Source organism: Leptosomus discolor, chromosome 4, assembly GCF_034619465.1.
Source record: "Leptosomus discolor isolate bLepDis1 chromosome 4, bLepDis1.hap2, whole genome shotgun sequence".
NCBI lineage: Eukaryota > Metazoa > Chordata > Aves > Leptosomiformes > Leptosomidae > Leptosomus > Leptosomus discolor.
Window position 1 is genome coordinate 4,001,969 of NC_141394.1, and position 144,179 is coordinate 4,146,147.

Consider the following 144,179-nt stretch of genomic DNA (forward strand, 5'->3'; position numbering starts at 1 on the left):
TCTTGTACCGTGACAGACGCAGCGGTAAGAACTCTTTCTGTGACAACCTTTTCTATTAAGGGACCAAGTAGGCATTTTCTTACTTGTATTGATCTCAGTTCTTTCTCATTAACAAGTGACTGCTTCCCTTAAAGCAGCAGGTTTGGTCAGCTTTTTATGATGTCCTTTAAGAGGCCTATCTCTTTCCTTTAATTGTCTGTAGCATCATTCGTCCAAAGACCTTATTTTTTTTCCAGGCTTCGCTTTTATATGTGTAACTGGAATAGGAGGCGAGTTTGTTTCTTGTAAGTGCGATAAAATATTGCTCTCTGCTCATTACACATCTTTGTTTGCACAGACAAAGTCAACATTCTTGCTAGGTTTAGTTAGAAAATTATCCAAGTTGAGTGGTTTTGAAAGTAGAGCCAGAAAGATTTTTGCGTGGCCTTTAACAGAGCTGAGTCTAAACTGTAGAGGAGTAGTCAAATTTTTTTTGCACCACTTATTTGGAAAGGGAATGGCACAAAAGGGAGAGCAGACCTGTCGTGTATGATTTAATTATTTAAATTTCGTTGTTTTCCTTGCTGTGAGGAAATCCACCTCTGTTCTGGTCATGTTTTGGTTTCTTTGACTGAAGTGCTTTAAGTGGATCTGGGACTGCCCAGTCATTCCACAACCGTTCTACCAGCACCCTTGTTCTCAGGTGTGTTTCTGGTCTCTCAGTGCTGCTTCCAGCTGCGAGCTGTGCTTTTGCAACCAAGTCCTCTGGGGTCTTTAACCATTTTCAAAGATGCTGCAACCCCCACTTCTGTTAGTCTGTTCCACCGGTAGGAATGACGCCAGTTTTACAGCGGTGGTTCCTGTAATTACTGTTAGAATATAGCACAGCTTTTCCCTGAATTGTCTCCTACCACAAGGAGGTGTGATGAGTGTTGAGTACAGGCAGAACTGAGAGGCAAAGCTTGGGTTGGGCAGCCTCAGGGATGCCATTGCCTCATCGATCTTCCCTCCTTGTGCTGGCTGCGATGCTTTTTCAGCGGGGCAGCGAGGTGTTTCGAGAAACTGAAGCGCTAAAAGTGGATTCTCTTCCAGCAGGGTTCGGTTTTGCTCAGTGCCCTGACTCGGGTCAGAGTGGGATTGTGCCAGCGCAGTGGAAGGGGGCAGGACTGTAAAACGAGGGCAGGAAGGAGGGTGGGACAGAAGCAGCTTTCTCTTGGATGGGCTGATGATGCTGTGATGTTGATGTTTCTACCCCGAGGTAGAAAGCAGTGAGATGAGGCTGAGCCGGGGGAAGAGCACCCCATATTCTTTCCCTTGCTTTACTCTAGAGTTGGCTGCTAAGTCTGCTGCTCCTGTATGTGACTTCAAAAGTACTGAGTGACCTTGTTGTGTCGTGCTTTATGTAGAATATAGCATAAAATAAAATCCTCCTGCTATGTAGAGAGCGATTCTCCCATGGCCTGTGTCATTCAGCTCCTTTGTTGAGCTCTTACCATGTCCAAGTAGCAATCGGACCTGATCATCGCCGCTTCACACCTGATGTGAAACACAGCAACATTGTGGGAATAAATTTGGGTTTATGAGCTAGCTGCCTCCACGTGATGCCAGGCGTCATTGCTGAATTTTCTTTCTGTAGTTAAGGTGGATTTAAAATGTGAGGGAATATCTTCAAGCTCCATTACCTGACCAGTTTGTTGACAATCTCATGGCTTTCCTATTCCTAGCTGGTCTATTAAAATTGAAATTAATCTCTGGGCACGTATGCTCTCAAACAATATTTAGACTCAACAACTACAGTGAGCTGGTGCAGGTCCTTTGCACAGAATAAATTTTCTCCAATTTTGGACGAGATATTTTCTTTTCCATTTCTTATTTTTCAACTGGTAGTTCAGTTGGTTGTTTATTTCTTGCTTGCCAATCAGATGCAGTACTGTATAAGCTGGCTGAAGCAGACGTGACTATTTGTTTCCACCCTCTGTTTCTTCCCCTGTTGTGTGGCAGGACAGTTCATGTGGCTACAACGTGAGCCAGATCAAGGAATTGGTTTTGGCTAAGAAAAATATTTATTTTTTTTCTTTACTAGCCTTCCTGATGAATCACACCACCTCATAAACACCTGGATGGCTACTTCTGTACCCGGGGAGGGCTCCCAAAGAGTTACTCTGGCGAGGGCAGGCGAGCATCCAGGATGCAAGAACGTGCACCAGTTGACCACTTCACCTTCTCCAGTGTTTGCCAGCTTGTGACTACGAACTTAAAACAGTTCCCCCACGGCCTGCCAGCTTTCGTTGTTGGAATAAAATACAGAGGTGGCTTTTAGTGAAGCTGCACTTTCTGCTTGAGAGGAGGAGGCTCTTGGGAAGTTGCATGCAGTCATCCACTCCTTAATGGATCTAAAGTGGATTGTGGATAAATGTATGTGTCAATTGGTGAGAATCCTTCCATGTGGAACGGAAACTGTGTGACTGATTCAATTGGGATTTTTTAGCTTGGATTTCTGCTTGCAACTCTTATTTTAACAAGCCATTTGAATAAGAAAGACTCACTTGCAAAACCTGGAAGCACCCAGTGCATTCGTAAAGCTGTATTAAAGAAGGTATGGATGCACCTGTGGGGTTCATATAGGGAAGAATATGTGTCTACCAAATAAACGTGTTTACACACCACCACTGGGAACGCTCTCAGAGAGTGCTTGACCACAGGGCATAAAGTTACAGTTTACAAACGATCATCTGTCATCGTTGGTTGTTCTGCAGCTTTGCTTGCATCTTGGCAACGAGGTTCCTGACACTAGTATTTCACAGGTTTAACACACGTATATATTTGTTTCTTTACTGCTGCTTTTGACAGACGCAGGGAAGCATTCTCAGATGTATCTGGTAGTATAGTGCCAGTCTAGACAATGGAAGTCGAGTCTTTTCAAAAATACTGTTGGTGTGTCCTGGGTAAACTATGAGTTGTGAGCATGTAATGATCCATCAGCTGTGGGTTTCATGTGACAATTAGGACTAAATAAAAAAAATCCTCCTGGTTTTATGCTTTTCTCCTTCCGTGACACTCAAGCGTCACAAAATGTCAATTCTTACTGACATTTTTCCTTTTGCGATGGAAATTGGTCCCTAGTGTTCTTTCCAAGTTGTTCATTGTTTTGTACAGCAAATTGCTTCATCGAGTCATATCCCACTAAACCTTAATCACAATGGATCATTTTTGTCAAAGAAATTAAAAGCAAGGGGTAAGTGGAGAGTTTCTCAAAAAAAAAAAAAAGTTGTGATATTTCAAAGGTTTCTTAGTCGAGGAGGAGAAAGAAAAATTTGAATAAGGCAACCAATGGCTTCATAGACATATTCCTCCCCTCTGGCCCCTCCCGCCAACACCCTTGCAATACCATTTGCCAAGACTTGATGCCTGTAGCTAAGCAAACTAGTCTTAAGGCTGCTTCACGTGTGCCTTTGCAATTTGAGCATCATGCAAGTTGTTAAATGAGAACGATGTTTCCCATTCCCTGATTTTTTATTAACTGCCTTTACGCTGCTCAGGGAGTTAAGCAGCAAGGCAGTGGTCAAGCTAATGCTTTGGAACTGTCCAGGTCACTAGTGTCCTCGGGGCTAGTGTCTGTTTCTCTAACAGCATACTTATAAACAACATTTATGACCTTCTCAAGTCTTTATCACTGTAAACAAGCCAAGCTTTTCTGCTCTCCTGTCCTGTGACATGTTCTTTGTTCCTCAGGTCAAGCTGCAGCTTTTCTCTGCACGGCTATATAGTGAATTTATCTGTTTCTCACCACGAGTTGTTAGGGCTGCAGCTGGCATGGAGTTAACACTTAGTGATGCTATGGCTTTTTCTTTTACTAGAAATGCCCGTCCTGCTGCTTCAGAAGATCACATTTTACTTTTTCAGTCCTGTTAGACTGGCAGTTTATAGTCCTCATGGGATCAGCTGTTGCATTCAAATCCTTCCTTCGTTGTCATTCTTCAAATTTAGAAACATCTTCTAACAGCATAATTATTTTTGATTAAGCCACAAATGCGTGACCCTTCACTGTGCATTAGTGGATTTCATTTCATCTCTGTTATTGAAATGCTGAGGGTCATCTGATTCATCATCTGTGATACCCAGCCCTCTGTTTTTATGGTGGCTTCTAATTCTGTGTTGTCATTAAAGCTTACTCTTGCATCCCTCATGCTTTTATAACAACAGGGCTATTGATGGTCTTTCCAATTTTCAATATTTACACCATGGATGAAAAACAGGTCTAAGCCTTCTCCATACTTAGGTTTCAAAATCTTCATCTCAAAGAACTGTATTTTTGCTGAACTGAGACATGAGCAGTAGTTCTGTGATTACTTTCTATAAACAGGGGGTTTTTTTATGGTGGTTTTGCTGGTTGCCAGTCCAAATTTCAAGTAGTGTCACCCCTCTCTGGCTCAGCATATGGATGCCAAGGCCTTTGACTGAGTTTCAGTTTCCTTTGATCTGTTGAATCGTTTTCTCACGCTGACACTATATATTTCTCCTTCTAATCATACGAGAACACTTTAGCCTTATTTACATCTGATTCTCTCTCTTGTGGACTTCTTACCCTGCCCCAGTGGAGTATCTGAATCCCAGTTTGGAATCCCCTAATTATCTGACCCTGTTTTATTTATAGCATTTCTTGCATCATCAGCATGTTGTAGAGACTCAACAACACAATTAATTTGGTTAGGATTTCTGCATGAATTACTGAATGGTATTTGTCTTTTGGGATCCAAAGTCTATACCAGCCTTGCCAGACATGTGTTCCTGCAAAATATGCTCAAAGCAAGAGAGAAAGAAATCTCCTCGTGTTACTGTGCTGCAGCTGCCATGAGCAGACATACTCAAACTACATTGTTTTCCTCACAGAAGAGAAGGAAGAGCACTGGTAGTGCGTTTGCCTGAGAGGCCCACAGCTCTGCAATTCCATCTCCAGGGATCTCATTTCCATATTAAACATGTCAAATGACAGTGACTCTCTCTTGCCTTTAGCTAGGTTGTCTCAGCGGTTCATTACCCCCACTTTAAATGCATTTATTCTAGAGTGACTTTACCTAAATTTGGCTTCAAGCCATTTAGCTTTGTGCTTGTTTTTTGGCTAAAATACAAATCGCTGCTGTCATTCTGTTTTAACAAAAATGTCAGGTGGTATTAGGTGCAATCCTTCTCGAAAGTCTGAGGGTATCATGTTTGTAAGAGGACTTGCGACGGAATCAGGGAGTACACCTGCAGTGTTTGGCACCACTTCTGTGACACTGTGTGACTGGTATTTGTGGGGCTAACGCCCTGTAACTCTTTCACATCTTCTGCTTTGTTCTGCACTGATGTCAGATTGATCCATCCATATCTCGGGTCATTCTGTTAGCCCTTTAAAAATATTATTACAATATTCATGTTTTAGTAGTTACCTGAGGCTTCCCCAAGTTTCAGCAGCTTGGATAAGCTATTCAATATTCCCTGGATTTGAAAGAACGGAATGCTGGAGTCACTTAGATAACAATCTCTGTTGTTTTTTTTTACCATCCGTTTTATGGCTTCAGAAAAGCGCCAGTCTTTGTTCTTTACTTTGCTCTGCTTTAGGTCCGGAGCCAAAAGAGATGCTCAGATTCATTTTAATAATAAATGAAAACCATAGTGTCCTCTGGACGGGTATTTCGCAGCGAGACGGAACACACTGCTTGCAATTTGTAAGCAGCAGTTTGTTTTTTTAATCTGGATTGTGATTTGAGTTCACCTAAAAACTGTCCAGTCTTGCCTGAATAGATACAGGTCGATTTTGGTTTATGTTGTCTTACTTCCCAGACTAAGAACAGCATATCAGTAGAACAGTTAGAAACTGCAGGAAACCTCTTTTTTCATACCAACATTGCACTCTACAATAGCGAGTGGTACTCTGTGGAAACTGTTCCTATCACTGTATTTATTTATTTAGTGCCAAGTGTTACTGAATAAGATTACTTTAAAATTTAGTCTGTAGCTTTTCTGGCCTGATACTGAGGTGGTCAAGCTGACGCCTTGCATTTAGTGGAGCTTTGCTGGCTATTAAGTGTTCTACTCAGTATTATTCTCTTACGCAAGAAGACACGAATGGTTTGGAGAATGACTCAGCCATATCCTCCCTCATCCCCTGAAGAACTGCGAAGATGGCTGTGCTTTTGAAGAAAGCTCATTTAGACGACATGGCAGAGTTTGATGAGTTCTTTGTTACTTCAGGTTTCATTTTTTTTCTAAGTTTGCGTAATTTCTGTCGCTTATGACTGCTTTGATATGCAAGGATTTTAGAAATAACATGTTCCTCTCAGGTGAAGGGAAGAAGGAAAGGAAATAAACCACATAACGCATCGTTCTCTCTCAAGACAATTAAGGTGTGGCGCAGGAAGGTGTTGAAAGGATACCTGTCCAGATCTGCTCTGATGTGTTTTATATTCTAAATATTAGAATAAATTATGCCTTAGCTTCACAGGCATATGCACAGGAGATTGCTGTGACCTGCCAGGGAGTGAGCTCATCGGCGGCAGGCTTGTGCAGGGAGTGTATGTCAGCAGCACTGCATGCTGTTGAAGCAAAGGAGGGCAAGCAAAGCAATCCCAGCACCAGGGCTCGTCCTGCAAGCCTGCCTGCCTGTGTGTTAGCAACAGGACAAAACACATGCAATTCTGTAAAGTTCTGGAAACCAAGTCCAACAACTGTCAACTCATGAACAACTTATTTTTAACAATTGAAGTTTGTAATTCTGCAAAACTTTAGTGGGGTATTTCCTGGCCTAGTGCCACTGAAATGCATGTTTTGTTTTCGTATTTATCCTGACTGCCCTGTGAAGGAAAAGCTTCTTTTCCAGTTACTGTCTCAGTGGCACCACACAGGCAGTTTTCTCCCATATTCTTCATTCTGGGTGGTAATGTTAGAAAAAATTGGGCAGGGAAGGACTGATTTACCCGAAACAACATTGAATCAAATCCAGTTTACGTTAGCAATTTTTTTGTTGTGTATTTTTTATTAATTTACTTTATTAAAGGGAAGGTACATGGTCATGGAGGCTTGGATGCCTCTCTGTCTTTCACTGACTAGAATTATGTGTTCCTACAAAGAATATAAAACTGTATCAAATGAAAATTTTCTTTGTTTCACTGCCCACCGACACAAATGCTTTCAGTTAACCTTTCACAAAGAGAACTGACCTTTCCTTTCAGAGACGAGAAACCTTGCTCTTGTTAGAATCATCTGTCTGATGAAAAATTGCGTGGTGAAAAGCGAAGTTTCTGTCAGTAACAATTCATTACCGGGCGCTTGTTTCAGTCCGGCATTTCAACAGTTTGATCATTAATTTTGGACTGGACGTGCTGGATGTTTGCTGTTCACAGTGGTCTGCGGTCTTCGCATCGTGCTGCTTCTGTTAAACAGAGAAAGGTAGTAATTGCGAGAGGTACGCCTTACAGATGAGCGTAAAAAGGCCATGCCACTTACATGCTTTATCTTAAAAGGCACCGTGCCCAAATGTGTGAGAACAAAACCTCTGTATTTCGATGATACTGAAGTTTGGAGCAAATCTCGTTGAAAGGTTTGGCTCTGGCTGTGCTCAGTTAGGAGCGTATGACCTATTCCTTATGGTCATTATCCACACCTTCAGTGTCTGTAAAATTGTTTTGTTTTCCAAGTCCAACAAATTTTGTGTTCTCCTATGACTCAGAAGATAATCTGGGGGAAAAAAAAAACAAAACCAAACCAAACAAGTCTTAGTTTTTGGCTTATGCAAGGGGCATTCCACCTCAGACTTTATCTGTGCTGAATTGAGCCTTCCAAAATGCCTCGAGGGGAAAACTGCAGCATCAATTTATTGCAAATGCATTTCATTCATGTAAAATCTTCAGTCTACCATTTCTTTCTGTTTCCATCTTGAGCATCCCAATATCCAAAGGTGACACTAGCCTCCAGTTCGTATGCAGGTGGAATTTTAGCCGTTCAATTTCAGCTCTGTAAACCTTTTCATCTCGTGTTTCTTTACCTTTTCTCTTGCCAGCTGAGTGACTCGGTCACGCTGGAGATGGAACTCCACAGATACACACGTTGGCTGAAGCACGTGCTCAGTGGGGACTCGCTAGTCTGTTGTTTTTATCCTTGCCCAATGCCAGTGTCATTTCCCCCCCCCCAGATATGCTGCCTAACATCTTGGTTTATTTAGGTGTTCACTGGAGGTTTCTTTGGTCGTCCTTATTGAATATTCAGTTGCCAGCAGTGGGTGTTAACTGACAGTGTTGACAGCTAGTGTTATCTGCAAAGGTGGACTGCTCCCTTGGGCACAATTCCCTTGTAATGATGTTTCCAAAGCATACGGAATGATGCAACTGCATGGGAGTGACCACTGTCTTATGTCATAGTTTAATCCTTTTCCTAATTAGCGTTTGTCCTCACAGAGGTTTTCAGAACTCGGAGCTCTGCACTTACCTGTACGCTGAGCTCACTGTAAGCACATGAAGTTTGCATCGGTTTTGTAGAATGCAAAAAGACCACTCAATAGAAAACAACTGGATTTTGAGCTGCACTTTAATGCCTCCATGCAGGATCATAGTCAGCAATGGTTTTGATAATAAATGGAGCATTCATAACTGAGCAGTCCTCTAAAGTTAAAAAAAAATACATCTTACTGAGTATAGATATTCTTTTCAGACATCGTTGTTAAAAAGGAGTTAATCTGCCTTTGTAGCATATACTGTTTATTTTGCTCTTTGGTCAGAAGAGAGTGAATGGATTTACCCCTGCCTTCATGCTTCGCACTAGCAGTAAAGGTAACTAAATTGTAGGAGGAAACATATGTGCCTGTCGTGTGCAGCATAGTGTTACTGGGTGTATTTATTTGTACTGTGAACATTGGTGATCATCCACTGAGCCATCAGCCTTCTGTCACGTGAAGCACAGAAGTTCTCTGAGTGAATAAATGATCTGAAGTGACCATCGCTGTGTTCCTGGGATCCGAAACAACCGGTGACATCCATGTAACTGCAGAGCCTTGCCCAGCTATATCCTCAGCTTTCTCTAAAGTAAGAGGGGCTTGCCAAAAAAGAGAGTAAGATTTCTGTCAATTTTAGAATAGAACTGATTGCTAGCTAAAGGAATGTGTTTATTTTCCACCATCCTGACTGAAAATAAGTTTGAAGTGCCTGCTTAAACCACGCAACTCCTCTGAAGCAACCATAGGGACAGCGCTTTCCGAGGGCAGAAACTGCAGTGGACTATTTTCGGCTCTCAGCGTGAGCAGCTGTAGTTCCACTGAAATGAGAGAAGTTGTATTGCTTTGTACAAAGGTTCAATTTGATTCTCAGGTTGGGGCGTAAAACCTGCGAAGTTGCATTTCTTCTGTGACGTTTCCAGCTCAATAGTAAACAGCCTTACTCATAGTGAGTAGGAGAAAAAATAAGAATAATGTTTTTTTCACCAGTAAAATTCACATACTGTCAGGTTGGGGTTTTTCCCTGCGTGTTCCAGTTTCAGGAACACTTTGACCTAACGGCTTCACAGCTGTGCCACTTCTCTCACAACAATGTGGTGCCTCGTTTTCAGTAAAGCCTGATGTTGGGCCTGTGTTTCAGGATTAATAAGTTTGTGTTGCGCTTTGTGCTCATGTTTTACACTGGCAGAGGTATCTTTACAATGCGACTGAAGTTTGGAGGTACGTGAAGCAGTATGGAGGCTTAGCTTTGAAACTCCTTTCTTAAACAACAGCCTATGCTCAGCTTTAATTATTGAGCTCTTAGTTCTCCTCCCAGATATTTTCTGTACCATTAAGAGACCAGACTGGTTTTCCTTGAGAACTTTCCATGGCATGTTTATGCCCATGATACTTTATTGCTTGAGGCTGACAATCGCGTTGCCTCAGTGCAGTACAGCCTGTTTTTCCTTTCGGTAGCCCAAGCTTTTTTTTTTTTTTTAAAAAAAACCAACTTTCTCCAGTTCAGATTCCACGTGGCTGCTCAGGAGAATGACGTTGCTCTCTCAAGCATGCTCAGAGGAAATCTGTGAATGTAGATGTCAGAAAGTTTGAGCTGTGAGAGACTGGGAGTTGAACGAGTATCTTGAGACCCGTGTGATTTTTGATGCTTTGCCTTGCACAGGAAAGGGCTGTGATTCTCATTTGTCTGCCTGATGGCAAGTTCTCCAGGGGGAACCTCTGTTTCAGACAGAAAAAAGAACTGAAAACTTCATCCTGTAGCTGACCCTGCCACTGCCATGCTGATCATGAAAAAAATACAAGAAAAAGATTGTTCTTTCACCTACCCTGCCTCTGTGCTAGTGAAAATCCATTTATTTTAGAGAAAGATTTTTTAATTTAAATCCGTATCTTTAAGAAACAAGTCAGACTTGTCAGCCATGTGATTCAGTTTACTCATCTGTAAAACTGACGTGTTTCATCCTTAGCTGAGGAGCGTGGGTGGAGGGGAGTTATTTGTAATACAAGTGAAAGAAAAAATAGTTTGTGCAAAGAGTGATCGTTTCTCAAATAGTAGTTATTAAGTATATTCTGCTTTGAGTAAAATCCTTGGGATGTCACAAGGCTTTGTTTCAATGACTAATGCATTTTTATGGACATTCCAACTTTGAACCCTCCTGTCAAATCGGTGTCCCTGCAGCAATGTCCCTCAGTCTATGTTACAGGAATATGATGTTGCTTGTGTAAGTGGTGTCCAAGCCAGGTGGCTATTCGGTTTTTGCTAATCGTGTTGGACCACAGTGGCAGCGTTTGGTAGTCCAGTGACATGGTTGTCATTTTAGCCAAACTCCCGAAACGCAGAAATTAAACTACGTTTGGGAAGGAGACGTCGCTTTATTCGATAGCGCGCAGAATCAGACACTGGGGGAGAGTTCCTAAACGGAGTGCGAAGCTAAACAGAAAACTTAGCATTGTTATGTACTAGAATTTGCATATCTCAATTACGTGCCACACCCATCATTACTTGTCATGCTCAACTCCACCTTTCTACCCAATGTTTGCATATTGCCAGCGTTGCAAAACTACACTCGGCATGCACGGGGGTCTCGGGTGGTCGTTTGGGTAAGTGCCCCCTACTCATTTGGAGACAAAGCTCACTTCAGGGCGCGGCTGGAGTGGTTGCTCTTGCAGAAGTGCTTTGCCAGCCTTCAGCCATCCTTGCCTGCTCGGTTAGCTCAAGTCCTTGAAGCTGTTACCTCCAGATAAGAAGCCTTCTGTGCGTCTTCCGCTGCAAGTCCTGGTGGCTGTTGTTTTGTTGTTACCCAGAGTTTCCCATATACAGTATACAAAGCTAAAAATACAACGGAATTACTAGAAAATACTTAGAGAAGGCAACGTCCAAACACCTTCAGTATCGATACTACTCGGTGCAGTTTCACCATTTGTGCCAGCGTGAGCTGTTTTCCACTCGTATCTCTTAGTGATGTTACTGTATGTGTAACTCTGCGTGCTGTGGTTGGGTCTTGCCCCTGTAGATACCAAGCGTGAGGTTAGTCACTGGTTTACCACTGATGTCAGCCAGGCTGACATCATGTTATGGAAGCAGTTGGGTCATGGGTGTGTTTTGCTACTGTAGCTGCTGCCTTGGTTGTAAGTGTCTGCCCTATCTGTTGCTGTATGGAACGTAGTACCAGATGGTGCCACGTTCATGAGCAGGACGTGAATCACAGTGAAAGCAGCTTTTTATTGTCTTCTCTGGAAGTTCATTGTATGGTCCTCAGCATGTTGGTCTTCATATTTGGAAGTCCTATCTTCCCGGCTTGACTTCCCCACACTTGACTACACTTACTCGTTTGCAGGCTCCTTTGTAACCCTGAACATCCGTGGGTATCGGCACGTGGTGGATGCAGTAGATGCACATTATGAAATGTGCTTTGTGTCACGGCTGTAGAGCCGGTGCAAGTGCAAGAGCAGTCACTGTTAGTTGTGATTTACAGTGGGGTTGTGCTTCCCCTTTCTTCCCTGGTCATCGAACTTCTCAGTGGCGATCAAATGCCTTACATGCAGATCTGCGTTATCTTCGGAAAATGAAGCAACTTTTCGAGTCTGTAACTGTGCAACAGTAAAGATCCAACAGTGCTCACTGTTTTGCATCCACATATTGAGTATTTTCCCTGCGGTCTATATAGACTTGCCAAAAAGGAGACTTGTTCGTCGTCAAATTGGGAATTTGTAGTGGAGCTGGGGGCTGTATAGCTGCTTCTCGCCGTTGACACTAACAGCTAATGCCCCGTCCCTTACAACAGCTATAAAACCCATTTAGCAAGAACACATCTTTAAAAGTTTTTGGTTGTGTTTTACCTGTGTGTGTTCTTCGTGAACCTGCAAATACCTTCTCACTGTAACAGACTATCCCCTGAGATGATGAAAAGTCTGTCATTTTCAAGAAAAAACAAACCAGGCGTTTATTAGGACAAGTATACCTTTTTCATTTTTGTCTTGATGCACTTAGGGGGACTAGGTAACCTCTAAAATTTCTTTCTAGATACATTTTCTGTGATTCTTCTGATTGTACAGCACTTGTGACCACTAAGTGATAGTTTCTAACAGAGGAAACTTTTGCAAGTCAAAATAAATTCTGTGAGAAAGGGTGCTCTGAGTAGTTGAACTGTTTCTTAGGAAGACCTAGCTTGGTCTGGAGTTGTCATTAAATTCATCACACAGTCTTCACGAACCTCCCTTACCTCAATGCAAAGCGTTCCTCACACCAAAGTGAACATAACACCATCACAACAGAGGCGAAGGAGTTTCAAATCAGCGCAGCTACGTACGGGTGACCACTTCCCTTGTGTCCCCTCACGAGCGACGCTCTGCCTCGTAAGGTGTTACAGACTTCAAACAAGAGGACAGAGTTTTCTGCACAGCAGCACTGCTATTTGGATACCTAGAGCTAATAACCAATTTAAATAAAAAAGCTATTCAGCATATCCCTAGGCTGTTATGTCAGAAATTTTGATTGACTCCCTTTGAAGCTATTTCTGTAAGTTTTTAGTAGTAACTAGCACTTAGCTACCGAGCAAGCAGCCGGATTTGCAAAGCAGCTGAATCCTTTGGGTAGTGATATCTGCTAAGGTCATTCAGGTGGATTTGAAGGGCGTATCAAAGGATGCACTGTGCGATTTGAAAGCTTCCTCTACAAAATATCAATTACACTGCAGTATGCCTGACTGAAATCCTAATAATTTAATTTTTTTCCCCTTTTTTTCAGTTCATACTTCATCATCAGGGCACGTGTCTGCCCCTTTGGCTTTGAAAATCAGTTTGGTGACATTAGCCATGTAAACAAAATGTCACCTGCGCACAAAGATGTGATTTATGCATTTGTCCAGTTGTTTACAAAGGATTTAGATCAGCAGTTTAGCATATTAAGATGAATGATATTTCTCAGTGCCCTTTTTGTGGCAAACAGGTCATTGTGGTGTTTTTTCTGACATGATGCTAAAGGAAAGCAAGACAAAATACCTCTCTAATGGCCTGTTATATCACCAAGATGATGTAGCAAGAAGTTACTTGAAGAATCAGTTTCTGTTGTCTGAGCTCAGTTGGTTTGTTTTGAAAAAGCACTGTCACAGTAATTTAGCAAATTGGACTGTGGTTGTTTATTTCCCTGTGAGCAAAGACACATGCAAATACTGTGTTTCTGTCATTTAAAGCTGTAGGAAAATAATTTAAAAAATTTCCATAGTCTTGGCAAGTTAGTGAATTTAGGTACATTTTACATTTCTACCTGTCAAATTAGAACTATTTCATACTTTCTGTAATACGGAAGAAGAGGAAACTTTCCCATGATAGACCGGATCAAATAAATCCCCCTTGAACATCTGAGGTCTTAATGCGAACTTTTAGATACCTAATTCAAAACCTGTGATTTCTAAACCCACCAGTTCTGCCTACTTTAGGAAGTTTTTCTCCCTCCCGTAGGCCATCCTGGAGCACACAGCGAGAAGGTTTTGCTCTTCAGTAAGTGCAGTTGCTGCTTCCTCCTGAGGAGGGGCCGAGGTGTGGGTGGGAAGTGCAATGGGGAACATCCCACCAGCTGGAACTGCAAGGCAGGAGGTTTGTGCTCCCATCGCAGGAGTGGAAAACAAGGTCTGGTACACAAGTTTGGAGTTCTTAGTTGACCACAATTTCTTTTTATTTTTTTTTTTTTTTTACCTTATGGCCAACTTCAGCTTGTCTTTTTGGTGGTAAAGCCAGTCCAATAGTATTCTCTGTCCTTTTAAAAACACCTGTATGGATGGAAAGGTCTGGAAGGGAAAAAAATTGCGAGGTGGGGCTTGTATTTCAGTGTCACGTGAAGGTTTTTGAGGGACCAAGCTTCCCCAGTAAAGCGTTCCGTGTTTTGCTTCTAATGTGTTTTAATTGTGATGGCCCCTCTTTTAAACCGTGCAAAGAGTTTGAAGCCTGCCATATTCATGAAGAAAATGGTGTTTTTTCCAACTGCCTGCAGAATGGCAATATTAACGGTCGTGGCTCTCATGACTCTGGCTGGACTGATGAGTGACTAACATCTCCGCCTTTTTGAGGGGTCTGCTGGGACTTGACAAACTGTTTCGGGCGTGAATCCTAAGAAATGACAGAATCCATCTGTTCACATACACCTCTCTGTTCCTATCCAAGGCCAGTGCTGCAGCAAAAAACATGCATGAGAGAGAAATGGGGATCTGCAGCACTCTCACATCTGTTTTGTGATGTTTTGTGAAGCTTTTAGTTGTGTCCAACAGATAACAGAGTGGGTTTTTTCTCTGCTGACTCATCTTCCACCAGCGATGTCTCCTTCTTAAATATATGAAGACTTGGGTATTTTCTGGAGAACTTTGCAAGTGAAATACTCTTTTATTAAGTTTTTAAATGTTGTGTTTGCTATAGAAAGTCCTGGTTTCTTTGTTTTTGTGCTGGAAAGTGCTTCAGCACTATTGAAAATCCAATTAATCTCTTCCAAAAGGAAGAGCACACTTCCATTTGTAGGGAGCACGAAGAAGGCAAGACAGAGTTAATTGAGAAAATAAAGGATAATATTTACTTGTGGCCATGGCAGTGATCACTGGGAAGCTCTTGTTTTAGCAGCTCTGTGACAAACACCATCTCTGGTAATAAATCGGTTTTATTCTGCAAGTAGCTCTTTTCTCTCTGAAGCTGCACCGAGTCAGCCCCCGGAGGTAGCGTTAGGACTTTACAATGCCAGAGAAGCTGTTTTTCGACAAAATTTGAAATCTAAGTCCTCATAACGTATTTCGGTATTTTGATGCAAATACCGTTAGTGTGACATTGTGGCTGTCTTTAGTTCCTTGAGAGTTTCAGCTGCCTGACTTAAACTTCTTTTCATGTTCACCTGATTTTGCTAGACTAGCTGATTTTCCTCTTTTGCAGTGTAATGGTGGAGTACTTTTCTTAATGGTGAGCACAGCTGGTAAATACTGGAGTGTAAACTGGCCAATTTAGTAGCCTGAGCTACTAGGCTGGCAAAGTAGGTTAAGGGCAGTATTTTCCCCTGTACTGGCTGTTGTTAAGCACATGGAGTTGGTTTTCAGATTGTACATTTTTACATATGCACAAATATATGTGTATACATGTATATATGTTGGGTTTTTTTAATAGGAAGGACCTTTCCTCACCCCTAAATCCCAAATCTTGCCTGTGAAATTAATGATAGGGTTGAAATATTTGATTAGACTGTATTTATCAAGATCCAGGTATGCAAAGGCTGGAAGAAATGCAGACTTTGTGAAGCTTTTTAAGTGCATTGAGGAAGATGGGTATAGACAGGTTGAGTCACATTGTGTTTCGATCCATTCGTATAGGTTATGCAGATGTTCTACAGTCATCGCACACTGGTGGAGGACGGAGGGATTCCCACTGCACTGCTAAGACACAAAAGAACTCCTGGAGTAAGCCCACAGGCTGCTGCTCTGCTGCTGCACTTCGGGATCTCCTTGGAGAACCAACAATGCCCAAAGCCCTCAGCTTCCCCCAGCGGTTCAAGACACGAGGAAACTACTGTGAACTTGTTTGTATGTTGCCATAAATCATTCGTGAGAGATTAATTACTTGAAATTTGGCAGTTTGTGCTCATCCAAATGCACAAATGTAATTGCAGGTGCGAAAAGGAGTGGAGCTCCCCCGAGGCAAAGCAGCACCAGGTTAGGGGTGGAGCGGGGTCACAGCGCTCAGGCAATTCCCCTGGTGGAGCCTGGCGGTGGAGGAGAGGCTGCAGCTGACTGGGACAGAGAAGCAGGAGGGAAACCATACCTGACTAAGCGAGCGGGACAGGGTGAGCCACCAAAAATGCCCATTTCTTACCCGTGGTCTTTTGGACAAACACCCATTGTATCAATCCACAACATCAGAAAAAGCTTCTTTTCAGAACAGTGATGTAAAAATAAGGTCTTGGGTGGTCATTTCTGGTTCAAGTAGCGATTTATATATTTATTATAATTATACACAACCTTGACAATCTATATTGCCATTCAAAAATAAATTGAAGTATTGTCAATTTGCACATGACCTGTCACTAATAAGAATCCCATGTACATACATAGTAAACATTTTGCATACTTTAAAACACTGCTTTAAATTCTAACACTCCCATCTCTTCCCTCCCCCCATCCTGTGGAGATATGTTTAAACTATGTAAACAAACTTTTCCAACTATGCAACATTCAAGGATTACCACCTTTTTTATTAACTGGAGCAAACCATTGCAGCACTTTGCAGAGGTGGCCAGGGGCTATAGCTCTTAATTGCATTTTTGTTTGAAATGATTCTTCATGGATCACATTGCAGTGATTCCTGCTTTTTGTTGCTTAATGTATTTCCTTTTGAGCAGGAAAGATGGAAAACAGGGTTTAATAACTGTGTCAGGTAAGTCACAGGAGCACAGTCCCGGTTTAGTATTCTGCAGTGCTAATAGTCACATTTAGTTGTTTTCACTGTTATTTATGTGTGTAATGAGGGGTTGAAGTCTTCAAATTTTAACTGTGAAGAACTAGGAGTTCAGCTGAAGTAGCCACCGCACACTTTCTCTCGCATATTAGGAGTTTGTGTTTCTACTCCAAATGTTATCTTGGGAGTTGAAATTAAAATTTACATGGCATTCACCGCCTTTTGTTAAGCACATAGCTTCTGGTGCCTGAAAGGCTAGGAAACTTAGCATAACAAAACACGTGTAAGAGGCAACATAATATTCTTCCACCCCGTTAGGAAAACTCCCAGCTAGTAGCTAATGAAAGCATCCTTAGAGCGTGCGGACACTGTACTGACCCACCAGTGAAGTTTGGGTACTGGGACTTCAGTCTAGAAGGGCTCACAGAAGTCAGCATATTGGAGTGTGACAGTGTGGCAACACAAAAATGAAGGCTGTTTTGAGGATTGAGGTCCATGCTGACACTAATCCAGGGGAATTGAACTCAGCTTTACCTACAGCAGCCGGCAAGGTGCTTTGGACCAGCAAATGCAGGGTACGTGTAAAGCAGATTCCTGTACTGGAAAGCTAGTGTGGGTTAACCAAAAGGCATGGATGACCAGAGCACTGAGAATTGTAAAGACTCCAAGGTTTGTTAAGGCTGTAAAGTTCTCACACTATGTCAAACAATACTGAGGAGAAGGCTCCTGCCAGCTCCTTGCCCACTTCCTGACATTATACTTAAACGTAACCCCTTCCAGGGGAAAACCCCACTTAAAAGGAGCATTTGGGAACAGTAACAGGAAGAATCTATAGCAGAGCTTGGAGTTGAGCACACTGAGATGTTTAACAAAAAATATTAACTCCAAATGCTGAACACTTGAAGGAATCTTATCATCAGAGGGACTGGGTGCTTTAGAGGAACAGCTTTCACTTCCAAGTGGAACCCCACAACTCGGGGCAGCGGTACCCTCCGGCTGCCCGCCGGGCACAGAGCGCTGCAGCAGCACCAGCACCCCAGCTCCTGCCGTCCCCCCACCCAGGGACACGGCGACCCTTTCCCCTCGTGCTGCCGCAAGCCGAGTGGCAGCACGGGTTAGGGGCTCACCCGAAGGACCTGGAGGGTTCAGGATCCCCCTGCCCGTTCTGCAAGCATGCCCCCAAGGCAGGATTTAACCACTGAAAGGGCACTGCCAGCAGCAAAGAAGGGAGAGGATTCTTCTTTCAAATTCAGACCCACATTCAAATTCACACCGAACAAGGCAGGCAGCTCCCCTGGGTATTTTAGCACGTAGCACCCTTGTCAGTTTAAATTAAAAAAAAAAAAGTGTATTAAAGTTTAAGTTAAAGGGATTGTTAAAACCTGTTTGTGTTACATCTGAATAAAGTCAGAAAATCCTGAAGTTTAAACTACTGTAATAAAAGAGGTGGAAGGGAAGCCATGAATTGGTTGTGAACCAGCTAGTGCAATTTAGTTTAGTAAAGCAAATTAATTTTGAAGCCATTTCTTGAACAAGGCCATTCATGCTCAAGACAGGAAAGAATCAGTCCTCTTTAAAGAAGAAAGGTATTATCGTAAAATAAAACAATTCATGCTGTTATCTAACAAGACTTTTACATGAAGTTGTAGCCCGTGATAAAACTTTTTTCCAAGAAAAAAAATCCAGCCCCTCTACTGCCTTTACAAAGCCAGTGCTGCTTCCTGTTTTTTCTTTTTGTGGGAGGGAGGGAATATTTTCCAACCCTAGAAATGTATCTCGCCCTCCACAGAAACTCTCAAACAAGACATTCACAACAAACACCTGCTTTTAAAACACACGAGCAGCATACTATTGTTGGTTTCCCTAACACCACTTGTTATTTTATGTTGCAAGATGCTCATTCTGGTGCTGTCAGGGTAACTGGTTGCTGAGTCCAACGCACAGAACCTCATCTTCAGGTTGTGCATAGCTTATGTAGGTACTCAAGAACCTTAAAATCTGCATCCTGGCAAAATTTCCTCTGTGCAACAAGAAACAGAGGACACATGACCCAGTCATACGTTCACATGTTAACATGAAGTTCACTGCAGAAAGAACAATTTTGCCCTTCCAATGGGATTCTTAACACGTACATCAGCAACCAGCTGCTGTCAGCAGCCTGTGGGTAGCATTCCTCTTCACCAGGGATCTAGAGACAGAGCAGGTGCACAGCAAAAAAAAAACCAAACAAACCCAAACCAATGCCTATTCTAGTAAGAAAACCCTACTACAGCTGCTTATCTTAACCATATCTGCTTTTAAGCTGGCTGTAGAATTATTCCAGCCTTTATGCTTAAGAATTGCCTCAAACATTTGTAATGTAGTACTAAGCATCTGATGACCATGAGCAGAAGGCTTTCTGTTCTTACACCCCCTTTTAGCTGTTGGAGAGAGTTTACGCTGGAGATTTCCACTGTTTGAGCTCTTCTGCCAGGTATCAGGAAGTCCACTAGACAAATTCATGTGTCGATGGGTTTTAAGAAGCCAATACTTAAGAACGTCTTCATTACACTGCTGTGGTAAAGCCGTTAAGCTACTGATGATGTTAAAGCCTACAGGACCAAAGCTAGCCCAGTCCTGTGCCAGCTTTAACTCAGGACAAGTGACACTGAAGCACAGTCACCCCTTCAGTGCCAAAGATGCGTGACTACAGAAGAAGCCAGCTTCAAGACTGAGGCTGCAGAGTAGCTGCAGCTCTCTTCAAGGTCACTCAGTTTTGTTCAAGGGCTTTAAATACGTAAACTCAAGGTGCCAGACCGTCCACGACTGATTGTGTGGAGGAGGAACAGTAGAGCAAAGTACGTCACAAAGATACAATTCTAGCACTTGAGCTATTTAGCAGGTTTCTGTGTGGCTGTCAGTGATGCTTCCTTTTTCTGCAAAGATACGCGAGAGGGTAGTTCACCTCTACCGACTCTAGCTTGGGTCACAGACTGCTCGCGTTGTAGCATCAGTGGTGGAACACGGAGCGCGTGGTTGGAGGTAAAATGGCTGCGAAAGCCAGCAACGAGAGCGTGACCCTTCGCTTGTTTACAACAGCAACAAGCCTGTGCAGGAGAACTGCTGCAGGAACACCCGATTAGCACCTGAGCACCTCAACAGAGTTCTGCAGCCGAGGCCACGTCACTGAAGTGTTACACTGCAACTAATCTCAGTCTCTTCCTACGAAACCAATTTCCATAGTTAGAGCAGCCCATTCCTGTTCTGGTAATAGTTGTTTGAAATCAAAAGAAAAGTGACTTGCTCCAGCAAGTGCTACAGTATCTCCGTGGCTGACAGCAGCATTCAGAACACATGAACGTACACTGGACCTTGACGATGTCCAAGATGTATCAAAGAAAACAGTGACTCGACTGTGCAATACATTATAGACGCTTTCACCAGATCAAGTACGTGACCAAAAGGTAACTGGTAAGCTAGGCAAGTTCAAGTAGATTCCATCTTTGGGGTAAATAATACCCAGTTTGTAAGCTCTTTTGTTTAGATCCTTGACCAAAAGGTTTACATGCCAAGTACCAAGGCTTAAAATGAGCTCTCAGTATGTCTTTCAAGTTGGCAACAAAGAGCATTTAAGTGACCTCAAAACCAAGGTGCTACCATCCAGCTCACACAGCACAACTGCTCTTCTTTCCCCTTCCCCAGCACAGGATCTAATCAAGATGTAGATGTCATTCAAAACAAAAAGAAGTGGAAATAGTAACATGTGCAATAAGACATTTTCAAGGGAAAGCTATGCAACGGTCCTTGTATATTCCACCCCTTCATCCTATTGTCGTTAGCATCATCCTATCACAAGCACAGTACGTTACGTACAGCGATGTGCACAAAGACCATTCACTTCGGCACGTGGCCGAGCCATTTTGTAACTAACCTTGTTAGTGGTATGGGCATCTAAAAAATGTTTAAGCTTGTATTATTCAGTTTATATGAAAAAGACCGTACAATTCTCATGGTACATCGACAAGATGGACTAGTTTGCCAACTAACCTCTATTTTAATATTTAAATTATAACAATACAATAACTAGAAAAGGTCAGTGCTTCAAGTGACAACTTTTGCCACTTCAATTCCAATATTTTTTTCCAAAATAAAGATGCAATTAGATCTACACTTGAGCATCAGTAGTGCAATACAGTATCCTTTCCTGAATAAAGGAGCTGAGGTTTATCCACAATAAAAGCTTTAAATAAGGTAGATTGTTGCCATTTATATATCAATTCTGTATGTTTGATATAAAATATATTGGGAAAGCTTCAACTGACTTATACAATCTACATTTGGCTAAAGCTCCACATAAGCAGCATCAGTGGAAATGAACATCAGAGGTGTACTTAATATAAAACACTTTCAAAACTACTCAGCAACAAATAACAGAAGGTTGGCTAAGAATAACTGAACATCTGAGGTGTGTACCAGACAAAAAGAATGGACCCTGTGGTTACTTGCACTATTTTAATTAAGGAAAAGAAATGCAAGATTTAGTCCACTTCCATTTCTCCCGGTGGTTTGGTCTGCTGAGAATTGTCCTTCGCTGGTTCGGGTTTTGTTTCAGTACCGCTCTGTCCGTTCACTGGTCCGTTGTGTTCACCATTAGCTTTTGACTGCCCGTCATTGGGAGGTTCTATCTTCGGTTTGGGCTTGTATATAATGGGGTTACAGAAGCTATCCAACTCCTAGTTGTAACAGAAGTGAGAGAGCAAGTTCATTTGGTGGCACAGTAATTGCATTAGCCTAGAACGTCTCACATTTGTTTTGGCTTCATCATGATCTGGGATTTTAATTCTCAAGGACTAGACTTGTCAATTCTATCAAGTCTAGAAACTTAAAATAAAACCTTTCACTAGCTAAAGAGCTTCTGTTCTGTTAGAAGCTCATACAGTAGTCGGGTGCTGTGACTCAGGGTATTTTAAACACGGGCTATTCAGAAGTACTGCTGTAAATCAAGAGCCTGAATTGAACATCAATAAAACTGCTGCTCCCTCTGTATGGATCTTTTAATAGCTTTAAAAAAATCTCTGCAGCTGTAATATTCTAGCTCAAAACAGAAGCCAAAAACTTGTTGAAGAAAAACTTATTAGAATGCAACATGTACAATGATTTTTTTTTTTTTACCTTCGATTTTGTGAGTATTTCCGCCACTTTGACAACTGGATCCTGAGTTAGACTTAGTTTGTTCTGGGCATTCATTTTGCTGTTCAACCAATTCATAGCCTCACTGATGTATTTTTCAACTTTTTCCATCTCAGCAGGATCTAGGTGATCATATTTTTCATCCTAAGGAGATATTTATATCATCCATTAATATGTGCTTCTTGGCCCTTTTGAAATGAATGGACACATAACAAAGTAGGATAACATTGCTACACTCGATAGATACAGGGAAGAAGTTCTTCACCCTGCGGTTGGTGAGACACTGGAACAGGTTGGCTAAGGAAGTTCCACCCCTGGAAGTGTTCAAGACCAGGTTGGGTGGAGCCTTGACCAACCTTGAGATGCCCCTGCCATGGCAGGGGGGCTGGAACTAGATGGTCTTTGAAGTTCCTTCCAACCCAAACCATTCTGGGATTCCATGATTTACTGTAGTTTAACCAACCCGAATAGGTAAGTGTCGTAAGCTATGCAGCAATCGTACCAGCCTCAACCTAAGCTTTACCTTTCAAGTGGCACAAGTCACCATAAAAGTGAGACTTGTGTTTAATGCGCGTTCTCGTGAGGAAACCCTTTTTGCTAGCCATCTAGAACAGTTTTGGAAGTTCTCAGGAGCAGAAGCACACCAGCCATTTTAAAGCAGCTTAACAGATAATCCTGTAGGATTTCTTTTTAAAAAGCAAGAAACTCCGTAGCCAAACCCCGATAAAAGTTCATTCCCTAAATAATTTGCTTCTACCTTATTTTTGTATGCTTCTACTGCTTTCATAAGGAGCTGAATCTTCTTTCCTAGTTCATTTAAAACTTTTGGTCTCTCTTCATGTTCCATGTATCTCTCCTGAATAGGCTGTCCAAATTTCTGTAAACAGAAGCAAAGATCTTGACTAAATACGAGTTTACTTTAGTCTGGTCCAAGACCAAAACATGGCATTGGAAGGAAGGCTCATTTCTCACCCATTCAAGAGCTTAATCTTTGCATTTTACTTTAGTGCAACAAAAAAAAAGCCCAGAAGTTTAAACACAGGAGTAGTGCCTGTCCTTAGTAGGCTTAGTATTTGCAGTTATTTTCAGCAAAAAGAGCATTTGGAATAATGCATTTTTAATAGAAACAAGGCAAGATTTACATGGATGGTTTAATTTTAATGTAGTTCATCTGAAAACTTTTAGTTTTATCTCTTGTCTGGTTTTCCCTTCTCTTGAATACTGGTATCCAGGCAAGAAGGCAGTTGCCAGGATCCACACTGCTGTTTCCATCGGTTATCCCTCCCCCGAAGGAAATCTGACTTGAGAGAAAACATTTGGAGGGCGAGAGCTAAAAACATAAACTTACTACAAACAGAGTAGTTAGTCATTCATCGGGATTCGTATTTTCCCATGAGATTATTAAAATCTGAAGTAGTTTAGGTTTTTTTGTCATTACTAATCGAAGGATACAGTGGCAGGTACTGTTAAAGCACTCTTCAGCCTTTAGCATTAAGATATTAGACCAAAAATTCAGTTTTCTGATACTGCTACAGAAGACCACTGAACACAGGAAAACTGGAGCATCTGTTCAGGAGTGTAACTCTGAATACTTGGGAGAGCAGTCGAACTACTCAAGCCTCTTTCAGACTCTTAACGAGACTGACAGAAAACTCCCATAGCAATTAATTGTGTTGTCACTAGTGACAGTCTGCTTTATTTTGACAGTTTTCAAATGAGGAGCACAACTGACATTAAAACTTGTATTTCTAGTTCTAAAGATTACGCTCATTTCAGAACTAAACTACATCCAGATACAACCTGAACTTCCATACTTAAAAAGTTCATGGGTTTACAAGACTCACATACAGGTATGCACACCCCCCCCCCCCTCGGTCCAGGAGTTCTGCTTACTCAGCCATAAGTACTTCTATAAATGCCCCCACCCCCAAACACACACACAGTAGGAAAGTAACTCAAAACCTTACTCTTAACTCCTGAAGCTTATCCATGTATACTTGTTTTGGCTGGTCCTCTCCATCCTCATAAAGCCAGTTTTCTGTGTCCTCCAACATCAAGGTCAGCTTGTTTGAATCCTATGAAACAAGTTAGAGATACTCTAGTTCAGAAGGGAACACGACAAATTAGACTTCTCCCCCCGGCACACAAAGAAACCCCCTACTCAAAGGCGACTGTTTCATCAGTTTAAAATAGTCAAAGGGAGAGTGAAGGAAAATGGTTATTTAACAGACTTCAAAGCCAAGATTTTCCAGAATGTTAAGAGAGGCAGGACAGCCCCACTGATCTGATTTACAGGTGAAGTTTATAGGAGCTACACAGCTTCAGGTTTCATTTTGTAAGAAAGCACATATATCTCATAACGTTCTGGCACATTAACTTTACATGGGACCTTCTGCTTCTCAGGTTCCCTGATAGCAGGATGGAAGAACAGAAATTCGGGCAATATAGTTGCGATTGTTTTGAAACTGGTAGGGGAAAGGCAGCCTCACACCCTTGAGTTTACACTGGAAGGGCTTCTGTCCTGCGTTGCTGGGTTGATGACGAGGTAATCCAGAGAGCAGGTCTTAAAACTGCTGCTGGGCATTTGTGGTTTCAACAAGTGGTGGCTTGTGTACCAGCCACTTCTATTTAGACAGCTGTTAGAGAAAGGACTATAGGGCACGTGTTCTTTCACCACCGCTTTTGCAAAAGCCCAGCGTACAGCTTCCTTCATCACCTTTTACTGTGACTTCAACAGCCTGCTGAGGTCAAAATACTTGCAAGTGCGGAAAGAATCATGTTCCGAAGTTAATGAAAATAGACAATAAAACACAGAGCTACAGACACTATTTCTGCTCATTTTCATTTTATTCCTACCCATTCATACCAGTTAAGAGCTCATGGTGATCTAGCCTGCTTTCCTACATGCCCGCCCTCCAATTTTTCTTTTCTGCCTGCATCCAGAGTCGCTCCTTGCCACTGAGAAGCTTCTCAGACAATACAGTGTCCAACAATACGATACGTGACACGTGCCAGGTGTAAGTGTAGCCTGAACTTGACTTCCATGAAGTTAATCCACTTCATATTCCAAAACAAGTCCAAGAGACTTGGACTCGACATAACACACACAAAACTTAAAATACAAAAGATTTTTTCCAAGACTTGAAACACATAGGCAAGTCTTACTTCTTCAGTGATGAATTTCTCAAAGACTCCACACAGTTTATCTCTGAAGTCATACACATATTCTTCAACAGCATTCTTAGCATCATTTCTTTCTTTCTCAAGCTTGTCTTGCATCATCATCTTCCCCTGAAGTGGAGAAAAGATTATTTAAACCCAAAAGCATATCAAGTGTCACGCTTAACGATTGCTCTCTTGAAACTGCACCACAGAACTCTGCAGACGCCTGCTAAGTCACAATTACTGATTAAAACTTTCACCTTTGTGTAAGTCATCCTCACTGCAGGCAGAGCTGGAACAGGGGAAAAATGAGTTCCTGTTGGGAAGCTGTTTGGCAAGTGCTCCAATGTAAATGAATCAGATAGCAGTTACGATCTGACCACCACACACAAGACCAGAAGTCAAGTCAAGTCTTGACTCTGGTTTGGAAGTCACTAGGAATCATTCTGCCCTACAAAAACGATCCCACATTCTATTCAGACTGACCATTTTTTGGAGAACAGCTTGCACTGGTGGGATCTTCACAGATATAATACCTGGAAAGTTCAGGAAGGATCCTCTAAAGGGCAAGTTTTCTACATGTTGTAGGATTTTCCTGCCGATATAAGATTTGAAGGGCAAAAACATGATATAACTGAGGACACAGCTTCTGCCAAGCACCAAAACAAGTGCAAATGCCACTCCTGACCAGGATCAGGTCAGTCAGTAACAACGAGCATTCCTGTAACACACTGTGCAGCCTGTACTGGCAGTCCTGGGCATTTCCTGCCCAAGGCCAGAACTGATACTTCAGGGAACGACAGGCTAATAGGTCAAACTCGGACATCTGGGTAGTTCAGTCTAGTCAAACTGATTAATTTCACCAAAAAACCCAACCAAAACAGAACCCCTTACAATTAAGACCAAACCCCCAACAAATTCCAAGTTAGGTGGTGAGTTTATGGTTGCAAATACTGTCTGGATAATTCTTTACAGCGACATTGAGAGGTCATCTGTTTACACTGCTTACCTCGTTTTCTATATAGCAGTTGATAAGATCTTGTCCCAGTTGTCTATAGAGGCTTGCCTGTATAGGTAGGTCAATACTCTTAACTTTTGCCTTAGCCTTTGGCTGGGCAGGATGATCTTGCTTGTCTCCAGAAGCAGCCTGTAAAAGGATTGACACTATTAAGAAACTTTCAAGAATAGAAATCGTAGTACATTTATGCTCAAAAGGAGAAAGACAAATTAAACTAGTAAGACAGCTACAAACTAATCATATGTAAATGAAGCACCTAATTATTCCTCTGCTATTCAGCACCAGTGCTTCGTTTTCAACCAAACTGGTGGAGTTTAATTCCTTATCATAATGTTAATAAAGTAACGTTTGAAATGTTTAATTTCAAACATAAGGTGAAGAGCTGTTGAGAAAACTTGTTCAAAAGCTAAAGGCACCGCATATTCTTCTTCATAATGTTTCTCAAGTTTCCTACATTCCATCTTCACTATAAAACTATGTCAACAGAAACTTATTTCAAAGTCTTAATCATATATGATGTTGAAAATTAAAGTGCTAGGGTAGGATTCCTAATTTAACCATTTCAATATAGCTGTACTCCTCTAAATACAAGTCCCATGTTTGCAACTAGTAAGATCAATGACTTGGAGAATACTGGGCAAAAAAAGTCTGAGGGAAGCAACATTACATTTCCTTATCAATACTGAATACAAACTTTTGTTTCAGTTCCTGCATTTTCAGTTTCCTCATCTGCTTGGTTCTGTTGTTCAGCTTGACTTTTCTGAATACCTTCATCTTGATCAACCTGCATTTTATCCTAGAAAAAGAGTTACATCACTGAATGCAGAGGTTCGCTGGACAATTTAAGACTGATGTCAAATACAGTAGATCACAGACAATATATGGACTTCAGAATCAATCGTAACTTCTGATTCACCACGCTTGAACAGGCGTTTTGATATGGTACTTGCACTCGTATCTTTCAAATTAAATGAAAATTCTTTTCTGCCTGTCCCCCTTGAAATCATTATGTTGCCGTCTGTCCCCATTATAGAATTACACTAAGCCTTGTGAATACTCCTTCATTTCAAATTAGAAATAAATACATATAAAAGATATGCAAAGAACATTCTAGAAACACACCACCACCACAGACAGTAACAATGGGTTCTCTATGGAACAGCCAGAACTTCGACCTCATACCATTTTTCACCTCAAGTTTGTAATCCAAAGCAGAAGTAATTTAGTCACTGTAATTGTTGCCTGAATCTGTCTCACAGGACCATAAAAATTAGTTTCTGTAGTAGCCTCTTGGAGCGCATGACCAACTGGCTTCCCTCCCTGACACCCAAAATTAAGGAAGTTTCACTTCAATTTATCTGTTCTTCACCAATGCCTTATCCCAAATTTAAGGATCTTAAAGACGTCACTAGTTACTAGTGCTGATCATTGATCTAGTTTAAGTAACACGATTCCTTGTCATCCTTGCAAAAAACTTTTAGTAACTCAGTGACGGGTAAGTCTAAAGTTTTCAGGATGACTCCAATACTTGGACATCCAGAGCATCAATACTAATGAGCTGTAGGCGAGGTCTGAAAGGTGGAAGATTACTTCCATTACAAGGAATTAAGATTCCTGGATTCACGAACTACATGTGCGCGGAGAACAATTTACTGTTAGTTCTGTGAAGTACAAGAAAAAGCTACTTAAGGATTTCGAACTCCAGCACAGATGTGTATCGTTTTTAACAATAAAAGTTGAGAACAAGGAGGCTACTTTTACCAAATTTAGGTTTTGTCACTTCAGAGTAGGAAAAAAAAACATCCTCATTAACTGTTCTTACTGTTCACACAGAAAAGGCAACAATTGGAAGGAACTGTTTTGCCTACATGGAAAAGCTGGGGGTGGGGAATAATACATATATATATACACCACAAACCTCCTCCTCAGAGTCGAGGGTATCATCCTCAATAATGAAAGGTAATTGCTGACAAGCACCATTGTAAAACAGAAGATGTGTTAGATGAATCAAGCACTACAAAAGGCAAGCCTGAGGGTGGAAGTGATTACTCTTGTACCGAACACGGAGCACCCGTCTTGGTGACCTCCACAGGAGGATGCCTATTACACCCAACGCCAGCTACGTCACTTCCAACCCTTTCTCATTTGTCCACAAACATCAGCTGCAGAGCACTTGTCCACAAACAACTGCATCGTGTTTGGCATCTCAACTATGCTCAAATTCCTGGAAAGCAGTGGAATATTTAAGGAGTTGCTTATACCAATTGTGTAACGCCAACTGCGTAACCACTCGCTCCACTTGCTGTAGGATATTCAACTACAGCGGGAAAAGCTTATAAGAACCGATTTTAAGATCATGACAGGAAATGCATTCATCCCTTCCTCCAAAGCTGCCCAGTGTCAGTTTTCTGGCCAGCCCTACTCCCGAAGGAAACCCTCCCTCAGCATGTCTTGACAGCCTGTGAGACCCGTCACTGCTGAGCACTCTGCGAGCTCAGAACGACAGCCAGAGGGAGAAGCAGCAGCTTGCCCGCTGCTTTATCCTCTTTTTCTCTATCCTCTCTCTCCCCTGTGAGATGTGACATAACCCCGAGCTATAGAAGGGCACAAGTGACACAGAAAGGCTGCCGAGGGCACTGCTGGTGTGCCCTTCCCAGCTGCAAAGCGCTCGCCGGCACCTGGTCCTCAGCTCTACGGTGTCAAATGGAATGACAGAGACACCTCACTACTCTCAGGGATCTACTTCTGGTATGCAGTGCACATCAAGAAAGCTGATCCTCCTTACACTAGAATGACACAACATAATCTTGTTAATTTCTCAGTGTTAAGGACAAAGCTGTTGCACATTTATTTCCAGTAATTTTCCCCTATGGGTTTACAAGCCAGTTTGTACGAACTACCAGTACCAAAGTACACAAAGTGCCCTTAGTGAAAGAACATTTACGAAGAACAAGTTTTCCATATAAAGAAATACTGTATATATTTTACTCCATGAAAATGTAGCACTTGAGAAAAAGCAAAGTTTCAGAATTCCCTTGTCAACAGATTTCATTAAATACGCTGCCATTTGACAGCAACACTAGATAATGCCAAGACTAGTAGAGAAATGGTAAAGAACAATGAAAAACATTTTTTTCTTTAGAATCTTGTATTATATTCTTTTTTGCTTTCTTAGTGCCACATGTCATCAGTACTTTAATAATAAACATGAAGAAATGGGTTACATAACTGAAGAAGTAATTTAAGGGTGGAGTAGTAACTGTCAAGAGCTTTACACTATGATTTAATCTCTAATTATTGGTGCTCTCCTCAGAATTACAAGGAGTGTAGATATTTACAAGTTTACATACCAGCTCATCATCTCTGCCTGGGTTCTTGCTTGATGATTCAGTGTCCATCGGTGTATCATTGTGATCCCCCTCTATGTTCTGCTTCTCTATTATAGAAGCACTAGCCACGCTGAAGAGGCCATGAATATTGACCCGCACTTTAACCTTCACTTTGGAATTGTCACCATCGTGTTGGGGAGCGACATTTTGAATCGTGAAACGCCCTTGAAAAGAAAAGGGGTTTTAAACTGTTGTTCCAAAAGAGTCAAAGAGAGAAAAAAGAAATAAAATACATTCTTTGAAGGGTGCTAAACTGGAACTTCATGTAACTTAAACCATTTGGGAGCTTCCAACTTAGCTGTCAATTCTACAATGTAAGCCGCAGCTAGATAAACGAAAACCTGGATCCCCAGTTTTTATCAGTTTACTGATAAGATGGTTTTGCTTTATCTGTACTTCATAAAAAAGTCAAGGTGACACTGTATTAGGTGTTCTACTTCGCTGTTGCCTTCCCTAACCACCACACGAGGGAAGTTACTGATCCTCTCGAATGGTTTCTTTCATCCATGTAACTCGCTTTGCACTGAAAATTAAGTGTTAACGGAGATAAAAGATCCTATTTGAATTTGGTAACGAGGATGCACTACACATTTTGGAGAACAAACAGCGCTCATCAAGGCTTCTGGAAGGCAGTGAGGTTGATAAGCTCAGATTTCCAGCAAGTTGCAAAAGCGAGTAAATGATGCAGACCGTGCACACGTGAAGGACAATGTTCTTCCCCAGAGACAACAGACTTCTTGCACAGACAACTAAACGGTAGCACCAAGTCTGTATCAGATTCATAATTTGGTAAATAAAATTGTGAATTGAAGACCCTGAGGAGTCTACTAATAACTGCAAGTAAGGTCGCATTAGCTACCAGGAGACTTAGTCATACCATCTAATACTTCAGACTCTAGCTTGAGTTCAGGAGATGCCCATCTTGCATGTTCTCAGATGAACAGAAAGAGACAGGACAGATACCCGTCTAGTGCTAACAGCTCCTTTGATCCCATTTCTTTGAAAAATCCAGGCTGGCAGGCACAGACGATCCTTATCCATTTCACAGAGGTTGAAAGAACCAGACAACAGCCTACTCTCTTGCTACCTACTTCTTTTAAAGCATTCAGAAACCGTGAAGACAAAATGACTGAAGTACATTTTTTAGGAACGGGCAAAAGAAGGTGTCAATACTGTTTGACCACCGCTTCCAAACCAGCTGTGCTGAGCCTTTCTAAAGACCCTAGGCTTTTCTATACCCTAGGAAATAGGGAAGTGCCATCTCAAAGAAAAAGGAGAACCGTTCCCATTAGCAACAGGAGTTGGGCATGGGGGTTTTATCCACACGTCCTTACCTATTCTGGAATCAGGATAAGGCACTTCGTGCGGATGGGTATAGTAAGCCTCCAGGTCAAAAGGCTCTTTCTTGTGAAAAGTAATTACTTTTGAGAATGGAGCAGCATGGTTCTTACTGAAGACTTCACACTCCCTAAAGCAGTAAAATATTAAGTAAGGTTAAACCACAGAGCATCACCTAATGGATGATCAAAATCAAGGTATGGTAATGATCAGCCGCTGTGCTAACCAAGCAGCTAAATAATTTAGTTTAAGTCAGTTTATGACAAGAGTTGCAGGTCGAAGGCCGGTAGGTCTCAAAGCTGGACTATGCCTTCTATGTCACACTTGTTAAAAGTTAAGGAACTTCACAGCAGTGTTTTTTAATTAAATGTATCTCCAATTATTAAGCAGTAATTGGAAATCAAGAGGTATAATGCGAAAGAAATTAAAACTGTTTGAGTGGACAACAGCTTCAAAGTCTGAGGCCTGGCCTTTCCCATAGCTCAACTTTTTTTTTATATACACAAACACACACATTTTAATAGGCACTGTACAACTTACCCTGTTCCTTCTTCGTAAGATGATTTCCATCTTAATGTTACAGAATAAGGAACAACATCTGTGATGGAAAATTCACGAACTTTAAAAGCTGGGGAAAGAATTGCACACTAGAAAACAAAGACCAAAATTTTATTATACCCATGTAGTCAAATAAATAGCAAGTACAGTAATTAATACCCAAGAGCAAAAAGGCTACAATTCATACGGGTCACATGGAGGTCCTGCTTATCACAGAATTTTTAACAGAAACTTCAACACTTAGTAGGAAGTTAACTGAACTGAAAGACTTTTAACTATATTAAAGCAATAGTAACAGATGCTACTTCCCCAGTGACTGTCAGTAAAAGATACCCAGCGGAGCTTCCAAATGACTACACAGAGGTGGAACAGTGCAATTCGGGTCATCAAATCTAACAGGTCCCTAACAAGACCATCCTGCTAACATGCCATGGCAGCAAACGAACAAATGTAATACAATCATTCCTGACAGAGTCACCGCCAACAGCTGTGGAAAGAACAAGTGAGACTCTGCATCGTTTCATCTTTTGCTTTTGGCGAGTTGTATTTCATTAGTACCCGATGTTAAAAGCAGCAATACTGAAGTTGAATTTCAATAACTATACCTGCAAGGCACAGCCTCTGGCAACAGCTTCATCAGCATTTAGCGTGGTGCTTATCTCTTTACAGAAAAAGCTAGAGATCTGTTCCTTCACTGCTGGAATTCTAGTAGCCCCACCTACTATTTCTATACTGTAGATATCTTCACGCTGGAGTTCTAGAAAAGAGAGTGCACGGCTTTAAGTTATCATCAAGATACCAAAAAGCTGTCTTTGGACAACCAAAAAAAGTTAAGATTTCTCTTATTATCTAGACACCGTGACAAGCACTGAACACATTCAATGGCCAACAAGATCTTTAAAACCAGATTTGTCCCCACGTGGCCTATTCAAACTCTTTGTCCCTCCTGCAGGCTACGACGTTTTCTCATCGCATGATCCAGGAAAATGCGGAAGCCAAGCATCAACGAGGACAGCTGTTCTTTGAAACGCGCTGTCCATGTGCATCCTCTTTCTGGTGGTGGGTGTCAGCTCAAGAGGGTGAAACTGGTTTCTCTTTGGCAGCCCTTCACTACCAGACAATACCTCCCCCCTCCCACACAACAACATGATGAAACCCAGGTATACATCATTTTATGTCTGGTTTAATTCTGGTTGCCAGTAAAGCAAAGCAAACCCCTTAGCTAAAAATATAAAACTGTGTTTGCAGGTTAACTTTTTAATTCTGAATTCAAGATACATGTATGAAGTGATCTCAAACAACTGTCAGTCCTTGAACAGCAGTTACTCAGGTTCTTACTTCCTCTATTAGCTCTTCTTCCCTTTCTTTTAGTTGAAGATGCTGCAATTAGAGGTAAAACCTCGTCCTGTTAAAGTCTAATTCTATCCTTTACACTACATGAAGCAAAAAAAAAAAGTTATTTGCACATGCTTCAGGTAATTTATTTCAAGAATATACTGCCAAATTTTCAGGTCAGTGAGGACATGTATGTATCACATATGGAACAGGCTGGCCAGAGAGTTGCAGTAAAGACTAATAGTTTTCCCCATCGTGGTTTTGGTTTGGTCGTTTTGCGTTTTTAAATAAAGTCATCTTTCAGAGTGCCAACCTTTTCCATTTCACAGGGTGAACGAGGGTCAATAAACCAAGGTTGCAGAGTGGTATGTGCACTAAATGAGGCAGGAATGGGATCATGCACGCATGACAAGCATATGAATGGAACTTACATTTAACTTTTCAGTACTTAGCTTTGCAATTCTAATAAATACAAAAATACATTAAAAAGATAATCATTAAAGAGATCTAGGGTAACCGGATTACTAGTTACTTTCTTAACCAAAAGTAGTACCTAAGTTATCTCCCACTTACTAGCTTGATCCATGGCTGCTCTTAGAGGAGGTTCCACTCTGGAGAGAAGGGCAGCACACAACTGCTCAAACTGAGCTCTGCAGGAACAGGGAAAGCGTTTCACATTACAGGACAGCTCACAGACCACACGTCGCTGCCCTTCAGTGAAAACAACACACAGTACCTGTTCATCTTACTGGAGACGTCAAGGTCATTCATGAAGCACTCAATATTGAGTGGAAGGTCAGAAGCATTTGCACTCATAAGCTTCTTCAGTTTTTCACATTCCTGATACAATCGTAGTAGCGCTCGGGGATTCTCTTTTACATTCAGTTTGTATTTTGTCCTAAATTCTTCAGAGAAGTAGTCTACCAAAGCCTCATCAAAATTCCTACCGCCTACGAAAGGGTCAAAGGTGGTAGCCAAGACCTGCACAGAAGTGAAGGAACAAAGACTGAAAAGCTACTGGATGATGTTTGTTGAGATATAGCGATAGCTTCATACAGATGCTAGTTTTAAAAGTGAACACCTTTAAAAACAGGTTTGAGAGGGGAAAATTCTTTGCCGTTTTCTCACCGTCTTCTAGGCAGTTGCCAGATAGAACAACTTAAAAAGATCACTCCCCAATTATTTAGTTTCTGCTGTCCTCAAATAAAATACTATCGCATCTCCCACGCTATTTCCCACCATGCTGCAGCCCCTACTCCCTTTCCTAGCTCACTACAGAGAAGGCAGACTAGGATAGCTCTTTTGTCATGCTATTACCAGTTCTGCATCACTCAAAACAGAAAAAACTCGCCACGATCTTCCACATGACTTCAAATGACTCCATTTCGCTACCAAAGGCAAGTTTACAAAAACATTCAGCCACCAGTAGCTCAAGCAAAAATCTCCAAACCAGGAAGGGAAGACTGTTCAGTTTTACTTCGCATCCTATTGAACTTAGGTTTTGAACCGTCATGGATGGCAGAAAAAAAAAGAGCATCATAGAGCAATTGAGGGAGTTGAAGAATCTCCTATAAGTAGTTGCACAACTAGAATGCTTATGAGACTACCAGAATATGCAAATATTTCATAGATACAACACTGTACAAGAACTGTGCAGTACGCTTAACTGTCAAGCACTTTTCAAAACACACTTTGGAATACGTCATGTCTGCATTTTTTTTTTTAATAGCTGATTTGCTGAAATAAAAGAAACAAAGTTTTTGTATTCAGCATTCCAAAAATACTTGCTATAGACATTTATTTATTTCAAAACCACCAGTCTTTCCACAGAACAGTATTTTGGGTATTCTTCAATTAAATACTTCAGGAACATGGGATTTTACTGTATGACGTAAAAGATTACCTTCAGTTTTCCCTTGTTAAAAGCACAGATCGAAACCTGATACGCAGAGTGCCCCATATCTACAAAGACCACGTTTCTTGGCTTCTCTTCCAAGGCTGGCAGATCTTGCTTGTATATTCCATAGGCTAGTGCCACTGAAAACCAGTAACCCACAGAAGTTAAGGGAGAGCCGTACACAACTGTAAAGCACGCACTAAAAGCACTACCAAAAGACAGACACTACTCATGTTTGGTCTTTCTACACACCCCCATTATTCTGCTCAAACCGAACATAAAGGTCAAAAGGGTGACAAGTTTTAGACCATTATGAGCTGGCCCCATTCTTTGTTTTCATTTCTGTTTAATTTATAGTTTTACAAATCAATTGCTTCATGTTCATTCATGTAATTGACATTTAAGTATTCTGTGTAAGACAACATCTCTTTCCAACAGCAACTGTATACTGTGCACCTTTTCAAAGCACTGACTTAAAGGCAGTAGCGTATGTAGATTTATCAGATTGGTTATTTTTGCTTCTGCTTAAGAATTACTGTTCATACATGAAGCAGCTCCTCATAAATAAAGTCGACATGTTGAAAACACAGTTTCCACTGACAAGGGAGGAAACCGGTGTCAAGTGGAGGTTCAACACTACTAAAGCATCACCTTGTATTTCAGTTCTGCTTGTAGCCAAACCAACATTGTAATTCATGAACCTGCACAGAGGAAATCTCATGCCTATACTTCTTCGAAATGCCTTAGTTTTTTAGCTCAGCTTTGCAAAATTCAGGCATGCTCAAGAGAAAAAAAAAAGTGGTTTTATACAAATCTAAGATTTCAATACCAGCACTCTTCTGGAAAGTTGGTTGAGACTTTCTAAAAGCAGAATATTTACATCAAGATAAAAAATAAATACCCATTTAAACAGCTCCAACTGTAGTTCCCATGACATGTAACACAACTCTATACTCTGCCCTACAGTATTCAGCCTGCCGGGGCCTAAAGGGGGCCTACAAGAAAGCAGGACAGGAACTTTTTACAAGGGCATGTAGTGACAGGACAAGGGCTAATGGCTTTAAACTGAAAGAGCTGAAAGAGGGGAGGTTTAGGTTAGATATTAGGAAGAAATTCTTCCCTGTGAGGGTGGTGAGGCACTGGCACAGGGTGCCCAGAGCAGCTGTGGCTGCCCCCTCCCTGGCAGTGCTCAAGGCCAGGCTGGATGGGGCTGGGAGCAACCTGGTCTGGTGGGAGGTGTCCCTGCCCATGGCAGGGGGTTGGACTAAATGATCTTTAAGGTCCCTTCGGACCCAAACCATTCTGTGATTCTAAAACCAGAGGAGGGCAGTCAACAAATTACTTTATAGAAACAACAGTTGTGCCAACGCTACAGCTGACAGGACTGCTGCAAGTTTAAACTGCCATTATCCCACACCCTTATGCTTGCCTTGGTTTGGGTATTTTGGGAAGTCATACAGTTCAAGTTGTTTCTAAGTAAGATCAGCAAGTCTGCTTTCAGAAAAACCTCCAGAAAAATACAGTTTGTGTAGAAGCAGCTTTTAAAGCATACATATTAAGTAGTTAAAGATGAAAAAATCTTTGAATTACGCACTTTAAAGTTTCCCTTCAATGTATTTCTCTTGAAATAAGTATTAGCTTATGATTAAGAAGTATTTCTCTAATACTTCTATGGGATTTATTTTTACTCCAGCACACCCATCTTCCAGTAAGCTGGAGAGAAAATTAAAGACCCCACTACACACCTATATTAAATAATGTATTTACTGTAATCTTTCAGACAGATGCAGGTTACATCTGATAATACTGTACTATACTATTACTTAACACAACAATTGAGAATTTAGGTCAGGTGCACACCCCAGCTGGATCACTAAGAGATTCTGAAGCTCGCTCAGGCCTTCCTGACGCAGCTGCTGCAGCTCCATGGTACAGCAGAGAGGGAAGTGCAGGTACCAGCTTTGTTTCAGAAGCAGAGCAGCATTCAAGTCAGCAAACCCAAACCCTCTCATCATGCCTTTTAAGTGCTGAACACAACCCCACTGAAATAGTTGCTGCGTTTCCAGTTCCCAAGCTGAACCGGGCTTTTTCCCCAAGCTCCTACTTGTGCCCCAGGAGTATGTCATCACCTCACAGATTCAATAGCCTGAATGGGTTAAAAAAGAAAAGAATTTATGCCCTTTACCTGCTGTAGTTTCATTCATCAGCTTCAGACAATTTAATCCTGCAATCTGTGCAGCTGCCATTACAGACCTTCTCTCAGCATCAGTGAAGAAACTGGGTACCTGTTTTCAAAAAGTAATTACACAGGATATTATGAAATACAGACATTTTAATTTAAAGAAGTCAGACTTGCCCATTAAGGAACCCTATAAATTTCCATACCACAAGAAACTGTCAGAAGCTAACCTCAGATTAATAAAGCAGTCTGAATAGGACAGCTAGGTAATTCATTTTAGCACATATTTTAATTAAAATCTCAAAATACAACAAAACCGAAGTGATATCCAGAGTTGTTTAAAACAAAGTAGATTTAAGCACCAAAAACCCTTGAAAATATTCTCTCCGATTCTTCTGATGAGTCTTTGAACTTGAAATCATTACCAGTTTCCGATAACGTTTGTGCAGCACCGAGTCACCACAATAACTATCCATGCACAGCCCTACGGTAAGTTACTGCAGAAGCACTACAGCGGTGCTGGAGCTCAACTCAGCGCTGAACTGCACTTTGTGTTACAAGGGAACCTCCATCCACTCTTCGGTTATCACCTCTACCCCAGTGCCAGCTCACAGGGCGCTACAATATTCAGTTCTACCAAAATTAGGCAAAGCACAGTCAGGACCCATTTAGAAACTGGCTACAAGCAGCTGGCAGATATTCAACTTCAGTCAAGCCAAAGCCACCGAACTACATTCACAGCGTATTCCGTGAGCTCCCATTGTGGGGTGCTGCCAAGGACCCTTGTTTGGGGGGCAGGTATTCTCTCTGAGTGTCTCTGTACACCATAGGGAAGCACGGAAAAAGATCAAAGCACATTTCTGACAGCTGAAGCGTCCAGCCCTCCAGTTCTGTGACAGAGCGGGGATAACTGCCACGCTTCATGCCCAGACTTCTCACCAAAGCAAAAGCAGAAGCGAAGCAGTAAACAAAGACCATGTGAAAAGCAGACATTTACAACTTCATATCAGGAGCAAAACCTCATCTTCAAGCTCCCCCCCTCTATTCCCCACTAGCTACAAAAAAACCCCCACCGCAACCCAAGTAAACCAGCCAAATAAAAAGGATTTTCAAGTAAATGCAGGTAGTTGGCACTTCTCAAATTGCCAGTACGACCCTCAGAGCCATAAAGTCCATGCAATGCTCAGCTACAGTCCAACTCAACAGCGTTCAACTATGTAACAACAAAGAAATTTAACAGGAATTTGGGAAGGTTCTCTGGAACTGAGGAAGGTTTGCTTACACATAAGACAGTTCCCACTTCAAACAGGAACTACAGCAATCAGGATAACTATACGAAGCATTTGGAGTTAACCAGTCTGGATCTGCTTAAGTAGTGTGCTCTTTCTGAAAACACTCTCTTGATTTAAAAAAATTTGCCATCCTCTCACACATGATTACAAAAGTATTTCCATCTGGAAAAACCTATAATAAAGGTTCACTTTGGGGGGGGATTAGATTTCTATCCGCTACTTGTATCTCTTGCACCATGGCATCACTGGTTCTAGCTTACATGAAGGTACCTATAGAAAGAACTGCGATAAATACATGACAACTTACTGAAATCACACAGTCTGCCACCGGTTTCTTCAAAGCACTTTCTGAAGTCTCTTTAAGTTTGGCCAATAACATTGCTGTGATCTGTTCAACCGCAAACAACCTCTCTTCATCTAGGTATCTCACCTGAAACAGAGAATTGCAATTCTGTAATAAATCATCTCAACTTTTCTCCAAGATGTGCAACTCAGACGTTTTTTCTAATTTTGAGCACCGAGACCCACGTTTATCACCAAGTTCTGGACATCAATAACTCTCTCTATCAATTGATGCTTTGGGTTTGTGCTACCTACAACAAATCGTAACAGTTCCGTTTAGCTGAAAATTGTTTTGTGGGAAACTTAACACCTGATTTACCTTAAAGGGCTATTCATGATGCTACACTATTAGTTTTAAGAAATCCAAACAAAGTGCACAATACACATAAAACCACATTTGTCCTAACATGAGCTAAAAGTAGGAATTTTGGAGCAAACCCAAGGAACACTGGCTTTCTGCAAGGGTCACTCCAGCACACGAGGCGGGGAAGGGGAAATGAGGCAATTTAACAGTCCTGCCCTGCTCAGGAAACGCCTCTGAAACTTCAATCTTCACGTAAGGTTCTATGTCCCAAATTCCTGACAGGCTGCCATCTCTCCAGCAATCCCAAACACTCCTGTGCAGGGAAACCCAGAGAGATGAGCAGCAGCCCTATCTACACTGGCAATTAGTATGGTATCAGCAGGTATAGAGGACCAAAGAAACTCACTTTGGGTGGGACTAAGCCCTGTCAGAAAGCAACTCCAAGTGTACTAAGTGAGGACGACTGGGGGATGTGCTTAACTGTAATGATATGTATTTGAAGGTCCATCTAAGGTAACCTAAGGTAAGGTGAAAAGCTATTAATGTGACTACAGAAAGCCAGTACGATTGATAAGAAACCCCAGAAGTCTCTGAGAAAGCACAGTACTTGTTCAGATGTTATTGCAGGGAATGAAATGTTCTTCATCTCTCGGTAACAGCGGATTTATTACGCAGTCAATTTTATTGAAGGCAAATGAAACAAACTTGACCTTTTTTGGGGGTGACAGCTATTAACATTTTATAGCGTACCTGTAGAGGAGACAACGCAGTAACTTTTCTTACACTGCTTTATTACTGCTTTATTACTAGAAGACATGAGAATGTGATACCGAGCAAATACTCTAGATCCTCCTGAACACTGAAAGTGAATGAGTTACCAGGAAAATGAGAAACACAGCAAAACTATGCTAAGGCAGGCTCTGGGGAAACTAAAAGGTGTTACTGTACTGGTTTTCACCTGGCATTTCTTTTCAAAATGACTAAGGATATATTTAGAGTTTTCTTAAGGAAAATGTAAGTAAGTTCAAGTAGGAAGTAAAGTGACAAAGGTGCAAAGCGCTCGTCTCTACCACTAAAGACGCTGTGCACAAAGCTGTAACTCACCTTCACACCTACGGAGCCATTTGGCATCTTCTGAAGTTCATAGGGAAGCTTGGCCCTTTCAGCTTGTATGTAAGGGTCTTCAAATGCTCTTCCATGCAGCTTCTTGAAACCATGTAAGGTATTTTTTACATTTGTGACAATCTGTGGAAAAGATAGTTCATTTTTAATGACCCGTGACACACAGACTATAGACGAGCATCCAGAAAGGAGCTCTCGTTACGTTGGGCTTAATGCACATACTGAAGACCTATGTCAAGCCCCACACATTTACTACAAAGCATCTATTTTGTAATCGATGATCTCCATTAAAAAAAATTTAAAAAATCAAATTTACTTCTCTCTAATATCCAGTCACTCACTGCCATCATTTTTCATTGTACTTTTTATTTTAGAGGAGCTTTCTGATACAGCATGCAGTATTTGAGAGCATATTGCATATGGTTGCAATGCCTGTCTGCAGGAATGAATGAAGATATTACCCACATTAACCTTAACTGAAGCTTCAAAAAATTAAAGCATTGCAGTTCCTTTAAAGTTCTCCTCTAATGCAGATCCCATCTGGACTTAAAGCCTCCCCACACCTATTCTCTCATCGCTGTTTCAACCTAATTACTTTAAGGACAGACTTTTAAGTCGAGAAAGGACTGGGACAAACAAATCCCAACAAACACAATATTTAAGCTATCAAAAGAAATTACTCCAGGGTAATCTTCTGCAAGATAAACTAGTCTAGTTCAGTAGTCTATATCGGAAACTGCACAGCTGGGAAGGGTACTGATAGGACACCTTCTCACCAGCAATGTCCAGGGCTTGAGCTCTGCTAAGAAGTGCAAAGTTTCTCAGAATGAAAGCAATACAGCCTCTGCATGCACTGACTGCTCCTGGTACTACCGGGGGCTCTACTACCTTGGTATCTGCCAGGCAAACTGCCCGTTACCTCCACCCTACGCTAAGGGGGAGGAAGTCCTCAGCATGCTAACATGCTCCATGGACGCAAAGAAAGAGGGTAAGGCATGATCTATCCTGAATTTGCAGATTCACACTAGCTATTATGAATTTTTATGCATTTTCCTTCCAAAGGAAGGTTTTCCTAGGTTGCAAGTGATTTTGCAGAGGGTAAGAGAAATTTTATTTCTGTCCCAAATTGAGACAGGAAATTACTCTGATGCATTCATTTCACATCATAAGCAACAGCCAGTCTCCAAACTTCCATTGTTCAACTTCAGTTTCCACTTTTCTGAAACATAAGCACAATATTCCTCCCCACCCCCAAGGGGGATTTAATTCTAAACTCTATTCTGGCTGTCATGAATAAGCAAGAAAAAAATCTTTTATTGGGAAAGAAACAAGGTTTTCTGTTTCTTCCCATTTTTTAGTCTGAACGACAAAACAATACAGAAATACTGTTTCAATTTTAATATAGTGAATATACTGTTGAAGCAATAACTATTTCTGTGAAACGTATGCTTATTCTAGAAATTTTACTTCAAAACAGAAGAAGATCAAATTTATTCACTACTTTTCTTTCCATGGTTCAACTGGTGCAAGTCAGGTAAATAATACAAGAGTTTTTGATCCATTTACCTGGCTCTTTGCTGCGTTCCCAATGGCCCGGGTCTTGGATCCTAATGATATACATGCTCTAAGTAAAAACAGGAAAAAAAAAAAAAAAAAAGAAATTCAGCTTTAAAATAAAACTTCATAAAGTATTTCCATGGTACTTTACAAGACCCACAACAATTGAAGTGGCAGAACATGGATGTGGTATTTAACAGCATTACTGTCTGAAGCACCACAACTTGCAGTGGAATTCTAGTTATTTTGTTCTTTGCAAATGAGTTTAGAAACTGCAAGCAACCACAATGGTTTTCATTATAATTGCATTTAAGGAATTCTTTAAAAGCCTACCTGTTCTACAGATCTTATCACGAAGGTAAGGAATTAATAGTCACTTTTGGGTCACAGCTTATAACCAAAGAAGCCTGTGACATTTAATTTAAAAACCTGAGCTTTTACCAGCCAGGTTTTCTTGACTCAAAGACAACCCTAAGTCCAACAGCACCACGTTCACAATCATCATAGGACAACAATAACACAGTTCCCCCACCTAAGCCCAAGGCAGCTGAACAGCCCAAACCCAGTTCTCCAAACCATTGAGCACGTCCCGTGACCGAGGACCCCCAGCTACACACTGCAGACAGGCAGAGGGGGAGATGGCTGGGGACAGCTCCCGGCCACCCCGGGCCTGGGGAGCTCCAGAGCAGTCCATGGCCCCTTCCAGCTTCTCCCCTCACCGCTGAGCACCCTCTCAGCCTCACCTCTGGCTCCAGCAAAGGCTGCCCCAGGTCCCCAGCCACCATCTGCCCACCTCGCTGCCACCTTTGGAAAGTTTATTTTTGGAAGTTATTATGGCCACACCTCTGCTCTACGATTTGAAACAGAACTCTCCCCGAATGGGAACTGACCTGGCTAAAACCATTCAGGACTAAGTAACAGATAGGACCCAGATTGCACACGGCTGAAACGTCATTGTTTAACGCACGCCAAAAGGTCACTACAGCAGATGGCTTCCTGCCTCCTCTCCATCACCACCACAATGAGGGCACCGTCTGTAAGGGGACAGTATGAGCTCGCAACCTCTTCTGCTGTACCACCACCACGCTGAACCTGCGGAACCTTCTCCAGATTTAACTGCTGCCAACACACAACGCCTTGCCCTACATTCTCAAATACGTAGCTCAGCTTCCACAGACGGCTCGTACGATTTTTAGTGTTGCTGAACGCTGCAGTTCCAATTATACTTTGTAGTAATTAAGAAAAGTCAGGCAGAAGAGCAATTCCGAAAGGGTGCAGATGGTTTACAAGACATTTGATGGACAACAACATGCTAATGCTATTACATCACACCTTTTCAGTGTAGGAATTTGTTGACAGACAGCGTTACTTGCTAATACCCCTGTGCAGAGCACGAAGCATCGAGTCAGAAGCTACTCAGCCCACCATCGTTCCTGCCATGGCTTCAGCTGCTCAGTTCCAGCTGCTCAGTTCCAGCTCAAAGGGACAGATGGATGGTTCCTCCCTCCCTTGGCTGGGAAGCAGAGATGTCAAAGAACATAAAACGTGCTCTTTTTGGCTCCAGACACTGCGGTTGTATCCAAGGCAGCCCTTTAGGAAGCACTTCTACCATAAGGACACAAGTGTGACAACTGGCTCCCCCACCACTACCCTCAGCCTGCTTCGAAGTCAGCTTTGGAACAGTACACAGGTTCCTAAAGGCAGCAACTCTCTTCGCCAGAAGGACATTTCACTCCTCTCCCCGCATTGCTTTAAAGATTTTACCTCATCATTTTAATTACAGTTTGTGATTACACTAATTACAAGTGGTATGAGAAAAACTACTAAAAAAAATTACAAGCTATCAACATCCACTGTTTTTCCACAAAACCACAGTGGTGAGGCACAGCACCTGAAAGGGCCATTTGCCATCCGTTCAACACGCCCAGCGCCCTACAAACATGCACAACAGGCCTGCTGGAGCTCAGAAAGAGCCAAGTGTCAGTTAACATCCAAACAGACGCTACAGCCAAAGGCCTTCAAAAGTACCAGTTGCACTGAAACAGATGGCTTCGTGGCAGAACCTTTTCCCTTTCTCTCTGAAGTACTTGCGCTGAAGTTCTGGAGATGATACACGTTTTATAAACGCTAACAGTCCCACTCCTTAGATTACAGGATGTAGGTTTTAGGAAAACGATATCAGTAATGGGTCACCTGAATGTTTTACCAACAGGGACACTGGATTTATGACTGGAGCGCTGTATTAACTTGTGGTAATACTTCTGCTGCTGTCTGTAGCACCGAAGTACGCTTACACTAACGCTGCACTGCGCACAGATACCTGAACCAGCTCCAAAACTGGAAGCTGGCTGCACTAATTAGCCTTGCCCAGAAAGAGCAATTAGCCCTGCAGAGCACAGCCACGACTGTCCTATCTTTAGGACCTAACCCAGTATCTTCACATGGCTTAATAACAACGCACTGCACATGGAAGCTGTACTAGCTTGTCCAGAGCTAGTTCAGATATTTTTATACAGCCCTACCCAGGCACAACAAACACCAACACTTTGAATTTCTGGGAGTAAGTCTGAAGTATGTGGGACATACCCAATCAATGCTGGACAACTTCAAGTATCTAAATGACCTAAACACCTCTATAGGTGTAAACAAAGGGTTCATTTACTGTGTTGCTGTGTGTAATACGCAGAAAAATGTTGATGACTTAAGAGTCAGGTCGGCCTATATCACTCAAATTCCATTTGAAGTTAGGTTTAGTTACTATGATAAACTTCCATACAGTAATAAACCTGTTCTATTTCTATTTACTTTTCTGGTTTGCCACAAGACAGCAGCATTAGAAAGCAAGTTCCTCATGTTCTCCTGTAATTATATTTTGAAGGAAGAGAAAAAAGCCAGGAAAAGTGTCACTTTAACTATCCATGCACTCCAGATGCTATCTTCCTAACCGTGCTTTAAACCCCTTGCATAACCACTTTGCAAATGTCTTGCAAGTAGTGTTACTCAGACATTAACGTGACAAATATTAAATGCAGGAAGACCTATATGTGAAGCCTACCTGCAAAGAATGCCCTCCAACAACAGCTAAGAACTAGAAGTGCTCTTCATCATAAAGGGGAAGGAAACTGCAGCTGCCTGAGGATTCTGTGGGCAACAATTTCAGGCAGTTCCTTGCACTGAATTTGAAAGGTCCCAGAATTTCAGTTCTGATAAAATGCACATAAAGGTAACGCCTTCTTGAGGGTTAACGAGAGAAGAATTTTTTTCTTAGTAGCAAGAGTCTCCCCACTAATACAGACAGTATGCATTTGAGCAGTCAGCTTCTTTGTACTTTAAAAAAAAAAAAACTTTTCGGAAAGCAAAACAAAGCCAACATTTCTCGGAGATCAAAGAGACAGCAATGCTAAGTTACTACGGCTTCACATCGCAGAAAACAGCTTTCTGCTGTTGGCTACAAATTCCTTTTATAAGAGGAAACACCATCCAAAAGCCATTTTTATGAGTATTATAGGAATTCCTGAACCCTCCTTGGAAATTATGCGCAGATGGAGCTCCAAAAATCCTAGACGTATCCCATAGAAACAGAAGAGAAAAATCTCCACCTACTCTTGCGTATCCCATCATCACGGACGTTGCCCGCTGCCCCCCCCCTCCTTCCCGCAAGACCTCGGTATTCCACGGCCAGCAGCTGCAGCGCGGTGCGAGTACGAACAGGTTTAAGAAGAGGGAACTCATCGCGCCACTTCCCCGTCTCCCTGGTGAATCAACCTCCTCCTCCTCCTCCTCCCTCGCCAGACTCACCGCCACTCCATCATAAAATTGTCAATGAAAAGGCTCCAAGCCCTGGCAACCGGTGTGGAGTTGGGGAAGCACACGCACGAGAGCTTCGCTACGCGAAACGAAAGCGTTCCAAGGACAGTAAAAAAAAAATAAAAATAAAAAAAATAAAGCCGTTGTGCCGCCGGAGCCGTGCGGCACGTTCGGCACAGCGCGGTCCTTCAAGGACACGGAAGAGGCAAAAGCGAGAGGCGGGGGCGAACGGGGACAAGCGTTTCTCGGACAGGCTCCTGCCTTCCTGCGCCTCCTCACCGCGCTCCGGTGGTACCGGGGAAGAGGCACTCGCCCTGCAGCAGCGGCCGCACACGGGTCCCGACCGACTGCCAGGGCCTCGGCGGCTGACAGGGTCCCGGCGCCGGCCGGCGGAGCCCCGCTGGGGGAACTGGAAGCGCCGCCGGCGCCAGGCCGGGGCGTTAGAACCGCGCGGGGAGGACAAGGCCCTGCGGGGACACACGCGCCTCCGCCCGCCCCACGGCCGCCCCGGGGAGCCCGGCACGCCGCGGCGGGGAGAAGACGGGAGGCGGGCTCACCGGTGCGGCAACAGCGGGGAAAAGTGCCCGAGGGTGCGGGGGGGGGGGGGGGGGGGGGGGGGCGAGCGGCCCGGGCACGCCGGTACTCACGGGGTGCAGCGGTCGCTGTACTCATTGGCGATCGTCTCGATACCGCCGCTCCGCGCCACGCCGATGTAGCAGTTGAGGAAACCGAGGTCGATACCAACGACGGACATGGCTGCGCCTGGCGCTTCCCGCTCCCCGCCGGCCTCTTGATTACAGCGGCAGCGGCGACCGTCTGGGGCGGCTGGGACGCGGCTGGGACCCGGCTCCTCGCCCGCCTCTCCCCCCACTGCGGAGCACCGGCCACCAACCGGCAGCTCCTCTCCTCTGCGCAGGCGCGCTGTGCCGGCCGGCGGGGAATCCGCCAGGCGCCGGTTACGGCTTCGGCACTTTCCGGAAGGGCTCGGGCTGCGCTGGCTGCGGGCGGCGCGCGTTCGAGAAGGATCTGGAAAGGGAGGGAGAAGGCGTTCTCTAGAGCGACACCCCGCGCGCCGACGTCAGAGCGGCGGCGGGCCACGCCCACACCCCCTCTTAAAGGAGCCGCGCTCGGGCCGTGGCAGCGCGGTAATTAGCATCGCCTGTCAGTTTAGTTGTAAACGTTGGTTGCAACACGGTGTGGGTTTAGCGCGGCTATAATAATCCAGGGTAATTAATTAGGCCAATTAATACGATCGTGAGTCAGCGGCAGGAGCAGGCCGCGGGCCGGCCCGCCTTCACTCGCCGCTCCGGGCCTGCCCCGGGCCCTGCCCGCCCGCCGCGGGGGTGAGGAGAGGGGCGAAGACCCCCGCGCCCTGAAGGGGACGGATGGCCCTGGGCCCGCATGGGACAGCCAGGGTAGGCCTCGGCGGCGGCGCACGGGCGTTCGCGCCCCACCACGGGTGGGGGTCGCTTCCAGGGCTAGGGACGGGCAGAGACTGGGGCCCCCGGGCCCCGTCTGTCTCCTTCCCGCTGCCAACACCGACCCAAGAGCTGTCCCGGTTTGTGCCTATGTGGTCCCTGAAGCCGTCGTCTTTGTCGTTTTTCTTTCCTAGAAAAAAGACGTCTCGAAAGCCGAGTATCTCTACTGCAGTTATCCCGTTTTTTATGGGTGTCATTTTAAGTACGGAGGATGAAACTCTACATCCCTACAGGCTGGAAGCGCTCCGTAAGTGTTTATTTGCTTCTAAAAACGACACCTCAGTTTCACACGGCAATTCAATGTCTTTGTGACCCAGCATGTGACGCTGCACTGCACAATATTGTTCCACTGGAGAGACTAAAAATAAGGGCTAAACCACTCAACTAGATTCGCATCCCTGTCAATAGCTTTGATTATCTCCCCGTTTGTTATTGTTTCAGTGCTCTGCTTCACAACTAGAATTTTCCTAGTGAAGAAAACAGATGCCCTTTCCCTCTAAAGCCTGCAGAAGCAAGAAAATCCACTGTTAAATAGAGTCATTTGTAACACAACTACTACTTATTAATACAAGCAATTAACCCCCTCGTTTTCCTTGCTAGCATTAGGGTCCAGCCCCATCTGCAGCAGGCAGGGAGACGGATTCCCCGCTCAGGTATGTGCCCTGGTGGTTCAGTCCCTGTTACAAAACCAGTTCTCAGTGATTCAAGGGATTGCAGCAACCTGCTTCTGCAGCACCACCTGAGGCCAACTCCTGACTGAAAAGAAACCCTGGGCCAAGAGATGATGGGCAAATACCCTCGTGTAGCCAGGCCCAGAAGAGATTGTGCAACCTTGCAGCAGGGGGGACAAGCTGTCGCTGCAGAAGCGCTACTGGCAGGTCTCTCCTCTCGGCAGGATCCATCTGCCTGCGTGCAGCTTCGCGCTGCCGCGGCGGCGTTGTTTCTGGCAGCCCAGCCGGCTGGTTCCAGGCCGCCGTCAGGCATGCAGATGTGTGTAGACGTTCCTGAGAGCAACAAGAAAGGGCCAAGGGACTTTTTTGTTTGCTTTGTCAAGAGTAAGGCTGTTAGGAGTTGATGAGATTGTAAGCAGGATAAGCCAAACTCTTGAGGTATTTCATAGAAGTCTTGTTTGCGTGCTTCAGTGTCATATTGATTGCCCAGCCTGTGAGTATGAACAAAATTCAGTCAAGTCAGATTAACCACAAACTTGCCTGAGCATATCCCCCCCGCCCCAGTCACGTACTGTCACCGTAGCAATCTTGGAATTGGTGTTGTCAGAGTCTTTCCAACTCCTGGCCTGTGGATCACATCTGATTTTTTAGCAGCTAAAAAAATATTTGTACTAACTCAAGGAGCGAAGGGGTTTATGTGAAACTTAATGGTTGTGGAAAAATGTTAGGAACGCTGCTAGCCTTAATTTCTTTGAAGCCAAAATTTAAATAAAAGCCTCCTAAATGCTTTCTTTGGTCCCCAAGTTATCCATATTCCACAAGGTTTGGTTTCTTTTTCCTTTCCCTATTGAAAAATGTTACCTCAGAAATAACAGTAAGAGTCTCCTCATTTATTTATCCTCAATACTGAGAAGAATCCTCAGCCATTTTAAATGTCCTCAAGAAATGATGTGTTAAGTGTTCTAAGTCTCTAGGTACTTGGGTCTCTACATTTTTGGGCTATGATTTGTGCTGCCAGCCAGACTACAGCCTTCTCCATGTATGTGGGGTGGGACAGAGAGAAAAGCGAGTTGCTCTGTTTCTTAATGCCAGTCAAAAAACCCCATAAACTCCTTTGCTGTCTTGACTTCTGCTTCAATACCATGAAAACACACCAGCAAGCTAGAAACAGCCCGTTGTGTTTTACTTAGTTTCTTTTTAACATGGCTCACGGAGAAGCTGAAGGAGGCTGATAGGTACACGTACCTCAGTGGGCTCTGCTGACGGGCTGGGGAAACTGCGGTTACCAAAATCTGTGCCGTAGTTTGGAATTCAAGATGTGTAACATTTCGTGGTACCAAAGTGGAAACATTGAGAATTTTAAACAAGAGAAAAATATTTTCTTGGATTAATTTCTTGAATGAAATTAAAACAGTGCTCTTCAGTTCCCAGAGAACAATATTTAATTTAGCACGTGCTTAATCACAAAAACATCCAAATAATTTCTTAAAAGTATTGTTTATGTAACATTTAAACTGAGAATACGCTACACAAACACTGAGAATTCCATCATGAACGCTGCACAGACAGAATAGATGTTCACTCACTGTTTTCGTCAGACCCTGAACTCCGAAACACCGAGAGTAAAAATGTCCTTCATTTTGTCGTAAAGAACTAGCCCTAAGGCTCCTCCTGTCCCACGAAGGATGTTGGGGAGTGCTCTGCAGGAGAAAGCATTAAGCCCCTCTTGCTCATGTATTTTCATAAAGCAGTCAACGGTTCCTGTGTATGGACAGTCTTCCTGCTCTGCACTCAGACAGTAAGGACTAATCCTTGCTGCACTGAGAAAGACACTTAGGTGCCCAGCAAAATTTGTCTGTCTTTACTAAAGACCACGAAGGAACTTTTCCCTCATGTTTCACTTACTGCAAAGGAGTGATCTTTTAACTAATAAATATTTACCTGATGCCATGCTCTGTTAGCTGGTGCCAACAGCTAAATTTAGAAGGGCTGTGATCCTTCTTCTGATGCTTCTTTTAAGCTTTACTGGGCAAGTAGAAGGCTTAGGAATTAAATGAGGTCACACTCCAGTCCTAAGGGTGCTCTGAATTGCTTCAGTGCTATTAAAACTAGTACAGCTTTTTCTTTTTTCTTCTTTGGCACCCCTGAAATGTTTTTATACCAAGTAGATTTCAGTTCATTAGTAACCAGCCGAGTCCTCTAAAAAAATGTGAAGGTCTTGACTAGCACAATGGTGTAAAACCACAGGAAGGCTAGGGAGGAGAGCAGTGCAGGTCTCATCTGGCCCACCTTGTTTCTGAGCGTTAATTCGCTTGACAAAGCAAAAAGGAGGATTTGTTAGTTAGAGACCTCAGCACCACGTTCACTAAAACTCGCTTCAGATGCTTAGAGGTGAAGGAAATGAAGGGTGACAAGCAGTGACTGGTCACAGGCACGCGTGTGACCGTTCCTGTACAAGTCAGAGCTCAGGTACTGAACTCCTCCAGCTTTTTCCAAGTGCAGTGTGACTGAAAATCATGGCAACTCCTTTAGGCTTTGAACCTTTCAACAGCAGAGCACAGACAGCCCAGAAGAACATTGGGGAGCTGCTCTCTGCCCAGCAGAGCGCTTGGGAAATCCTCTTGCCCACTGTGGAACTCGGCATCGTGACGACAGCAAATCTCTGAGATGCTCTGAGTAACACCACAGCTCTGACAAAGCGCGTTTCTGTAGATGTGCTTGGTGAACTGTCAAACCATTCCTGTTTTGGAACTGCAGCCTCTTCAGGATTTGAGGGCTGCGTTAGGAACTGGCACTGGCTTTTGTCTTGACTAGCAAAAAACAAGTACACTTTTTTTTTTGAGAGAGAGATGAATCCAAATCCCTGTCTTCATGTGAAATTCTACTGGAATTCAGACACTAGGTTTTTTACTTATCGTTGAAGATTTAACTTAAATTAGCTACAGTCCACCTGCAACAGCAAGGTAAGGTTCTAGACGCTCTGAAACGGCAGAAAGATAATCCTGCCTACTTTAGGCCTTTGTGAGACTCTGCAGCTAATGAAGTGAAGTTTGAATTTGCTGATGAAGGCAGGGTTACGTTTTGTTACCTCTTCTGTTAAGAATCAAGGTATGACATCACTACAGATTTCCTTAATGTCATAAATGCAGGAAGTACACCTATGATAAATAGTCATGTAGTTCAACATAGATAAGCAGAGTAACAGAGCTGAAAAGCACTGAAATACGTTGGTTTGAATAGACATGCATATATGCAAATGAAAGGGTGTTTGGTAATGGTTACTACTGCTGAGCTGACAGAAATCAGCTTTACTGAAAGCAGTACCTCTGCTGTGCCCATTATTTCAGAAAGTTATCCCATCTGGCAAATACGCTTTTAACTGAAGAAATAAAATGTGCTGTATTTAACTCAGGGCTTCCTCTTGGCTCAGAATAAGTGTCATGATAAGAACTTGATAAAAATCATACTGATCAGCTTTATTTGTACCTGAAGCTTCAGAACTACGTGAATGAAACAAGTTCACCACACAGCATCCATTTATCCATTCACAGCATATATACATCCTCTCATTCTCATCCTCCTTTGTGCTAGTAAAAGCATTACTTTATTTCCTATGATTATAATTTATGTTTTTAATAATCTTGATACTATTCTCTAATACTAGGGGTAAGTTAATTACCAGAAATACAGGCAATTTTTTTGGAAAAGCCTCAGGAAGCATAGTCCTTCTGAATAAAGACTGCACTAGCTGTAGGCCTACTGCTGATTAAGCAGATAAAGCAGAATCTGAAGACAATGAAATCATTTTTAGTCTGAAAGGAAGAAGTCAGTGGTGCTAACGGTGTGTGCCCACTCTAAGTTTCAAGGATTTCTGTTATTTAGGACAGATTACCAGAGGTATACAGGCATTATGTAAGAGTCTTGGTATCTCCTAGGATTTTTTTGAAAGCACCTAAGCAAGTCCTATGCCAACATTTATTCTGATTTTCGTTTGACTTTCTGGAATACCAAGACAAAACAAGATATTCCTGGAACAAACCAGAGACGCTCTCTGGAGCGCACAACTCCTTTCTGTTATTGGATGGCAAAACTTCCTCAGGGATGCAGGGAACCAGGTCCTGATGTTTCAAGAGCATTTTTGTTGGGTTTTTTGTTCTGTGTTTGAGGACGATCTTCATAGAAAGAATTTGTATTACTAAGGGTACTTCACATGCTACTGAACTACCTAGTAAAATTACCTAATAGCTAGCAACGAGATCCAACATTAATTGCTAATAATACACTATCATACCCATCCCATGGTGAGAACTAATTCTCAGCTTGTACTGAGCTTTGAATATTACTGATTCTACCTCACACCTGAAGGGCAGCTGCATGCCACCAAGATTATTTTTCTAACTGCATTAGCTGGGCTAATAAAGGATGTTATTCTACCCACAAACCTTTCTTGCTCCAAATACCTGGCTTCTGAGTAGGAAAAAGAAAACAGATCCTGTCTTTCTACTAAAAGCTCTCAAAGCCCTGAACTGAACGTACTTTTACCCGCCTCCCACAGTTCTACTATTTGATTTTTCTTCTTGTCTTTCTGGAGATGTTTCCACTTTTTTTTCTGAGCAGTCTCACCTGCTGTAAGGCTATACAGTGCTTCAGCCAGCAGATCGAAAATCTAGTAAGTCATTTTCAGAAAAGAATGGCAAGCTAGACCATACCTGCATCATCACGTGTCTCCTGACGGTGTCAAAAGGGTAAGATGGCGTTCCTGAGCAAGGAGTCACAACTTGAGCAATGCAAAAGGAAAGAATGAAGGGAGTTTGGGTTGGATTTGGCAATCATCCCTGCAAAATAAAACAAAATGGAAGCCTGTACAAATTCTGTAAAACATATGTCAAATCCAGCGGATACCAAGCATCATTTTGATGATTTCTGTTGCTAATCCTACTGTACAGTGGCTTGGCTTTGCAGTAATGGAGTCTGTTGAGCAGAAATAACTGTAAAGACAAAAGCTATAACTAACTCCCTCATTAGTTCATAATGAATATTTAAAACATGTGCTTTTTTGTTTCTAAAAGCTACCTTAATGGTGTCATTACGTCCAAAATAGGAGGCTCAGTATACAATGAGGGGGAAACATAAAAATCAGTGTACTTACTTGCACTGTGGCCCACGCTGTTTACCAAACAAGACAAAGCTAGTCACAGTAGAGGCATCATTCTGCATAACGTTTTTCGGTGGTGACATCTGACGTGGCTCTGTTGACTTCCACAGCATCACAGGTACGTCTTGTGCAGACCACGTAGGTGTACCCCAAACCGCCTTCTCTTTGGTCGTTCGGTAACCGCAGCTGTACTGGGGTGGAGTCCAGCACAGCTTCACTGCCCTGGTGTTTTAGGAGTTGTAGGGAAGGCCTTGCCACCTGCCCTACCTCCTGCTGCTGGTTGTGGTCGCAAGCGGGAGAGGGGGCAGCTGCAATCGGAAGACGCTCGACTGTGCCAGTATTACCTTCAATAGCGAGTGTCTGGCACGTAGATACAGCCTGTCTTCTTTAACAGAAGTTCCTTTGCATGTCACAATCTAAAGGTTTTAGTGATTATTATTTGTTTTTTAAAGATAATCCAGCGAAGCAAAAGCTACTGCGTGGGACCGTATTCTCTTCCCCGTTTCCTATCCTGCACAAAACATGTCAGAAAGCATCCAAAGACCCTGAGCTGCAACAATGGATATGCTACTTTCCTAAATACTACACTTCTAAAGGAATTAATCTTGAGTGCTATTCATGGAATGTTTCTAAAATTTGAGTCACAAGCTCATACACATGTAAGCCATCTGGAAACACTTCTAGGAGGCAGAAAGGAGATTTAAAGATCTATAAACACTGTGTTATTTACCTCATGCATGCTTTCCTTTTTCCACTGTAAGAAAAGAAAGAAAACAGCAACCTTAAAACTCTTTTGACATATAAAGTGACGGTAATTGAAAAAGGACTGCCTAAGAATTTGCATGCGATACAAGGAGATTAATCAAACTTTAATGACTGACAGCATTCCTCCTGCTCAGCACCACCAGAGAAGCCTGTGGCAAGAAAAGTTTCTGGCACTGCAGTAAGAAACCTGTCAACAGGAGAAGGCACAGAACATTGGATTTTTGTTTAAACTGTCGAAACCTAACGAAAGAAATCCTAAAACAGATAACATAAGACAGACACAAATAAAGCAGGTTTTCCAGCTATTTTCATATGAAACAAATTAGATATGACGAACTTATTTTCCATTCCGCTGATACAAATGAATTTTATGTAATTTGTCGAATGCCAGCATCAACATTGCACATTCCAAGACCAAGATTTCTTGTCATTAATTCCGTGGGTGTAGACCTCTGTGTCTTTCAATAATCCGTCCTAGTTAAGTGACTTTTCCCAAGTACACTGAACTGCAAGGTCAGGCAGCATAGCCCAAAAGTTGCATTGCCTTGTTGAGGTATAACCTAAACCCGTTCCTTTTCTGGTGCATTGTACAAAACGAAGTTCTTAAAATGCTTTACGTACTCCTAACTGTTCCTAGCTTTACATGTAGCAAGATACAGTTTTCAGAGTGAAGTATTACTTACCTACAGCAGTAATATGCACTGTACTATCTGTAAGGTTTTTTTCCTGACATATACTAATGACTATCAAGAAAATAATGTGAAAAAAATTAAAATGAGAGACTCCTGCTTGAGGGACGCAACCCAAGAACTTCACACATCAGTATAAAATCACCTGTAATTTCATGTGAGTGAAATTAAAACCATAAATGTTTTTGAGACTAGAGGTTAATGCAGTTTTAACTGTGAGAACGTAATTCAGGTTTTTGACAAAGCCCAGAAACATAGATGTCCGAGTCCAAGAGCTTTAATACCTGTCTTAATACTTGCATCAGTTACCTCCAAAATAATTACGTCCTGGACAAAACTTTGAAAATTCTGACTGCAGTTATGAGCAGTTAGTTACATGCACCTCGCAGAGTTATTAAAGATCAAAAACTAGACTTCAGTACCTTTGACAACAAGCTACACAGCAAGCCACGCTCACTGTTCCTCTTGCTATAAAATAGGCTGATTACAAAGTCTTATCAATATACCACCACTAATTACCAATCGTGCTGAGAGAAAGAATTGCATAGCTCTTGACCAAGAAAAGATCGAGTTATTTATTAAACAGAACTGATACGCAAGAGATCGTTTACCTGCTTTTCTTTATCCACTTCGGACTTAAAAATCCATTTGTATTTGCCTTTAAAAGCAAAGTTTAGAGCCTGTGTTGGGAAATGCCGTATAACATTTGCAAACTGCCACGCCAAAAGCTGAAAAATCCTACAGAAAAAGAAACGGATCTTTAAAATAATATCTCCAAAGTTTACACTACACCAAGTATATTATACAATATTCCTTCTGCTGTTTCTACGGGGGTATGAGTTGTAACAAAAGCCAAAACCGTTCCTTTTCAGGTCCTTTATTTTGCAAGGATTTGGGATTGGAAATCTGGATTTATTCTGACGCTTTGCAACAGATGTATGCATTTGGTGGTAGCACGGGAGAATTTAAAACTGCAAGTAAAACATTCGTAATGCTGAAAAATAACCAAGGTTTTCAGTTTCCTTACTTATGCATTTCTAAGACTAGCGATACCTGTGGAAACTGCAGTCTGGAAACAGAATATTTCATAGAACAGGGTAGAAATTGTTTTCCTGGAATAGCCTGCCTATGCATTTTCACTTCTATAGGGGGTGCTCAGACTCCATATTAAGGCAGTGATGAACGGCTTATACAGGTATCAGACACTTGGTAGGGCTTTTCTAATTATACTCTTCTTTTAAATTAAAAATCCATCCCTTTGGACACTAACATAAATACATAAGAAGCTAAATGGAGCTGAAGAGGCAGTGCAGGAGCAAATCTTACATGGATCACGAGGGAAAATTTTCTGTGAGAACATTCACAGACGCTGGACTGGCTGTGGTAACTTTGCTAAGCAGTGACAACACAGTGATTGCTGTAAAGTGTAGCCATGCTCTTCATTCAGACATTGGAATTTTCTTGTATTATCATGGATGAAGGCAAAGACAAGACAAAGAAACCCCAAAACTGGGTTTTCAGTTCTTATTTTGATCATGCTTTTCTATACATGAACACGAGGATGCCAAATAAACGCTGCTTTTATAAAACTAACCAAAGGAAAACGTGAAGGGTATTTTGGACAAATACCAATGAGCATCCTTGACCAAATAAACCAAAAAATTCCTGCAGGGACGTACCCAGCAGCAACGCCCTCTTCGCCATCCGTACGCCTTTGAATGCTGGTGGCCCCCGACGGATGCTCCATCCCTGTCGCTTCAAAGGCGTTTCTAAAAGCTTTTGTTTTTCCCAGGTTTGGGAGAGAGAGGGCAAGGCGCAGGGATGGGGGAGCGGCTGGAGGTCCCTCCCCTGCTCCCTGGGGAGCACGAAGCGGCTCACCCTGCCCTTGGACTGCCGGTCCGCCCGGATCTGCTCGGACGAGGCCTGCACCTGCCGCAGCAGCTCCACCGGCGTCATTTTGGAGACGGCAGCCGCCAGGCCGCTGGCCAGCAGGTCCTTCCCAAAGGAGAGCCGTAGGGGTTCTGGCCCTGCAGGGCTGCACCCCCCCCGTCCTTTCCTCCTCTTCCCAAAGAGCAGGGGCTTCTTTTTCCTCAAAAGTTAAAAGCCGGTGGGCTCAGAGTACCCAGGAGCCGAGCCGCCTCTGTCCCTCACCGTTACGGGCCACCGGGGGCGGCCAGGCCCAGGAACGGCGCCATTTCCTTCGGCTCCCGTGGAGGGAGGGCCGCCCACCCTGAGCCGCAGGCAGCAAGATTTCCAGGGACCTTAGGAACTTTCCAGAAGCTTCTGTCAGCTGGGGGAACCAGCCCCCTTTCCCCCAGGAGACCAGGAACTAGAGAATAGAAAACCAGGTAACAAAGGGTAGTTGTTGATCGTATTGAATTAGGAGCTAATAAACATTATATATGACAAATTAATTTTAGTCACGTTATTCATACTCTTTCCATTGCAGGTCAGAAGTATCAATGCCTTTTTGATTGCCAATAGCATTTTGGTTTTTTAATGGCTTTGCCTCCCCTATATCTTCTGACTTTCTGGCTAACGAGGGCATGAAACACTGTATTTGTTCCGTCAAAAGGTTTTAATTGTTGATGTTTCTAAACGCTAACTTTTGTTTCTTGCATTCCCTTGACATGATTAATTTTAACTCTGGTACTCCATTGATTTGTTGTACACCATGCTGCTTTGCTAATAGTTTTTATAATTAATAATTTAAAGGTAAAATAGATTAATTTCTTTGAGGCTTAATACTACCATTTTAACTCCTTCAGTGGCTTCTTTGTATCTGTTCCTTTTAACACTTAATCCTATACACCAATTCACAGCTATAATCTTCCTGAAAATTAGAAAGCTACAAGATTTGTAGCAAAGATACTTGATAACAATCTGTGTTCTGTAGGAAATGAAATCTCGTCACCTTTTGGGGCTCTTGTTAAACACACTCTTAAAAATCTGCAAAATATAGTCTCTGCTTAGGTGACAATCAGTTTAACCAATAAAATTCTCCTGGCGTGTTTATCAACGTGATTAATGGAAATTTTGCAACGCTTTGTTGCTGAACTACACTGCTTGGAGTATATAAGTTGTACCGTGCTCAGATGCCCTTAATTCTGGCTGAGGTATAGTTTCTTGTGAGGAAGCAAGCCAGTCCAAATAGCCGATAGGTACTTTAGAGGTCCCACCTTCCTTCAGTTCTTCTTTTCTCCACACATTCAGTGTTTCTTCTGCACTGACTTGGGGGGGGGGTGTGTGTTTGGCCCAGCCGAGTCAACCGAGTTTAACCGCGTGCTCTGGCAGCAGAGTTACCCAGTCAGACTAAACACAAGGATCTGGATAAAAGTTAGCTGTCCTCTTTCTAAAGCATTCAAATATCTTCTTTTTTAGCATTCAGACCATATAGCCCTGCCTTTCAAAGGCTGAAACAAGAAATAAGTATCAGCAAAATTACCCTTTTCCCAGCAGACACACGCTTCTGTGCACAAACACACATCCGGGTCCTGTCACAGCTGTTACACCTGCTAAAAGCAGTGCAGCAAAGAGCGCTTGCTCTTCTGTGTTCCTTTGCGTCTGCCACGAAACCTAGTATTCCAACCCCACATATTTTAGACTTTTAAAAGGTGCTCTTCAGATGTCATCCACACTATTACCTGCTTTTATTTTTCAAACAGTAAATCTCCCATCAGTTGACTTACAGATGGGGAACAAACTAAAGCACTGCTGCTATAACTCAGGTTTTATATGTCTCAAACTGAAATACTGTCCATTTCTCCTATTGTAGGAACCATAAATTCTAGAGGAGGCTGATGAACTCCATCTTCAATCATATGCTTAAACCTGAGGCTTCTACTGCTTGGAATTAATGCAACTGTTGAGTGATTCAGGACAAGCCGTGAATCACTCTGTGTGAGGGGGCAGTTATAAGCATTGGATTGACTATTTCAGACCTACTCTAAACAGTGCAATTTACTAGTGAAAACAAGATCTAACCATTTGATGATGAGAGCCTATGGAACTGAATTTGCTTTCCTAAATACTTAAAACTTTTTGATCCCATTGTTTAAAATGCAACTCTAGTCATGCATTTTATGAAAAGCACTCATGAAAAGCAAGTAGAAACAGCAGAAAGAAAAAAAAAAGCACTGTTGATGTGGAACATGATGAAATGCTGTGCAGACGAGCAGATCTACATGTGCTGGCTGGGGGTAAAAAGACCCCCCAAAAATCTCACATTTTAAACTAAACTTCAGTAAAAAAAAGCTTTAGAAGCAGCTGGTCTGTAGATTACAAACATTTTAACCATTTGCAGGAAAGCTGAATTTTGTAGAAGAATTCTGAGTTTGCCCTCTGTTGCGTTACGCAGATGTACCAAACGTTTTTTTGGTAATATCCAGCTGTAAATTGTGGAAGATCTAGCTAAACAAATATTGCTTAAATAAACAGAAGAGAAAATATGTTAAGTAAAAAAACCCCAGAATAACGCTTTACTGGTCTTCAACAAATATACATTTTTATTATGAAATTATGAATATAGTATAAAATAAGCCAAGTCCATGCATAGGTCTTAAAAACATCACCCCCCTGCCCCCCCATTTTCTTTTGTACCTTCAAAATTGCATTTTTAACAAATGTAAGTATTTTTTATAGTTAAAACTCATGAAGTCAAGTAAAATATCAACCGCACTATAGTCCTCAAGTGTGCAGGGACCATCCTGGCAAAAAAGATAAGGCATTAGTTTTATGTGGCTAAGTGCCAGGAATTGGCTAAGAAGATTTCTTTCTGTTGCTGAAAACATTCAGTATTTTTTATGCCCTTAGAGGTACAAAATTTTAATGAATTGGAAGACTTTTTTTCCCCCTCCATCACCAATTGCCAGCTATTCAGAGAGTATTTTGAGGATGTCAGCTTATCGTTTCACATTGCATACATATATTACACTGAACAGCAGTGAATGTACAAAGTATGTGATATTTTCATATGATAAAGCGATGATCAGGATAAATAATTCAACAGTATATAAAAATAAGAACTTCTCTGAAATCTTTTTAAGTATTCCATTGATGAGATCATGAGAATCATCACTGAAGTTGCACCTATGTCATTACCACAGGGAGATTTATGGTTTTTAAAAGCATTTCAAAGATAACGCCATGGGTGGGTACCACAACCGAGGTACTCCTCTTTATATCGAAGTACTCCAAAGAGATGACAACAGCCCACAAGATGGCTGAATGTTCTGGAAGCTCATCTACGTAGCTAAGCCGAAGGACAGTTTAAAAGCCAGTTCAACAGCAGCTTCTGTGACCGAGTCGTGAAAGCAGACATAGCACTCCTGAGGTTTTGGATGCTGAATGAGTCTCCTGGAAAAAAAATAATCATAGGTGTTAGCTTCTTCCCCTCAACTCCCTGATACATTCTGATTGCACTCTGAGGTTGCAGTGAGGTGTAAAAGCAGCGGCTCTGTAAGACAGCTAGCAAATTTCTGTGGCTCTCCTGCATTATCGTCACATGAGATTTTTAAATCGAGTTACTCCCTGCTCAGTTTTCTCAAGACTCTGCATGGAGAGAATTCTTCAGGTTTTCAGGATCTCTTTGTGTGGTACTGGTGTGTTTGCAGTAATCCAAGTTTATGGGCTACCAGCTGCAATGAGGGTACTTGGGAGCAAGCCCCATTATTCATATATTTACTAATTTTTAAACTTAATACATCTGGATAGGTACATTCCTTCACATTAATCTGATGTCTTTTAAGGAAAGAGCTAAAATAGGAAAGCTGTGCATATTATTATTATTATTATTATTAATACCTGTGCATAACTGTGTGTAGCATTACAGCACAGCATATATCTCTGCAAATATTAATGGACTGCCCCTGATTTAACACATTGTTTGATAATGCAGAGACTGAAGAATTATTTTTTTAAAAGACACCAACAGCAGCATAAACATTTTTAAGTGTTTAAATTGGAGATTTTAATTTTTCCAACCCCGAAGATAACACACAAACTGCAGATATGTACACTCGTGTTGGGAAACAATTGCTTTTCTTTTTTCTCATTAAACGTCTGACTTGAAGGCAAACAGGTTGAACAAAAGCTCTGTCAGAGAATTTCTACGCTATTATTCCTGGCCAGTATAATTACCTGTGGGTGATGTTTCCTCTCATTGTATCAGAAAAAAGTTCTTAGGCCATATTCAGAAATGTATTTTGCCATTTTCTGGCTTTCCTATTTGCGCAACAGTTGAACTAGTAGGAGATTATAACTTAATGAATTAATCAAGCACAAACCCTTTCTCTTCCTTTCACCCCTGGCCTTTACTGAATTGGTTTTCATACGGTGAAAGCACAGCTTCCATTTAACTGGGCAGTTGCATTTTTCTTTCTGTTCATCTGGCAGGAATACCACATACAGAAGATGAATGTAGAAAGGAAGGAGACATCCTGCTGATGGACTGCTCCTAATAGGACTGTCTGCCTACTGCAGCTAAAATGCAGACAGCAAAAAAACCTGTAGATGGAGGAAAGAATAGCAGGAGTGGAAGCTACAGAATAGGGCCTACTGGCCTGCACTTAATTACAGGATCTGATACATTCTGAATGGTGAAGGAATGATACAGACTACTTTCTCGTTACACTTCATTTTAATTCCTTCAGAAAACGTGTTGCTTGTAATACGTAATGCCTAGGGCAGGGTGCTGGTCTGTCATGTAAGCAAGGCAAGGCTATGTAGCAATAACTCTGTGCATCGTTAAGAAAATCACTTAACGTAGCGCAGGGTGTTAAGAGTAGGATGTCAGGGTGCCAGCTCGGTGGGGGTAACGTCATACCAATGCAACTTCCCAAATCAAAGCTACCTCCGCGGGTCAGCTCAAGGATTTCTGTGATGTGCTGCAGTTAAATCTGTTCTTCAAGAAGGCAGCGACAGACTCGAAATGGAAAACCTGGGCAGAAAGACATTGCTTTGTCTGTAAACTCACCCCACAACCCAGTAATTCATCGTTGGTGGTGGTTTCTTCTGATCAGTCCAGTTATCAGGAGAGCACTCAAACAAAACTCCGTGCTCTGTTACTGGACCTAGGTCCTCAGCTGCCTTACCAAATTCTGAAATCCCACCGCCTGCTTTTTTCTTTTGCTGTAAAACAATTGGTGAAATGTTAGTATAGAATGAAACACTTTTACATAAACCCTAGCGAGTAGAACCATGTGATTTCTACAGGAATCTCTGAGGACTGATAACTGCTGTCAATGAGCCAGATTTAGAAGGTATAACTGACTTGGTCACATCACTCTTCTCTCCAAAGTTTTGTTAATTTAGCATCAACAGGCTTTTCCATTGTTACCAACTTGGAGGTAGACTTTGCCCCCTTTGTCGAAATTTCTTTTTACCTTCTGGCTGAACGCTATTTCTCCAGTAAAGCATGTGAGAAAATAGAGCTGCTTTAAAAAAAGTGTGTTAGAACAGCTAAAGCTCTCGTCTTTCTCTGTGTGCCTCCTTAATTAAGAACTGTGAGAGTAAAAGTCTGTTGAATAAACTTGGCCAGGCAGGAATTTCTTTTTGTAAATAAACAGCTGAAGCACTTTGCTCAGAGCGTTTTCTTGCTCTTACTCAGTATGAGTGCAGAAGATGCACGGAAAATGAAGACATTTTTGTGTTTGGTTGAGCTTTCAGGGCTATCTTTTGTACAGAGCTTTTGAATAAACCTTGCAAAAGTTCAGGTTGTTTCTAACTGAACTCCGGGTTCCTGTCTGGTGAGGATCAAACTGCATGGCCAAAACCTGCTCTGCTCTCGGTGCTCAACAGTGCTGTGGGTCCAATAAAGCCATGGTACCTTTCACCAGAAACACGAGGGGAAAAAGGACCGGAATGGACATGGAGATAAGCGCAAGAGGAATTTTGAAAGGGTTTGCCACTAGTTTAACTCTTCTCCCCCTGAAGTCAAAGGAAGTTTATTACTCTTTGGTAAATGTCTACGTAACAACGAAAAAACAAAAGCTTTGAATCTTCTTTTTCTTTTTGAAGCTTGAGAAGTGAGATGAGATTATGGCAATGTGAGTGGAAATCCCTTTGAAACAAATCTGTCTTAAGGGAGTTGCTAAGCCATGGCATTCTCTGGGTCTGCCAAAGAAACTCCTGTTCCAATCAGCTGCTTCAAAGGTGAAGGGAGAGGTTTTCTTAGGAAAAAAAATCTCAAGGAACTTCTGCCTGCCATATGCAGAAGCAGAAACCACATGTTTCAGTCTGCCTATAATACTGAAGATCTAGAAAAGATAGTCAGAAAAAAAAAAAATCACATCTTAATTTCTCAAAAATGCTAGAAGAAAAAGTGAAATGCACCTTAGCATTTGAGAAACAAAAAACAGGAGGCTTGCTGGAGAAAATGTCTTTTAAAATTTCCCTAATCATGCTTTGGATTGAATCCACAATGCATATTCTAAATTACTGCTAATTCACAGAGTGGAAGAAATTTCACAACAGACAACCCTTCCTCAGTACGTAAAATTGTTTCAAACCCTGTTCTGAAAAACTGCTACTGAAAAAGATTTCAGGAAGACGCTGGTACACAGTTTAAGAACCTTCCCCACCAAAATAAGGGATCCTTATCATGCAATTTCCAAGCTGGCATTTGTTTATAATTTTGTACATCTTACCCTATGCTATTCACACTGAAAATACTCAAGAAAAATTACGTTTTAAGAGGGGATATTTGATGGAACTGAGGGTCTCTACTTTCATATGCATTAAAACGTCTTTCCCTCAGTATTTTAAATAAAATTGAGGATGATAATGATGAAGAAAATGAGGCTAAGGCTGCTTATTACATACAGTGACATATATTTTAGGGTTGAGGACTCCAGAGCTTCTTTTTGCTCAATTTAAAACGTATTCAAAGTTTCTGTACATTTCTCAATGAAGTTAAACTCTGAATTTTCGGTTCTCAAAAGGTGAGGCCAAATCAATTATTGCTAAGTTTACAATAATTTTGCATTATTGGTGCAATTCCCTGAATCCTAAACGGTAACAATATTTAGCTGATGTCAAAGAATAAGCAGTACAATAGTACATTTCTCTATTTGCCTTTTTTTGTCGTGCACTACGGACAAGGAAAACTTCTATTCGTTCTTTTACCTTTTCCTCATGCTATAATGCAACCTTCCAATTTCAGCACTAATTGTTGGAGCCAACATGCAAAAACTACCCCAGATTTCTTTAGAGTAGAAACTTTGTTCTGCAGCACACGTTCATCAATTATTTCTGATTTTCAGAGCAGAATGAACCCAGCTGCTGCCTGCTGTACTCAAGTCTGCAGAAGCCAGAAAAGGAGGTAGCTGTGGCCAAAACTGAAGTTTTGACTTTCAAGCGTGAGTTTTTCACTTTTTTATGAGCTACACCTAATGGCTGAGTGGTTCCTTTATTCAGGTTTATTTGGGTTTGAACTATAAACTCTCTATTTAACAGTTGTATCCAAAGGTGACTGGAATGTAAGAAATATTTGTGTAGTCTCTCTGCTTGTTTTTGGGTTTCTACATCTCCCAACAGAAGGGCCCAAAATACATGACTCATTGCCAACGTCCTACTTGACCAACCCCCAGTGTCATATGAAGCTGACAGAACAATCCACCAAATTAATCTATTTTTCTAACACTTAAAAACTCCTAGATGATTTACAAGGCACATCGGTTCAACTAGAAGTGACTTATTTGCTAACTTCAAGGAAACATTAAGAAAAATTATGCTGCAGTTTGCAAACCGCCTTCATTCAATTTGTACTGTTACTCCCGATTTCTCATTTAATTCACTTGGGTTGTCACTTTAGCATCTAAAAAAAAAATACAACGGACAGACAGTATTCCACTTAGGTTTGTAGTTAATTATTTCTCTTTTCCCAAAGGACTAAACAGGTCCCAAAATTCGCAGAGATTAAATGTTATCTTAATTTGGTTCATGTCAGTAAATATCAACTGTGCCATTAACAAACCAGACTTTTAGCAAAATAAAGCGTGCATTGAGCACAAAATGTCTGAGCTGACTGGACTATCTCCTAAGCTGAGTCTTACACCTGTTGTTTAGATCGCTGTGTTACTACTACCACTTTACTCCAGGTGGTTCATTTGGAGTAAACAGACATTTTTAATCAAACACCAGGCAGAGTACAGTTCCTGACAGCAGATCTGTCCATTTTTAAGTCTCATCTAAATACCAAGTACCCACATAAAGCTCTGGCAGCTCGGATCAGGCCGAGAGCAAGGCTGGAATTGGTATCTTTGTGAAGGGAAAAAGATTTACTTATTCTGGCATCCCACCTAATCTAAAATGCAAGAGATCTGGCACAGCATCATTAAAAGGAAAGGATCATTATAGCCAGTCATCTTTTAGACCGATATCCCTGCGAACAAGCGATGACAGGCATCCGTGGATGGCAAAGCCATAAGCAATTTTGGGTAGCCCAGAGACCAAAGACATTAAGGATGAACAACCCCTCTCACCGCCACAGGCCCTCCTCAGGTCATTGTTCAGACACACGGACAGCGCAGCGAGGGGAGGCTGCACTGTCACTGCTCATGTGAAACACTGTCTGTGAAAGAAAAGAGGGCCTAAATTTCCTTTTGCCGCCAATCAAACCCCCTCCCAGCATTAAAATGGTTAAACCCCCCCTGTGTCTTTTGCTACTTCCAGTTCTTGAACGCAGCCCGTGAAACTTTTTGCTAAGTTACAAACGAGAGTCCTAATATGAAACAGAGTAAGAAAATACTGAACTGGAGACAGGGAGCAATTATTCCGAGGGCATTTTTGGTGGGACAGAGCGCCGTAATTGCACGCCTACGTGGTTGGATGGCCAGAGAAAGAACCTCCCCCTAACAGTAAAAACATCAGGAGCTTGAACAACACCCACACAGGTGAACTACTTCAATAATGAAGTCAAAACAGATCTTGAAACTCGGAGTTAGGAATGTAAAAACAGAAAACAAAGCTTCCGTACTTCTTTCCTCATGGACTGCTGAAAAATGGAACGAATGGAAAGACAGCAGCGGTAGAAATTCTCAATTAACTGAGGGTGGATGGAGCCACCGAGCCGTGCTACTTCTTTGTGAGTTGGAGTAATAAAGATTCCTTGCATTGTTTCCAAAGACAGGTAGTGGAAGAGGGTATTCTCAGGACCAGATGTCAACCTTAAAAAAACCAGAATTCATTTAATACTAAAATAATTTGGATAATAATACTAAATAATTTTAGTTAAACAACATATACTTTTGTTTCTTAGAATTGTTTTGCTGGTAGCTACGACAGAGTACAGAAATGGATACAGACATTCAAAGGTGCCTATTTCTACGCCAAGGAAATCTTGCTAATTTGGACTGTTAATACTCAAACCAAAACCAAAATCAAACTACGGTACCTGTTTCTCAAAAATTCTCACCAATAAAACAGGAAAGGAGAAATAAAAGCTTGGGGCGGGGAGAAGAAAGGAAAGCTTTATTTAGAGCTCAAACAAAACACCAGAGCAGACTGTGCTGTCACAAGCAACACGTGGGAACTGGGAAGGTCATGGCTGCTTTGTCCTTTGTAGAGCTGCCTAGAAAACCCAGGGAGGCGCAAGGTGTCTGTGTGGTCCAAAAACTCTTAAGTGAGCTTCCAAGGTCAGGTATACGTGGGACATGCGCACACATTCTGCTCACATATACTTGAGAAACAGTTGTCTTTTCTAATTAAGCTCTCCACTGAAGAGCTTCACTTTTGAGAATCCTCGCACAGCGAAGTTTTGGTTAGAAAAAAAATTATGCAGGAACATCTTTGGTCTGTGCATATTCAAAACCCAATCCAAGTATGGCCTTAAAAATGACCTACTTCATAAAAAAGATCTTACTTGATAGCATTAAGGAGTTCTGTATCTTTCTCTGAAAGGTTCTTTTTGAGGTTTCCCAAATGAAATGGATTTGGTAGGGTATGTTTTTTTCTAGTGGCCTGAAAAACAAGCAGACAGGTGAACTAATAGCGAAAACACAGCTAACAAGAGAACAGAATCCAACCAACAAATCACCTTCTCAGAGGAATGTAGCACTTTTTTTTTAAAAGCCCAAACAGTTGCATCAACTTACATAAACGTATTTTATAGCCTGTTTTAGACTAAAACGGGTTAGAAGCAGTTGTACAACTGCAGAGCAATTTGTTCTGATCACTTGTTTACAGCATTATTATTTTGGGGATATTTTCCAATTACTTCTGCTGATTCCAATGCAGCTGTGCCCAATTTAGTGATGTGAAACAAAATAGTTAGATGCAATTATAAAACAAAAAAATGTGATGGCTCGGAGGCTGACCCAAAGCTTCCCAAGGCAACAGAAATATTTTCCACTGAATTCAGGGGGCTCTTAGATTTATTCTTTTATAGTACGCTTTTTTGGTTAAAAAAAAAAGTGACTTGAGTGAGTTTTTAAACGAACTGCCACCTCCCTCGAGCCCTCCAGAACCTTATCAGTTCTCTTTGTTCTCAGACCTGATCCACGACAGACTGCGGATGACTGCTTTCATCTTCCGCAGGACCTTTGTTCCCGTGGTCAGGTCCTCCAGTGCTTCTCGTGGGGCTCGGCTTACATGTCATTAAGGAAGAGTCACCAAACAGGGTCCTTTTGCTTGCTGGAGTGGTTCCTGATTTGGAAGTGTTCTGTAGCTTGCTTAGGATGGGCGAGGTGGTCAAGCTCTCCAGTTTGTCACGGCTCGGAGGAAGGAACCAGTCAGCACAAGCCAAAGGTGGAACGGAAGGAGAATCGAGCCTTTCCTCTATGGCGGCATCCAGTCCTTCCAGTTGAAGTATAGTGGCTTTGACCTGATCCACATAGATACAGTCTGGTCCTGGGTTCCCGACAGCTTTTGAGGCACAGCCTCCTGCCTCCAGCAGGACACCCAGCATGAAGTGTCTCTGTAAACACAGAGGTAGCAACATTAGCCTTTGGTTTAATGCACACTATGTGCTGTGTTATAGTTCTGTCTCATCTGGTACTTGGGCAAAATACAGCGCTCTAGTCAACACTCCTTCCTCATCTCCAGAGGAGTTCTTTATTTTTTTTTCTAATCAGATCACGTCCAAGGAGAGCTTTCTGTTACCGTGTTACTGAAGTCAACCGTGCAAACGTAAAGGCTATCGTTTACAAACTCCATAGTCGTTTGCTTTAAAGAAAAGGCCACATTTCAAAAAATCCAAACACATTTCTGAAATGAGTTGTCTGAAAATACAAGACCACGAAAGTAAAAACATTTTCAACCGAAGTGAAAAAAGCATAAAACAATGAGAGTTTATACTTAAACTTGCAAGCTTTACCAGCGTATAAAAAAATGCTACTCTCTGAGAAATTCTGTCCCATGAAACAGCTACAATAGAGGTATTCTGTAAAATTACTAAATATAATGGCAAGGGCTGGTCTTACTGAACAACAGACAACCCACAACACCACAACGGCATCAGAGAAGGGCATACTGCAAATGTGAACTTACCAAGCCAACTATCAGTAAAAAATATCTTGCTTCAGGTTCCCTGTATCCGGTAAAACTTGAAACGTCACACGGCTGGATATGATGATGTGGAAATACTTCCCGCCATATCACTAACTGACCAATCTTCTGTTCTGCTGCCAAGGGTAACAGGCAATGGTGCCGACAATATAAACCGACATCGAGAAGATCTTCCTTTGGCAAGTGGTTGCCAATCAAGTAATCCTTAATTAAAGCACAGGAAAGGAAGCGTATTCAGTAAGAAATGCAACATCACCACTTATCACTTCAGCGTACTTTCACAGAGAGACATCCACGCTCCACATGCGCTGAGATCGTCAGCTCTCTGGCCAGAGACTGTCTTTTTCGTAGACAGTTGTACAACAGATAACACTGAGCTTTTGCACCAGAGCTGAAGAACCAAAATACTGAAATAGAAACAAATAAAACATCAGCATATATGCAAGTTATCAAAGGCGAGCTGGGAAATGCATGGCTTTAACAGCTTGCAAAACAGCTACAGAGTTAGGGTGCTTTAATCCTCTCTCCAAAAATACTGAACTTTCACTGCAACAAATGAAATTTCCAAAGAAGATACACGGTACAACAGTGTTTTCAGCACTGAGGGCATTACAGTTAAAGTGCTGTCATGGTAGACACTGTGCAGTTGCATTTGTGCCAACAGTTTAGTTTCGTAACGCTACCTGCATAAAGAATAACTGCATGATAAAATCCTTAAAATACAAGTTTCCTTAAAGAAAAGGCTGTTATCTTCCTCTTTATACCACTGAATACAACTGTCTGCATTTAATAAAGATACATAAACTTACAAATGGGGCCAAAGTAAAAAAAACCTGTCAATCCAATTTCTCAAGTCTTTGATTTAAAGACAGATTATAGATCACCTCTTTATTAAAAAATGGCAATGGACAAAAAAAATTCCTCTTAGACTATCACAGAGTCTCACTTGCATTGACTCTTAGTACTTTTTTATTACTGTCTCTCTCCAATCCTTGGAGAGATTCCCACAAGACAGTTTCACACAAGTATTTTGTTCTTCCTAATCATATTTATGTGGACCTGTTGGAACAAGTCCAGGGGAGGCCACGGAGATGTTCAGGGGGCTGGAGCAGCTCCCCTGTGAGGACAGGCTGAGAGAGTTGAGGTTGTTCAGCCTGGAGAAGGCTCTGGGGAGACCTTACAGCGGCTTCCAGTGCTGAAGGGGGGCTGCAGGAAAGGTGGGGAGGGACTCCTGATCAGGGAGGGGAGTGGTAGGATGAGGGGTAATGGTTTCAAACTGGAAGAGGGGAGGTTTAGATTAGATGTTAGGAAGAAATTCTTCCCTGTGAAGGTGGTGAAACACTGGCACAGGCTGCCCAGAGAGGTGGTGGATGCCCCATCCCTGGAACCATCCCAGGTCAGGTTGGACGGGGCTCTGAGCAGCCTGATCTGGCTAAAGGTGTCCCTGCTCGCTGCAGGGGGTTGGACAAGGTGACCTTTAGAGGTCCCTTCCAGCCCAAACCATTCTATGACTCTATGATACAGCACGTACCACTGTCACTTCCTGGCATCAGTTGTTTCTGCTATGGTCTTTCAGTTTTAGGTCTCTTACTGGAAATACAGGTTTAAAGCAACCATACATTTTTTTTCCTATTTGTGAGGTTCTGAAGAGAGTTACTCCATGACAGGGTTAGTTTTCCAGATGCATTTTCCTAATCTTTAGGCTTTAATCATTAATAGTACCTTGTAGAAGAGACAAGAGCCCATAATCGTATATAATCTTCTCATGTCATAATAATCTTCAGACTGTGGAGGGAAAAAAAAGCACGGTATAATTTTTAATTCAGAATTTTTATTTTATTTACCAAATGCAAGTCAAACAATTCCAGTCAATTGTAATCAATATCTTATTAAATAACTTTCATTTTAGACAGCTTCTTATTATCAGTATGGCAGTGAATACTGAACAGTTAAGTGAAATACCAAGGTTTTAACCTCCAGTATTGATTTTTGTGTCACCATGATTTTCTCTGACAGTTTTCCGTTCAAAGTAACAGTTTTCCTATTTAGTTCTTATCAGCCCATGAACTATTTTTGTTAGGATATGCTAATTCTCAGAGTTCTTAACAGCAAAGTAGCTGAAGCATAACTATTGACACCAGAGGCCCTCCTAAGAGTAAAACTTCCAAGTCAAAGCATTTTTTTCCAGTACTTTTATATTTTACCCAAAATATACCCACTCATTGATCTTTTAATCTGCATGTCCAGCGTTCTCAGATTAGTAACACTATCTTTAGGTGGACATAGTGTATTTTAAATGAAGTGGGTGAAATCAATTTATGTGCTATAAACTGCAACTTAGAAATATTGCTTTCTGTAAATAATCATACAGGTTGTTTAGTACAGCGATTCTTTTTTTATTATTATTCTTTTGCAAGGTTATTGCTAAATTGTTCTGCTAAATATGTCAGCAAACAAGTTATCTTTATGCTCAATAAAATACCAGTCAAGAATAAAATTTTAAAATAACTGTTCGGAACATGAGTTTAAGGAAGCTCTTTCATTAGAAAGTAAACCTGAGATTTCAAGATGGGTACACCTCGCTGCCCGATACAGCCCAGCAAAGAGCACGGACAGCAAGTGATACTGAAGTAAATAACTATCTTCTCCTTTAACAGTATTAAACATCTGCATAACTTGTAATTGCTTTCTGTAAACTGGAAAATTAAGTTCTCAGTGCTCCATGGAAGTTTTCAGGTTTATTCACAATCGCTTGGGGAGGAGACAGTTATCTATATGAAAAAAGAAACGTAACAACAATCAGCTACGTTGAAGTTAGTGCGTCCTTGTAGACACTCCATGGACTTAAACTATAGTAAATCATGGGTTTTCAGTGACTCATCCTATTGGATTATAATGTTAATCATGGAGAAATTCAGGATGAACAGAATGGGTAAAACTGAGCTATCTTAAAACAAGAATAACACAGTATACCTTTGCTTTGACTCCACTTGACTAACAGAAGTGGATGAGTGTGGAATTAGTGCTTTTTTTAAACTACAGAAGATGACCCTAAGGCCCAGAGATACTGTGCAATGCAAACAAAATGTTTACCAGCTCTGCAAAGTCAGCTGCTTCCAGATCACTCAGTGCTGTATCAATTTCCATCTGAAATATTTAAACAGTACACGTTAATAGAGATTTCCAACACGTTCGCTTACAACAGCACCGCTCACTCATCTTGCTAGTCTCAGAAGATTAGCATTCACGAGCCCAAAGCGAATGGAGACGAATTTGCACATACTTTTCAGCAGTAATATCCAATGTCAAGCACACCTCAGTTCATCAGATTGAAGAAAAATCCTTCTTAATTGCTGTGTATTTCCTCCTTCTTTGAAACTGTAAAACTTCTCTGCTTGTGTGCCTGCTGAACCCACTGTTCGGCATAAAGGAGATGTCACTCTTACTTTCTGCATGCTTTAAACCTGAGGGCTACAGACTACCCCTTGAAGGCTGGAGACCACTCTGAGATCTGGCAAGCTATTGCATCCAACTGGGATATTAGCAAAATCTTTTTCACGATGGATTTAAGTTTTTGTCTCTATGGAAATCGCCAAACTTTCTCACGCATTGTCTTTGTTCTACTGAAATGGCTGTAAGCTTGCTTATTTCTCTAACTGTTGGTTAATCTAAGTTTACTAAGAATACTTTCCTTTAAAAAACATGGTACTAGCCATGGAAGTTCGTGACATAACGTGCTACTTAGTGAAAAGAACCTAAACCCCATCATTACAAACTTCTTGGGCTGTATTAACAGGCTGCCTCTAATTGAAATCCAGCCAATTTTTCAAACAGAGAAGTGTCAGCGAGGCTGTTGGCAGTTGACAACTAACAAGTCTCTCAGCTTTTCCCTAGTTAAAATTTAAATGGCTTTCTGGCCAACAAAGAACTGACATTTTTAGTTTTATATTCCTTACAGAACATAAAGATCTTCACCGAAGCTTAACTGGAAATTTCATCTTCTGCAACAACAAAACTTTTCTGCAAAACGTGGAAGATCTAAGACAATTTTGGAAAGCGATGTCTGTACCGTAAATGTGAACGACTTTGTTTTCTAAATCCCTTAAAAACCTGCAGTTTTACAAGAAAGAAACCACTTGCAAGTTCAACTGGAGAACAAAGTCTCACAGAGTCTCTCTACAGAAACTTGAGAGAAAAGAAAACGCACGAAGGATAAAAAAGAATTGATCACCAAATAGTGCAAGGAAAAAACGTCTTTATTTCCCACATAGGAAAAAATATGCGAGAGCAGAGTTTGCAAACTTAAATAAAGGATTCTGTAGGAAAATAGGTGGTCTGGGAAGGGCAAAGCACTTGCTAGACAATAACAGCAGAAGATACTGGCATCGATTTTCCAGCCTCTGTTTCTAGAGAGATCTGAAAATGACATTACCTTGATCTCCTGCGGCAACGTCAGCCAGCGCAAGCCTGGGAGACTGTCTAAGAATAACGTGCTGCAGGTATCGTCGTGTTGAGCGCTGGGGCTGCTGTTGGACTTGAGTCTTGCAGGCTGAAGCGCACGCTGGAAGAACAGGTTGAAAAAATGATCCAGGCGAGAAACATTTTCCACCTGGCAAAAAGCACTGAACAAACATGAACTCCAAGTTAGAATAACATCGAGCAACTTGTAGCTTGTTTAGATAACCCTCTGTGCTGCAGAAGTCTCTTTACAGCACGATACTACGTTTGGATTTTTTTTTTTTTTTTTTAAACATTATTTTTAAACATGGAAAAAGCCACTAGGCTAATACCCAGGCAGTACCTACAAACAAAGAGAAAACTAAAGCAGTATAGTACGATAGGAGATGTCCTGGGGCAACTTAAGGTGAGACAATGAACAGCTTCATCCTTTCGGAAATTAAGATTATTCTTTCTCTTTCCCTAGGGCGTACGCACTTAAACCCTGAATGTAACGCAAGCACATGACTAGCCCACCTTGGCAATTTTATTTAGGTTACAGTCAGATTCAAAATTTTCTGGGTGATTTCCAAATGCAGAGAAAGACAGTCCCTGTGCCAAATGAAGCTGAGAAGTCTGGAGTGTTTATTAAAAATATAACACTGATTCATAGGTACCTTTCACAGACAGTGCTTTAACACAAGGGAAAACATTTGCAGAGTGCTGTTGACATCCACAGTGACTGAGATTATGCGAATGATTTAACCTAATCAAGGATGAAACTTTCTGAAGTAACAAAGACTGTTTAAAGAGTCTGACTAGTGTTCGGCGTGAAACAAAAAGGCAGGAAGAACAGAATTCTGGTTTTGGTGCAAGTCTAAAGGAACACGCAAAGAAATTCAATGTAAACATTAAAATTAATGCTACTAGCTGTCTTTTCAGTCAGCAGCAATGAAAAATCAGTGACTGAAAAGAAAATACTTCTGAAAGCACTCACCTGTCCAAAGAACTGTACATAAATCTCAAGGTCCTGACAACATCTTCAATCATATTCCTCAGCTGAGAAAGTGGCACACTGAAAAAGAAAAATTCAGACACACAGCTATGTTTGTAGCACCTTTACTATGAATAAGCGTGGGCATCTTCTGAAGAGCTCTGTTCTTAACTAGTGACACAGTGCCAACAAACAACTCTTCATTGGACTGTACGAGAGATTTCCATGGTGACAGACAGCAGTGGTAAAGCTGGGGGGGAGGGAAGAAGTCCTCCTAGAACACATAAATATGGAATGTTACTGCTGTTTTTCAGTAGTCTCTCGCTAATCAGGACTTGACTTCACTAAACACTCAAAATTACCGTTTTCTAGCCTAGCCATACTGCTGAGATCTAAGGAGACCTTATTCCCTTTAGCAGAAATGAAAAAGAAACAGTAACAATGGATATACACAAGATGCAAGGTCCATCAGAAAAGTGGGATCACAGGTACAGAAACTACTTATAGTGAAAAAAGTACATTGTAAGCCCTCCCTTTCTTGCTTTTTTTGATAGAAGAGTACAACTTGAGGACACTTAACAGGAAACTGAATAAAATAAAACAGAGAACAAAGCGTTTTATTTGAAACTCACTTTTCTTCAGGAAGGCCAATTACAAGCAACTTCTCAGATTCTTTCCAGTAAACAACTTGAACCAGTTTTCCACATAAGAAAAGGGAAGAACTAGAAAAATTGAAGCAGAAGTACTTCTGTTAAGACTATGAAGTTATAAAGACCACATTACAGGCCAGAATGATTTATATGTGTTTTATATGCAAAGTCTTATGCTCATGTATAATCACATGGATTCAACTGGGCTAGGTAACTATATTAATTATTACAGAACTCAAAGACTCTCTGATTTCTGTTCCACACAGATCACAGCAGTAGGAACAACGTTTTTAAGTACACAAATATAAAGGATCAACAATCGCTACAGAAGCACCACAGTCATCTTCTGAATGACTCAGAGGCCCTTTAAAGCCCTTCCTGCCTGGCTTTGAATACAGGCAACCTAGAAGATGAATGCTGTTTCAAATCACAGTGAGGTAACCGGAGATACTAATGAAGGTTCTCCACATAGTAGTCACTCACAAAATCATTTAAAAAGGCTCCACACATGTTTTGAAAACAAGCCCAAGAGGTATGTGAACGTATTACCTGAGTGACAAACATAAGCTGGAACTCTCATGCTATCCCCCTGTATAAAAAAATTGCTGTACAAAGCTCAGCAACCCCAGAAAGACAGCAAGGACTTTCCTTTGAACCATAGTGTGGATTAGAACACAAAACAGGATTAGACCCCATGTTCTAATTAGCAATAAACCATACGTTACGCACCAGGTTATCACATTAAATGTACTGGTTGCTGCTAAAATGAAGGTCTGTAAATATCTCGAACACTAAATTTATAGCAAAACTCCAACTGTTCTACTATCAGGTTAGAAATTTTAAATAACAAGATAACACTGCTGCAAAGTGAAAAAAGGCTAACTTCAGTTTAAGCTTGAAAGGTTCAATAATTTATTTTTTAGGATATGTTTCTATGATTAACTTGCTTCACCGATTCACTCATACTGTAAAATTGATGGTACTGAATAAATCAATAGTGTCATTTCATTCGCTGAGAAATACCTTCGTATTTCCACAGGTCACCAGAAAATTTTCATCCTTCATGTAACTAAAAGTGCTTTCCAAGCCAAACCAGTTATATATTTATAATGCAATTAACTGCAAAGAAATAAACATCCCCCCTCACAAAAGATACACAATACATGTGCAGACGCAATAACCGTAATTTGCTCTCCTGACAGAAAAAGCTTCATGGGAGTGCTGGGGATTATCTGTTATATTTTTGAAGAGATGAGACAGTCCACAGAGACCAGCAGAAGTGCTTCTGTATTTTTAGAACTCAAAAATGGGAAAGGGAGAACCTTAACGGGAAAGGTGAATCTACGTTACGATGGATTTCTGTATTGCTTTTCTGAAGATCATCAAACAAGTGACTGATTTGTCTTTTGGGTGTTTGAAAGTCTAGATATGTCCAAAAATGCTTCTATATGGGAGAATTGCCATTAATAATGCAAAAGCATTTAAGAGGAGTGAACATGCCTCGGTGCTAACTGATGTGACACCGCATTAAAATACTGGCATATACAAAAGATCAAAAGCCCGTGTTTGATACCTGCTGCTAAAGGAGTCAATCCACAATCCTATCGATCACTACATCAGTAACGTGACTTTAGTAACTTATTAACTAGAAAGTTGTAAGCGTGGTTAAAGCCCAGCGTTAAAACTTCTTACTCAGAATTGCAGGATACCAACAAGTCTGAGAAACAAAATGAATTAAAAGGAACAAATCAAAACAAAAGTAAACTAACCAGTATTAATTTTCTGGTTAAGCAAAAATGTTCAAAAGCACTTCAAGAACTACTTTTAAGGAAAAATCTATCGGTGGAAACCCCAACTTAAATATATATTAACGAGGCTTTTTGCCTTCTGAGGAATTCCTTATTATTGCCAGTGCTGTTCACTAATGCGCTGCCACTTGCACTCGGTATTCCTGGGCCTGAAATCCCACCTCCATCTGGCTTTTTCACACCCATCCAGGTCTGGTGTCTAACACACAAGGCACTGATGTGCACAAGAGAATCTTCCCCGAGCCCCCAGTTCTGATTATTCCATCAGAAAATATCTACCTTTAAAATTCAATAATCTCTTGACTTATCTTCCCCCACCCCTATGCTGCTCCAAAAACTCAGGAGTCATTTCTATTAGACTTCTTATGAGAGTTCTGGTCTGTGGGCACCAAATTTTTCAGGTGTTGCAAGTTGAATGTGAAATAAAATTCATTTAGAAGTAGCAGGCACTCATGAGTTTAGCTGAATGACTTTTTTTTTTTTTTAAATTTTTAAAAATTTGATTGAAGCTGTTGTAGAATTTCCAGTCTGTCCTAGTACAGTGCCACAGAATCCCAATTTAGATCAGGACGTTTTAAGAGATCTAAAAAGGGATCTAAAAACAATTTCACTGAACTAAAAATCCTAGTTGTGGCCACCCATGACACAGAAATTCCCTCAAATCAATGTACACCCAGGCCGAGCAGGCCAACTTCAGGCACCCTGTTCTAGTTCACCTGTTAGGCAGTAACGTTTTGAGTCACTCGTGGTTTCTCTACAACTTGATGCAAGAGCCACCTGGGTTCTTCTGTACACATATGCGTGAAATAATACAAGTAACAATACGTGACATTTCAAATACTTTTACCTGATAATCTGGGTACCCGTAACACTTTCCAGTATGTCAGATAGCGTGAGAAATATCCCTCTCACACTTTTCAGTTTTTGGGATGCTTCTGATATGGGGTACTGATAAAGAATTTCTTGCTGTGAAGAAAGTTGGCTGTTAGTTAAGCAAAGCAAAACCAAAATCAAAAACCCAACCAAACAAAGAAAAAAACAAAACAAAACAGGCCCACAGAAAACATGACAATTTTTTTTCCTGGCATCATTTTTTTTTTAAAAAAAAAAAACATGAAAGCTTTTATCCCACACTTTCACATGGTATCAAAACAAGCAGCGGTCTGCACAGGCATACTGAAAAGTTCTAAAATGCACATGAACGTTTCTGACAGGTTTAACTTATCTGTTTTATAGTAAAGTAGGACTTATTGAGAAACATATAAAGAAACATAAAATGACAAACAGTATGGCCACTGCATTTTACAGCTTAAAGTAAATAAATCTGATTCCAAGAGACAGCTACTATTTGGATGGTTCTTTCAATATGTAAACTGTGATTTAAATCATTATCAAACATACAGCTCTCTAACACCAACAATGAGGATATGAAAACCCCAATCTCTCTATATAACCCTACTTAACTGCTTTACATGGACAGCACAAAACGTGACTGAGGGATACACTCAAATAGCACAGACACCATTAACAATTCTATCGCGAAACCGCTGACCATCTGCGTCAGCATACTCTTAAAGAAGTCAACTTGAAGCTGAAGATGACGAGAGGTAAATATTTGTGACTTACTCTTCTTTTTCCAATCAGTTCTTTAAAATACATTTTTTATGTAAGCATTTTCAAAAATTTTATATTAATTATTTCAGCAACCATAAAAACGTAGTAATAAGCAAACATCCGATTCCCCCACTTTTATTGCTTTCTGCCGAATCACGACGGGCCAGAAATAATGCATTTAATATTAAGTATATCCAATGCAAAAAGTACAGTAAATTGTCTTTCTACACAAACAAAAGAAACACAGACATTATTAACTTCCCTATTTATGTCACTAAGCACATCCAGCCAGTACCAATACCCGTTAGAAACTTTTCCTTCATCATGATTAAAAGAATGTAAAGTTTCATTACAGAAGGACCTGGCAAACTCTTCATTCTTATCCAATTTAATTAGCTCTATTTTCAAATACTCATTAGTGACAAGGATTTTTTTCTTGAATCAATCCCTCAGCTGGAAAAAAACCCCTGCCATTTTCTAATTACAACACTACAAAGGGCTAGAAAGAGCCTTTTTTTTTCCTCCTCACTATGACCTGGGGCCCCCTACACCAAATTATTTTGAGAATTATCTGTACACTTTCCCAGGGAAAGAAAAGACAACTGTAACAAAAGGTCATAGCTGTATCACATACATATATATACATGTATGTATGTTAATGAGTTAGGAAGGCTCAGCACATACCACCACACAAGATCAGCTGTCTGCAAAGCAAGGCAAAAGTTCATAAGCCAATGACAATGAAATTAATAAACGAGAAGTAGCTCATTTCTTACCAAGTGTAAACCCTCCCTCAAACCCCAAACCCGGACAGACCATCTGAACTACTGGCTTATCAAAATTTTTCATTTTTATTTGACTAATTTTTCAAACTAAGCCTAAATAACATAAAAAAAAAAAAAAATTAGCGCAGCCTTGACCATGTAAGAAATGGCTAAAAGATCTTGTGTCAAAATGGTGCTGACCAGCTAAAAACCTATAATCTTCAAACCCAGTGCACTAATAATAGAGGCTTTAAGCTGCATCTTACATAAAATTAGAAAAGAAACAGTAGATGAAAGACAACTATGAATTCTTCAAGATTAATTCAGAAAGTATAGCAACAGGGAGAAATGCTCCAGGAATTACAAGGCAGCGGCAGCAGGAACCAAACCATCTTAACAGCTACTGCCTAATACCTGCTTTGCAAGTGTGCTGAACACATGCTTCCAGTAACACTGCCACGTAAGAGGAACGTGAACAGCGCTCCTCTGAGGACACGGTATCACCAAAACCAGTTCACACGACGAACGATGTTACAGCTGCACGCTGGTACAAATAACGTACGTTACAACCCTAACACCTACCTTGAACGAAAAAACATAAAGACAAGAGCAACCTTACTCACTGCGACCATTATCAAACGGGACACTCCCCACATGCATGCACGCATCCTACGTGATTTCTAATACTACTTCCCTTGGTAGTTGAGTAGATAGAGCTTACAAGCCTGAGAGCTCGTTAATTCTATTTTTGGGTGCCAAAAGCTCACGAGTGGAAGAATCAGTTCCTAGTTCTAGTTGCCACTGTTTACATGGATGTGACCTGCATACCACGCCTCCTTTGGAGATGGGCAAAGCAGCTGAGGAAAGGATCACTACATCTTTATTGTGCAATATGGCATAGGTGTATAATAATTTCACTGCTCATTTGAAGTACGACTGTAAACTGAATTGGGAACAGCACACCTACAGGATAAATGTCGCTTACTGTTCACCAAATGAAATTAAAGACAAAGGCCCTGAGGAAGGCGGCATTCTTCTGTTAGAAAATGTTATAAAGAGCTTGATTACACCAGCAAAGCATCTCTCAACATCAGAGACTATTTGGGGCCGCGTAACTGCCAAGACTTCTCAGGAAACAATTCTTCCATGGTATGAAGGGAGAACAAGGGCATTACAATCCCTCTTTTACATCTGCTCAATGTTCAGGGTTAATCCTGTTTCTTGGGAGAGTATAAATAAATAGTGGGGCAAGAAAGCAGCACTCCATTTATTCTGAAGTACAGGAATTGCAATTAGGCATTTGCATATCTATTCACCTACCAACAGAGGGGCCAGAGGCCCTGAAATAAATTTTTGGTTTAATATTTCATAAAGTTCACGTAAGTGACCAAAAAACCACTGGTCTTTAAGTCTACAGCAATTTCCACAGCTGTTCTGTCCACATAACGCAGCAGTCTTGGACAACAACTTACAACTGAAGAAAAAAAAGAACGATTTGCAATATGTAAGTGAACTTTGATAAAGCCTCTTAAGTTTATTTAATTCACAGTTAAATGAGCTTTTTTATTATAGGAAAATAGCAAAGCAGAAAAATACTGCAGTGTCAGTCTCCAGGTGGGAAAGAGAGGACGGAATGACCTTGCCTAGTTGCAATGCTATTAAAAAAAGAAAAAAAAAAAAAATTGTAAGAGACGCTTGGATAAACTAATTTCTGCTGAAGGTGCCTCCCATGAACAGATGTAGTGTCTTTACCAGGATTGGAGAGAACTGCAAACCAAAGCTTACAGAGTTCCTATCTTCCTGTAATACACAATCAAGCATACATTACTTAAAAAATATTATGTTAAAAGAGCAGGATTTATATTGCAAAGCAAGTACTCCAGAGTAACGAAGTACTGGATTTATGGTTGCCTAATAAGCCTTAATTAGACACACTCATCTGTCCATCTTGTCCTCTGCACAAGACAGGCATCTTTCAGAAAAAATGTAATACTTGAGACAGCGTCATGCTGCGTGCGTACAAAAGGGGTGAATTAAAGTTGCACAAGTCGCCATCAATCTGTCATTTCCTAGCTTTCAAGCACTTGACTCTGCAAACTGCACAGTATTTTTTCCATGGTACTATGATATCATGTAATTTTCCAGGGTTCTCCTCCCCAGCCCTGTCTCTAGAAAATAAAATTCAACTCCATTATGTGTAGTTGTAACACTTTTGTCTCTATTACACATCACCAACAGAGCTGTACAGACTTCTATCAGTTGCAAAATAGCACCAAAAAAACCATGGAGACACCTCAGGGAAGGGATGGAGCACTGACTGGATCTCTGGATTAATTCCAGGGGAGAGAAAGCAAAATGTCTTTCTTCTGCTCCCCCCTCCGTCACTGTCCTGCCATCCCGGTCCCTGGAGACCGACAAAACTTGTGCTTCAGTTGCTGTCTCCGTATCACAGATCATGTAGATCACTGGGGCACTACGCTAAATCCAAGGAGAATTTCCAGAAGGGGAGAAGAGTCTTTTTCCAAATGTCTGTTCCTAACAAGTCCACTTTGTCCATTTGTCATTTTCAGCTCAGGCAAGAGGCCAAACTCGGCTCTCCACACTGTTCCGTGTCCTCCCTGCATTGAGTGGGGTGTTTGTAGCTATGGCTACATCATGGACAACATCTACCCAAACTTATAGTGGGTTATACGTACCCTGAGGAACACAAAAAGGAAAGAGATGTGAAAGGAAGCTGTACGGGACAAAGAAAAAGTGCTTCAGTAGCTCAAAACCGATGCCGAAGCAAGCATCAGCAGTTGATTGCAAACAGCAGACAAGCCAGAGCCCTTGAAGAAAAGGCACATTAGCATTTCAAAACAGGAGGAGCTAGACAGGCTGTCCATGTGGACTGCTAACAGCTCCCGCTGGGGAAAATTTTCAGAACTAGGCAGATTTCGCAGTTCAAGTTTGAGAACTGTACTGAAAACATCACAGCGAGCATCTGAGAGCAAACTTCTGCTTTCTCTGTTAACACCTCTACCCTGCTCTTTACGTTCAGCAGCACTGGAGGGATTTCAAGTCCGATTAGAGTTTGTCAGCAGTGATGCTACCTTTTTTTTCCTGGCATTTCAGGCCTTATTTCTGCCAAAACGGGCATTTTACAGCCTACTCAAAATGATTAGCAAGTTTTTAGTCTTTTTTTTTTTTTTTTTTTCCCCTTTTACATCCAAAGCCATAGCAGTTGCTGTTGTCAGTTGTTACCTTTCATCTTCAGTTCATTTAGTCAGCCACATACCTCATCCTTAGATGTCTCAGAGTCCAGTTTCGTGGCGAGGAACATAACAATATGAGGCACATCTTGCAAAGCCTGTTGAAGGTCCGTACTATCTTCTCCCCACAAGAGCCGAACCAGATTGTTCATACTTGACTGTGCCCGTTTATACCTTTGCTGAGAAGTTTCTTCAGGCTCAAATATTGATGTTTCAAATGTAAGTTTAACCTATTAAGATAATTAATTACTGTGAAAATGAGACCGTACTTTCAATTACATTCTAATATCAGGTGAAAAAGATGCAGTTTGAGCCCTTTAAGAGATTAAGTTTTCTTAGCTTTACTGACAAAAGATGTAAGCATAAAAAAATTCCTGCTGCTTCAAGAAAACCAATTATATATGCAGCATGACATAGCCATCTATTATTAGGGACAAAGCCTGCTATTACATGCTCTGTGAACCATGTGAGTAAGCATGTGGTTTGGTGTGTTTTCATACTTAATTCTTACGGTTTTGAGAACGGAAAAATATACTTACTGCTCTGGGTTTGTTTGAACACAAAACCTATTACCATGCTTTTGAAACACACACAGTATTTGACTTCTTTCACAATGTCAGCACTTTCATAAGTATATTTCCTCACGGCTCTTTCGTGAGCATTTCTTTGCCGTTTTGAGTGCACTGACAGGTACATCTGCACAGGAAAATCAATTTACATTTGACTGCAAAAGTCTGTTAATTTGTAACACCCAGTAGGAATTCTTTCCATCTGCCAACACTTCCACTATGTTAACTCTTCTTTTTTTTTTTTAAACTGTAAAGTCAGCAAATAAGAGTTTTGTTGCCGTATTTAACAATTGTACACAACTAGCAGGAAGCTTAAAAATTGTTTACACCACTTGCTGCGCCATGTCTTCAGGAAAAAAAAAAAGCATAAACAGAATATTCTCTCAAAAATAAAAGTTTAGATGATCAAGCTTTACTCTGTCAAAAAATTACATGATGTTTACTGTTCTGTATTTCTGAAATAAAGTAAACCCCAGGAATTTTAGAATAAATGTATACTTCCTGGCTCACAAGCAAGATAAAAATCCAAGCTGTGCAGAAATATGTTTCACAATTTGCCTTACAGACCTCCTTTTTAGGAGCACTGCCTTACAAAAATGATGTTTGTTAGCTGTTCCAGCAGTGATGAAAGAGTAATTTATTTTTTTTTGGTGAACAAACACTTCATCCTAAGTATGCAAGAAGGATATGTGAGAAATAGCTCTTGACTGAGCATGAAATTGTAATTTCTGGGGAGAATAAATTGATTTATTTTCTCGGATGATACCTTAGTTTTCACCATAGATCTATTTTCAGCCACTTTGAACAATTTGGATTAAGTAGGCACACTCTCAGTTCCCTCTCTCACATGTTTTTACTCAAGATTGTTTGTCGGCCTTAAAGTATCCTTAAGGTGCCTATTGACTGGGAAGTTCTAAACACAATAGATCACACCATATCCTGCTTCTCCTTCAAGTCAGTGACAGTTTAGCCTCATGATTGATGCAGCAAAAAAAGCTTGTCTTTTCCCAGTTGCAATGCATTTGAGAAGCCCAGGCAGAGGTCATTTATACATTTAAGTATAGATAATTTACGTTTTTGTAATCGTATATGTGTATATGCATGCTTAAAGAGAGGAGTGCCAGCAAGAAATAACGATGCTCTAAAACACCCACTGCCTGTCCAACTAGATCAGAGACTTCTCTCTGCCATCAGCGGCTCTTCCAGCTACAACAGTATACCACTGGCTGCCGCCTTCCCATGCCACTCGACTCTCTCCCAATGCTTCTTGTTAATCGTTTCCTCTCCTATTTTGGCTGCTATCAGCTTTTCTTTCTCTCTTCCCATTCCCTGGCACAGCATTGCGCTCAATCCTGCTCTCCTGCCGCGTGCTACGACTTTCTTTTCTGACAGTAACTCATCCCTAGCGCTCTCATCATTGCAGTTTCGATTCATTACGCTGCATGTCAACAGGACTCGAGGAGCAGCAACACCCAGCTAAGCAGCAGTGGCTTTTTAAGAGGCAGTAACTTGATTGTTCACAGTTTTATAGAGGTATGTTTTCTGCTCCGGCATTCTGTGACTCAGTTCTCTTTCTCCGTCACGCCATCTGCATGCATTTCAGAAGATTTTCCTCATACCCTGTTTAACTTCTTGCAGATTTCCTCAAGGCTCAATAGTTCTTTCCCTTAACTTCTATTACATCTTGTCCACGGACACTTATTTATGACACTTAGGCGACAGTCTCTACGCTGATGACGCACACGCTGCAGTCCAGCTTTTCGTCTCTCAGTTTAAAAAAGCCACACACTCAATCTGTCTTGTCTTGGAGACACAACCACATGGCCCCTTCAAGCAAGAGTTCAAAACAAATTGGGCCAAACAGAACTTTAACTCTCCCTCCTCCTGTAGGCACCCACGCTGCCTCCCACATCGCTGCGGGCAATACCACACCGCTCAGATGTGAAGTCCCTGTGCTTCAGGAAAGCTCTCCTCCACAGTGGGACTGCAAGTTCCCTCCCAAATCTTGAGAAGTCGTGGAGGTCAGGAGACGTGCCTGAAGACTGAGGGAGGCCTAATGTCACTTCTATCTACAAGAAGGGTTCCAGGGAGGACCTGGGTCACTATAGACCCATTAGCCTCACATCAATCCCTGGACAATTATGGAGCAAATCCTCCTGGGGACTAGCACAAGTCAACTGAAGCATGTGTTTGGGAAAAGCCAAGAAAGTATTAGTATTCCACTCTATAAATACATAGCACGCACGTATAACAGTCCTCAAAAGGAATTTAATCCCACTGCAAGAAGGCGCTGATGAAGGTCACAGTAACGGCAAACTATGAAGTACATAGATGGGGATTTTTCCACAGAAAGATGTGACAGAAGTGGAACATGACAGAGTTCTCCGAAGGTACGATATGAAGAATAAGACACGGACATAACTGCTCCTCATAACACAGGAACCTAGGGGTATGAAATGCACTTAATCAGATGGCAGTTTGAAAACCAACAAAAATGAACGTAATACCAGTCAGTTATGGAAATCACTGCTACAGGGTGCTGTGGAGGTCAAAGGAATTTTAAGACCTAGATTAAAAAAGCAGAAGGTACAAACTGTATGTGATCCAACAAGTCCCTAACTGCTGCGAAAGTATGACAGGAAGGTCACTCTGTATTTAATCGGTTTCTTAATACTCTTCACTTAGATATTTGTCTGTGTAAGAAAGAGAAAACATAGCTGTTGTACCACTGGAATGACCCAGAAAGGCATGCTCTCTGTTGGTCTGCAAGAGAGCTGTACATTTCAGAATATGGACTTTATTATAGACAGAGCTGGTGGCACTGCCTGCCTTTTAAGAGCGCCTGCCATTTCCTCTTGCAAGTCTCTGTTTTCCATGCGCTTATGGTTTGCAGAAACTCAACATTTCAGGCTGAAATTTCTGATACCGAATGTCTGCCTCAGGCTGAATAATTTTAGAAAGCTGCAGGTAAAATAGTTCTGCAACTTCCAAGTATCAGAGTAAGGAGAAGTATATTCTTTTAGCATATCTTCCCCTTCCTATTCTGTCTTCTCTGTCTTGTGGTGCCAGGAAACAGCAGCTATTTTGACGACAGAAATGTAAAATTGAACAGACTGCAGAATATAACTTCATCATACTGTCTCAGGGAATGCTTTGGCCTGTCACAGTCACTGACTGCTATAGAACTTCTAAATGAGATGTCCAACGCTTTAATCGGAATTGGGACTTTATCTTATTAGGTGACATGCAAGGATCCAAACACAAACAGTTCTGCCATTAAAAAAACAAACAAAAACCCAAACCAATTAACAATTTCGCTTGTGGAACAGCTGTCTTGATCACTAACTCTCAGAAACAACAACCCTCTGTTTCTTCAGCAGCATGAGCACACTGCTCTACACCGCAAAAGCCCCAGAACTCTGTATTTAAATTCTCCACTGGTCTATTTCAGCAATCACTCTTCTGACTTGACTCAAACGGCCCAGTAAAAAAGGAGTAATTGCACTTTAATAAAAGCCTTTGGAAGGCCAACATGACACACAGTTATACATTTCAAGTAATCGCTGTCTGCTTGACGGATTTACTGACAATGTAAACATTAATGTTGCATTAAAAGTAACTCCTATATAAAGGGTTGCGTTGCATTTTAGCAACAAGTAATACGTATACTCTAATCTAGCAAGGATACAATTAAATAAACTATATAATCTCTGCTTTTTTAATCATTCTGTATTTAATAACAGTTACAGCAACTCCATATTTGGTCAGAGACAGGCAAGACAAGGGTTTTCTACCATGGAGTTCTGCCAAAACCTGACCACAGCTCTGGTAGCTTAGGCAAGCTTCATACTGTCAGATCTCTTGGAAAGCTTCCCAAACTGACATACTAGCACTCAATCCTACTGCAGTTGCAGATGTAGTTCTACAGGCACTTACGCTGCAGAAGTTAAAAACAGAAGCACGTTCAACAAAACCTAAAATTTCCAGTTCTTTTTATCTCTGGACAGTAAAACATTTCTATTATTACCACCTCGTATATTCTACCTGAAAAAAAAAACTACCTAGAGGTTGCAGACATCCTGTAAGATACTGTAATTTTAACATGCACCATCGCATATCTTTAAGTTGCTATTTTTGCTTTGTCTTCCTGTTCACCAGGAAGTGGATTTCAGCAGAATAACTCAAAATACTTAATTTTACACTACTAATATCCTAGGTAATTAACACTCTTCTGGTTTAATTCTGAAATAGCTATCTAATTCTTTATTAGTTATTTAATTGTTCATTATAGCTCCAATTATTACTCAGCTAGAGGAGAAGACATATGCAGTAAGTTTGGGGGGAAGAAATATTATTCATCAGGTCAGTGACTGGGGGGGGGGTGTGTTTGTATCAGCTTTTATGATTGACTTCTATCAATCTTCATCACTGTTCAGTTGTGAAAAATCGTAAAAGTATTTAACCTAAAAGCTCTTAAATACCCAAGAATTTATTTTTCTATTTAAATATGAAAGTGGTATCAACTTCTCCATTTAAATGCTCTTAAATATCTTTAATAGCACTACTTGTTAATTCAGGCTTCTTTTTACTCTCTTGTGGTTTGAGTCTCTTTTATACTGACAAAGAGATAATTGTTTTATTTAAGTATTTCCATAAAAATTATTACCGTTTTAAGAACAGTAACTGACAAAAAAACGCCACTACTGTTCTGTGGTTGGCATATTTATTTTTAAGCTGGACATCAGCATCTTGCTTCATACATGCCGCTGACAGATTGCACATCTCCAGCCCTATTACCCACCAGGAGCAAGGCATCCATACATTACATGCCCCGTCCTTTGTGTGCTGAGAGCAGAGCGTTCAAAGTAGCAGCTCTCAAAGCCACCATACTTGCCATCTTTGCCTGTAACTACAACCATCGCTGGTTAAAAGTCTGTGCAGGTCTCAAAAGATTTACTTTCCTACATTCAACAAGTAGTAATTGATTTTGATGCAAATGGTAACATAATAATGAAGCTGTTTTCTGAGCAGGAAAAGTAATAAAACTTGATTTTTCACGTATGTATGTGCTAGTTCTCATAGAGAAACATGAATACTCAGAATCCTGCAAGCACAGAATACCTTGATTCTCACAAAAAAAAAAAAAATCAGGTGTTATGGTTAGTCTAAACCTACAAGTGTGCTGCTACCTCCTGCACAGTGTGGCATGTAGTTTCTGATTCTGGCTGATGACAGAGTATGTAACAGCTGGACTGTGCCTAATGTCCCTTAACGGGGACACGGGCTTGAGTCACTTCCTTGCACCTATTTTTCACAAAACTTACCAGAATTTAACTCTGAAATTTGTACTCTTAAGTTTGACTGAAGTCAGCAATGTGTTCAAAAAGTAAATGAGGAAGTTCTAAGAAAAAGACCACGCAAGTTCTGTTGCCTCAGGAAAAAAAGGCTAGAAACAATATTAATTTTTACAGAGGATGTTTCGAATAAGTGTTTAACTACTGTACCTGCATAGGACCTGGAATGCAAGACAAAACCCTTTCTATGTTTTCAGAATTCACATCAACATCATTTACAGCAACTAGAGCATCTCCTGGAGATAGAACAGACAAAAGCATGAGAAAGTTAGATGGTTTCACACCACAATACAAAGCCAAACAGTGTTTTGTCTTAAAAAATAATGTAACATACAGCGGTCATAAATGTCTTTTTATTACATTTTCTACATGCAACGTTTACCTTGTTCAGAAATATTAATCTATTACCTCAATGCTCTTCAGGCCTACTGCCACATTGTGTCATTTTACAAAAACAACTGTCAAAGCCTCTCCTGTCCATCCAGGCTTATATCACTCTTGTGACTTGATCAGAAACCCACCAACTTCGCCAATCAAGTTATGGCCAAGAATTAAGTTTTTTCTCCCTCTGAAACCACCTCTGTTAACTCGCCAGTCCTTCCCCACTGCTACCTCCATTGGGTAACCACCACCATTTCCAAAAGCACTCCAAAACTCGGTCTTCCTGTAGCAGCTCACAAGTTGTAGGCCATCACTTACACCAAAGGTTTCACGTGTTGGCTGAGCCTAACTGCAGGAGAAGGCCACCACCCCTGAGCCCCTTCTTTGAAGCAGTCCTGGCAGTTACCGCATGTATTACTAACTCAGCTTAGCTCACTAAATTGACAGAAACCCATTCAATCTTCCTCATTTCATCCCTACACCTCCTTTGTCTCTCAAGCCACATCACGATTTAGTCCTTTCTCTTCTTTTCCATGCCTCGCCCCCTGCTGTCGCTTCTTATTCTGCCCTCTCCATGCTTTTACCTGCCTAAAGACATCTTGCATTTTCTAAATCCGAGACTCTTCCCATTACTGGAAATGGGGAGAAAACCCCAGAATCCCAAAGAAAAAGTCTTTAACTGCACATAGAAAAGGTTTGAAAAATTAAAGGCACTAGTTATGAAAGCAAACAGACCTGAAATAGAGCTTACAAACTTAAAAGTCTCATTAAAGTTTAAAGTACAAACATCAAACTAGGATTTCTATCTGAAGTGAGGGAAAATATTCCAGAGAAGTATCCCACTAATAATTAGTTGGTAACCTCTGTCTCATCCCCCTCAAAAAGATGCATGTTTAACCAGGGAATGTGTAAGGCTAAGAGACCAGCGAAAAAAAATCACCTGTGAAGTTAGAAAACATAAAGCTAAAATAACATCAAAAGATAAAACCACTTAGACCCGTCAAAAGGAACAGAAATTGAAAAGTAACAATAGAAGGTTTTTTAGCCATTCACCTACTTTCAAAAATATATAAAAAACCAGAAGCAGCAGTAAGAAAAGGATACATATTAACGATATTTCAGGAATGATAGTGGGAGATGAAATCAACCAAAAGATTTGATTGCTTAAGCTGGCAACTTAGAAAGTCAGTCCAACATTTAAGGTCAGATTTTAGGTTGAACCCAAGTCAGAAAAACTCTCACTAAAAGGACAGTCCTTCATGGTTTCTCTAATGTCAACACCCAAAGTTAGAAGGACTTTTCAGTGTAGAAGAAACGCTGTATCACAGAGAAGAAACCAGTAAGTATTCCTGGAATAACAGGAATGTAATGGAATTAAATAGTGTATTAATTCTCAAGAAGGTAGCCAAGTAACACAAAATGTGCAAGAGAAACAATGCCTGGATGCAGTAGGAAAGGCATTTCTTTTGAACACAGTGCTTCTTACAATTCTATTCACCTGTGCCCAAGAAAAAAATCAAATCCCATGAGGCCAGACACGTAGAAGTGATCCTGCAGTGACCACGGGCAACGGAGAACCCGTTTACGTTGGCTAAAGACGAGGCGAGTAAAGGCTAGGCGTGAAAGCAGCTACAGCAGAAATCAGAAGGTTCTGTAATCTCAAAACAGAGAATTTCTAAAAAGCTTTCCAATAGCTATCTAGGGCAAAATACCCAAGATGAGGCAACATCAATTTATGAAAAGAACTATACAAAGTGACTGCCAGTGGCACCAGGACCTAGGACTTGATGGTTCATTAGGTCCTTTCCAGAGCCAATATTCAACTCCAGAGTAACAAAACGGGCCTTATTTTCTACTTGATTTTCTTTGGTGTCACTTCCAGCTGTCTCTACTTTCTGTCCTATCAGATGAAAAACTTGATTAGTTTCCAGCTAGTATCTTCCGTCTGTAGAAAGGGAAATAAAGGAAACGAGCTTCTTACTGAACGTTGAAGGTGACTTGATTCCAAGGTCATTCTTATGCCTTACAGGAGTGAACTAAAAATACCAAGAGCTGCTCTTGAAAGAGCAAACTGATAATCAAGCCTCATTTCACTTGAGTTCGCAAAGACTCCCTTAAAAAGTACCTCCGCATCCTCTCCAAGATTATTAATATCAGCATTACAGGAGTGTAACAGGCAATATTGAGACACTGAATAAATAACCGAAAACAAGAAAAAAAAAGGACTCAGGTACTCTGTTTTCTTTCTAACTAGGTACTCTTGAGCTTTGTTGTCGAAGGAAATGAGGCTTCTACAACTGCAGCTCTCTCCCTAACCTCTGTGTTTCTTGATGCACAGCACAGTGAAGTTTTAGCTTATCAAATCTTCAACACAACAATAATTCAAAGACAGGAAAGTTGGAAATTAAACAGCATTTAAAAACAACTCAGTAAGTCCATGCCAGAGCCCCAGGACTTGAAAATTAGTAATCAAAAGCAGAGCACCCAGGCTACTCTAATATGACAAGAAATTATAATCAGAATTACTGTGTTCCTTCTAGAAGAACAGTGGATTAAAGGTCATCATTCACAAACACAGGAGAAAGCATAAATTGCCCTTGTAGTCATCCGAAGCACTGTTTAAACAAGAGGTGTTTGTGTTCTCTTTGTTCTACTAGAGACCTTAACGAATTCTGATGTAAAGACAGCAGACGAGCTGCACGCATGTTGTGAAGACACATGCACCTTAGCACTTAAAGGAATATTTCTGAACCCAGGGTGGAATGTACAAAGGCACTTTGAAAGGAGAAGATCCATCCGTATTTACATGTTATATACTCCAAGTGTTTTATTTCTTCAATGCCTAATGTACTTATGTAAAACTTTCATTGCAGCAGTAAATATTTATTCCATTCACTTTGTAAAAGCGTAATCACATACCACAAGTGGAAAGCTTTCCAGAAGACACAGCCAAAGCAGTCCTGTAAGGCTGCCTTCATTTTGCCAGAAAATGCTGTATCACTGTTAAAGAACTGCAATGGAGATGCACAACTGAGGAAATCCACATTTACCAGTACGGATGTTCCAGATTTGGGGGCGGGGGCGCTTGTGTTTTTTCCTTCTTTTCTTTTTGCCAAACACAACAGCATTCAAAGAATAGAGACTATCAAGTAATGGAATGAAAGACACCACTGGCACAATAGGAAGTATGTAAAATTATGAACACAGGCTATCTTAAAGCAGAACGTGACCACAAGATGATCTACCCAGTGTGATAATTAAGGCCAGCAAAAGAATTTATATACGCAAGTGTTCCTTCGTTAGAGCTTCACCTGCACAGTTTCTTCGACAATTTGTTTCCTCCCCTTCAGCAGTGTGAAAACCTTAACGGAAAGCGAGACTGACTTACGTCTTCAGACGTTAAGTCTGGGAAAAAAATAGCCCAAATGTTTAAAGTTGAATCTCATTTCACCTGCTTAATGCTTAATCAATTTAGGTTAAATGAAATAAAAAGGGTAAATGGTGCTTGCAGTTGTTTTAAGTTGATCTAAGTTGACGGTCCGCAGAGTTCCCAGACTAAAACGCTGCTGAATTTCAGATGGAGAAAGACGTTTCACTAGCAGACAGAAAAATGTCGTACAGATGGTCCTGCAAATACATTTTTCAATCATTTTTGTGCTCTATGAACTGGGTGAAACCCCCTTCTGGCTGACTTTTCTTAAGTACAGAGATCAAAGTGAACGTTTTCCTTTTTGCTGAAGTAGTCATATATACTTACGTAGACAAGAAGCAGACATTTGCATGAAATATTATTCATAAATAAACCAGATATAACGTATGTAAAATTTTGCCCCCCCCCCTTTTTTTTTTAGCTTTTGCAACAAGAGAGCTGTATACAAAAATCTTACTGGATGACCCTGTGTAGAATAGCACTTGACCTGCTCTTACTGGCTTGCAATTCTACCAGCAACGAGATCACTATTGTCTGTCACGGAAGTCACCAGCAGGTATGTTAAAAGATAAAAGAACATCAGGACAAAGTCTCACTCCGTTCCATTTTTAGAGACACGCTGAGCAACTGCAATACAGGAAATAAATTTTCTTCAGGCAGCTCCAGGATATCAGACCTTGAGTCAATAAATTTATCTCTAGAAAAATACACGTCCTTCTCTTTAAGGAATAAAGTAAGCTTTTTTTTTATATCCCATAATACTGAATAATGAAGAGCTCCATCACTTATTATAATAACATTCTCACTCCACAAAGAAACTATAAGACGTCCATCTGTTTTCTCCACGATGCCAAGCAGAACTGAATTTTCCTAGTGTGATGGAACAGAGAGAGAAGAGAGGCAGGAATTCTTTCCTATTTTCTTTGTTCTGTCTTTCCATCTCCCCATTGGAAAACACTTCTCGCATCCAGTCAGCAGCAGCTCAGGACAGTGTATATTGATCGCCGACACCTAGTTTGCACATAGCTGGTGAAATTGTTCCTGCTTTTTTAAAGACAAAGGTTAGAAAAGTCTTCGGGACTTCTGGCATCCCTAAAATGTTTATTTCAGAACTGCCTATCACTTTGCCACATGAGGCACAGGACTATTACTTCTGTTAAATATCCATCCCCTAGAGATAAACCTGCAAGCACCGCTTCTAAAAGTTAATCTTCTTTGCATTAAGCCAGGGGACACTGATGGATAAGTGAGAACTACTTCCATACTGTGATGGGAAGTGAACATTTTTGGCTGAATTAAAATCAGAACCACGTTGTTCACATGGCAGAGGACTGAGGACATTTTTTTTTCATGAAATCCTGATATTTAGTTTCCTCTGTTCTTGGTAATGACTCGGTGGAAGTACTTATAAATGTTCACATACTCCTTTCCAAAAAAGGCAAAGTATGGGACACATTCTACTGAAGAAAGCCAGATCAATTACTTGCTTTATATGTTAGCAGACTGCTTTTACCCAAACCAATGCTGTTCTACTTCAAGAGGAGATTAAAAGAACATAAACGACATCCCAAACTCCACAGTGAGAACACAGCAAAGCTTGCGCAAGCTCTGCCTTTCTATCCTGCGTGCCCAACATCTCTACTTTGGAGAGCCTGTTCACCAAGCACACCATATATGGTGATTCCTCGTGAAAATCTCCAACTCTCGCAGGATTTTGGTCCTTTCAAGGACATTTTTCTGACAGGACTCTTCGTTCCATGCTCTGCAAATGACAAAACCAGCATTTACTTTGATTGTTGGAAGAGGACTACTGCAAGTTGCTTAATTTTTGTAAATGGATTACTGTTTTAAACCACCAGTCTACGCTACAGAAATCTAATCGATCTACTTGGCTCTCTAGCAAAGGCCTTGTCTACCAGAACTTCAGAACTCCAACAGCAATATCTGCATTTTTACTATTAAAATGAGCAAAGAGTACTACGTAAACATTTCTCTACTCAGGGAAAGCAAACAAATAGCCCTCTTGCACAACATCAACAGAGTGAATATATTAGACACCCACAGAAAACCATTTGTCAGTAAACGGGGTTGGGATCTGGACCTTTTGACTGAAGCTTGCAACAGCAGCCTGCATCTTTCGCACACTGGTTCAAAACGGGGTTATTATAGCTCATCTTTACTATCATCAAAAACTAATCTCTGGCCCTAAGTGGTTTTCACAGTTTTTTGACAATTGTACCTACTGATCAAGTAAAAGAATTCATGCAAACCATTCAGATATTCCATGATGAGAGCAGTAAGAACAGAAAATAATTTCAAGGAGGGTAACAATAGTACAGCCTGCTAGTGAAAAAAAGCTTTCCTGTATTTTCAGTGTCGTTGGAAGTACTTTTCCATTTGTATTATAGTAGAGACGATGATCACCAGCATTTATAAGAAGTATCCCCTGCTGTGAATCGGACAGGTTTCAATTTGAAGGGGAGGGAGGGCATCAAATTATAATGGCATTTCCTAGCACAACCCCTATTTGCCTGGATCTGAAAGTGAATATTTAGTGGAGCTTTTTATCTTTCAAGATGTGCTAAAAGGCGAGACGAGAAAGTTTTACATAGCAGACCAAGCTTTGCATATTGTTAACAACGAGCTCAAGCAAGAAAAAAGTTTTGCCAAAAACACAAAACCCACTTAAAAAACATAAGATAAAAGCAACTGCATTTCATCTTAGCCAAAATGAAAGCGACAGCAAGAATTTAAAAATCAATGAAGGCTTTTTTTGTTTGGTAAATTTTAGATGGATGCTGAACCGCTAAATATATTCTTTAAAAAAAAGATAAATTAACTGATAAACAACACATGGATAGAGTGGCATCTTTTTAGAGTTACAAAGCAGTGGGGATTTTAGCTTGCAAAAAACTGTTGTATTTACGTTCATATGGTCAGCGCCTGCATTCTACTTGGTTAATAAAGTACAGCAACAAGACTTACGACTTCCATATGCAATCTTGAAAAAAAAATAAAATTAAAGTGTAGCACACAAATAATAAACAGATGTTTTGAGTGTTCAAAGCTGTAAGGGATACGTATTTCAGAATAAACTGAAGAAGCCACCTGAGGCAAGTGATTGTTTAGGAGGGAAAAAGCAGTTACTTCTACTAAAAAAATGTTAAAGCAATAACAACTTGTAACTGTTCAGAGTGAAAAAAAAAAATGAAGCGTTTAGTCTCCCTTACAATTCAACCTCAGTAGCCATTTCAGTAGCTACCATACTGACAAATTAACTAATTTGCCAATGAAAATACAAAGTAATCAGTAACTTGATTATTATTTAACATACTACAAACCCAAGTCTTGGGGAATATAGTCTGGAGAGCTCAAATTTTAAATAAGATGCGAGAGGTAGAACACTATCAGACCTAACTGGCAGGATTTCGGCAGCAGGGTGCTGCAGGAGCATCCCGCATGGCAGGAGGTCACGAGCCGCCTTGCGCTGCTCCCAGCCAGCTCTGAACCTGGTCTAAGTAACTCACCACGTCCCAAAACATTCCCTGGCCAGGGGAGCCACGGCACCTCTGCCCAAACGTAGTTAAGGAAGGGCAGCAGCCGCTAGGGCAAGGGTTGTAGCCCACGGAGGGGACCTGAAGGGCTGTGGCCTGCGGAGGAGTCATGCTGCAGCAGAGGAAAACATCCCACACAACGCCACCCGTCACCTCACCAAACGAGCTGGGCTCTGTGGTGTCGATGTGCAGTAAAAACAAGGGTACCTGAGACTGGGAAAGGGGAGAAGAGGTGTTCGGTTGAAGCTGAGCCTGGAGAAGGCAGGGAAAAAGGCATTTTCTTAATTGTTTGGGGTTTTGTTTTCATCTTCTCAGTACCCAAAACGGTGATCTGAAGTTTTATGTTAACTGGCAAAAAGATTAAATTCAGTAACAACTCCCTGAGTCAAGGTTGTTTGCCTGCGACGTGCGTTGCAAACTGGTCACCAGAGGACCGTGCTATGTCATTTTAAAGCTTGTCTTTTACAAGGAAAATACACCTAGTGTTTGCTTCCCAAAAGACTGCTACAAAAAAATGGCCTGCACCACTGAAGGCTATTGAAATATTAAAAGGCAAAACAGGAACAGGTGAATATCTACGCACGTGCCAGTCGATGAAGACGAACAAAATTACAACCAAACCAGCCAGCAGGCAGCATGCTATACTGACCGGGTATTCCTCATGTGGGATGGCTCAGGAAGCTGCTAACTTTTGTGCAAATACTTCAGTTCTGGACTGACCACAGAAATATTCTTTACTGACTGTTTCCACAACACACAACGGGATTCCTAAAACTTACTTTGAACGACAACAACAAGCAAAGTTCTGCTGTATTTTTCTTAAACTTTCTGTCCTGTGAGGGTCTGAGGAAGATATCTGCTGAACTACACTCGCTTCTAAATCAGGCTTCGGGTGTACGCCATCGCTATCCCATCCTCTCGTGTGCCACGTGGAAAAAGTAAACCGAACGGCTTTTTGACTGGAACAAAAGTGTTTTTACTGTATATTCTTTATGCAGACAGCACTGAAACCTGAGCATCTAATTTATGCAAAGCATCCCTATTTCTAGACACCAGATAAAAATTCCAGAGTACTCAGTGTTCACTATAGATATATAATTTTAAAGTATTTTTATATGAAAATTATACATTCTATACTGTTGGCACAGAACACCGCTCATTTTCCCAGTTAAGAGCTGAATAATTACAGTATGCTTCAAAGTATTTGTTTCCAATGTGCAAAAACAAGGCAATATTGGTTGACGATAGCCTAGGACACATTAAACTGCCAGACTCTTTAGATTAATCTAAATGTTCTTCTATCTGAAACAAAACAAAAACCCCACAGTCTTTGTCCTCACTAGCTCTGGGAAGCAGCAAGTATTGCAGATAAAGTACCACCTCCATTTAGAAGGTTAGCTTTATCTCCTGGATCTGGGATTTGCCTACACTGTTCTGACTTCACACCTGCCCTTACAAACATGCCGTTAGATATGAATTGTGTGTCCCCAAATTAACTTAGAGGTTATAAATACCCACTCTTACGTTAATTAGATTAAAAACCATTAAGCAGATCAAGCTGAAACTCACCCCCTCCTCCCCCTCTTCTTGACTCATCAGCTCTTTCGGGTAAAATTTGAAAGCTATCCAGTTTTCCCTCTGGAGTATTCTTTAGCATCCCTACCAAAAACACGTGCTAGAAGAATCAGCTAGTCAAAGCACGATTTGCCTTTTTTTACATACACAACACCGGAATTTCAAAAGCACTCATGCTGACTTTGTGGGATTTGTGCTACTATACTATTATTAAGGTTTTCACGATCCTCTAACCAACATCGTATCTTTGCTTTCTCCCTACGAGGGACCAGCTTCAAGGGTAATTAAACAACCTTCCACCCGTGACAGATGCAGCCTAGCTGCCTCACAGTTACTGTGTCTGAGGTTGGGGTCTCGTGAGCGCCGAGCCCTTTTAACGGCCTCTAGATGCTGGACGTAGGATTGTTTCTGCTCCGTCACTACAGCCACAGAAGTTCCTTCCCCTCCACTGTTCACGCTTGGGTGCTTGTCAGACCTTCTGTGACCCAGGTTTAACTTACTACACCAGCAAAAACCAGACAGGCAGTTTTTCTTCTGGGTTAGTTTTCTGCCAGGTTATTTAGTTGCATCAGCTCATGGAAGTATCTGACAAGAGCCAAACCAACACAAAGGAGAGCTGCTCTACTGGCTCACTGCCTCTCCAAACTGCAGCCCCACTACGTATTTGGAGGCTGCCTGATCACAACTGCTGAAGCAGCTGTAATACTCGCTAAACAGAAGAATATCCAAACAAGGCCGTGCAGAAAGTTTGTAACACAAATATATCTTACTCAGTACTTTTTGCCTCATTTTTATGGTACAAAAATCCATTTAAAGCATATACAGTAAAGCTTTTTATCGGAGGGGGATGGTGTGGAAAAAGAATGAAAACACAACACAGTATTTGGCAGACTGTAGCTTTTCCCCAGTCCCACTGCTCTACTGAGCAAATTCTGCATTAAATTAAAGGTGGCCTGTGGTGGGTATTTGTTGCTCCAAGTTCAAGCTGCTCATCCCCTATACGCTTAAAGGACAGTCATCTCCTCGCCACATTAACACCTTCTCATTTATGTCACATGTTCTTAAAACCACTAATATAGTAAAATTGAACAGGTAGCAAAACATCAGATGCAAGGGCACTGAAAATAATCCCTCAAGAAGTGACAAAATAGTTGTTGTAATTGCTTATGTCTCAGGAATATTCAAGTCAGCTGCTTCAAAAAAATAAAACATAAAAATCTTGATGAGTGCAGAAGGTAACTACTCATTCCATTACTCACCGATCAAGATTTGACCCGTTTTTATTGCTGAACTACCCGGCACCAAGCCATGTACCACCAGCCTCTCTTCACCAGTTCCTCTGACGACTTTATCCTTCCTGCCTTGTTTTCCCGCTCTTCTGCTGCTCCATGAAGACTGATGGACAATCCCTACTAAGGCCTCCAGCAGCCTGTGCGGCTCCTCTTCTCCAGCACTGTCCAGTTTTCTGGGGTTTACATAAACATAGACATCTTTGTATTTTTGCTGCACAGTGACACCCATTTTCTGAGCGGACTGGTGTTTCAATATGGAAGTAGGACCAGTGGAGTGCACATTACAGCTTCCACTGCCTTTCTTACCGGAATGCTTGGGTAAAAGATTCTTCTTTTTTAACATTTTGGTCCATTTCTTCAGTTCATACTTTCTTTCTTTTCGTGATCCCTCTTGAATAACTTCAGCTTCATTTTCACGAAACCTGACATGATTCACTGCCGGCATTTCTGGACAGCTGTTCTGAAGCAGAGCTTCTTCTTCACTTTCACTCAATTCTAAATAAAATAATTCCCCATTTTTCTGCACACCATCCAACCATTCAGGCTCAAGGTCACTGTGAAAGAAAGAAGAATGATCAGTGAGAGCTCTGATAGGGAACACTGCTGTGCAACTGACATCCGATCACTTCAAGTAGGGAGGGGATAGGGAGGGTGCAAGGGAAAAAAAAGGGGAAAAGAAAACGTTGTCTCCTGAATACTGAAAGCTCAACTGCTTTGAGTTTGCCATGAGGGTGAGAGCTTTTCTCGGACAAATGATGGATATGGCAAGGGAAGACATCCCTCCCAGATGTTAAAGGAGTTTCTTCAAATGCTCACAGGAACACAGCCATTGCAAAAAGCAATATTCCCTTTTCAAAAACAGCAAACAGAAAACCCCAACCCATTTCTTTCATATACAAGTTTTAATTTGTAATTACATTCACAGGCACGATGGAGCTTTCTCTTAGAGAAAAAATGCCATCTTATTTGTTCTCTCCCATTATTTTCCCCCTCATGCATTTATAACATGGGCTGTACCGCAAGACCTTTGGAAAGACAAATTAACATTTTAAAATCACCTCAATCTAACAACAAAATAACCAAACCCCAAGACAAAATCTAGGTCACACTTCTCAAAAGACAAGTTCAAACTGGCATACTCGAGCTCGCAGGCAAAGAGACACAACAAAAAAGGTGGAGAGGCAGCACTGCTATAGCAGCTGGAGCGGATCACGAAGTCACTAGCAACAAGCTGCTGCAAGGAAAAGGCAAGGCAACTACAGGACGCGTGAACAGGAGTACCATCTGCCCAGCACAAAGCATTTTTTGTCCTAATTTGGCGATGGGGATGTGTCAACCATGTCCAGTTTTGGATAGTACATTTTAAGAAAGATGTAAGAACTGGAACAAGCCCAGGGCACAGAGACAAATAGTTTATAAACATGTTTTAAAGGGGAAAAGGCTGAAGGAAATGATCATCTTTTGGCTGAGAAAACAACAACAAACAAAAAAACAACGAACAAAAAATGAGAGCTGAGAGGCGACAGGCCAAACGGTCCGCTCCCCCAGCCCAAGATGAACCACAGGGTATTACTGCAGAAGGATGAGGATCAATAATGGTCAAAGCAGGAGTACTTAGCGGTTTCATTTACCAAAGTATTTAAGCCAAATCCTAAGGAAGCTTTTCGATCACACAGACACACAAAATAAAAATCAGCGTTAGCAGGCGATGTAGGGAACAGCGGGGATGTTCTGTAATGCAGATTTTCAGGAACAGACAACACCAATTCATTCCTCCTGACTAGGTGACCAACAGGTCTCTCTTTCAATGAATCTGAGACCGCACTGATACAAAATAAGGAAAAACCAGAATGGAGACTTACATCACTGTATCATTAACTGAAGTTAACACACATTCGTACATTTCATACTAGAACTAGCTAATTTTGCTGCATAAAGAATGCAACCTTTGTTTTAAAATAGTGTTATATAACTCAAATAGAGCTTTAATTTGAACACACAGATAAATGATACAGCTTCAAAGTTCAGCCGAAGAGAGAACATTATACAAAGACAGTGCACCACTGCACCTTTAAGGGCTCAGAGAGAGGATCTGGCTGGAGTAAGACGACAGAAAACACTGGCATTACCCTCTTCTGGAACCCCGGTGACTTACAGAAGTCTACAGATGTTGCAGGCAGGAAGAAACATCATGCACTTTCTCTGCATTCATTGATTATTTTGCCCAAGTTGATAGTTTTAAAAGAAGAGCCACCACCCGTGATGATTTGGCTATTCCTGATGGTCGTGGGTAAGTCAGAGTCTTCATCTTCTACAAAGTCTTACTCAAGATCTTGAGTATCTTCCTCGAGAAAGTATCAGAATAGTAACAGCACCAAAAGGCTGTTAGGGCCAGCCAGCCAGCCCTCTGACCCAACATCTCTCAAAAGGTGGGGTGTAAGAAATAACACATCAAGAGTTTTTCCTTGGTTTGGTTTTTTTTAAGAAGTATTCCTGCATTCTGGTACACAAAATCGGGGAAAAACACACCAAAATTGATAAAGGAAGCATTAGAGGTTTACAAAGAAATAACATTTGGGTTAGCAGAGACTCCTGTGATGTACGATAGCCTTTTAATTCCCTCTTTAAAAGGGAGTGTGCTCTTCGGAAAAGCTCGCTCTGCTTTGGGGTAGATGTCAAAATTCCCACTTCACACACTCATGTTCCCCAGCTTCCTTGTCTATTTTTATTAGAACCTACTATATGGGCCAACTTAAAAAACAAAAGGGGTGTGGGTGGTGTTTACACTGGGTCCACTCAAACAGAAGCACTCCAGAGAGAAGGCTGGCCAAGGAGGAGCCCACGTGGCAAAGTCACCCTGCACAAACAAGCCGATGAAGACACAAGACTGACAAAGTGTCCCAAGGGCATGAGTTGCTCTCCTCGAGGGCATTTTCACGCGTGCACTGTAAAGGGGCGATCACTTTCTGAACACAGATCCGTACAGATATCTAAAAAAGCAAAGTCTGAAACCAGAAACCTGCACCTAGGATGACGGGATTTTCCCTCAATGCTGTAGTTTCACAGTTGATTTAAACCAAGCTAAAAAAAAAACCCAAAACATTTAAAAAAAATAATAAAATCTCATCTCCATCTCTTCCCTTGTGCCAAAACAAGCACTTACCCAATAACCTGAGCTTCTGTATAGCTCTGGAAGCTTCAGTCAAGGGATCTAAAAATCTGGAAGACCCGCATTCCTCTAAGAGCAGTTTCGCTGATACCACAGATCCTATTTCTTTGGGATAAATGTGTGAAAAACTGTGCCAACTGAAACTGTCCCTCTTTGGAAGAAACATATACTAGAAACGAACGATCCAAATTCTGATTCTGAAGCAAGAGAAGGCTGTTCTCACCCAAGGAAACTCAGAAACAATAAAGTTAACACCTATGAGCCTTGTTTTAAAGCAATTACAGGAAACAAATCGAGGGTTCACTATTTTACTGCACTGCACGACTGAATTGCACCCACGTGGTACTTGGCAGAAATTAAGATCATCACCTTGAGCGTTCCCAGCCTCGGCCCACGCAAAGGCAAAGCCCAGCTCCAGCCTGGGGCACCCATTTGGAATACGCAAAGCTGCCGTCCTCCGAACAGCTACAGCTGCTGAGCCACCGCCATCACTGAAAGCCACAAACTCTGGTAAAACAGTCAAAACTATAAAAAAAACCCCAACCCCAACACACTACTTTCACAGTGGCGTACGTAGGCAGTCTCTGTCTGAGAACAGGCCTTGCCCAAAATCACGGGGCTCTGAGAAAGCAGCGCTCCTGTCCCCCTCGCGGGGCTGTCCCTCGGCATCTCTTGGCTCCTCCGCCTTAGCTGTGGTATCCAGCAGCGCAGGTTGAACGGTCGGAAGTTCATTCTGGAAGTCGCTAACTATTCATTCAGAAAACCATTCCCAAGCTTTTTCTTTCTTTAACCAAATACGGCTGATTATAAACCTACACACAGACCACCTCTAGAGCAACAAATGCCATTCTCTTAAAACAGCGAACAGACCCGTCTTGGTACCTGTTACACCTCCCAGGACCGCACTGTTCCTCCCTCCCTTCTCATCACAAGTCGCACCTTAACCCACCCCGTGTTTCTGCTGTAGGTCCAACACAAGAAACTATTTGGACCTAAAACTAAAGCTTCACAGTTCTGATGATGCAGCGATAGGAAAGTTTATCCAACAGCATCATACGTCGAGTTCTGCACTGAGGGCGGTGGAAAACGGCTTTATCCCCCAAAGGCACACAAAGAACGCCAGTAAACGGGCGTTTTAGAGGAGAGAGTTAGGAAAGAAAAACACTGAAACAAAATAAATAAATAAATAATAAAAAAAGAAGCGCAGCTTCAGGCAGAAATGTGTTGCCGTTGAGTTACAAACACAAGACCGGAGCGCAGCAGGTGGATGTCCCACAGCTCCGAAGGCGCCCAGCCACGCACCGAGCTGGGCTGAGACGCCCTTCCAACCTCCCCCAAGTCCATCTTCTTTCTCTTCCATCGTGGAAACAACACGCCAGACGAAACGCCATGGATTACACCTTGAAAGGCACGGCTGAACTGTCCGGCAGGGTTGCTTTAATGCAGGGAACGGAGTAAATTTTTATACGGATTTTAAATAAACCGAACCAACCCCCCACAGCGGCTGCGTACATGGCTTTAGCCTACGGGCCGGCCCTACGGAGCTGCCCCCGCACCCACCGCTCCCCAAACGCCAGCCCAACCCCAGCAGAGCGCACCCCCAGGAGGTGAGGTGAGCCCGGGCCCTCTCCCCCGTCCCTAGCCCGGCGGGGACCACCCCCAGCGCGGCGGGGACCACCCCCAGCGCGGCAGCTCGCCGCCTGGCTTTGGGGGCTCCGCCAGAGAAACGCCGCCTCAGAGAGCGGCACAACACCCCCCCCCCCCCCCCGGGGAAAGCCCCCCGAGGCACCGCGGCTTTCCCGCCTTTCCCGCCCTTACTCGGAGCTGGCGGACAGCGAGGTGGCGCACGAGCCGCTGTCGCTGCCGCCGGTGCCCGCGGGCTCAACGCCTTCTCCCCTCAACGGCTCCATCCCCTCGGCAGCTCCGCTCCCGCCGTTCCCCCCGGACGCCATGACACCGACGCCCCGCGCCGGCACGTGACCCGCGCCCTCCCCTTCCCATTGGCGGGCCCGGCCCGGCGCCATGGAGACGGGGTGAGGAAGCCTGAAGGCGCCTCCTGCGCGCGGCGGCCGCGCGCGCGGACCGTTAACGGCGGCGGCGGCTGTGAGGGCCCGGGAAGGCCCCGCCGCCGCCAACCGGCCTCAGAGCGCCAGGCCCGGAGTAGCGGTACTTACGGTACGCGCCGCTGCCCGCCTCGGGAAGGAGGAGGTAAAGGGTCGTTTTAGCGCAGCGTCTGGCAGAAAGGCCAGCTCGCCTGCCGTGAACGATAATGAACATTTCAGGGTGCCCAAACTCCCCCTTTTCTGCCTCAGAACAAACGGCTGAGTCCCGCTAGGCCCTCGAGAGCCTTGCAGGGGGTCAGTACGGAACGCCCAGGGGAGAACAGACTTTATTTAGCCGTCTGATACCGAGGGCTCAGCAACAGTCCTGTAAAAGAGACTGTTAATGAAACGCACAGTCCTGGGGCGAGCCGCAAAGTGCTGCTTATCGTCAAAAAATGATTTAGAGAAAGAAACATGAGGTAAACGGTAATTTTTGTCGAGCCAAATGTTTAAAAAAGTCATGAGAAACTTAAGAGAACTCTTCAGGTTAGTCAGGAGGGCAGTGAGGTTAGGGGAAGAAGGGCAAGGCGGTGAGACAGACCCCAACAAGCGACATGATTTGGCACCTCCAAGCAGCCAATGCAGTCCATGAATGCAAAATCATGCAGTCAGAGAGAAGAAAAAAAAACCCCAACCCTACTCAGTTTCCAGGAGTTAAATTATTCACATCCATGAAAAACAAGACCCATGGCAACCCTGCAGACAACTTGCTGTGTAGCTATGTCAGTAAACCCATCAGGACACGCATAGTGAGTAAGGAAAGGGATGGAGAATAATTTTGGAACATTTTTAATGCGTTGAATTTAATCTCTGCTCAGTGGGATATTCGCACAGCTTCAGCAGTGAGGTTTTATAGTGCTGGAGCACTATATAGGAGTCAGAGTTCTGGTATGAAATTCCTGTGCTTGAAACTGTTTTAGGGAAATGTTCCTTAGTAAGCGTGATTTCAAGTGTATTAACAGACAGGAATGTTTTGGACTCAGATCCATGTGATTAAGGCTTCAACAGGACTAGTTAGAGATACCTATATTGAATTTTGTGGCCATTCTGAAATGCTTGTATGAGACCTGATTTTACAGATAAATCGCTGTTGCGTGGATTTTAAGCCTACATACCTATCCAAAAGAGGAGACAGAAGCATTGCCTACCTAAAGAAAAAGGTTGTTCTAATATGGTTTCATTCAGTTTAGGACAGGATAGGGTAGATAATTTAAGGTTTTCTTCCTATCTGAGCTGGCAACAACCACTTCACATGAAGTACATAATCCATGCATGGTAGACAATTCTTAAAAAGAAAAACAAACAAAAAAATCAGATCTTTGGTTGTTTCCAATTCTTGAAACGCAAGCTATGCACCAACTTTCATTCTATCGCTTCCATAAGAACAAGTGGAAAAAATGCTTTAAAAGAATCCCACTTCCCAAACAATTTGTGAAAACAAAATAGTCTGCAAAACCAGCACTTCCCAAAGAGCCTGATGAGTTATGGTTTTCTAAGAGGAACATTGCAAGGGTTAGAATTTTAACAGAGGTAGGTGAGACACTGTCCCGCCCTCCCTAATTCTGCTTCTATTTGCAAGCACTTCTAAGACACTGAAGAGCACACGGAAGTGTTTCTGTAGAGCAGTGATAGTCCATGCCAGATGGTCCTGGGTTAGTTATGTCAAATTTCACTGAGTTCATGAGTTGGTTAATTGTTTCCAGTTGTTTGCTCAATAAGTGAGAAATACAGGCTCTCTAAAAAGAAGGCAGCAGTCTTCTTGCCATTTTATAGGGATAACCATATTACGAAGGAAAAAATGATGGAAGATTTTGGTCCACCGAGAGAGGTAGTTGGGAGTCACCTAAGTATTTTTCTAACACGAACGTGGAATTTCTGCTGCTGTGGGAACAATTAAAGAGCGCAAGACATAATATATCTCACACAGCAGGATTCTATTTTAGCGAAGACACAGATTTTCCCACACAATCCCTCTTGAGAGGAAAGCCTCTCATTTGTTGTGCATAAATATTAGGAAAAGACTTGAAATAATTTGTCTTCTGGCAGATCCTTTACGCTTAGTCCAAGTAGTGGGGCTGATGCTTCTCACCAAGGAGCCCATAAGCCTTCTATGCTAGGTTGCTGTTATTAACAAGCAGATGGTAAAAATTTGCCACGGGGCATCGCTGGCATCAATACTACCCCTCTCCCTTACCGGACAACTGGTTAATGAGCATTTAAAAGTGGATAATTAAAAAGCCCTCTCTTTTGCCTTAAGGTTGTTCTGATTAGCTGTTCCTGCAAGGAACTAAATCCATGTGTGGGAACTCATTACAGAACAAGAGTTCCTTGTTACTTTTTTGGCTTAACCTGCTTCAAAAATAACAGTCTACCTTGATCCTCATTTATATTCAGGAGTAGACTGTAGTTAAAAGAGGACAGTGTATAGGAGGACACACCAAAGAGATATACTGGTCCTTTCTAATAAAGGAGGAAAATAACTAGGGTGTAACTCTGGTTTTTGGCACCGTTGCACAGGTACTTACGAACCCCTGCTCCAACCCCTGTCCAATTTCAACTACTAACATTTTTTTCACTGTTACATACCGACAGCTGATTTTCTCAGCCTGATGACAAAGCAATGAGGCTGGAGTTAAAGTCTTCCCTGGCAGCTAGATGGAAGAGCACAGGGAAATTTAGGATGACTGCTTATGACTCCTCTAACTCGTGATGTTTGGTTTTGTGTAGTCAGGCCTGATCTTAGCGCTTTTACCAGGACCCGTGACTCGCTGGCGATACGCCAGCCTGATTTCACCGATTCACATCCAGCCAGCACGTTGGGCCTGAATCTTGGATGTGGCTGAGCTCTTCTCAACATTCGGCTGCAAACTGGGACAGCGTTATGCCTCTGGTTTACTGGGGCACACGAGCACTCCCTCTGCTATCAGTGGGGGCTACCTGACACTTCGGAGCACCCAGTTCATGCCCACGAGGTGCCAATGCGCTATCCAGGAATTAGATCAGATCCCTGATTTTTCAGCAACCTTCCCTTCATCTTCAGGGGCATTCCCCATGCTAAATGCCAGCGTGGCCGAGGAAGGGCACAGACTGCAGTGCTGCCTCTGTACTACTTGCTCCAAACGGGGAGAATTCTCCAGCGACTGGGTCTATTGGCTTTCTGACTCTTCTGTACAGCATAGGCAGCACCAACAGGCCATAGCGAGACAAATCTCGCTGGATATACCTGGGCTATAGTTGCATCTGCATTTCTTACGCTGTATCAACAGTGTTCTAAGCATCCCTTTGCTTTCCCCCTCCCCTTCCACACTTCAAATTACAGCTTTTCATTATTGGTAAAGAAATAAGGCCTAAGTGACTTCTTTTTGTTTCATTGTTTCCTTCCTGCTTGCTTTCAAATTGGGTAATATTTCCAGGAAGGTTCTATCAACAACTGGACTGACATGATGTATTACAAATATAACACGATACATGACAAGCACATAAAACTGAAAGGAAAATATTTTCATCTTTGTTTACCAGTTCTGTTTCTTGCTCCTAACACCTGCTTTACTCAAACCTCTGAAGAAAAACTGACAGAAAATCTGGATTGCTGAAGAGTGACATTCCAGATTTTTCAGCCATTGATTCCTACTGATTTTTTTATTCCTCCAGTGCACAGCATCAGCAAAAATGGGACACAAATAAGTTCCTCTCGAGAAGATTAACGACAACAATACAGCTTTCTGCTACCCCGCCAAAGTCCTGCTTTACTTGAGACAGAAGGCACGCTTCACAGGCATTCCTTAATAAATGACATTTTGAGATTACAAGGTTTACACAGAACTGCAGGAGTAAGACTGCGATTACAAAATCTTCACAGCTTTTCTGGCATTATCGCATAGAGCCCACCCATAGCAAAGTGGCACGAATTGAACGGTGACGCTGGGCTGTCATTTTAATTGGGATATTTACATATAAACAGACTAAACCGAGAATGAAGGCTACCTTTGTGACCAAAGGAACAGAAATTTTGTGAGAAAACACTCCAGTGCTCAATCAATAAAATAGATCGTTCTGTCTGACTTTTTAAGCTTTTCTGTATCAACCTCCCTCTACCTGATTGGATCATAGGAAGTATTTTAGAAGGAGAACATAAACCCAACAGAAGACAGCCATGAAGAGTTTGGGAAGACTAGTTCAACCCATCTCATTCCTTTGGAAACCAGCCTAACGGAGTTAAGAGTTCCCCCTAGCATGAAAAGCAGTTGCAATTTCAAATAAGACTTTCCCTACTGTTTTTACCTCACTTTAAATCTACAGGCTTTTTTAGGACCACCTGCTATGCAGAGCAGGCACGTCAAGCATGAACGAAACCCATTATTTGCAGTCAGTCAACATGCAAATGTTTCAAGTATGAACAGTGCCTTATTACACTGAGAGTACACTAACATAAGCAAGACCACAGGGCAGCACGGTTTTAATCCCTCTTTGAAACGGAACCTTTTCTGTTAAGTCACTGACAAACGCACGCACAGGGTTTCAGAGACCAGAGGGTCCCCTGGTAGCACAGGGGCACCTGCATCGCTTATGAAGCGGCTTCAGAGCGCAGGGACAGGCTGATGCCGGCTGTACTCAGCGTTTTCATTCTCAGTGTTCAGAGGGACGGATTTTAAGCAACTATTCGGTCTGATGCTTTGAGCAGGAGAGAAGCTGAGTTAATCATTAGTTGTTAGTTCCCATAGCAAGGACTGTTTGGAGTTGGCACTGAGAGAAAGCGTACTTTCTCTTTGCGATAGGAAAAGAATGTAGTCGAGAAAACTCGTTAGGAAATGGGCACTTCACAGGACAACTGGAGATGAGCTTCTCTTGGCTACTACTGAACAGGATAGGGGTTTCCTCGTAAAGTTTAAGCGGCTCTCAGCCAACGCAAAGAGCATGGCACTGAGGGTGGCTTTGAAAGTCCTGCATCGGCCTGTTGGGCGAGATGGTATTGTCGGGATTTCTTTGCGGGGGGCTGCCGGGGAGAATTGCCCGTTCGGGCCGACGAAAGCAGGGGAAAAAGCAGCTGCTTCTCACGCAGCGCGCCTCCTGCGCCTCCACTTCAGGGGTGCCCATCTCAGCTTTGTGTGCGAGTTAAGGGCTTGGGTTTTTCCCTCCCCTTAAAGAAGGGTTCAGAATGCTTACGGAATTAATGCAACCCACTTTCCCTCCGTCAACACGTGTAAGAAAACCAAGGGCAAGGGCAACCCCCGGCTCCCACGCCGTCTGCAGGGGCTGCGGGGCTCCCTCCCGAAGCGCACCGGGGGGAGCTCCCCTCACCTGCCCACGGCCGCACCAAGCGGGTCCCCCCGCTTCTCAAGCGGGGAGGGAAACCCGAGGGCCAGCCGGTGCCCCGCGGGCAGCCGCCCCTTCCCCTGCCGGGAGCACCGGGGCGGCCCCAGCTGCTGCCGCCCCCCCCCCCGCCCCCCGCCCCGGGCATGGCGCCTCCGCTACCCGCGCCCGCCCGGGGAAGGCGAGGGGAAGCAGGGACACCCTTGGTGCTCCCTGCCGCGACAACAAAAGGCTGCCCCCCGCCCCCTGCCCTTCGCTGCCAGAGCCTCCCCAGCCCGGGAAGCAAACCCTAGCCGCCCCCCCCAAAACCACCACCACACCCCCAGTCCCCGTCCCCGCAAGGAGCAGCCTCCTCGTCCCCGCCACCGACCTGTGCAGCAGGACGCTCTGCACCGAATCGAGGTCCTCCAGGTTCCTGGTGACGGGCCGCGGGATGCTGTACCTGCTCGCCCCGAACATCGCGGCCGCCCCGCGGCCCCTTCATCGCCGCCGGCCCCGGGGACTGCGGGCGGGCGGGCGCGGGCAGGTGGGAGCCCTTCAACCCGCCCGCCTCCGCCCGCGCCTCCCCCCCGCGGTCCTAGAGCCCGCCGGCGCCACGCCGCGGGGCACCGGGGAAACGCGGCTGAGAACGGCGGCGGGAGTCGGGGAGGTGGTGGGACTCGGCCTGAAGAGCTGGGGGGGGTGTGTGGGGGGGTGTGCTGCCGCCTGCCCCCGCCGGGGCTCTGTCCCACACCTCTTGCCGGCCGACGAGGGGGCTGCCCTGTGCTGTTGCACGGTACCGTTTCTCCGGGAACTAGCAAAGCCTGAAAACACCAGTTTCGTCTAAATGCAGTAAAATCATTCCTAACTGCAGCCGTAGATTTGTTTTCCCAGAGCTGCATCCACAGCTCCCATTATGTGAGAAAATAGTTTTTCCCCACATATTTTCCTGTTGGTTAAAATAATGGAATTGCCCAGTTAATTCTATTTCCTTAAGTATTATATGAAAAATTATCAATCCCACAAAATCTAATCCAGTCTTTGTTTCCTTCTTTCACAAAAGAGCAGTTACAAGTGCTTTCAGATGATTACTGAGTTACAGGGCTCCTTACTGGTTTCCCATCTGCCAAATTGTGACATGCTATATTGAATGAACAGGGATGTGAATGTCTAAAAGCAGTGTGACCTGTATCTTCGCCGGTTTTATTTCTTACCCATGAATTGCCATCATTTATTTTCTCTGCTCCCTTTTACAAAGAGATCGATTTTCTCTAATGCTTAGAATTTTTCAAGATGTGGTCATCTCCAGATTTTCTTCTATAGGTGATTTAAGATCAATAGCTGATAAAGTCTTGCAGTCAGTTATTAAAAGCATCAGCTTTAGTTTCTCTCAGTCGTTGTGTCTGAGATGACTGTAGCAACACAACAATCAAGTTGTTTCCCAGAAAGACCATTAAGAGGAGGACCATTAGCATGATACAGAATGGATTACAAATTGGAAGCCATGGAATATTTTAGCACCCAACTCATGGGATGTTGGCACATGGAGTAAAAGCTTCAGCTTTCTTGAAGACTGTGGCTTGAGTAGGCAGTGGCAATGGCTCAGTTTGGAGAGGGTGAGTGCAGAATCACCGTGAGCGTGTGGCTGGGATTCTCACCAAGTACTGTGACTCTAATATTTAGGTGTCTAACCATTTTTTTTTTCCTTTTGAACATTTTGCTTTCTTTCTTTCTTTGATACCAGCTAGAAATTTCAAGAGAAGGACAATCTCCTCTGAATTCTGCTACTATCAAAGATGTGGGAACCACCATCATCCACTGAGGTAAGCAGCAACCTAGGTTTATGACCTAGAAAACCCTTATCATGATCTTTAGCACTAGAGCTATGGTGCTAGGGAAGCTGAAGGTATACCAGGATTTTGGGTCTAAGTAGCAGTGGCTGGAGGAGTTTGGGATGTACAGCATCAAATCAAGCGTAACGCTTCCGCAGTGGGCACTGAGCAAAGAACTTCATGCAATACCCGCAGCTTGGTTTCAGAAAGCTGATGGAAATGACATGGTGGTCACGTTTGCTCTAGAAAACAACCTCGGCACAATCCGTGTTTCTAGGTGACTGCACCAGTGGGCGATGTGTGATCCGAAGCTTGGAATGTTTCATGTACAAATGTTCCTGCAAGTATGGATCAGATGGCAAGGTTGGAAATTTTCTCCCTGTGCACGGATGTAGCTACTTTTGTGTCTTCACAGTGTATCTGCTGTGGCAAATGAGCCCTGTGAAAGTGGGGAGGAGAGTGCAGGTCATTTCAAGTGTTCATTCTTGTCGACATGCCGAACTGAAAAATAGAAAAAGGGCAGAGATTAGCTGATGATTCTTAAGGTAGCATTGGTTAATCAACAAATATTTTGTAATTCCTCTTTGACGTAATCAGCCTGCAGCAGCTCAGCATCTGACAGCAGGGTGGTTAAGAGCCAGAGCTGCTAGCACGGTGTGTATTTCCCTCCAGCAAGCGAGAGGCAGAAGTCCCTACACACGCATACTGAGGCTATAGATTTTAGGCTAGAATTTAAGGTAGATCTGGGACTTCAGCAGCTTACCCGAAGCGCTAGATTCCCGTCAGTCCTGTACAATGTGGTTTTCAGAACAGCGTTATGTAACAGCAGCAGAGCAAAAAGCTGCAGAGATTTACTTTGCTATATTTTTTTTCACTCTTAGTACTATTTTTATGCCCCCAGGGAGCAGGGAGTGATGTTTAATTTTGTACACAACAAGGGTGTGTTTTCCCAATTCACTTAGGACAACACAAACCCCGATTCTAGGGCTGGCATTTGATGGTAGAAAACGACAAAAAACTCAAACATTACCCTCAGAATCACAGTGCATTGCCAGAAGGCCTTTCCAAGATGCTTATCAGCTTTTCTTTGTCCCTGGGTTCCTTCTCAGGGAGATTGTTTTTTATGTTTCTTACAGCTACTGACCCAATGCTGAGCTTAATGATAGCATCCTCTGCTGCTAATATTGTACTTCTACATGGGCTTAAAATTGATTGTGAAGATCTTTATTAGAATTGCTTACAACTCAGCAAAACTAGACCGTGTAAATGTAAATAGGGAGCCTCAAAACGTGCCAAAATGAAAAAAGGTGACAGGTTTTGTGTAGCTTGTGAAGTGACAGCTCCAACAGCACCACGCTGCTGACAAAGAGGCAAAATTACTAATTTTAAAATAAAATAGAATGGTTTTCTAGATATGAATTTCAACTTCTACCACATTTAGTGTGCCTAGTCTCAATATTTATGGATGACACAACTGGAAAGTGAAAGAGGAGGAGGAGAAATTCAAAGTGATGCTGTGGATGCTTTCAGAGCTAGCGTTAATCCTCTAACACAACTTCTGTGGATCCCCCAGCCTTTGACAGTTACAAGAATTGCTTCAGTTGTGTGTTACAGATTGAAGTTTCACTAAAATACAAAGTGGCATTTCATTGTATTTTCTGCAAGATTTTAGGACGGGTGCAATAGGCGACAGACAAAGGGAGGTCATCATTCCGTGTGAAGTCTGTCAGCTCTTGTATTTGAGTCTAACTACGCACAGAGAACGTGGCATTACAGCACATTTCCTGCATCCAGAGAAATACATGCAAATGGAGAAAGATTAAAAAGTTCTGCAATGCAGAGAAACAAAACCTTTAGGCGTTGGGGAAGGAGGAGTTTAACCAGGTTAAAACCAGAGCAATGACAGCAAAAAAGCATTTTAACAGGCATGCTGCATGCAAAATAGTTGTAGTATGCTGGGCTCCCCTTCCGTTTGTGGTACTTTTACTGCCAGTTGAACTGCCTTATGAAAGCCTTTCTGCTTTGTTAAAGAACAATTCTGGTGATTCTGATGTAAAAGAAAAAAAACCAGCAAAGTATTGTGATGCTATGCTTATGACAGAGATCTCCTTCTGAGATTGTAGTGTGTTTTTGTTCTTAAAGAAGCCATTGTTAGGGCTTGATTATGAAACTATTTCCTACGCTGACAGGGTCAGAAGTTTTTGAATCATAATCCCCTTTTGGAACAGACTAAAAGAGGTAATAAAGCTATTTGTGCTACATTTGAAGACCTTTGACTTCCTTGACTTGGCTGGTAAGTTTTAGCGTGCTTAGGGATCAAAGACTAACCTGCTTGCATTGGCTGCACAAGGTGGAAATCAGGTTATCGTGACTTCCTCGGTATGATTGGTCTTTTATATCATTACCCATGAGATGTTAGCACTCTGGGGATAGTTGAAATCTTTTGGAAGAGACTCCATTCCTTCCACTGAAGGTGGAGGGGGAAATATTAGATAATTATTAATCAGCCCCTTCCTCTTGAGGCCACACATGCTTCCTAGTCAGTTATCGTGGCAGTAGCCAACCATGGACTATGGTTGGCTGCTGACTCAGGATGGGTTAAGTGTGAGGCTTGGATGAAAGTGGGTTGACTGTGGCTCCGTCTGGATAAGACAAAAGTTGTGAGAAGATTGTAAGAATTTAATGGAAATCATGAGTGCTGAGCAGGGAGGCTTTGCGGGATTTGTCTCTTTTAGATCATTTTTGCCCGTACCATTTTTTGTCCTGGTGATAAATTTGTAGAAAAAGCCACTTTTTTCTGCTCGATTGTACCTCTGAGGAAGCGAGACTGTACCTTACTGTCCTCACTTCCCAACGTAAGGGCCATGGCAATTTGTTGTTTGAGCACAAGGTCACTTCCCTGGCTATTCCGTCCTTTCTTTGCTTGGGAAACTCCCCGTGTGATGGAGGCAGCAGAACAGGCACTGAGAATGCATTTTACCACCTTCAGTGCATAGCCCAGCACATTAACTCAAGCCCCAATCTTCTTCTATTTATTTTGTTGTGCTGAGCTAGAAACTGTGGCATCTGAGTGTCAAGTTCACGTATCTGTTGCGTTAAGTGACGGGGACCAAAGGGATCCAGGAATGCTGAACCAGAGACCACATTTTCAACTCCTCTGAAAACACAGAGATTTGACAGCCTAAGGATTCTTTCTTTTTTTTTTTCCCCTCATCTGACTGGGTCATGTGTAGTTTACCTTTTACCTTTAAATAGGAGATTATTTATCTTTGGAGGCAGTAGGCAAGCAGGGGCCCTACATTACCACAGGGGAAGAAAACCCATAAAGGAAACGGATCAGTTAGCACTGATTGTTCTGTGTTGTGTTATATTGCCTTTTCTGGTAAGTGGTTCATTAACAAATGTGCTTCTACTGTCATAAAAGCTTAAGAATAACTGCAAAGATTAGTAAAAAGCAGTGATTTGCATTAACGAATATAGTTCTTCAGAATCATGACCCATAAAGAACGAATATGCATAAATTCTGCCATTCTGCGTAGAGATATTCTTCGAGCCTGTAGTGATTTATTTCCAGTATTACTTGACCTTCTGCTGATTAATAGTGGATAGTGATGGCAATTTTCTGGAGTGGATATTTGTTCTCAGATGACAGCATAGACTCTCACTCACCGGAAGATGCATATTAAGGCCGCTACTGCCTGTCTGTTGCCATGTTTAAAAGATGGAGGGCTGGGGTTGGGAGGGTATTTTTTTTTCAAGGAGACGTTTCCAGGCTCTGCCTCCTTTCTATAACCAGCTATCAAGGTTATAGGAGGCAGAGGCAATGCTATACTTTTCACTTCTGACAGGATCAAATAGGGCCATCCACCTCTGGATTTGCTTTTTGTTGTAATTGAGGCTAGATGCATATTAGGAAAAAAGACACAGAGATTTTGATGGTGTTGCATCACTGAAAGAACAGCTCCTTTTCTGCCTGTGTGGACAAATCTGGAGTCCCCCAGTTGTTGTCCTGTTCACTCATTTGTGTTATATCAGCACAGCCCTGCAGAGAGCAGAAGGTTTAGCTCTGCTGCGTGGAGTTTAACGATCTGCCCTTCTCAGAGCGCAAGGGCACTAAACACTGTGTGCGGTTGCCACGTCTGCCTTCAGCTCAGCCTCCCAGCAGCAAGAGAGAAACCCCAGTTTATTCCTAAGCTTCTTGTGATTCTGGGATCTCTTCAAAACCAGCCATAAAGGGAATGCTTTTGACAAACCGGTGAAGTCAGCAGTCCAAGAACCCTTGGAAATAAGAATTAATAGCCCAAGGAGTAAGTGATAAACTGGAGGCAGCACAGGATGATGTCACTCATTTCATATCAATCAGTTCCCCTCTGCAAAGACTTTTTAGTTTGCAGAATGGTAGGAAATGGGTGGCAACATGTGGCTACTTTATGGCCTTTAAAATCATTTGCTGGATTCTTACTACTTCCTCTATAGACAGTTTTTCATATGAATGAGGAGTCTGAATCTAATTGAATAAGCGATCCTAAAAATTATTAGATTCTTGATATATTGCAAAGACTGATAAAACATAATTAGATTTTGTTGAACTGAAGCTGATAAAGTTCTTGTAAATTTGTGCATAAATATGGTTTGTGACCGTCTGGTCTTCTGAGATGTAGATGAGAATCATAAAAAGGGGCAACTTATGTTTCATGTGAACATCTGGGCAAAGTATATCTGGCAAACATGCTAAATATAAAAAAACCCAACCCTTGAACTTTGACCCCAGATTTATTTTCTAGAATTGATTTTAAGGCTCTCTCTCCTATCTTATCCCCACCTTCTGGACTTGGCTGAGTTTCTGCAGGCAAGGCCTTCGGTGCTCAGCTAGCTCACTCCTTCCATCTTTTTTCTTCCCGCAAGCAGCAATTAGGCCTGTTTGTCTGTCTCATCCAAGGCAAGCAGCATGATGTTGTTGTGTTATGGTTTCGTTTGCAAAAACTTTACTTAAATGTTTGTGGGGTTTTTTTTGTTTGTTTTTACAAAAATGGACACTTTTTTCCAAGTCCAGCTTCCAGAGACGTGTAAAAATTTAATTTTGCTTTGAAGAAAGGTGTTCCTATACCTAATGCAAGTGGTTTCAATGTAGAACGTGAAAATTCAGCTTCATTGGTACTAAGTAAGAAGGCAAAACCATACCTGTATTATTTTCAGTTCTCGTAATTGAAAGGAAATCTGATGGTTAATGATTTGACTGATGCTAATTAACATTCGGGGCTGGCAAGGCAGTATGTGTCACAACCATTGACACTAACCCACGGCAAGAAACATTCTGTCATATATTCGTGTGAGAGCAATGTTGAGATTATGTATTAATCTCACGTAACTCTGAAGGAAAGGAGAATTACGGAACATGGATTGGACAGCCTGCCTGGAATTTAAAAATTTCCCGGTAAATCCGCATACTCTGTATGTGCCATCTCACAGCCAGCGCTTTTGGATTAAACTGAATTTTCTTTTTCTTTTTCTTTTTTTTTTTTTTTTTGGTGTGAGACTCTCAAAAAGAGCCTAGGTACAATTTTTATGGATTAAACAATTTCTGTAACTGGTTTAATCAGGAGGTAAGTAGGATTATTTTAAAAGCTAGAGACTTAATTTTCCTATTAGGTGGGCTGAGAATCCACTTCTTCTTAAATATATAAATGCATAACACGAAAGCAGTCACCATGGACTCATAGCTTGAGAAAATAACTACTTTTCTTGCTCATTTGGTTGTAATCCGAGGTTATTCAGTTCAAATGTAAATATTTCAGTAGCTCGTGAGTTTTAAAAAAAGCAGAATAGCACCACCTGGTGCTGAGCTAAGTTTTTACGATCAATTCCAATCACTTTTTCGAGGTTATCGCTGTACAGAGAATCTGCTGCCGTTCACAGTCACAATTTCAGGTCAAATGATTAGGGACATGACGTTATCGGTATCTCTATTATTAACGCTTCCTGGCCTGCCTGTCTTATAGGCACTTTTCCCCTGAATCCTTATCGATTATTTCCTAGGTTTTAGGCACTTTTAAAGGAAGTTCTTCTTGTAGCTTAAACATTCTGAACATGTATAAGAAGTTATTGATTAAAAATCTGATTTCTAGACTTTTCTTCAGCTGGTGCAGTTTTGAGGATGATGAAGAACTACAGCTAAAAGTGAATTTCACCACTTTTTTTCCTCTGTTTCTGATTTTTTCTGGGCTTCCTAATGGTGTTTGGAATTAAAAGCGTAATTGAGGTTAAGACCTACATCCTGGAAGGACTTCAGGTGCCTGACACCTGTCAAAACCAATGGGAAGTTAAGTGCCTGAGGATTCAGCTTTTAAGTATATGTATTTATTTCTGCAAATAAAAGAATTAAAGATAGCATCTCATTTTTAAGTCATCTATTTTGTGCTTGACATTCATACAGTCCTCAGTTGAAGCCCATGAAAAGTATAAAAAATCCTTTGTATGTGACACCCCAGCAGGAACCCCGAATTCCAGCTCCTTCTTGAAGCTACCTAGAACTGTAGCTTGGATTTCAGTCTCCAGCTGTGCTGTCACTCTTAAGGCTTTCTGATTCTGAAGACTGCACAAGCAATAAAAGGAAACCAACATCATTAAAACAGAAAAGAAACCCTTTCCCCCCGGCTTAGCTGCGTCTCTCCTCACCTACCTTGCCCTTAAGCAGTAAATAAAACCACTTGGGAAAAACGCTGAGCCTAATTTTGCTCCTGCTGAAACTATTGAATGCTGAAGCTATTGGATGACAGGCTGCCATAAAACTTCATATATTGGCAAAACGGTTAACTGGTGATGACTGTTGCTTACTGGGAAGAACATGGAAGAACACAAAGGTTTATTTCTGCTTGATGTTTTGGTTTTCTGTCTTGCAGTTTAGTTCCTCCTCAGTGACTGACGGTAACGTTATGATCGCTTTGTCCCACAAACACCGCTTTGTGTGTCACTGTTTTGATTACGTTACTTTTGAAAGATGACTTGCATATAATTTTTTGTGAAGTAAGGAAATTATTTTTATAAAACCAATACATTCATACAATAAACACCAATACATTCGTAAAATAAACAAGCTGATAACTGGGTAAGCTGTCACAAATGATTAGGGGACAGTTTGTGAGTTTGTCTCAATGTATTTTTTTTTGTTTTCATTTTATGTGTTCAAAGTATTAAAACCAACTCAAAATGGTAATCTCTGTCAGATTCATGAGGCAGAACTAAGCACCTTTACGTTCAGAAATTGCTGAGCGGGAAGCTGATGTAAAGAGATACTAAGGGCGTATCTTCATGGATGCACACAGTAGGATAGAGATCTCTCAACTACCAAGCCCAAAACTTACAGAGTAAGAGTGATAATGTATGAGATAGTTGCTTGACCCTAACAGTGTGATCAAAGCTGGTTAGCGTGGGCACAGTGCTGTAACGTTACGTTACTGCCGCCGTGCTACGTATCAGGAAATCAGAGCGTTCACAGCTCTAAAAATAATTGTTATTTCTGAGGTAGTTGCTAGCTGGACGATGAAATCCTGATGTTAATGTCATCTTCATGATTTCCGTCATTTGGGAGAGAACTTTGTAAATACCTTGTGTCACAGCTTGGCTTGATTGCCTGTGGTCTTCCAGCATCCATGCTATTTCTTACTGGGTACGCACACAAAAATCAGGACAGTCAAGGAATTGTTTAGGACAGGATGCTCCCTCTTACTGAGATAACGCAGTTCTCATCCAACTATCGTGCAACTTCAGTTTTTTGTGGTCTCTGAAATCTCAGCTATTTGTTTGCCTTCCACCTTACCAAGGCACTTTGATCTGACATAGTCTCCTACTGCCTCAATTTCTTCAATATCACAGATGCACTTGGTCATCTTGATCCAATGCATTGGATCACGCAGCTGAAAAGAGGCTGTGGCACTGCAGGGACAGAGCTATCGAATCCTGTGCCCCAAAGCTCTGGAAGATTCACTCTTTAGCCATAGATAGTGTCACGGCTTCTCACCGTGTGACTGTAGATACATCACATTTCTTGTGCAGGCACGTCCTGAATGCATAGGTTTACCAATAAACAGGGTCTTGCAGTTTGCAAGAGGAGTTGAGAGGCCTTTTTAATTTCAAACACTGAAAACATCCCACAGCCTATCTCAGCTGAGGACAGTTCCACTTAATCTTCTACGTGTCGTGATACGGCTGTATTTACAATGGGTTTGTTTTCAGTATCCACAGAGGAGCTTAAAAACCCGACTAACCAACCACGCTAACAAATATATAATAATAATATATAAATATAAAATATAATAAATTTTAATTTGCGAGGAAGAAACACTAGAGGGCATTGAAAGTTCTGTGCACATACATCTGGTAACTCCACAGTGCTCTACTTTAACAGCAGTCTTCTCAACGTGATTAACAAATCAAAGCTTACTAACATGATGGAAAAAGCTGTGGAGGCCATGTGCAGACTGAGAAAAAAACTTCTGGCGTTTCAGTGACAAGTACAATGATTGCTTTGGTCAGCCAGCACATGCAGCACACCCAATACAAGCCAACATAATATGAAGTTGCACACGGATTTCTCTGAAAATGGAAGCAAAACAATGTTAGGTACAGCCACTTCTGAAAATGGAATTGTATAACTTGGGACTGGCAGCTAGTAGGATTGTATATTCCAGCCTATCTCCAGTCTGAGAAATAGAATATTTTTTTCCCTGCATGCATTGTACAAATTCTGTTCAAAATTCAACAAAAATACTGATAATTTCACCAGGGTCTGTTTTAAAGTGACTTCTAAACTACATGTGTTCTTATAGAGAGAGAAGTTAAGACGGAGTGGGAATACACAAGGTGGAGTATAGAAGTAATTTGTCAGTGATAGGAGCAGAATTTTGGAAGGTGGTTCTTTGATTTTCCTGCAAAAACTGCAGGCTCTTCAGAAGCTTCTATGTCCTACAATACATGCTACTGATCTTTCTTCCCAGAAATAATAGTGCAGGAAAAATTCCAAGGATGCAAAGAGTTCTTGAGACAGAACTGCGCATACGGGTAATGTCTTCCTTCGAGGAGAGATGCAAAGTGGTGCAAGCAAAGGCAACCTCCTCCTGCTTCCCTGGTTCCTATCAGTCCTGCAAACCTGCACAGAGCTAGGCACCGTCACAGGCCGAGGTCCAAAACACTGCTGTTTATTGCTCTTTCACTTGTCCCTAGTTCTAGGTTTAATCAAAAATGATTAAGCCTGGATGTTTTTTCCGTAGTCATTTTGCATATTGCTAAACTACCCAGCCCGTGTCGCTATTTAACATCATCTGTCACAACCGAACGGTTCTTACGGATTTTAAAGATTTCCATATCAAGAAAAAGACGTGACTCAGTTTTATGACTGAGTTTTCTTTTGGAAAAACCAGAGGAAATGAAGCATACTTTATACCGAGCTAGGATGCGTGCACACATTGCAGTCATTACCAGGGATATCACCGCAGTGAAGCAGGGAAATAGAAAGCCAATTCCAACGAAACCATTGTGTCCCATGACTTTAAACCAGTCCCAACAAAGGCATATTCCCACCAGAGAGTGAAGACACGTAGTAGGTAGGAATCCTGTGAAGTCTGTTCTGCAATAAGAAAACAAGCAGACCACACTTCTTTTCCAAAGGGGAATCGTTGTCCATTGCTATTTTAAAGCTTTTGTGCAAAATCCGGTGTAGAATGTAGTATTTGACCTGCACGTAAAGTAGTGGTGACTAAAATCATGCTTCAACAAATAGCAAATAAATTATTTGAAGATCTGATTTATGTACTATGGCTGCAGTACAGATTATCCTTTCAAAAAAGTATGTTTTGTAGCGGAAAAGAAAGGGAACTGAAGTTTTTTTGTCCCTGCACTAGTGTTTTAAATTCTCTTTCAAAAAATCTGACCAAATTAAAGATAAACAAAAAGCGAAATATAACCACTTCTGAGAACACTGGTGGAAAAGTTATACTATGTTATAGATTTATCTGGTAACAAGAAGAATAAAGAACAACTTCTAGCAAGAGAGAACATCAAATGGACCTTCTCTACCTGTCATAAGCCCCAGACAGACATCTTATTGCATCCTTCACCGGTTGTCAGTAACAATTTGTAAGGCTTCAGGTCACACAGAAATGTTTTGAGAAATTACAGAAAATCTGCAGTGGAAGCTTACTAAATGAAGACCAGAACTCCCAAGGTATTTCCCAGTGGAGCAGCATCAGATTTGTGTTTGCCAGTTCAGGCTTTTACGAATAGCTTTTTTTTCCCTCTCATTCTGACAAACTGCTGGAGTTGCCACTAGCTATGGTTTTCACCGGCACAATGACACCATGGGATTTGAAAACGTTTCTGCTCAGTCTCGGATGCTGTGAGCTCTGCTTTTTGCTAGCAGCTGTTATGACAGGGAGTTTAGATGCAGGCAGACAGCTGAAGCCCAGCAGTGATGAGGTGACAGTTACTAAATGAGAGGTCTTCAGGAACTGAATCACACTATCCACACCTTCTGCACCTGACACACCTTGATTTTTGTCATGATATTTATCTTTAAAGCTTGTTTTCTTTACCAGTTAAGTATTTTTCTGTTCATAATCAATTGTAGTTAAGAACTTGTGCAGCTTATCAGCGCTTCGTGTTGTCCTTTTCAGGTAGTGGTGGTGAACGATACAATCTTTTTTCTAGCAACGGCTAATCAGAAAGTTATTCTGGCTTCTTTTGGCAGTGGACTTGCCACAATGATCCATGCCTTAATCTGCAACTTTCAGGTTCCAAACTACGTAACTTTTAATTGCTGCTGTACTACTAGCAAACAGGAGACGCTGTAACTGTCATTCAAGGTCTGTTGTGGTCAGTTGAGACGTACCATTACTCTCAGTCACACTGTTGTGGGGTTTCTGGCATGTTACTGGCACAGTTAAATAAAACAAGGAGCAAGTATTTGTAGCCAGGTTGAAGCCAGATGCATAACTAGAACCTAGCCAAAATGAATTAGAGTAAAGCATTTTATATTGACTCTTGCTGCTGTCCAACCCAATTATAACAGCTTTGTCTTCGCTAGGAAAAGATGTATAATGAGCTGAACATTAAAGTCATAGTGTACTTAATGCAGAGGTCATTACATTTTTAGATATTAAGGTAAAGCCTCATTTCCTTCTCAGGAGAATCTTAAGACACGGCCTTTAGTGCTGGAATCTGCAAGCTCTTTGCACATCTGTCATGTGCACACGACACCTGTCTGACTGCCTGATAATATTCAGTGGTTTATTGAGGAAGAAAACCAGGATTCCATCAGGAAGCTTTTGAGGAGAGAAACCACATCAGTGTATGCCAAACAGGAAAGCAATACGGAAACTCCACAGTGTGTTGAGAGACTGCGATGATCTATACAGTGAAAAAGAAAAACCTTCTGTTAATTTGGAAGGTGAAAGAGACTAACTTCAAACTGTTTGTAATACCTGGTACCTGCTGCACAACTTACATTTAGCTAGAGCTCTCTTAGGCACAAGTGGTTTATATGAAGAAAAATTCAACTGCATTACAGCAGAGCACACACCTTCAATTTAAAGCAGCATGCTGAAATAATACCAAGGCATTCCAGAAACATATAGAAAGGCAGTTCTGTTTTTGTTAATGCCCAGTTATATCAAGATGCATAACAGGCCTTCATGATTATAATAAATCAGTGATAAGGTATGCAATGAAAGTCATACTGTAGCTTAGGGTTACGTTTTCTGATTGGTAACCGATGAAGTCATACTATGAATTTACTGGAGATTGCTGGAAGGGTGAGGTGTAATCATATTATTTAGATTATGCACTACTTTCCACCTTATGGGAAACTCTAAAGTACACCTATTATTTCCCGAAGTATTATTTGAAACATTTTTAATATTTCTGCTTGTATTACATGTGGACACTGGTTTTAAAAATACTTCTGAAAAAAGTAATTTAATATACAAACACTTCAAAGCTCACTGATTTTACTAGCTCTGGCACCTTTTAATGTATTGACAAGTACCACAGTGGTGCTGTGCATATCTTTGGATATTCATTTGTTAAAACATTCAAGTTTCTTCTTTATCTGACTGAATATGAATGTTCAGAACAGAGAGGAATAGCTAAAGATCTATGAAGACAGCAGCTGGTCAGTGCAATCAGAAAGACGTTCTTAAACTTGGAGAACTGGATTCTCAGCTTTAAGGTCTGCCATGAAAGAAATAAAACTTTGTAATATATGTTTCTTCAGTTCCATAATAAGTAAAATTTCGGAATGTGTGCAAGTTTTTAAAGAGTAAGTGAGAATGTGACTAGAAGATAGGCCTTCCCTAAGAATTTCTCTGATTTCATCCTAAGTGTTGAGGAATGGAGTGAGAGAGCAAGTGAGAGAGGACCTTTTTTTGCCCACCCCCAAGAACACAACAATCCTAACAAGTTACTTTTCAGAATCCTTCTGAGGTGTGGTTGTGCCCTGACCACTGTCATCATTCTGCAGGGCAGCAGAGGCAGCTTTTTCAGCTCTGTGAAGGGAGAACACCAAGACTTGCCCTCTAGCCAGCTAAGGAATTCTGTGAAGGTTAAGGAATTGTGTTTCTGGAGGGAATCCCAGTTTGATCTCCTCCACAAAAGAGGCCAGCAGTAACAGCAGGGTGTTATTGATTAAAGGCTGGAAAATGCAGACAACACCATCTTACAAAGGACTAAAGAAAAAAAAAACATATTGTGCAGTTTGAAAATATATTAGAGCAAACATATAAAACCAGTACTTACTTCATCCATTGTAATAAATTATTTTAAATTTTATAAACCATTACACCTGACATCAACGTATAGTATAGCTAGCCTTTAAATAATATTTCTGTATTTGAAAGCTTTTCTGTTTTCATCTGAAATATAATAAAAAAATTCCAGCTTGTGCTTTGTGCTCAACATTAAAGTGTTTTGGCAAGTACAGCATTTAATGGAGTAAATTCCACTTAATCTGCAGATACCATTGAAAACAGTCCCAGCTAGTTGCTTCCCCAGAAATCATGGGAAATACGCTGGGGTACTGAGTCCAGGAGAGAGGCCAAGTAACAACTGACTGCAAATTACTTTGTGTGTTGTTATTCAACAAGAATTGCCTGGAATTACTTTACACTTCATATGTTGAAGTATATTTTTGCGATACTTCCCCTAAACGACAGTAACAAGTTCCTTTCTCTGTACTGTGGGTCATTAAGCAAGATTCGAAACAGCAACTTTCACTGCTGTTGCATGGACGAGTGCTTTCTGAGCCAAAGAAGTAATTATCTGTCCGGTAGCAGTACTAAGATAGTATCCTCTGGAAGAACGTAAAAGATGAGTCTTTTTACATAATTATACAAAATTATCCTAACCCTCCTAAAATATCCTAACCCTCCTTCTCACCTCTAGATTATTTTACTTCCGTAAAACAAACATTTACAGTGCCTTTCCCATTCTGAGCCTCTGTTTCACTGTGCAACCCTCTGTTAAGCAAGCTGCACCTACTTTTCTCCCTTATTTCTCCCTCAATTTTTCTTTCTTTTTTTTTTTTTTTTTTGAGGTAAAGTTTCTTATTCTAACTATTGTTTTGTTCAGCAATACTACCATCTCTGAAATCCTTCCTCAAGATGCATTTCTGATGCTGCCTACCTATTAGACAAACAAAAATGGATCTGTTAGGAAAAAGTGAGAGATTATTTTTTACAGTCATAGACAAAAATGTTTGTTTTTTTGAACTATGGGATCGGGGACACTTATAAACTCTGCCAACACGCGTGATTCTTCTCTCTCCCTCTCTTTCCCTATTATATAGTAAATGCAATGCATTGCTTTGAATTGGGTCCAGATGTTAAGGTGAATTACATGACACATGCTGAGCTTTGTACGTTGTGAGTATTCCTGCTGACTCAGAATGCAGCTCAGTGTGTGCCATAATTCTTTACAAAAACAGGACCCCAGAAATAGGGCATTTAGAAAATTTTTAGGACAGTAACCTTGAGTTTATGAAATCTAGTGCAATTGTGGCTTGACTTCCAAATTGGACAAAGTTTGCAATTTGTATTAGTCTGATATATGGCTTTATTAAGGTCAATATGGTTCACAAATAATAACAATGTGGTTGATGGCATTTAGTGGCACATAATTGAAAAAACAGGCACTTAAAAAAATTCCCTTGCGTATCTGAATAGCATTTAATCCGAAACTCACAGTTTATTCGCTGCCTTACCTTTAAGGATTAAGGTTTATTTAAACCCAACAATACAAAAGAGAGCCTTAACTAAGCTAACTTGTGTTATCATTATGAGCAGCCCTATGGAGATGCCTTAGTTTGATTGGTCATTTTCCTACCCAAAAAGATACGTTGGGTACGCCACAGGAGTAAGCAACGGTAAAAGACAAGGTTGGGTGCCTTTGACCTTCCTGGTGAACCAAATATCCAAGCCCTGCAAAAGGAAAAAAAAACCCATGTTCAAACACACTGGTGTGTACTAGTAATTGTCCAGTGTCCCTGTTATTTTAATGACACAGTATTCCAGAGCTGGGACTCTTTAGAGACAGTAGAACAGAGAGATAACGAGCCTGTGGATTCTCCATTCCTAGAGACAATGAAAACCTGATTGGGTATGACTCTGAGCAGCTAGCCTTGCTGTGACCCAGGTGTCGTACCAGCTGATCTCCTTTTCAGCCTGGTTTGTTCTATGATTCTGGGACAAGACGTGTCATTTTGCGGATCCCCAAATATTTTTGTCTACTAGTAAATGGCTATGGGCAGCCCGCAGAATAGAAACACAAGCTTAGGAAACTGGACAAGCAGCTAGGAAGCTTTGCAGTTCTGTTTTGGGAGGTTCAGATTTTCCTCTGGACGTGCTATAGAGACTTACAACCACAGCTACTGTTCTGTGTATGGTGAAATGGTATTTTCAGAGCTTGTAAAGGGCGCAATGATAAAATAAGAGGTTTTTTACTATGATGCAACAGGACAATGTTTCTCCTCAGTAAAACTGGAAAAGAGCTTGGTGTGCTTTCTACTGACTTTACAGCCAAGATATTATTTCTGCATATTATGTAAAAACACAATCTACCATCAATGTAAAGAGTAGTAGCGTTATCTTTTTTGTCTAGTCTAATAGAAGCGATGCGTGTGAACTTTTAAAATCCTGGATGTAGAGGGTGAGAAGAAGCCTTAAGGACGTCTGTTGCAAGGAGTATCTGTTTGGAGACACCGCAGATCTGATCTAACTCACTTCATTGACGCAGACTAGCGTGTACTTAGGCAACCAGAGAGACCCTTAGAAGGGCAGATGGCTGTCTAACACAGCAGCTCTCAGACCTCTGTGCTTGCAAGTCCGCTTCACTGGGTGACTTCTGCCTTGCCTTCCCCTCCGGCAGCTGACTGTCCATTGGGCTGGTCATACCGGGCGAGAAAAGCTCTGCCTCCAGCTGGGGTCATGGCTCCGAATTGGGGAGCAGCTGGTCTAACCGGGTCTTAGTAAACGAGACACAATGTCTCTTAGTAAACTGCTCCATAATTTCCTGATGCTGGCAGTTTTGGAAGGTTTTTCCTAATATCCAACTGGATTTTCATTTAATTTTAATATTTTTCTTGGCAAATTTAAATTTCCTGTCCCTCTTTCCCTGTTAACATGGAGAATAGCTGAATGCTCTTTATAAACAGTCTTTACAGACTGAAAGCCATGTCTTACCCTCACTTTTTTCTAGAATAAAGTCAATTCCTTCAAGTTTCCCTGATATACCATGTTTTCTGACTGTGTTTCCTTCTTGTTCTCCATCAAATGCTTTCCCCACGTTTTATCTTTCCTGCATGAAAGTGCCTGAAACTGTGCATACACTTACTTGAGGTTTCATCACAGAGCAATTTTTTACATGATTTTGACATGACAGTTATGTTAATATATTCTATACTGAACAAGCATTTTTTGCAGTACCATTGTATTATTGACTTGGATCATTTAGGATTCACTTCGGTTCCCGATCTGCCATCTACTAGTTATTCCCCACGTTGTTATTTTTTTTAAATTTCATTTGTGAACACTTGGCGTTTGCCTTTCTTCCCATCATTTTGAATTATAACCCAAATTTTACAAGATAGTTTTTGATTCTGAATCTGTCCTTCAAAATGCTTGCAATCCATTTTCTTTTTCTATTAACATGCCTACCTGTAACCTGTGAAATTTAATTAATTGTATGAAAATGTAACGGGAGAAAGCAACGTATATGCCTGCTGTCTCTTAATTTGTTCTCTTCCCCCATTAAGTAGTGGGCTTGGATTCTGTCTTTTTCCTTGTTAAGACACAAAATACACACCTCTAATCAAGTAGTGCACTTAGGACTTTTGGTTGTCCTAGAGGCTTCTTGAGCTGTGAAAGAAATAAATGAGTCTTCCTGAACACATTTCTGAGGTCTGGCTCCATTGTACTCCAAACAGTAAAACTCCATCCTGGGTCACAAAAGACAGTAAACCAATCTCTTACGAGATGAAAATACAAACTTAGTGAAATAATGTGTTCAAATTATTGCTTTATTTTATTAAAGCTCAAAATTTATGACGTTTCTTTTGTTTAGTTCAGGAAGAAATTAGGTATTTGTAAGATTTCTAGTGAACACCGTGAGGGAATATGGGATCTCCAGAGAGCAAACTATGCGTTAATATGAGCATATTCTTTTTTGAGGACAGCTAGAAAATGTATCATTTCCGTTAAACTCAGTGAGAAAACTTGTCAGGAACTGAAAGGATGAAGAAAACATGCTTTACCTGGCAGTCTAATCGGAAAGCAGTGATCAATTAGCATGCAAAAATGTGTAGTGGAGCTTTGAGTGTTTGCTACCTATAATAATTGGCTTGTAGGTCTTTGCAGGATTGACAATCTTCCTCACGTTTGTTGAGTCACATAGGGAAGACTTCATTTGGGCAAATGTAGTTAACAATTTTGTAGGTATGATGGGAAAAAGAAACATTTTTGAAGATTTCCTTCCTAATTTGCTATCCCTTTAGTTGCTGGCCAGCATTGTAACTCTTACAAAAAGGCAGTTTAAGAACTCTGAAGAAGATAAATGGAACAATACTTTTGCCTTCCTGTACTTGTACAGTTAAAATAATAAACTCATTAGTATTCTGAAGTATATATATTTGATGAGCCTATTGCTGTTAAAACTATGAAGCATATATAGACAATATATAGAAAATTAATAATTATGCTTTTTTAATTGTGTTAAGTATACAGACCATATTTGGGATATCAGTTCCAATTAATTTCAGCATTTTGTGTGTGGAATTGGGGTCTGTCCTTCTATTGTAAATAATGTAATTTATTTTCACATTTGTTTTCAGTTTTTTCTATCTAAGAGTAATACATGTAGGTTTTTTTGAAACTAAATATTGACAAGGGTAGTGCTGGGTATTTCTGAAATAATTAATTGCAGAAGTTCTCAGGTGTATGTATAAAAATTTCTCTATTTTCTCCACCGAAGGAAATACAAAACATTACATTTTATACTACTAAATTATTGCAATCTCTCTTCTTCAAGTGGGAAGAGTTATATTTTAACTCTTTCAACTAATAAGTACTAGCTGAGTGAGGCAGAACAAATTGTACAGATGAAGAAATGATTGTATCTTATCTAGCAAGTGGGTTTAAGATATCTCACTGCTCCCAGACATCCTTTATGTTCAACTCCTTCAGTATCATGTGACTGTAATAAAATATTCCTTTAGCTGTTGGAATCAAAATGTTGTAATTAAGACGTGTGAGATACTCTCAGCCAGCAAAATCTGAAAAAAGTTTAAACAGACAGCAGTGAGACAGAAGGACAAACTCTTACGTTACGCCATGTGGTTTAATTCCTCCCTGCAGGGAGGGTTTTGTAGATATTTTAAGATGTTCAACCTTTCCCCTAATTTTTTCTAAGGAATTGTGCAGATTCTGCTTTCTCCTGGTCTAGATATCTTTCTGATCAGAGGCAGGGAGTAAAGTCTAATCTTCAAGAGTACTTTGTCACTTCCTCCCGAAGCCGGTAAAGATTAAAACACCGAAATAAAACGGATGAAAGGCAGAGAGGAACGGATACAGTTCTGTTTCGAAGTGGGGACAGGCTCAGCTGTTTTCTCCTGACGTTGGTTTGTGTGTTGGCCTGTGGAGCAACCAAAGAGAAGGAGAAAGACACATCTCTGACTGCACCCCAATGAGTTCCCCAACTGCCGTGTACTCTGAAGGAGCCGAGGGAGCCCTGCTAGAGCAGGGTGAATTCCCAGAGCTGTGCCAGAGATGGGATGCAATCCCTTGGCTCCCTATTTCTTGTGACTCCGCACCTTCCGAGGTCCTGGAGAACATTGGACAGCCTGGGCCCACAGTGATTTAATGGTGACTGCAGTTGTTGGTTATGTTTCGTTAGTTTAGTCATTCTCAATGCAAGCATGGACAGATTAACAGATTATTTTTTTTAAAACCCTAGAAGAAATCTCTGCATCTTTCAGTCTGTTCTGTGTACCACTGTCCTTTTCACTTCTCTCTTTTACTGACATGCCAAGCTAAATAATTTGTTTGTCCAAACTATCACTTCCAGCCTTAGGGTGAATATATCAGGGGATAGAAAATCCACTTTTCCCCTGGATAACCAGTTCAAGTAGTTAATTACAGTTAAAAATCCATGCCCTATTTACAGTTTAAATTTGTCTGCGTTCAGCTTCAGCCATGGTCCATATCACGTCCTTTTTGTTAAACAGAATTTAGATTTAGTATCTTTTGTCTTTTCTGAAGATACCAACTTCTCAGTCTTTTTTTCTGTTTTAAATAGACAGGTTGACCTCTGTGCAGTCTCTCACTTTGGGGCACATTCTCCTCTCCTTGCATCATGTTAATGCCTGTTGCATTACCTTCTCCAGCTTCACAAACACAGTGAGAATACTGGCATCAAACCTGTAGGCAGTATTGCAGGACTGATCTCACTAATGTTGCACAAAATAACAACACCCATTTCTTTCTAGTCAACCCCCCCCCTTCATAGACCTAGAGGTTAGATTCACTTTGTTAGCTGTGGCTTGGCAGCAGAAGGAATGCAAGTGTTCCCTCCATCCTGACTAAATATTTTTCAATCGTTGCTCTGCAGGATGCAGCTTCTATTTTATAAATAAAATCTACAGTCTTTACTCCTGGATATAACTCGGAATTTGGCAATGGGAAATACAATTTCAGTGATCCAAGCTTGCCAGTGATCCAGGTCACATCACTTCCTGCCTTCCAGTCTGACACTCTCCACGGATTCCACACATTTTATCAACTGTAATGTTTGCTTCCAGATCATTGATAAAAACATTGAGTACCAACAACCAGTAATGCCAGGAAAACCCTACCAGAGGCAGTCTTACTGAATGAAGATTTCTAATGGATATCTACTTTGAGATCTATAAATAAACCATTTTTTAAGTTAGTTAACATGTGCTTTACCAATATTTTAAAGAATCATTTTTTTCATTTATAGCTGAAAAATCTAAACATACTGCCATTCAATTTATAGTGTGGTTGAAAGCCAAATATAAACAAAGGAGAGTTTCTATATTGTACTGTTCTTTAGCATACTTTTATTAATTGAGTCCGATAGCAACTTTTCATTTAGGTTTACAATTCCTTATTAGCAACAGCTTAACCCATCTTGATTAACTTGAACAGGAAGAAGAAACTTTTTAAACTTTAAAACAGCATTTCCTATGGATTAGATGCTGTAGAGTGAGTCTGGAAGCAGGATATTCTGGTTCTCAAAATAACTGGAAATCCTTTTTACTTTGGAGTATTTAAAGTATTCATCAGAATGCAAAGAAAAGATGATTTTCCCACGGGGTAATGTGATTGCCATCAACAGTAGGTTGCAAAAGTCGATTTAGATGATTTATTACAGGCAGACTTTTATTCTGTGATGTTTCACATCTTGTACTGGCTGCACTTTGGGTTGTTTCAGCGTGTCCACAGGACTGAATTGGATTCTTTAAGGGACAAATACAGTTCTCCATTTTTACAAGTTCATATATTGATTTTCATGATGCCGTACCAAACATAATGGCTACTTTTAAAGATATATAAATGCTTACGTAATCAAATGCTGCATATCTCCCCAGTGTTCCCATCAGATGTGGAGAGCTGTCAGCAGGCAATGGGATCCTGTAACTTCTCAACATTATCTAATGAAAAAAATGAATCAGAATACCAGAATATTTTACGTTGGGGTTTATTATTATTATTATTATTATTATTATTATTATTATTATTATTATTATTTGGAGATGCCCATAATTGCTTTGTATTGAAAAAATACATGCAATATTCCAACTACAGTCTCCAGAGATCTGGAGCAAGAATTCCCCTTGCTATCTTTTCGTTATATTTCTCTGACTGCTGGTGCTTTTGTTTTAAATTACCCATCCAGTCAGGTCATTACGCAGGTAATGACCTTTTGCAGATCCTTATATTAAATGCAACAGTTACAAATGCTTTAATTTTGTATGTTATTAGTCAATAAAGCACTCCAGCTGGCCCGATTTCTCCTGTGTAAACAGTCTGAGACTTTTGTTTGGAAGATATATCAGCATGTGCAAGGCAATGGCCAATGAAATCTCCATTATCTCTGTTTGACAGGGAATGCTTTGAAAGGCTGTGTATTTTGAATGGATAGGAAAAATCAAAGAGAGAAGAACATCTTGGGCCTTTATACATAACAAAAAGAGCGTATTTATTGACTTATTAATACTAAATGTCAGATTGCTGTGTTGACAGTCAGCAGTCTCAAGTGTTCCATCACCTACAGGGAGTATTGAATATAGAATAAACAGTTCAGTATAAACTGAGGGGTCATTCTTCTATCAGAATAGTGGGTGAGTCTGTGAAGTTAATTTATTAACAGTGAAACTCAAGTCACAAAACCTCAGATGAAATTCCAGACCGTAACTATAAAAAAATTTTATAGCTTTCTATTCTAGATTATTCCCTCCTCCCCAAACCTTGAACATTTCTTTCTACAAAAAAAATAAGCTACCTTCCTTTTTTCTGTTTTGACCCTTCTTCCAGGCTTGGTATCGATTCTATTTCTCCCTTCACTTCCCTTGCAGAGTTTTTAACAGCTCGTCTCCCTCCATTCTGTTCCCTTCTTGTGCTGTGCCACTGACACGTGTTCATCCCTTGTTGTTGTTCTGACACTCAGTATTTGCTCTTCCCATTTCTCATCTTATCTTTAGAACTTCCCTTTCTTGCACATTAAGGTGACTCTTTAGAGTACCAGGCTACTAACAGGTCCTATTAAATATTTTGGTCTGTGTTCTTCCCAATTGTCCACTGCTAAACATTTTATAGTATTTCTTTTCACTTTAAATGACCAAAGGAATAAATATATCCTCAGCTTTGTTTGCTTGAGCATTTACACTCTTGATAGAACTCACAGCTGGAAAATATTTCCTCTATCCCATTGCTGTTCTTCGATTTATCCCGATTTACTAACAAAAGGGACAGTATCTCACCAAGTGACTTGTGATTGAGAAGCGCGTCTACATCTATATAGCCAACGCAGCAGTATGCCTTGTTGTAACCCTTCCCTTGTCTGTCTTTGCCCGCCTTCACCCCATGCTATTGTCACTTGTCTCCTCTTCAGTGTCCGATCTGATTCAATGGGGCAAGGACCCGCTGTGTTTGGGTAGCATGTAGCAATTCAGCTTCCTACAGTTTAAGGCAGGTGTTTTCACATAAAACAAAGAATAATAATCCCATTGCCCTGATTTATAGTGTCCTGGACTAACCTAAACAATTCTTATCCTTCCTTGATGTTTACGGTGTCCAACATGAGTGCATAGACATCTGTCCAAATTATAGATACTGGTTTTAATACTGAAGAAAAAAATCTTTCCGAGCAGTGTTCTTTGTAGGGCAATATCCTTAGTTCTGCATTTGTCAGGCTATTTTTATGATAGAACTGCAATGAAAGCAGCTCCAAGAGGTATGGTTATGGTGTACGCAAAAGAAAAACCTTGTCACGATTGTATTATTAGAGAAATACAGTGGCCATGTATTTATTTTCCAAAATGTATGTGCTCTCTTTTGGCTCCACTGGGATATCAGAACTAATTCTTTATGAATACAGAAAGGCTGATCATGCCTGAATTTAAATTATATAAATAAGCCTAATTTCCTGATAAACAAAGGAGAAGAAAACATTAGCTCACAAATTTTTAGGCTTTCAGACTGTTTGGGTTGGATGATTTTCTGGACATTCCTAAGCTGACCACAGAGAGCTATTGGATTTGTATGTATATAGTAATGAGACCTTAAATAACTTTAAGATACAAGTTGTTCCTGATTAGAAGTCATCAGACTTTCTGATTCTTGACTGTTTAGAATTGGGCTGGGACAAGATAGTCTTAAGAAGAAAAGTGAACAAGAGATTTATGTGGTGAATACTCTGCCTGTACGGGTGTTGGCAGGTGTGGCCGATGAGGGGTCAAGACCCTGTATTGTGCATTGCATAAAAAACCCTAGTCACAATCTGGCCTGCGATAAATAGGCCAGATTTAAAACCTTCAGTTTGGAGAACCGTTGAATTAAAAACTTCAGTAATGTGACTTCTTCCACGGGTATATATTTTTGCTCCATCAATTTCGGCCCACAAAATTTTCCAGGACCTTATGAGAATTTACTAGGACAAAAATGAACATAACTTATCAGAAAAAACAGCAATTAACAGTCTGTTTGATACCCTGTACCAAAGGCTCCAGGAAAATCTATCCTGCAGTTGACCCTATGATGTCAGCAGCCACTCCATGTGTTCAGGGGTACACAGCTTTAACACTTATTTGATCACAGGCCAGGCCTGCTGATTACTGAATGTCAAAGAAAACAAGAAAAACTGAGCAGATAACACAAAGTTGTGCAGAGGAGGGATTGTTGCAGGGAGAGTTCAAAAAGAATATTTTGGATGCGAGTCAAGAAAAAGTTGAGATTATTTGGAAAAGAGTGTAAGGTGAAAGGATACGCCAGTGAAAAGGTCAAAAAGGAAGTTTAAGGAAAAAACAACTTGTCTTAGATATTTGAGAAGCTTGTATTAACATACTAAGGCTTGATATTGTTGTGAGGAACCAGCAGCTTTCTCAGTCAAATCCTATCAGGCTATCGTGTTTACACATGGTATGACTAACAAATTCTGCAGTCCTTGCTCAGATACAGCAAGTTATGAATAAAACCTGTCCTGGATTCTATGGGGTAGTTCTTACTGAGCTGCACTGGAAGGGTAACTAGGTATCCAATGTAGTATTTGTGACATCTTATGCTCTAAGGTACTCATTATTTACATTTCTGTAAATAACTGCGTACGTTAGTTATGCAGTTCCTTTTAAAAAAGCTACAGAGCAAGACGACTGGTTGATAAAGGACAACATTTTGAAATGAAATTATGCTTTCATTAGTCCTTCCTCTTCGAAGTGGCTGGGAACCGCTTTTGATGCGAACTTCTAACTCCCTGGTTTTCATAGACACATGTCTGCAGACACTGCTACGGCATGCAGGAAACAAATCTAGACTAGCGGTGATCTAACTGTGCTGAACTGGACCTCCTGAGAAGCAAATTTTGAAAGCTTGTTTCAAGCTCCGTACTATCACCACCAGATCGTGTTGTACCCAGAAATAAAAGTACTGTAGCTTGCTGGGCTTTAAATACCAAGCTACGTTCCCGAGGGGTGATGGCAACGATGGATGTTTTCAGTGAAGTGGCTGAAGACAAAGCACTCACACAGAATAACTCCGGAAAATGGTCATTCAAATAAGGGCTTTTCAGTTGTGTTCTTTGGGAAATATTTTCAGCACAGTTTTATTATCCAAAGGTGCATAAATATCTATCAAACATGTCTCAAGACAACAAAAGGAATGCCTCTGAAGAGACTGTCAATCTTGAGATCAACCCTACAAGTTTAGAGAGTAATTGATCATATTAAACAAGACTTGAAAAAAAAATAAATTAAGTGTACCTCTAAAATTGTACTCACTTTAAAATGTCAACTGCTGTAACTCATTATCCCCTTCAGAGGTGCAAGCCTTGGGGCTTGTTCTTTCGCCAGTTAAGTAACAGCATGCTGTGCCCTTGTGGAGAAAACGAAATCAGAGCTTTTCATCTTTTCCTCATTTAAGTATTTGTTCAGCAACGAGTCCAGAATGACAGTGCTGTTGCTAACTGTTGCCAGTAGGAAAGGCCTACAGTTTAGCCTGGCCTGATTTGACATTGTGGAGATCGTTTGCTGTTCTCTAGAAGAAATCGGCCCCTTCAGCTGACTCTTCTAGAGCTGCCTATTTCAGAGGAATGATAGAGGCACCAACACATTCGTTTGCTTCCTATGACCTGGTTATATTTCGGTAAGTTTATATCAGGCTGAGAGAGTTGGGGTTGTTCAGCCTGGAGAAGAGAAGGCTCCGGGGAGACCCTACAGCGGCCTTCCAGTGCTGAAAGGGGGCTGCAGGAAAGGTGGGGAGCGGCTGTTTACAAGGGCACGTAGCGGTAGGATGAGGGGCAATGGTTTTAAACTAGAAATGGGCAGATTTAGATTGGATATCAGGAAAAAGTTCTTTACCATGAGGGTGGTAAAGCAGTGGAACGGTTTGCCCAGAGAGGTGGTGGAGGTCCCATCCCTGGAAACGTTCAAGGTCAGGCTTCATGGGGCTCTGGGCAACCTGATCCAGCTGAAGATGTTCCTGCTCACTGCAGGGGGGTTGGACTAGGTGACCTTTGGGGGAGGGAGTCCCTTCCAGCCCAATGCATTCTATGATTCTATCCCTATCTGTATTTGACACTGAACCATCTGTCTCCCGAGATCGTGCTCCATACACCACACTGGAGCATGGCAGCCTTGTACCTCTGGAAAAGTACCGCTGTAGAAGCTGTGTAATTTTCTGTAAGATAACGTAAATGTGCACTGAACGACTGAGAGAGAATAATTCTCTGGCTTGGTGACTAGAACTCTTCGTTTATGAGCCAGTTCCTGTTGCGCTTTATGAGCCAGTTCCTGTTGCACTTCTTTAAAACATATTTGTTACCGTTAACTATTTCGATAGGAGGCAAGGAAGATCTAAAACATCTTCATGAATAGCAGTGGGAGTACCCCTTAGGAAGGGAAATCCCCCAGGGAAGTTTGGCAAGAGGGAAAGAGGGTAAAAATACACTATTGTGGTTCCTTGCGTTCCAGAAACCACCACAACCTTCTTCATTTTGTTCACCTACCTATAAAAAGCTTCCAGGTGTGGTAGGCAATAGACCAGTTCAGGATGACCAAACCTTCTTTTGATAAATACTCTTATTTCACAGGAAGAATCACTGGGCTGTGAATAATTATTAGTGAAGAGAGTGCTGTACATTACTAATTTTAAAGTGACCTCCAAATTTCTCTAGAACCAGTGCAGTACCCAATACCCTACCAAATCTCAGCAGAAAATTTGTTATATGTATTATACAGGTACTAATATACGTATTTTTATGGATTTTTGCTATTTTTCAAAAGTAAAGTAAAACTAAAGAATGGGTAGTATGCAAGAGCTCAAATGCAGGGCAAAAAAAGTATAAATTACCTAAGTTTACATGTTCCCCTTTTCAAAGATCCACACTTCTTCACTAGATGGATTTGTATACAAAAGATGTAATCATTAGAGCCACAGCTTTGCTCTCTCAAACGCTCCTTTAAAGTTTTCCTTCTAGCAAATACAGTGGAATGGTACTACACCTTCCTTCAGAGTCCAGAAACATCGGATTATGTCTGGAGAAGATAGTGCTAAATATGACTTAAGGCATCCTCATTGCTTCAGTTAAGGATGGTTTGATTAGATCTTCCAGGTAGAGGGCAACAACGTTAGAAATTCTCTGATAAACAGAGCTTTAAGTTAATTTCATAAAATAAAATGTCTCAATTGTTGTGAAAACATTGCAGCGATGTGTGGACAGATTCCACCCCCTTGTCTTCAACATTCAGCTGAATTCTATGTGTATTTTAATATTTGCTTGGTCTAGAAACATAGCAATCTGCCTCAAGCAGATTAGTAAGAGGCAAGCTAGCATATCCAATTCTGTAAGGGATTCTGAACAAGCAGCTGAAAAACAGCTACTTAATCAGCCATCCTGTTTCAGGCTGAGACAAAACAAAAGACTAAGGCATTATTTTTAGCAGGTTTTGTAACTATTTGAATTGCAACAACAGGAGAAAAAACCAGATTTCTTTCTTTGACTAGCATTGTTAGAGAAATTCCTTTTAAAAATTACAACAGAGTAGAAGTGAGTCTTTTTTATACACAGGCCAATTTGCATCATCCTTGCAGCACACAGAAAAGTCACTAACAATGCCATTTTTGTTTGAAGTGCATTAAATATAAGAATAGCAACCTTTACTTTTCATTTTTGAAGGAAAAGCATCATGAAGTTACAGAAATAATTATTTTAAAAAAGCACATTTAACAAGTTTTCATTGGAATTTGCCATCTCAGTGTACATATGTGTATCATATATTAATAATACGTATTAAAACTCACCCTCAACTGTGTGTCTGGAGCCTCTGAACGTGACAAAAGGCACCTGTTGTTTTTAAGCCCATTTGCAGCTCTTTCAAGTGTAACAGCACAGCTGGCTCACCTCAGCCACTGCCTCCCCCTCTGCCGATTCCAGGGCTCAAAACCTCTTTCCCATCTCCCAGCAGTGCCTTAGCCTAGTCCATTTGCTCGTATAACAATCACGCTAATTGTTTCTTTCACTAGAGTGAGACAAACGCTCTCCTTTTTAACACCAGTGACTTCACTGGGACTGCATGTGTAACTGGGAGAGGAAGATGGTCTTTTGTCCTTAGGATAGTAAGAAAAATTACCTTGGAGCACAAATATTTCGGAGGGTTTTTCTATAATGCATATGTGTATCGCTGTCTCCTTTGTGTGTCTGCTATCATGCAGCATCTTAATTTCTTGGACTGGTCTCCCGCATAAAGCTTTAATTGGTCCTGTATCTAGTTCCTCTTCACAGAATGCCCGGGATACTGGGGTGCTGGTATATTCGGCTTATGTGGGACCTATGCCCACCAGGCAGAGTCCACCCTGTTCCCACATACACGTGCAATAACACTCAACACATCCAGAAAGTTGCAGGAAAAATGAATGTGAGGCTATAGGGCAATTCATTTAACACTAAAGAAATCGTGGCATATTTGAATGGGAACTCATAATTTGCCCCAGGGCTGTGATTTCACCACTGCCAAAGCAGTATTCACAGGTACTTATAATGGTAGAAATGAGAACACAGTGTCTTAAATCAAATTGGGAAAGGCATTCAGAAGTAAAGTTGTTTTGTAGGAGCAAATGACACTCATCTTCATAGAATTATCATCATCTAATTATTGTAACTGTGTACCTTATGATTTAATCTTGTCTGGCAAGCACGAACGCATGAGGTGTAGCTTCAGAGGCAACCAGAAGAGCACAATAAATTATTATCTCCAATGTAGATTTTGGATTTTTGTGCTTGTCCTGGTTTAGCTGGGATAGGATCCCAGCCCAGCCATGCCAGGCAGGCTGTGAGCAGTTTGGAGTCAGCCACCGCAGCTGACCTGAGTTATAGGTGTAGCTCATCCTGCAACGTCATGCTTGTTATAAAGGGGGAAGGTTTGCTGGGGAAGGAAGAGTTCTGGCTGGAGCTCCTGCTGGGCTTGCTTCTAATTCCTCCTGCTCAGTTCACCTCCTGCTCTCAAGGACTGTGGTGACCAGCTGTTCTAGGCTGAGTATAATTTTGTTCACTTTGTTTTGCTGTTTCATTAAATCTGTCTTTGCTTCAACCTTTGGATCTTCTCCTTTCCCTGACTGACCTTCTTTACTGGAGATGGGTCACTGGGTTATAGAGTAACTGCTATAGTTTAGCCCCTGGTGTGGGCTAAATGCAAGCGCTGCTGTGCTGTTCAGTTTTTTTCATGATCCTTCACATACACTGGTCTTAGTTTGTGGCATGATTTTAAGATGATACATGAGATGTGCTTGTTTTTGTTGTTTTTTTTTTTTCCCCAAAACCCTTCATATTTAAGCTCTAAAACCTAAAGAAATGGACTAAGGTAAGAAGGAAATTCTGAGTGGGACTTATTTGTGATTCTATCCTGCTACTGTTCTCCTAAGGAAGCACTGAATGGTTTGGGTTGGAAGAGATCTCAAAGGTTGTCTAGCTGCAACCCCCTGCCATGGCAGGAGCACCTCCCACTAGACCAGGTTGCTCAAGGCTCCATCCAGCCTGGTCTTGAGCACTGCCAGGGATGGAGCATCAAGAACTTCCTTAGCCAACCTGGACCAGTGTCTCACCACCCTCAGGGTGAAGAACTTCTTCCTTATATCTAGTCTAAACCTACCCTCTCCCAGCTTCCAACTGTTACCCCTCATCCTGTCACTGCAGGACCTTGTAAAAAGTCCCTCCTGAGCCTCTTGTAGGCCCCCTGCAGGTACTGGAAGAGCAAGTTGGACTCAAATGCTGCGCTGAAGATAGTCTGGGGTGCAATATGAAGCACCACCCAACTAATGTGTTCCCATGCTGTATAGTTACTTTCCCCTGGCTTTCTGTCACTTGCTGTTAGTGGGAAGACAGAGACATGGAGAGTACTTGAAGGTGCAGCTGACTTTATATGGCCTAGTTCATCCATATTTAGAGCTCTGTAAAACTGCTTTTACTGAAAGCAGAAATGGCCTTCAGTGCCCCGTGTGGTGTCTGGGCTGGACAGAAAAGTGAAGGCAGGAGCGTTGTAAACCAGCAGGCTGGAACCAAGCTGGGCCTGAAGACCACCAGAAGGGAAGGAGTCATAGCGTGAGAAAACAGGTAGCCACAAGCTTCTTGCATAAACATCCCAGTTATTACTCATTTGTTGACTGGTACTCCCTCTTGACTTCGTTGCATCGCTATTTTTGTATCGTATGGAGGAAGGCTATCGTGTAGAACTGTATTTTTTCATAAAAAAATTTTATTTGCTAAGAATAATTTATATGCACAATGTGGTGGTGGGGTGGACTTCAGCATGTTATCTTCAAACATTTAATTCCTTGAAGGACTGAGAAAGTTATTTAACTTTCTGATTGCGTATCAGAAGACTGTAATTTGCAATAGGAGTTGAGTTAGCTAAACTTGTAAGCATGAAATATGGTTCTAGTACATAAGTACCAATAAGAAAAAGGAAGCCATATGACTAAATTAAAACATAAAATCCAAAGATTTGGGCAGAACACTGCTTTCTTTGAATTTCAGCCCTTGAGGAAAAGCTTTTTTGTTAGCAATTCCTACAGTGGAACTATAAAAGAAATCTGATAATTGCACTATTTCCTATCTAGAGGTGATTTTGATGCAGAGTTTTCATCTGGCTGGAAATTAGTATTTCAGTTAAGATTCCTTTTATGACCTCATCAGTAACTTGAGTATATTACGTAAAATACACGTGATGCGGAGGGTACTCCTGAATGCTTTGAAAAATGCTTTAGGGGTACTCCATTACTGATGGCTTTGAAAAAACATCAATGGTTATCTGACAGGACAGGGACAAATTCACTTCAGAAATGGAGTCTGCTTTTGTCTTTGACTTGAAAAAAACCCCTAAGGAATGTCTTATTCTTAGGAGGATTACAGAGTCATAGGAATAAAGAGGTACAGAAGAATTGCATTTCTTTGTTTGTTTATTTGGGATGGCATATCAGATTATGTATTTGCTATATAATATTTTCAAAGCTGGTGTAAATGAATTAATAAAAAGAGTATCTGTTATTGACACTGCATTGAGATATACTACTATATACTTAGGGGACTAACTTAGATTTGTGCACATTCCTCGTGAAGGAGAGGCTTTTTAGTATTGTTATATAGTATGTTAAGAGAGTCTTTTCTGATTTGAGAGCAGGAAAGCACTGTTTGTGTGCCCAGACCAGCAACCGCGTGTGTAAAGAACAATAAGCATTGTACCTGATTCTGCACAGATGTTCATTATTATTTGCTTAATTAGTTACAATTATTAGTTTCTTTTCATTAAATTTTTGTTGAGGATTTTACAGTACAGGGCTGAGCCTGGTGAAATTGTGAGGCCAAATGGCACAAAGCTGGAAAGGCAGTTGTACTGTGAAAAACTATTGGGTATGGCAGAAGAAAGATTTGGACTGTAGAAGGTGATGTTCCATAAATCCTGTCGTTGCTTAGATTCATCAAGAGCATTTCCTGATTGACAGTGTAAACTGTCACAGGAGAGTCCACGTGCTAAATATCGATATACCCTACTGATACAAACCTGTCAGTGAGAGTCACTGCAGTACAGGTGCCAACTTAACTAAGAGAATGCTGGAAATGGGAAGAGATTAAGTGTATACTCCTAGCATCTTGTTGATTCTGCTTCTAAGCTGGCAATCAGACACTGCATGGTAGTTTTATGCAGTCTTTTGTGTTGCTTGTTGACTGAAGTACAGGCTGGACTTTGTAGGATGGATAGCAGGTTCTTGAAGAATGGATGGGTTGTCTGTGAGTAGTAACAGAAGTTGGAGTCATGGGAAGGGATGCCATTGTTTGCCCTCATGCTTTGCTTTTGTTGTCATTCTCTGCTGGTACTCGTTCTTTGCCTAATAACGTCTTGGCTACAACTTGAACTGTACTTTAAATACCATTTTGGTGTACTCCTTCAGTAAAGGACTTGTCCCTTCCACATCTGTGTCAAACCAGGTGGTCCTACACTGCATACTTGCCTGACAGCATCCTGCTTCCCAGCTGTGATAATAAATAAGGGGCATAAGATCTGGCACTTGCAAACTCCTCTATTTTGGAAGCTTCTGACCAACATCTGGATAAAATTATTCAAAACCATATTCCTCCAAATGAAATATTTTTATCTGAACAACGGTATGTGCCATGAATGCTGATAAACTAATATTAGTCAGATACACTGATTAACAGCAACAAAATGAAAATGAAACTATCTCCCTCCATCAGTTTGTTTGACATGTGTGGATGGGCTAAATTTGTAAACTACTAAATTATGCCTATAATTTGCCCCTCATTCTTATGCTGATACTCTAATTGGATTGAAATTCCTTTTTTGATACTTTAATAAACAGACAATAATAAAACAATGAGTCAGAGGTCTCAAGTGTAGGTGTCCAGTGTTCTAGGTGCTGTGAGGTGTCCCATCTGGCTTCCAGCTGCTGCTATAGAAGGGCAGCTCTTCCAACTCCTCCACTTGTCATGTGTCAGACCTAGCCAGGCAAAAGCCCCGGGTGCCCCAGGGTATCCAAAATGCTGCTGGTTGCCGCTCCTCAGGCACGTGGATTGTTCCAGTGTCTCCTGCTGGCGCTGCTGGTTAGTGAGGCTGTAGAAAAGGATTGTAAACTTTCCAATCACATGGTACTGTGATTGGAAAGTTTAATCCCAAATTGGTACACGCGGCTCTGGCAGCATGTCTGAGCAATAACCTAAAGCAGTTTTACATATTTTCATACATGCTATAAAGCTGGCTTGGCCCAATTGAAATAAACTGGAAAGTTTTTAAGGATCAAATCTGAGAAACACTTTAATTTAAAAGTTCCATTTATAAAGAGTCTTTTAATATCTGTTACACGGTTGCCAGATGGACTCCTGTTCTTTTATAACTTAGAGTATGTTGTACTTTGCACTTTCTTATTATGTTGGATTCTCAGCAAGTGATTCTGTTGCAAGAACTATAAATAGGATGTAATCCAAGCAAATTTTTCAAATATGCTTGTTTTAGACCTTTTTTAGATTATTGAAAGCCTGAGTTCTTTCTGTAATGTCAGAGTTTTGTTTGGGCATAAACGGGTTCACCATCACATCTGCAAATGGAAAGAAAGGCCTAGTTCGCATCCATTGTTTCTTCCAAGGAGTTTTATGAAAAGGTTGTCTTGGTCCTTCTGATTGACAGTCTTTTAACATGTCCTGAATATTTCCATTTTTTTATTGATAAGTTTGAAGATAAGGTGTATATGTCTGTACCTCTAGTTGATATCTAACTTTCAGATCCATCTGGTATGACGGAAATAATGTGTGTTACAAGTTGACAGATTGGCCTTGAAGTCAGGGGTTTGTGGTCAAATCTTTCTTAAATTGGTGAGTACACCTGCTACTTATTGATGGTTTCCTTCTGAAAATCCTGTAGATTTTGTCATCACTACCAATATACAGAAACTAACTTCCTGCTGTATTTTGTCTTTCTGATGAAGTGATTGAGTTGCAGTTTGCTTCAGTTTTCATTAGATTATGTTTTTTCTTGTAACAGAAAAAATTTTTTTGGGGGGTGGTGTGTGCTTGTAATATTAGACTGCTTTTTGTCTTTGCCTTTTTGTTGAGCTAGCACTTAAAGCTATGTCACTGACAAAGTCTAGATCTTCAAATCTATTGTTGCCGTGGAATGGAATGCATGTGTCATGTCTGTCTTTACTAAGGTTGAAGTTAATAATAATACCAAACATGACAGCTTAGAGAATACATAATTATTTAATATTAGTCTATATGATTAACCATATTTTCAAGCCTATGTTTAACTATGCAAGCTCCACTGTAATGATGGCGGTAACTTCTGTTAGAATATAATAATTCAAGATGTTCTATCGTGGATTGTGATGGAAGCTGTCCATGTGTTGGGGTAATCTATGAAGTTTGTGCTGAGTGGTAAATGGTATTTGATGCTCTCTTTGATTACGCTTAGGGTGAAAATCTGGCCAACACATGAAATGCAGCTTGTTTGTTCTTTACCTCAGCTCTTAAAAAAAAAAAAAAACCAAAACCAAAACAAAACAAAGCACACCAGTGCTTAAAATTACTTTGCTTATGTCCGTAGCTTTGCTCACCCCAATCACTATTATACTAAGTCACACTCATGTAAGACACTTTTTTTGGTATCTCAATTTCAAGTGTTGTTACACTAAAGGCTCTTCTTGGTCCCCTATCATTCCCTCACTGCTTCCACTTTTGTGAATTTTAACTGTTCGTAGGACTTTCAATCCTCGCTTTGTGGTGTGACATGTGTAACGTTTAGTTCTGGGAATGTAATTCCTTTGTGGAAGTGTGGTGTGATGCTTGTTCAGTCAGTCCTTGGAAAGTGACACTCTTTGTATTTTCTCTGTGTTAAAGGGAGGTGGGTTTTTTCTGTTTATCCTTGACAACCTTTCCAGATAGGATAAACTGGCTAGCTGGCACCTTGTTGAGCTGATAAAGTGATTTACTATTACTTCTTTCAGCAACCACTTCAACTTCTTTGGCAACATTATCCACATACTTCCTCTTGCCTTTTTAACTCCACTTTTTACTGCCCTGTCCTTTGTTTTATACAGATTTTTTTTCCCCTCTGCTTTTTATCCAGGAAGAAAAGCCATCTCCAAAAGTGTTTTTGAAGTGCTGATGCTTGCTTTGGCATGTTTCCTTTCTTTAACATCGTTCCACATAGTGTCTCTTAGCAGGTCTGTAGGTTTACTTGTCTGGGAGCCAGCTGCAGTTATACCGTGCCTATGACTGTGCCACGCAACAAAGACACTGATGTATTCGTGGTGCCTTGTGATGGACTCGGGTCATAATATCTGAAATCTGCTCTTCAGTTTAATTTGAAATTGCTGCTGTAATGCTTTTTATTTCAACTTAATGATGGAATGGCTTTTCACTTGTTATGAAACCTAAAAGCAAGCACAGTTTTCCAGGCTTTCTTTCCACACTCTGATTTTGAGACTGGCTGAGTTTGTGTGTAGCACTCAACTTCATTGTCCATGTCCCCACCCTTTATTCAAAAACAGGTTATAAAATGCACAGCATTTTGCAATTAAACAATAATTTATTAACTTTCTCGATCAAAGTTATTGCACTGAGAGGATAGCAACATTTTTTGTTCTGTCCCCAAAAGGCTGTGGCAGATAATCTCTTACAGAATACTGGCAGTACTTTTGTGGTTGTGGTTGTTGCTATTGTTTGTTTAATTGAAATGAAGATGAGTGCAGTTTGAGAGTCTGATCTACAAGCCAAGAGACCAAAAACCCGTTTTATTAAGGTTTAGACAAATTGTTTATCTAGCACAAAATACAGAAAGGTACGGAGGAAAAGGAGGCAGTCTGGTGCTTGCCCTTGCTGTAGCGAATGTTCTGTGGGGTACAGATGGCTTGGGCTTGCGGGGAAAAGACCTGGGATTCTCTCCTGCAGCAAACCCTGGTGAGTGGCTACAGCCCACCAGTTGGAGTTAATGTGTTCTCATTTGGAGTTCGTGTTAGAAATAGTGAGACTTCAAGGAGGTGGAGAGACTTTCACCTGGGACATTGTTTTTCCATGTTTTCTTAAAAGGCTGGCATATTTGGTGAATAGCTATGCTCTAGCTTGCAAAGACTAAAAACTACTTTTGTATTGAGTTGTGTGCTTGTCAATCATTCTATGATGTGCACTCAAGTAAAACATTACTAGGAAGAATTGTAATATGTATGGCACTTCCAGTGTACAATACT

The 144,179-nt window shown here is 41.4% G+C and overlaps 2 protein-coding genes across 5 annotated transcripts; both read right to left on the bottom strand.

Moving 5' to 3' along the window:
• Positions 1–20,874: 20,874 nt before the first annotated feature.
• HSPA4L (heat shock protein family A (Hsp70) member 4 like) lies at positions 20,875–46,164 on the bottom strand. 4 transcript variants are annotated; one of them, XM_086464665.1, is made up of 20 exons: positions 45,981–46,164; positions 41,536–41,593; positions 39,952–40,092; positions 38,509–38,631; positions 36,916–37,015; positions 34,737–34,870; positions 33,570–33,814; positions 33,407–33,483; positions 32,104–32,255; positions 31,481–31,587; positions 30,937–31,070; positions 29,564–29,766; positions 28,132–28,179; positions 26,908–27,009; positions 26,205–26,342; positions 25,199–25,324; positions 24,001–24,108; positions 22,791–22,910; positions 22,016–22,177; positions 20,875–21,576 (listed from the first exon to the last, which is right to left on the bottom strand). In XM_086464665.1, the coding sequence occupies exons 1-20, from the start codon at positions 46,085–46,087 to the stop codon at positions 21,382–21,384; spliced, it is 2,580 nt and encodes an 859-aa protein (XP_086320791.1). In that variant the 5' UTR covers positions 46,088–46,164; the 3' UTR covers positions 20,875–21,381. The 4 variants fall into 4 exon arrangements, with proteins under 4 accessions (XP_086320791.1, XP_086320792.1, XP_086320795.1 ...); XM_086464666.1 differs by lacking the exon at positions 28,132–28,179; XM_086464669.1 differs by lacking the exons at positions 28,132–28,179; positions 38,509–38,631.
• A 13,170-nt stretch (positions 46,165–59,334) lies between these two features.
• Positions 59,335–102,388, bottom strand: INTU (inturned planar cell polarity protein). Its single transcript, XM_086464370.1, has 16 exons — positions 102,255–102,388; positions 97,235–97,821; positions 87,186–87,271; positions 81,139–81,342; positions 76,331–76,449; positions 73,658–73,747; positions 73,029–73,106; positions 72,027–72,216; positions 70,688–70,741; positions 69,317–69,379; positions 67,577–67,798; positions 66,582–67,004; positions 65,952–66,049; positions 65,067–65,256; positions 61,065–61,219; positions 59,335–59,446 (listed from the first exon to the last, which is right to left on the bottom strand). The coding sequence occupies exons 1-16, from the start codon at positions 102,386–102,388 to the stop codon at positions 59,335–59,337; spliced, it is 2,805 nt and encodes a 934-aa protein (XP_086320496.1).
• Between the last annotated feature and the right edge of the window lie 41,791 nt (positions 102,389–144,179).

Bases quoted from the DNA above. Each gene is read 5' to 3' on its own strand.
- HSPA4L (XM_086464665.1), bottom strand. From the start codon at position 46,087: ATGTCCGTCGTTGGTATCGACCTCGGTTTCCTCAACTGCTACATCGGC. The intron at 34,871-36,915 runs GTAAAGGGCATA...ACTGGTTTTCAG, and splicing joins GATGAATGAAACTACAGCAG to TGGCACTAGCCTATGGAATA. The intron at 29,767-30,936 runs GTAAGGACGTGT...TTTCTTTTCAAG, and splicing joins TTATCCTGATTCCAGAATAG to GGCGTTTCACGATTCAAAAT.
- INTU (XM_086464370.1), bottom strand. From the start codon at position 102,388: ATGGCGTCCGGGGGGAACGGCGGGAGCGGAGCTGCCGAGGGGATGGAG. The intron at 87,272-97,234 runs GTGAGTAATGGA...TTCTATCTCCAG, and splicing joins AACGGGTCAAATCTTGATCG to GAGATGCTCTAGTTGCTGTA. The intron at 76,450-81,138 runs GTATGTGGCTGA...CTTTCTTCACAG, and splicing joins CTGAGACATCTAAGGATGAG to CAAGAAATTCTTTATCAGTA.